We start from the raw sequence: 144,179 nt of genomic DNA on the forward strand, positions 1-144,179 counted from the left end.
TAGTCGGAGCCCAAGGCAGGTTGTTGATGCTGTTAAATTGACTCCACGATCAAGATTGTCTGAACCTGTCGCTGGCAGTATCCAACGAAGACAATCAAGTACATTAGAGAGACAATTCCAGGCAGAAGGAAAAGGACTGCAACAATCTGTGCCTGAAGATTCTCAAGGTCATCGACCTTCCACAGATTACAGATTATCATGGATTAAGGAATGGCATATGCGAGAGTGTATATCAGCACCTCCGCCAACTGCATCTTCGCCAGCTACTTTGCAAAGGGAGACAAAGATTAACCACAAACCCACATCTCGCATTTATAATCGTACGAATACTAAGGCATCGCCTACAGGTGGTGCTGCTGGAACTACATCTCCCAGAAGTCACTCACAATGTACCTCGCCTCGAATACCTGATGTTATTCAAAGACAGTTGGCTTCTATCAAAAGACCACCTTCTCATTTGGTATCTGCAAATCGAAGGTTTCCAAGAGATACCTTCGAGACATGTACTTGGGGTGATGTTATCAGAATTAAATCATGCAATGTTACTCGGACAGCGGAGAACAATACCGTAAGTGATCAATTATGGAATGGTGATGCGTTATATCGGAGAGAGTCGGTGGAAACAATTCCACTTTCAGATGAACTTCGAGGTATTCTGAATGAAGATAGAAGGACATTGCGAACAGCATTTGTGGAGTCGCAACAACAATAGACTGCATTGTGAATTGCATGGCGTTTCGAAGAACGTAATTCAACAAATGAGTAAGGCTTTAATACTACAAGAAATCTGTGCCTTGGATTGTTAAGCATTTGTTACATCTTATTAAAAAATTCCTGACAATTAACTTGAGGGACTCGAAAATCATCTAAACTCATTTACATTAATGAACACTTGAAACACTTTGTAATTATGCATGTGACAGTTAGCAGGTGTTAAAAGTATCGCAAGTTCGTAAATGATTGTCACTGAATTTACATTTACGTTTCGTGAGGAACATTCAATAACCATCAATAAGATGCTTAAATGTTGGTCTAATACAAATAGCACTAACGTCGAAGAAAAATGTTTATAACCTTCATTGTTCATATAGATAATAATCATGATCTGGTTCTCATATCTATAAAGTTCTTTAACCTGTTCCCAGATATGTGCTTCAACTTCTTTCAGAGCAATTTCAAAGCATTATTATATTACAGTATGCGTAGCTATTTACTTCCAGGTTCTACATTATGTGCTTGATTCGAACTCGTTCAGATTGAATCACTTTTTAATGGACACTTGCTCAGTTCAAATCTTGTTGTAATACACAACAATGGCTAATTTGAATTTACCCCTCTTTTCTAGAATTATAACAATTTGAAATTTTACCTCATTTTAACCCAGTCCACGGGTCCATTTTCACTAAACTTTTAACCCTTCATAACTCAAGTAACCATTCGCAAAGTTACGAATACCCAATAGACGTAACTTTACGAAGGGTCCATGTAGTAAAGGGTGCCATTCGTAAGTAAGTTTAGTGAACTTAAAAGTGGAACTTCAGACTAATCGTAAGTTACAAACCATTTCGCGACTTACGAAGCTTCGAAAAGGTTTGTGAAATGGACGTATATTGCACCATTCATCATGTTCATGTTTTATACCACTGAATGTCCAGACTATAATTATATAATTATATCGCTGCCAACAGATGTACATTTACCAATTTGATAATAGTAATATTTTGAGGTACAATATGACTACAGTCTTCGTAACGTAACAAATAAATAATTTACTATCAAAAAGGCTGTGATGGAATTCTACTTTGCCAAATAGTTAACTTTGTCTTCGACAATAAAAAAAAAAGTAAAACAATAGCTACCAATTAAGTGTAGATTTCTCTATCTGTCAAAGTAAGCAAATATTATGTGCTATACCATTGTATACGGACAGATAAAACGGTTGTAAAAGCACACCTTCCAATCTGAAAGCAAATACAGCATACCTCAGCCTATATCAATAAAATGAAGGTTTCCTGATTGTTTTATACTTTGATAAAATCACATCGCAACTGTATACAGATCACAGATCCTGGACAGATATATATAGTATCATGTAGAAAAGATACCCATATTGGCATAGCGATAGATGAAAACAATTTTTGAATGTATTGTCCAGTTGTCCTGCACTAGGCTGCACTCATCACCTGTTTATGTGTGCTATCATTGATCAATACAATACCGCTCTTTTCGAAGACACTAATCGTACAGGTGTGAGTGAAACGTACATTTGGTGAAACTGATAAAGAATTACGGTAAATGTCTCATTTAAGACAAACCATAACGATATGCTAATTATGGTCAGGGATTGCTAACCCCAATTCTTACCCTAATCCTAACCCTAACTCTATGAGAAGAGCTATGGATGGTTGCTACACTGCCGTCTCTCGGAAGGCACTAGATATCTCATGGCAAACAAACAACACCAATAAAAAAAACTGTATAGGAAACATGTTTGCCAATCTCTGAGAAACTCACGATTTGAAGGTTAAAAGGTTTGCAGGCACTGTGCAAGGAGCGAAGAGGGAGCAGCTTCAGTCGTTCTTATGTGGCAGCCCAAACATGGAAAGCGAGCAAAAGGCCCACTAAAGAAGAATTACATGAAGATGTTGCACGTTGGCAGAGGATTTGGAACTGACAGGACCAGACGTCAAAAAGTGTAGGCCCCTATGCTTGATAGCGCAGGTTGGAGAGCCATTTATGGGAGTCCGACCACAAGAGTCGATCTAAGCAAGTAAGCAAGTAAATATAAACCTTAAGTCCATATAATTTTGCTTGATCACAAAACTATCTGCCGTCATCATTATTTACATATTTTGTCATCACAGCTGCCTAACAACAGAAATCCATCCCAGGGTTTTAACTCACTGACACCTTTCAATAGTTTACTTTGAGCCTTTGAACAAGAAGTAAAACTAACATAGAATCTTTGCACACAAAAACAAAAAACTAACAGGGAATATTTGCTCATCCATTTTCATGATATCGACAAATCAAATGAACCTTGTATAAACATATCAGAAAAGCTAACTTTATTTGATGTGGAGATTCTGAAATCATCATACCTATGATCAAAGTTCATCGGCCATGTTCAAACTGGTATATGGTGTGAATAAGGAAAGATGAGGCTATTAGATATGTACTTATGGTTGCTAGCTTAGCTTATACAACCATTTGCATTTTATGCCACCGTTTCATTCCGCCTTACTGTCTGCTAATTGATGTTCTATGGCAAAAAAGTCGTTTGTCGTTGTCAAGAGAACTCCATTACAGTCCACAAATTAAAGACAATGTGTCTGAACATTCGCATCTCTTTAATCACGTCTTTAATGCTACCCATTTAATACAGTGAGTGAATGTCAAGTGCTGAAGAAAAAATTGACGTCGCTTGAATTTTTACAAAGCTAGAAACAAAACCGTTTTTTCAGTATAAAAGTCATGTTTCTGCATCTCTCTCAAACATCTGTGTCTTCTGATGTCATATTGGCATAACTGGCGGTAATGGAAAATCGGACGTCTCTTTGCATTTACTTAAACATATGGATGCAGGATGCTACTGACGCTTTACACAGCTTCACACTTGGACTATAACTCAACAAACAAAGCATGCATTACCGATATTCTTATCTTCAAGACAAGTTTTGTACATCATGTTGCCATGAACATAATTTATCAACAGTAGCTCAGGTGACTGATACTTAACGATTGATATCGTAACAACTGGAGATAAGAACTCCATATCTTATTCTTAGTATTTACTTGCGTTCCTTTGACATATGTCATGACACTACCAAAATAGACGGATGCAGTATTCTGATGTGCCTGTCTGTGAATTGGCCTACAGTTTACATGGTTACGGTTACATGGTCATGCCTAATTTTGGCATCCAGGATTCGGCGTATTATCTTTAACGATGTCCAAGAGCTCCCAACAACGAAGGATAGCTGGAAATTACCGGACCAACAACGCGAGTTGCCAAAAGGTAACGAACGCGACCGGGCATGAAACATTCGGACACAGGCTCTTTAACTGTTTTAACTGCTCTAACTGTTGTGTAGCTATAGAGATTATCTTACTGATCTGCATGCTCGGTACTGAATAGGACAAATCTGTACAACAGTACATATAGGTCCTACCATGGACAACAGTATTACCTGCGTCTTGGTGACATAACGTCGGAAAAAAATTCATTCCGCATCCAGTCAGGAAATGATTCGTTCACAAACTTGTCCGGACTTACTGCATCACCAAAGGAAGACCTCCATAAAACTTGACGGTGGATTGAATCGAAAGAAACGTCAGTGTAAAACAAGAACTAAATCGACTCCGTTGCCAGGTGCACATTCATTACCGCCAATTAAAGGGAAACAAATTAGTAGAGTTGCTATCAAAAGAGAGTCAACTATGGTAAATTATAACAAACGAAAGGGTTCTACTGATGAGCGCAACAAAACTCTCCCATCAAGCTTGAATTCAAAGGCGAATGATTATCCTCATGAACATCAAACAAAACTTTGTAATCATGGTAATGAAGATGAAAACGTTTTTATAACACAGGCAGCAACTCTTTATATGTCACCACGGAACAACGCCTCAACACCAACTTTGAAGAAGATCCAAGATCTTGACAAGCAGTCACAGAAAGACCATGAAATGAATACCAGGTTGGGTTTACAAGGTATCAAAACGTCCAGCACATTGGCTGGACTTCCTTCGCGTTCAAGAAGCGCAAAATATGAACACAAAATATCGGTACCAGGAGGATTTATAACTGATGATGGACAAAGAGTTCTAAATGGGAACTGTCCTTTATTGACGAACAAATTACCATCAAAAACTGAAGCACAAGATGGTGTTCGCTCAACAAATACAAGAATTGATGAAACTAGAGAAGATGATGAAACCAAGAACTGCGTCATAAAGACCTCAACACTATCGAATGCCACAATCAATAACGTAGAATTAAAGAGGCTAAACTCCAAATCAACTCATAGAAAATCATTGCCAGTAGTACATGAAAAGGACATTAATTTGCTGGAAAATGCAGCGTCACCACAACGCTCAAACTCTCCAGGTCTCTCTGTTCAAGAAAAATGGGCCAAACGGAGAGATTCAACATCACTATCATTCAAAAGGATTAATATCGCTAAGGAAACGGAATCTTCCCCAAAACCAGCAGTGCAGCGGATATCACCATCACCTTTGATAGAATCTAACGTTTATCAATCCTCCGTTTCTCCCGTAGGTTGGGTCAATCGTTCAACGCATAAAAACTATGCGTTTGTGTATGATGAGGCTATGAAAAAGAGCCAACCTACACCACAACCATTGAACATGGCGAGAAACGGTAGACAACTCATCTCAAGAAGTTCCTCAGAATTTCAGCATGTAATGGACGCAGTTGAACTTGAATCGTTACGAACTGAAAGCCGAAATGCCACCACCATGACCACTGTTGACGAAAATAACAACGACAAAGTTATTCTACCGCCAACGGTTAAACATTTGAACCTGATAAAATACTTAGAAAACCCACAAGATAAAGGAATGCGGATATTAAAATGGATTTTAGCTGAACAGACTAGGAAAATAACAGAAATATCTGAAAGTGCGAACCTTTAAAAAAAAAGAGTTTGAAACATACCGTGTCAGATTAAAATTGTCTTTACGCTAACACGTTCCTGGTACAATAAAAATAGCCCTTATTATTTTGTCAGTTCATCTCTTTGAATTGTTTGGAAAATAAATTATCGATGTACTGTACTTGCAAACATTTGCCAAGGAAAGTGGAAGCGCAAAAAAATAATATATCTTTTCTGGTACTGGCCTCTCCTGCATAATTTGTGAACAAGGTGAATCTGAATAATCTGTACTGTATAGCGGTTGTGTCCTTAATACACACACAAAGTATTGCAACATTGCCGAAAAAAGAATTCTACAAACTGTAAGTTGAACCAGAGGATGATTTAAGGAAGCCCCATCATGCACTGCAAACGTGTTATCACCAGAGTTTCAACTGCCACTTTACTTTTCAAATCCCATTGAATTCTGTGCAAAAGACGTTGTTTAAGAATTGTGCGTGTGTCATTATTAGTTGGTCGATTTCAGATCTAAAGTGATGTATGCATGAAGGATAATTCACACCATCTGTAGGTAACATAAAATGTGAAATCGACCAGCATTGTGAATGCGTTTTTATTGTAAATATACCAGTCCAAATTCAAATTTAACCATGGCCGCCAATGCAGTGTGCGAGCAGTCGTGTCATGTTCACTCACACAGCTGTGCTAACCGCAAGTCAACACAGTGGCGTGGTGGGAAGTGCTTAAATCATCCTCTGAAGTTGAACATTGATCCATATTCTGTCGATTTCACATGACGTACTGGATGGAAATGTTCTTTGCATGAAAAAGTAAGATTAGGCTGATAAATGGGATGGAAGGGGTCACTTGTGGTGACATCATGCACCTATTCCAGTGCTTACAATGGCGGAAAGAGACGGAAATCTATTTGAATGCAGACAGGGCCGTCACTAGAGGGGGGGGTATGGGAGTGTGACACCGCCCCCTCCCCCCATACACAATTTTTATCGGCAAAAGGGAACTGTTGTCGTCAAAACAATGTGATTGTCGGCAAATGTAGTGAAAGCTATGTGATTGTCGGCAAATTAAAAAAAAAATGGTTACAGCAGAACGTTACGGTAGTGGTGATTGGAAGAAAATAACAGTCAAAGATGGTAGAGGTCTTGCAAGGGGGGACTGGGGTATTATTATTGCAATAATATGGTCATGAGGCAAGCATTTGAACACGTAATGAACACACAATACAATGTTTTGGTGCGATTCAAGGTCATCCAGTGATTTATTGGGTAGTCACGTGACATTTCTTTCTTCTGAGTCCCCCCCCCCAGACCTTGAAGGACTTTAACTTCTAAAGGCTGGTAATTTTTTCCACTCGATACACCTATGAATCATTCTCCCACCACCATACCATTTGGCTATTTTGTTAGGGCATCTGGACATTTTGTAGACTAAAGTTTCTTCGTCTCTGCATTCAAACGGATTTCCGTCTTTCCGCCATTGTAAGTACTGTAATAAGCACGTGATGTCACCACAAATGACACCTTCCACCCTATTTATTAGCCTAATCTTACTATTTCATGCAAAGAACATATATCCATCCAGTACGTCAGATGAAATCGACAGAATATGGATCAATGTTCAACTTACAGTTTATGGAATTCTTTTTTTTTCAGCAATGTTGCCATACTTTTTTGTAGTGTGTGTATCTTTCTTTTTACGGGACACTCTCAGTAACTAAGCTGGGTACGTAAAAAGTGTCGTTTCACTTAATCAACACTTGATAAAAAATTGAAAGAGTTCTATAAATAAATAAGGTCACATTCCGTTAAATACCTATAGAATGAAACAAGATTCCAAAAGGGCAAACATTTCCATTGACTTTTCCTTCAAAGCTTCTTTGACTGTCACACCGTGCAATGAGTCCGCTTCAAAAGGTGCGCGAAAGCGCTTTCGACATCCCAAGATGTCCGATAGCTGAATTTGTCATTTAAAAAAATCTGACCCGTAAGTTATTCGTGAAAATTGTCATATATATAGTCGTAAGTAAATTAAGTGGTTTGTCGAAAACAAGTGTTGTTGCATGTTGTTTTCAGTAAAGTAGGATTAATGATTTTAGTCATGAACCGCAATTAAAAATAAGATGCGGGACTTCTCAGTATAAGCTAACACATTATCGCCTACCGGTAGACAATAACTATGAGACTTGATTTTGGACAATAAATCATTTACTTTACACATTACAGCATCGTTGTCACGGTTCGCAGTGATGAGCAACAGTGGTGCAAACAGCTTTTCGAGATCAGGGCGCCACAAAATTACAAATGTACCCACGGCCTGAGATTTTGACAGTTTTTGAAAAGGTATCTCCCAAAATTTCACAGCCGTCCTGCTCCCGAGAATAGTAGGCCCAACTATACTGGGAAAAGTGTGTGCGAAAATGTGCTATTTTAACCCCTTTCTTTTCCTCATACAACAATAAATCAAATGAAACAACTCAGGTAAAAGAAAATGGTTTTTATTCTGTACAAACATCAACACATATGCATACTATAATACATCATCTTATTACAACACAATCCAGTATGCAATACTTGTGATGCCATATCTTTAAAAAGTCTGAGTCGAGTAATCTCAGATTCATTGTAACGAACCCTACTAGCCATTGACATGAAAATGAAATATGACATGCATACCTGACCCTACACATTTTACACAAGTCTGAATACACCATGTCACGCCACACTTTCACACAAAAGAGAACGTACCGCACAGTGTGTTGTTTTGATGCACAGTTGTTTAATTTTTTGCCAACATTAATTAAAGCTTGTCTATCATGTTGCAGCTGATAAGCTAATCCAGAGTTGGTTTAATTTATGCATGCCATATTCATCACATTGTATTATCATAATATGACAAGAATTTTTCTATTACCAGTATAGACAGTTTTTGATAAGCACATAGTGCTAACTGGTCAAGGTGGTCTTCATAAAAAACAAATATATATTACCGACTGAACATGTGTATGCAGCATAATCTACCCTTTGCAATGATAGAAACTGAAAAGTGAAATAAAATTACATGATTTGGATCATCAGGATCTAGTACCAAAGCCTTTACACTTTCCCAACTATAATATGAAATTGTTAACTTGATTATATTGTGTGTATCCATATCAGCTGCTGAACACAATTATAACACATAAATATACAAAAATGTATATTAAATATTTGGTATTTGTTTTAAATCTATCTTTTGTTATGCAAACTATGAAAAATTCCCTTGGTACACGTTGGCAGGGGTAGCGCTAGAACAAAACACTACAGAGTCCGCAGTTTGGTGAGTCCCGAGTTACACAAATGCAGCATAAATAGTATGTCTGCAGTAGTGCTGGATTGAAAAACTTCGGGTCTGCAGGAACCCCTGAACTTGCAGAAAATTTAAAAATAGGGGGTCCGAACTGTATTTTGGTGAGTCCGGGACCCCCGAATGCAGCCTAGCGCTACCCTTGCACGTTGGATCCAATACACCTATTTCATACTTTGCTCGCTACGTGGCATCTTTCTTCCAGGTGAATGAGTCCGACCTCATCATAATGATGCCAGTTTGTGCACATTACTGCACACAACCTTGTCACACATGCAAAACATCTGTGGCGAAAGTTTGATATCAATGACACAAAGAACCTAAATGGAATATTTAAGAAATTGCGTTTTACCAACTAACCCTGCTCTATACGTTTTCCATAGTTAGTTGACCATCCAAATTGGGATTAACTTTGAAGAAACATTACAAACTAATTCAAAAGCAACTTGACAACAATTGCAGCCACCCTGTATGACACATTTGTTTTTTATGCGAACTGCAAGCTAGATTTTTTCCTCTGCATGAAGCTTATATATCTTAACAGACTTGCTGCTTTTCCCAGTAGGACATTGTGGCAGTGAATATATTTCAATATTTCATTGGTAGTACCTCCAACTTGAGCCATATTTTCAAGTGTATAGTAATATAACATATTGTATGAATAATGAATTAGCAACAAGACTATTATCATCAAGTACAGAGTTCACATCAAAAACATTGATTAAAACAGAAGGACATTATAACACCACAATGCTGATGTCTTAAGGGTATACGATGTATTATTGGTCGAAGCAGCAGAAAAAAAGTAGTTCACAGCATCTTGTGAATGGTAGTGAGCTTTAGCAAAAATTGCATTGCTCAATTCATAGCGAGGGTGTAGAAGAATTCAAATATCACAGATATACTTTTGTAGGTCCTGTGGTTCTTGAGTTATGTTGTAAAGAGGGCTGAAACAACAACACTTTTGTAAAACGTACATAACTCATTAACAACATTAAATTAAGCAAGTTTTCAAAGTATATGATTTGTAGAATGAACATTTGCAAAATACCAGTGTTATTTTTCAATAATATATTGGTTCAGATAATGAAAATTGATTTTTTTTTTTGCTGCTTCGACCAACAATACCTCGTATACCCTTAACAATACTTGAAAACCATGATTTCAAGGATCATTCAAGCCCATGTGTTGCTTCCATAAATATCACAAAAACAACTCTCACTACACACGAGACCTCAATCTGACTGAAACTTTACCTCCATACAACATTAATGGTTTAAAGATGAATAGCTTTCACATCTTATTTCCATTCATGGCAAGCCTGCTTAACCATGCTATACGATAGCTCTTATCTTCTTTCTTGATTGTGCCATAACACTGACACTTGCAGGAGATAAAAACCAATGTATTTGGATGCAATATGAATATTGGTAATTTCATTGATGATACATAGCAATTCTCTATTAAAATTGTTGAAATATCAGCTTGCTTAAGTTTTCAATAGTAAGAGTAACAATAAACAGCCCGAGTGAGGTAAGGGATCTAACCGCACGTTTAGAGAAATTCTTCGGATATACTTTTTTAATCACACCCAAACACAGTATTATCTATGGAAAATTGATGCAAGTGTAGGGTAGGTTAACATTTTATTTGGTTTTCCTTGAGAATTGCAAGCTACGTTGTGACAAAGTTTTTTTTCCAGAACTGCGCAAAATGTTGCAAATCCTACAATACTCCCGATGCAGTTGTACATAAAATATGACTTATAAGCAGACTCAACAAAGATGACTACTATCAATAAGACGATGTTAAAAAAATAATTTCTGGTGAAGCAGAATAGTTTGGAATTATCCCGATAGATCACTGGCATCAAATTTGGATTGTTCATATTTTTCAGCCTGTACCATTCGTCCACCAAACCACCTGCCATTCAATGCGCCACATGCTCTGTCTGCTTCTGTAAAAGGAAAAACAATAAACAACAAGCTTTCTGTGAGACAAAAATTATTTGGAAACAATAAATATACTTTGCAGCTGAGAAATGAAGCTAGTTGTGACACAACAGTCAATCGATTCTGATAAAGCCGAGGGCACAGATGTGCATCGGCGAAAGATATCAGAGAGCCTGTATTTGAAAAAACATCTCCCATTCCACAGATCTGCATTATGGGTCCACACCTACTAACGATTTTTCGTCTTCTTCATTCTCTATTTAGTTGTGCTTTTGTTGGAGAAAATATTTATTAAGAAATCTATTGCAGGGCCTCAAACTCGGCGCGAATCAAAGAATCGATTCTTGCAATGATTCTCCTAAACTTAGTTTGTAAGAATCAGATTTGATTTTCCCCAAATTATATCCATTCTGTATGCAGTTAAGTTACGATGATCAGTTATTCTCTCACTTGATTCTCGCCATATGAGTTTGTAAGAATCAATTTCGATTCAACTGCAATGAAATTGAGCACCTGATAGGAATCGTACTGATGTAGAATGGCATGCACACTGTTAGGCACAACACAAACATCAAGTGCACACTGCACAGGGTGTTGTGACTGTTGTACATGAGCCTTAGTTGAGATTATATTAAAGCTTGCATAACTAGAAGATTAATTTTTGTGTCTACTACCAGCATAGGAAGTAATAGATGTCAGCTTCATATTTACTGTGTGTACTATGCATTAGAGGCCATGAACCACCTGTGGTATACTCTGGTACAAATTACATACTCTTATTCAGTGGGTGTTGTTTAGTTTGTAAGTAGTAAATCTGATTGGTTCCTGGGTGTCATATATGAGGTAATATGTGATGCGATCAAGCAAAACGAGTCTTATGTCGATCAAAATCAAAATTCAGGTTTCAATTTCATTACATGAGCCATTCTCATAGCTTTATTTTTCTGAAAATCCAATCATAATTAGACTTACGGTTCCAGAGATATGGCCATTTCAATGCTGCTCAGAATAATAAAATACAAAAGAAATTGCATACTATTTTTTTATATTCCAAAATCAATCTTCTCGACATCTGACTCAATTTTGCTTGATCACATCACATATGTGCACGCATCATGCACAACTGAAGCTGTAAACAAGTTTTGTTCTTTTTGGAAGTTCTCAATAACGGTAACTTCATTTTTCGCTAAATAAATGATGAAATAAATTACCAAGATTGGAATTTTCATTTTTACCATCCTCTATCAGGCCCATTATATTTTATTGTAATATCCACTATTCAAAATATTGGACTTGCCTACAAAACCTTACATCTATGACATGATACAGGATAAGGAAAATAAAAATTCTCATCTTTTATTCTTTAAATATACAAAATCTCACCTTGTGTTTCTGAGAATTCTACAAAGATTTTGACGAGCACTTCCGCATCTTCCTCCTCTCCTTGTCTCTCCTGGTAGATGACCACTCTGTTAACAGCACCAAATTTACCACATTCCTCCGTCACTTCACCTTCTAAGTCATCATCCAAATCCTCAACACCAACCATGTTACGAAGCACCACTACGTTGGACTGAAAATCAACAGAAAAGGTTTTCATGATGCAAGATATAAAATAGTTTTCCTTATGTCACTGATGGCAAAATAACAACATGTTTTGAAATAGCCAAAAAAAACTTCCACCACCCTGCTTCTATGTTTGTAATAATTGTCAAGATTCCATAGTGAGAGTACAATATGCATGTCTCTGGTTTGAAGCATTTTTACGCCTTGAGATTACACAAGTGGCAAGTTTTCAACCAGTTTTCTGGCTTGTAACAACACAGCTTTTACAACTATATGATTGTCATAATTGATAAATTCCAATTGCCTTTACATCTATGACACAATCCGATTCACTCAGACCAAATCAGAAATTTTGAAAATTTAGTTACTACCATTACTAACTTGCTAAGCTTACTAGTGTTGAAGTCCCTGGCATACTTGGCTACAAAGTTTCTCATGTTTTTTAAATTCTTTTTTGCCTATATCTCTTATTGCCGATTTGGATCCGATTTCATCAAAATCGTGTCCCACAGAAACTACTGCGCACTCACCTCTTCTTGCCTTAGTAGTTTCTGCATTACCATATGCCTAGCACTGCTCCCTGATATCGTCATATTCTCCTGTTCACTAATACTTTGTGGTAATTCCTGCTCTAATTTCTTTTTGATATCATCTGCGGAACCACCTTGTGCCGCGAGGGCAGCAGCGGCTGCTAATAAAGCTGCTGGGTTACCTGATGCAGCAGAGACGGCAGCTGCCGTTAATGCCGCTGCTGTCTGTGCAGAGGTGACTGTGACAGTTGGAATTTGTGGCCTGATTGGTGTTACTCCTAATAATCAAAGAAGTAAAAGAAGGGAATCAGGGTTAGTGAATATAAAGATAAACATTTTTTCCGATAAAAAATACAATGGGGTATTCCAGTTAAAATCCATACACCCCTATGAAATACACAACCGCTATCTCTCACACAGGTGAGATTTCAAATGAAATGAACACTCCATGTGTAGGAGATTAAGGTGAGGTCATGTCTACCATAGGGGATGTATGGATTTCAACTGGATAAGCCCAATGTCCATAAAATACTGTACATTTTCCTGGAATTTAAAGAAAACTAATTCACCCCTTTCATGGTTCCGCCATATTGGGTAGAGAGCCTCAAACTGGTAACAGCCATGAAAGAATTACGACATCACTTTACACAATGTTATATGACTGCTTTAATTCGCATTCATGCTGCCAGATCAAGGCTCTACCTTCAAACTTGATGACCATGCAAGAAGTGAATTGCCTACCATACCTTCGGTAGGCCTATGGAGCAAATTATTTTCAAACTAATGCTGAAATCCATCATATTTATGATACAGCAAACTGAATGTAAGACGTGCTTCATACACATGTTCAGTCAGTGATATGTATTTGTTTTTTAAGCAGGCCACCTTGATCATATCAGCTTAGCACTATGTACTCAGTTGGGAAATATTACCTTACAGAAGGGGATAGAAATACAAGTCTCCATTCTATGATTTTACATTATTAACTCAGAAATAACAGAAAACAGATTATAAACAAACCTGTGATTACACCTGCTGCGTTTGATGCCATGACAGCTTGGGGCATGTTGAGAAGACCAAGCTGTGGTGCCCCCAATAATCCAGCTGTATTAGCTAACGTTGTAGTCATAAGACCTGGAGTTGTTGAAAACCCTAATCCTGAAGTAGGTGCAGCGACTGCATCCAATGCTTGGATTTTAGCGGTGGCGGCTGCAGCAGCAACAGCAGCTGCAGGGGGAAGTCCTCCAGGGGCGGACGATGATACTGAGGGTGGGGTGATGATATTTAATCCAAATGCCTGTAAACATAGAAAGAAACAGATTACAGTTAATGAACAAAAGTAGAAATACATACATCAAGTATTACATGTTTTCCTGGGAGACTATTTTCACCTACCCAATGTTGCAGTCTTACACAATTCAATTCAAAAAAGGAAAGTCACAAACTTTGTTGCCACTTTGTCTTGTATCATTTCATGAGAACTAAATTGAGAGAAGAAGCTAAATGACTCTCAAAAATCATTAGCCTTTTTGAAGTAAGGTGTACACAAAAGGAGGGCAATCTTCAATCTGGGTAAAACCTGGCAAATTCAAAAGACTTGACACACTTCGTGCAGCGCCATCTTATTGTGTCCACCATATCTCGAAAAAACTAATTGAAGGCTTGAAAAGTGAAAAATCCGTAGAACAGATTTTTAGCTATTACAACTTATGCAAGTCATTTTACAGACCCCTCTTAAACATTTGAAAACTGATGGTTCAATGGAAGAAATCAACACTTACCCTTCCTACTCTTAGATATTGTCCTCCCAAGTCAAAGAGGTTCATTGATGCTATAGCATCCTGTGCTGATTGCATCTTATCATATTCTATGAAACCATACCCTCTGTGGACAGAACAAGACAAATATATTATATAAATGGTCAGGTATGAAAGGCACTGTTTATTCATATTCATTTGCATCTTTATCACAATTTACTGAATATACGTCACTTTCTTCCTTTCAGTGAAAATAGGAATTTTATTTGTAATAGTCCTATTCACATCTAATGCAAACTTCAATCAGTTACAGTATTTTTGAAGTCAAGCGACGCATCTTAAAACTCAACCACTCACACAGGTATTAATTTGTGATAATCGACAGCGTACTCGTAGTAGAAATTTAACTTATTATGAAATCCTGTGTACTTGATTAAACTTTAATCATCATAAAGTAAACAGTATTTTAGACTTGATCACTTACTTGTGTTTGCCGCCAACAGATTCTGTGGGTAACATACAAGACTTGATATTTCCAAATGCCTCAAAAACACTGTAATAAGAAACAAGAAGGTAATGTTCATTAAGGGTTTATTGTAAAAGGAACTTGATATCATCAATGACTAAGTGTTCAGAAATAGTTCTAAGGATTATAATATTTTGTCAAATATTACCAATTTGTTCATGGGTCGCAAACATGTATGTTTTCAAACATACTTGTAGCAGGTATGAATGAAAATGGTGCAATAACTTAATACACCACAATTTTCAAACAAAATTACTGATACACAGCTTTTTTTTACTTGAGTACTTCTTCTACACAAGATTGTAATTACACAAATTTCTGTAATTACACAAATTTCTTGGGGAAAATAGGCGAACCATGTGTGTAAGGGTATGATGAAAGACAAAACAACATAATATCCACTTAGAAATGATTCCACAACAGTTCAAAGTTATATAGAAGTCATTGACCATGCAATGCAACATTGGGAAAAGCATTGGTGGGAAGGGGAGGTAAAATATGATCCAAATAGTTGCATCAATAAAGTGAAGTTATAAAACATGTTTACATACCTTTTGATGTCTTCTGCTGACAGATCTGAGTGAATTGATGCAATGTAAATACGTGGATAGCCTTTGGATTCCTCCATGATCTGGTCTACTACAGGCTGTGCTTGAGGCATGTTGCTAGGACGACCAACCTGAAAATAACACATCACCAAAACTGATAAATCAACTATTGTTTTCTCAAAATATTGTTGCAATCCATGGTGAAAACATTAGAACTCTTTGTTCATCAGTTTTTGTCAAATAATCTTCACTTTTAGTAGTACTATTGTTGAGGAAAAACAACTTTCACACATATTTTGCATATATGTGTAATACATCTACTAAACTTCAAGACTTTGGTAGTGGCAGTTAACATATTCACTTAAATCCTGCCACACTTCTTTTAACATATGACAGTTCTTCCAAACATATTTTCCTTCCAAAATGTGCTGCATTCAACTTGTCAATGTCAGATAATTCCCTAGCAGCTTATTAGGCACCACATTGAAGTTGAAGATTATAACGCTATCGGTGCCCGATTAGTTATCAATTAAATCTGTGTGATGTAATAAGTTTTATCAAGCATAATAATTAACATTTTGCATAGTGTTATTGTTTTTCATTTTAAATAATAAAAACGATATAGCAGTGGGAAATGTTCAGGGTATGATAGAAAGAGCCATATGTTCCTATCGGGCCTTACTAACCTTGATATTTCTGCCACCAATCATGACACCATTCATTTGGTCCAATGCCAGCTGTGCTGCCTCTGGTAGATCATACTCAACAAAGGCAAACCCTTTGTGCTTCATTGTTACAGGATCCCATGACATATTGATGCTTTTGATTGGTCCAAACGGTAAAAAGGCTTGTCTAATGGTGTCCTCGCGGAGTTCAAAGCTGATGGAGCCAACGTAGACACGACACATCAAGGCCACTGCTCTCTGTCGTTGTGCGGCCATCTGTAAGTTACTCATTTGCTGTAATAAAACAAAACACAAATTATGATTAAATTTCATAATCAAGATTTGCAATAGTATCTAGAACTAGCTTAATCCTAATACTCAACCCTGCTATTTGCTATAAAGAAGAAACGAAAAAGGACAGAAGATGAAGAAAGAAATCACTTGGCACCCCCAGGATTCAAACCTTAGACCCCCTGCATGCCAAGCACACGATAACAGACCGGTAGCTCCACAGGGCAGCGATTCTGTGAGCATATAACACTTAGGGATTCACGCATGCGCAGTGGTTCTCATCATAGTATTTTGTGGTATCATGACTGTCAGGGTTAAGATTAAGCACTAAAAACAATGTGGTTCTTGATTAGCTTGGGTATGCAAGTTGTATTCTTCAATAAAATCTCCTAACAAGCTGACCCCGAATGACTTTGATCTCAGTATGACTCTGAAAAGTTCCCATATTGCAGCTACAACTTTGGTTGCAATTAGATTGAACTGTCCAGGCAAGACCAGCATATACTTTGCCTGATCTGTTTTTCTGTATTTAAATTTCATTTTGAAATCTGTTCTTACTTGTTGCTGATGAGCTAATGTCTGTTTGACCAGCACACTCTTGATATTCTGCTCCATGGCATATTTCTTGGCTCTGTTCAAAGCTTCCTGTTGCTCTGGTGTCAGCTTGGGCAGTGAGGTGATCAACGGCACATCCTTCTTGGCTCCCGGTCCTGCTAGTACTGGACCAGTCTGTTCTGCCATTGGGAGGGGTGAAGGACTTCTCTTGACTGTATTCGAAAAGACACAAACCCAACATGCATTAGAATATAGAACAGATTTGGTCCACTCAAACCTTATTTATGCAGATGCCACTTTCAAATCATATTTCATGAAATGTCATCCGAGGCCCAAAAATGATGAGTCCAAATTGTAAAATTTCATATCATTTAGAGATACATTCAAGCAATTTTGCCTCGGATGATGTGGCATCAACATTAGGCAAAAACAAAACAAAATTGTTGTGTTGCCCTCGCAAGGATGAAATAATAAGGGGGGGTTGGATGGTTGAGATTTATTTACATTTCTTTCCAGCATCAATTGGCCATTTATTTAAAAACCTGCAGAAAGAGAGGTTAAGTATGGGTATAATACCTTTTTTTCAGAGAATTAGTAATTTATGTTCCAAATTGTTTAGAATTGACAAGGTCCTTGACCCAATTGATAGCTTCATCCCCATTTTTCTTCACCAAAACTGTGATTTTGGTATCAGACGAAAGCTCATATTTTTCTCATTACCCCAGCAAAATTTAACTCCCGAGATGTTTCGTTTAGATAGTGTGAGCAAAAACGTGTTGAATTGTGGTAACCACACCAGTAGTGTATGCACTGTCTTATAGGGCATTGTTATACATCTTCACTTCTCATATCAAAACCACTGGGGCAATAGAAATCAAAATTTGGAAACAATGTTTTTGTAATGGTAGGCCTCAATGTAAGCTGAACATGAAAATATTGGCCCACACCCATTTAAAGCATTAATACGCATTCAAGTATTCCACTTAAGTGAAATAATCCAATAGTGTACAGTAAATTTTTTTCAAAATCCAGACCAGTTGTTGAGGGCAACATCACATTTTTTGTTCGTTTTATTACCTTACTTCACATATGGTTTCAGTGGCCCTATCAGAGGGGTAAAGGTGCTTTTAAAACAGCATAAACTTTGGTGGGAATTAGCTCCCTCAGCACTTTCCATCCCACCCAATTTGGACTTAATGGATTTGAAAACCACATTATTACATGTAGTTATTGCAGCTTATATATATATCAGACAATATCACATAATGAACCATACCATGCTGGGAAAATTATATGTGAAAAATGATATCATGGTGTTTTTGTTGTTTCACAGCTTGATATGGTTACATTATGCTTCCCTCCCCTCCTGAAGAGCTTCAACCATGAGCATTTTCCATCATGTAACCTCACAAACATTTTGATGAAGGATATAAAACCTGAGCAACATAGCTTCATCATCATCATCATCAGGAACAGAGAAATCAGCAGCATCACCAATATGGTAAATGGTTTATACACGGACCAACAAACAAGATTTTTTTTATAGATGTTTACCACAAATTGTGTCATTGGGTCGGATGTGGGCCTTTGGTATAGGCCACACAGTCGTGAGATATGAGTGAGTTGCGGCATCACGTACGCAGTGTGCTTAGCTTCGTAACTGAAACATTGGCACAAAAATACAGAGAAAAACAAAAAAGAGAAAAGAGAACAATTGATTCATTGCTGGATATGTTATTTAAAAACTCCAATATGGATTAAATGATCCTAAAGGACAAGGACTTCATTTGTAACTTCCCCTAGAGTAACTTCAAAAACATATCTTTTAAAAGTTCATTATTTGCACTGTGCATGATGTTCCCTTACAAATTTTGTTCTTTTCCTTTTAAGTTCCAAAATTGAATAGTTTCGACATAATGACCTGATTTACCACCAATATCTGTGATCTCACTTACCCTTCACAAAGAAAACATGATAGGCAACCGATTAAAACTTTGAACGATCACTGCCAATCTTCGTCTTAAAGGAGAAGTATGATAAGAAAAAATATTCAGGCCATTTCAAGAAGATACTTTATACCTGATCCAATTTAGGCCTAACAATGAATCGGAACTATAGATTTCCTACAATTTTGATCCAAATTCAATTTTTAAATCAAATTCTTGCTTGGCTAGTGTGGCATAACAGCACCCTCTCTCAAGTCAAAACAGTGGATGGGTGGAAAGGACAGCATCAAAATTTTGCTTGGTCAGATAGACACTCTATAATCTGCAATGAATAGGTTGCCCTATGGATCAGGACTGTATTGAGTGATGTCAACGCCACCTTTCAGATGGCAGTGACATCATCATTTCTTTCTTAAAATATAAGTAAAATTAAAAATAAAACACCAATTTTGTGATTTTTGGTGAGAATGATGGAAAATCGATACTTCCAATTTACGGATTAAACTTGTTCTTGAAATGTATATTTTTTTTTACCATACTTTCTCTCTTTTAAGTATATCCATTTTTCAGTGTTGCCAATAGATGAACAGTTTCAACTTAACAGGTGGTAAATATTTCAGGTTTTTGAACACATAAGTATGAGATTCATAAATTTCAATTCAAGTTCAAAATATGACCAATGTTAAAGCCAAAAAAATGAGTATGTCTCAGTTACCACACACTTTGCTTCTGAGAAAAAAGTTTTGAGAGCATTTGTCGGACAATTGTGAGTTTATAATTAGCACTTTAAAGTTGTGAAAATATTTCATGCGTGTAAGAATATAATTTTTGAGCATCTCATGCATATTTTGACTGGATTCGAAAGGGGGGGGGGCAAAGAAGAGGGGACCACTACTTTCCGCATTGGATTTTAAAATTTTCACAAATTCTGAGACATACTACTAGTATTTTTTTGCCTTATTGGCTGCATATATTTTTGCTTTAAAAAAAAATAATTTTCCTCATAATTCTATGTTCATACATGTATCTAGCACAGTGATATCAATTTTGTTTATATTTAATTTGCTCTATCTAGTAAATTATCTGGAGTTAACCTTAAAGCACTACCAGTCTGAAACACTAGAGGGATTGGGAGATTTCCATGAATCAATAAAATGTCTAATAAACAAATGAATGATGATTTGGCACTTGTTAAAAGCCGCTAAGCCCAACTTGCTCTGCTGAGATGCTAGAGAGGAAAAAGCCTGGTTTCGTGACAACCGCCATATCTCATATGCATACACAAAAAAGAAACAAATAAGAAAAACAGAGATTGTTATGAAGATGCTGCACCATCTGTGGAAGAAATATTAGAGTTAAAACATGGGTAGCTATTTGGTCATGTTCATTATGTTTATTTCAACTTTGTAATAATTTTAAAAACATTACATAGATGCAGGTGTTTGCTTGCGTACACTTGTGCACTGAGAAGAGGTCTCAAGTAAAATACAAGGTTCATATTTATTGTCAAAGCATACGATCCAAAGTTTGTGTACACAATGTGAAAAACAAACATGCATTAATTCATCTTTTGCAAAATGTTAGTAGTACAGTACAATGATAAATATTTGTCATGTCATATGCAAGTGATAGATACATTTTCATGGTGGTATTCATGGTGGAAAGTGATGTAAAATGCGGATAGGATAGGGAATGCAAAGTCAAATAGAACGAGAAAAAGACGGCACGACTGCAACAGTTTTTCTTCTTTTCTGTGTCCGTCTCTTAGTTTGGTCATTCACTTGACATTCAGATTCGAAAGTCGTATAAGTAGTGATCGTGAAAGCTGCAATGACTCTGAAAAAGAGCAACAAAAAAATGGAGAAAAAAAAATACATGCATATGACATTGGTAATCTTAAATTTCAAAATTGTATAATATGCATTTGAGGTGACCTGCCAAATATCAGTAAATTGACTTTAAAATCTAGTATCAGTATCAATCAGACCTATATTGTACCCAAGACAGACATATGCAAAAAAAAAAATAAATAAAAAAAAAAAAAATCACAAGGCAAATATGTAAGTAAAAAGAAAACAAATATTATCTGAAATGGTGCAAGACTAAATTCTTATGTAATTCAATAGAAATCTAAAACACTACTAAGGGGAATAAAAGAAAGTAAACATGCTTTTTCCTATAACTACTACTTGGGTAAGGAAACAAAAATGTTTTTAAATTGGGTAAAAAAGAAATAAAGGAAAAACTACTAATAACAGTATAATCACAAATAAATATAATATGTTCTAAATAAAAGGTAACTGAATAAAACAACCTACACATACATGTACTCATTAAAAAATTAGCTAAACCCCACTTCAACATTTTAACCAAGTAACCAAAACATCAAAATGCCTAGGAAAGACTTTTACTACTTTTGAATGGTCCGCATGGTGTATGTGGCAGGCGGGCAAGCCAACAACAATCAGCTGTTTGTGACGATAAGCACCCAAGTTCTGTTGGAGATAAAAGTATAAAACAGGCGTATCTTTTGGACCCTGGTCCATTTTAAGGCAGTAATGACAGTATTTTCTCTAATTTTCACTAACAATTTTAATTATTCCAAGAATGCCAGAAAACCTTAACTTTGATTTTGACTCACATTGATTTTATTGAGCATAAGTGTTCCTATAATCTTTAATTAGTTGGTTTGTATTAAGAAAAAAAATCCAACATGTCTTAAAATTCAAATTACTTTTTCTTCAAACTCCTTGCCAAATTTAAATGCTCTGAACTTTTTAAAATCTCTCAAACATAATCACACTTCCCCAAACATCACATTGGGGTGAAATCCAAAACTGATTAAAATCAACATCTATGGATAATAGATTTCTATAATGACTTTTGTGGCAATCAAATCTTGTACTAAGAATACATTACTTTTACACCAATCCAGATTCCAGAATAACTTTTTCAACAGTGTGTTACTACTCCCATGATCAAATTGTACACATTTAAGTGTGTTGATTTACTTAGGGACCAACCTTTTTTGTTCACAATTTTGTTGTATGGTGTTCTACCGTATTCAACCTATTTAGCACCTTGAGCGCATTAGTTAATATTTTCCATCAAAAAGAAAAAAATGAAGTCAGACACTAGAAACCAGGAAAAAAAAGAACAAGAATAAAGTTCACATGCCTTGCAATTCACAACCAATTTTTCTGTCATTTTCTATATATTATCCACCCAATTATGCTAATAAGGTTAAATTCGGTATTTCTTTCACTTTTTCCTGGATTAATTAGTCAACCTTATTAAGATATAAATTTGAGCTACACTTCAAATTAAGGTGACAGAATGTGTTTTTTTTGGCAAACGTTTGACTTCCAGTGAGAAAAATCTGACCCAAAACTTCCCCAAAGTCACACACAAGCTACTTTCTTTTAAATTAAAAATGTTTTTGTTGCATTGTTTTTTGCGAAATGAAAACATTTTCACTCAGAACTTGTAAAACTATGACATTACATGAGATAAACCTAGATCATGAAATAACTTATACATCTATTTCTGATATGTAAGGGCAATACATTTTAAGTTTGATGCAAGAGGTTACTACTTGGTCATGGTCAACAATAGACCAAACAATACCTAAGAACTTGTCTGGTTACGTAAGGCCCAGGGTCCAGCTGGACCTTGTATATGGGCTGTGCCAGCTACACAATCTGTAACAAAAAAACTCGGACACAGAAAAAAAAGAAAGAGAAAAAACAAGAAAAGACAAAGCCTGTGTTAGGTTGTGTCACAAATTTGATAGCTGTGGAGATAATGAGTTAGTTCAAGCCTACCCCAACTGAAATGATGATATACGTACACCATGGGCAAGTTGCACTAATGATATTTCAACTCATTGCCTACCAAAACACTGAAGTAATAATTGCAAAAATGTTTCCCTCCAGATTGACAATGAAATAGCCTTTGAATAATTGATACCCTCAAATGCACACACATTGTATCTAATGGTATCATACCATTCCAATTCAGATTCAGCTTTTCATGTGTTTAAGCAACATGCATAACAGAGCATTTACTTCACAGAATTGCTTTTACCAGTGGGGCTAGGTTTACAATAAGGTATACCACCCACAAGTTGTAATTTATTCTGAGAGTATGCACCATTCTCAAAATAATCAGCAAGTGCATTATAGGAGTGGCATACCAGATTCTAAAACTGCCGCCAGTGGTTGCTAAATTAGATTTTCAGATCGGGCCCAAAAAGTAATTTTTTAACTTCTTCCTTCATTTTTGTCTGAAAATGAACATTTTCACATCTCTGGACCTGTAAGTCCATTTTACTTGGGATTTTCAGCAAATCATAGCCTTTTAAAATGGGCAGGAATATTGGGTATAATGTATGACCTGATTTGCTTGATTGCATCACATGTACATTAAATATAGATACCCATGTATACATACATGTACAAAAGTTTTGCTCTCTTTTGCTGAAATAAACTTGTATAAGTACACACATGATAAGCTTAATCTGGTTAGTTCTTTACCAGGATAATTTGCATACTTGGAAGGTTATTTTGCTTCCCCAGGTACAAAAGTATGGTACATAACATATGAGCAGGATCATAAGGAAGTTTTTTGTGCTTAATTCGTCTAAACTCCTTTAGAAATTATCAACTGTTAATCCATACCCAACTCACAAATGTACACACAAATATATGTAGGGGTGTATGTAACATACACACAAAGCTCTAAAAACAAGACACATTTCTCAAATGTGGACCCTATCCAAAACACCCCCAGCACCCAATCCTCCACAGGACTAATTATGATAATGGATTAGTTGTATAATTTTAGGCTTTATGTAAGTAATACAACAAATCTGGAATCCCTTGATGTCAAATCACAAAACTATTTTATAAAATTTTCTCCATATCCAACTGTTAAAGAATTAGTAGCGTCCCTTATTTGAAATTGAGAACCCCCTTCTGATCTTTTTATGAAGAATGTTGATCTGAACGTGACCATACTTCATGAACAGTTGATAAGAATGGTACTTTTGAGTATTTTATACCATAAGTTTTGTGATTATTGGCTTCAGGCAATTCCATACCGATCATTTAAATGATACCCACCATCTTGATGTTCTTCTGTCTTTGTCTTCTTTGGTGATGGCTCCCCCATGGCTAGCACATTGGGTTTGGTGTCCCCGTCTGTATTGGCCTGTACATACAAAAGAATCGCAAATATTTTCCTTAGTTAGTGGCACTGTACCCCATTGTACTTACTCACAGGACACAGTTGAGGTAATTGATCTCATATTTTGGGCAGGGTTCGAATTCATTAAAAAATTTTGTGTAGCAGTTTTTGGCTAATTCATCATAATCAGGATACTTCCATATACTAAAGCACTATAACAAGTGCTATACAAATGCAAAATTGGGTAGCAGTTACTTCAAAATAAGGAGCAAACTGCTATGCGATACAGCCGAATTCGAACCCTGATTTTGGGTGGATTCAACATTCCCCGAACTGGCAAAACTGAAGTAATTTACAGTTCTGTAGAATCTTAAATCTTATGATAATAAAACCTGTCAAAGTCTTGCTTGCAAGACTAGGATTTCCCCGGACCATTACAGAATGAATGCAAGATTTCCTGACCTTGCAGAATTTTATTAAATTCTTAGCAGGTTTGGTCAATATTTTTAAGCCTTAATTATTTTCAAAATACAAAATTAATGGAAATTTCTTATTTTTATCATCAATAAATGATGAGTTTTGTGTGCATCCACATGCATTATATGCATGTGACATTTAGTCAAGAACTCTAACATAGAATTTGCACAGAATAGTCACACATTCGACAAACGTTCAATGCTCGAGTCCATTGCTATCGTTTTTCGGTAGATCAGTGTTGACATTTTTTTGAACAGATGTTATTTATTTCTGATGCGATCGCCCGTTGAGGCTGTTTACTAAATTAACTTATAGAATAGTAGACCTCATCTGGATTTGCTTCAATTGTCAATCATGACAGTGAATGTGGCATGTGTAAGTTTGATCAAGAAATCTATCTACTATCCACGACCACACGATAGTTACGGTACTGTGTGGATAGAGAAAGAACGTGGAACTATAACTACCTGTACTTCAGTCACTAGTGACTAGTCTCAATCGTCGCCAATTTCATGATATTCAAACGTATTAAAACTTAAAATTTATGACTTTATCTGTATCTTCAGAGCAGAGTTTGCAAATTTTTAAGAGATTAACCATGATGCTAACTATTCACCGACGTGTCATCTGTGTAACTGTCCAATTTTAATTGTCATGCTTCATGGTGTCATGCTTCACTGATTCTGGTGGGTTTTGAGAAAGCTCAACATTTATATCCTCAATCCATCCATTGTCGGTTATCAGTGGCCTGGATTGAGGATAGACTTTTCAATCAAGCGTGAGTGTAGGCTATATTTTGGACAATTGCTAAACAAGTCAGTGTGCTCGATTCTTAACACGTGTCGGTGTGAAGGTTTTCGAGATGTGATTTCATGTGGTGATTCAGCGATCGAGTATTATAAATTCAACTTGATAACTTCTTTCAAGGGTGTCAACTAAAGCTAAGAAAAGGTTTGCCTTTAAAAAATTTTATACCCAAATTGTCTTGCTCGAGAAGTCTAGCGAAGAATTTGCTCACCGATAGCTTCACATTCTATTCTAGAGACCAAATGTTGCATTCAAAGTCTAGAGTTGGATTCGCTGAAGCAGGACACCGTGTAAAGCAATTTAGGTTTGCACGGTTTAGGTATGAAAGGTGAATTCAAATTTGACATCAAACTGCATCATTTTACACATCAAATTAAAGCCCTTGAGTAAAGAAAGCCAAAACTGAAAACCTTTTTGTCATAGCACTTTCCGTAGCAAAGTTACATCTTGTCAAAGATTGACTTTCATCAAAAAGATTCAGCTAACAAAACAGCATTTCGGTGGTGTTTCTAGATCTTAGTCTCATGATGATAGCAGCTTTTCTATGTGGAGCTGCTATCAAAATCATTTCATTCTGAAGTACCGGTACTTTCATTTTTTGTGTATAGGTGACCCTGGAGTGATGTCACAAGCCGTTGACCTCCGTTGACAACAAATCCGATTCAGAAGTCAAATTTGTAGTTTTCTGTGGTTTGTCTCTTTTCAAATCGGCCAAAATACTATAATTTCTATAACTTCTCGACATGGGGCCTCCAGCCAACAACAAAAATAAAGACTCTCCTACATGTTCATGTGTTCAGCTTCACATAAAATGCAATTTTCGCCAAGTATTTAACCTTTATTTTACCGAAATCGGCCGAGAAATTTGCTCGATTCGAGGTCAAAACAGAACGTAAACAACTGAATGAGCTCTGCTACAAGTCTTCAAGTAGTCGCTCAGCTGCACGATCTACATGTATTGTGGGTTGAAAAGCGTAAGTGTAGCCGACTGTAGCATCATGTAAAATAAGTACCGGATGACCGGGTGACCTATACCTATCGCTGATGTACACGTCTCACAAACGAACTACCCCCATTCACGCTGTACGAAGTTAGAAATAAAGGAGCCACTTAGCACGCCAGGCACGACTAAGCATGCAAAGTGCATAGCATCAGACTTTTGGTGATCCCTGACCCTGTTATCTTTTTTTGCCGTGTCAGGCAGGAGCGCGCTGCTCATTAAATATTCATGAACCCAACACGTCACACACACATGGTCTTATTTGGCCGATCCACAGAGGAGTAAGATAAGACAGAGCGTGTACCACCAGTCAAAGTCCCCGTGTATTGTATGGTGTAAGTTCTCGCATATTCATGAGGGCCTATTGTTCGATCGTGTAGTGTCTAACAATCACGCCAGCGCTGCGTGCCTTCGCGTATACGCAATAGAGCGTTGCGTGCTTTCGCGATTACGCGATAGACAATGATAAATACGCGGTAATTGCGTAGCAGTCTCGCCTGTCGCATTTCACGGAACAATCGGCCCTCATTATCGGATGAGGCGGAGACTTTGACTGGTGGTACGCGCTCTGTCTTATCTTACTCCTCTGTGGGCCGATCAGAATTGTTGCAATTGACCCGACATGGTTTTATGAATGAATTTTTGACCTTACTGGGCTCAGACATGATATATGATAAATGATATACCAGGTATGCATATTCATTTATTTTGTAATATTCAAGATGGCTGCTGGGCCCTGACGAAGACAGAATGAAAATCAATGGTTCCGTTCGGAAAATATTGCCGTTTGAAAATTGACTTTTTTCTGGCATCAAACGAGCAAAAATTTCGATGACTGAAGTGAAGATACTCAAATTTCATCTGTAATTTTGGTTATAATGTTTTGTTGGACATGGTATATTTTTTCTGACTTGGATCCAGTTTTTCAACGGAGACGGACAATATGCACGAGGTGTTTTTTACCAAATTTATTTCACCGATCCTACGATGCACACGATTTGTCAGGTCAGTCTGTGCATGTGATGTCAATTGTCATGCAGTCAGTAGGTGCGTGGGGCAGTGCTAGGAAATTTGCATCATTTTAACTTGGTAAGAAGTTTGATTGTGTGTCTAACACATGAACACAAATTTAATTGCGTTGGTACTCAAACTGTTCATGTGTTGAGGTAAGCACACAGAGGTCGGTATACACAAGAGTCGCATTAGTTTACATGTTCACGTAACCACCTGAACTCATTTGCATAAGTTTGGAGGTGGGCTGATCGTATTTTGATTCGTCGAACACTTAATTTGCATAGGTTTGGAGGTTTCCATATTTGGGTTTACCTAATTAATTATTAACGACCCGGACGTTGTTTACATCATGACGTCATTAGAGCTGGTCACTTCGTCAAACATCCGACGAACGAACGTTTGCAGTTTTCTTTTTATTAAGTACTGTTATATCGTGAAATACCATATAGCTGACGTGTTAGTCCAATATGATAGGAAAATATTATAACCGATGACCCCATGTTCACATTGGCTAAATAAGCTGTATTTTCGCTGGAAAGGCCAAGGGGCCGGGACGAGTCGGCCATTTTGTTTGCAAAAGGCATGTTTTTCTCCTGCGTTATACACTTGTCAGTTGTATGACCCACCATACGACCCCCCGGGAAAGGTGCGTCATGGGTGGGTCATTTACCACCATGATAATGACGAAGGGGACCGTCATTGTAGCCTTTGGTCCGTCACGACTGTGACGATGGGGTGTGTCAATGTCAGTCAATTTACATATGTGCGTCATGATATCCCCGCTGTCAAAAAGGCCACGGTCGACGCCGGCAAGATTTTCATGACGCAATAGTTATGTTTCTCAACATGTTTCTCGACATATTCCAACTATTAAAATTTAAAGTATTCAATAAAATCGGCTGAATCACGTCAGTCAGAGCAAGTTTAAAGATATTCAGCCTTTTTTTTTTAGCAAATGTGTAGGCCTATAGACTTTTAAAAATGCAATACTTCACTGTATACTTTCCTTTTCACGTATTTAAAATAGACCTGGATTTTTTAATACGGATGTAATTTCCGGATTATTGGCCGCACGGAGTATAAGCCGCAGGTCCGAAAAAATGCTAAAACAAGATTCAAACGGCGGCGTATAAGCCGCACCGCCATATATAAAGCTGCACCACGAACGGCCGATTTTGACATGCATACTCTTCTGTAATGCGCTATTTTCACGATTGTGGCGCTACAAAGCAAACTGAGGAGTGAGGTAATTATTTGTTTTAAGTAAACCAATATTATATTAAAACCAATTTCGTGCATCTATAAATGGAAGTCTAAGAATAAATAAAAGTTTATGTCATCAGACAACATTTTATCAGCAAAATGGTTTAAATGTTGTTCCTAACTTACTAATTGGGTCAATTTCATTGACGTCGGTGTTTTATTTGATCCTCAAGCATGGTATCAACATGGGGAATACCGCGCTGTGTGTATATTGATCCATGACGTAATTAATGTAACTTGTACTCGATCATTATCTTCCAATAATGTTCTTCAATGTCTGTGTACTGTCCAAATTAATAAAATAATCCCAGTTCAGCAATTCCGTAAGCGATAGCGTATCCTTGTATGATTTTTATGTATTCAAAATACCAATGATAATTGACGAATTCTGAGCTGAAATACTCCATCACACACGCCGCGCCGCGAGGTTGCATCCTCCATCTTCCGGGTCTTGGGGTCGTTCGCCATGTGCTACTGCTAGCCCTGATGAGCAAGTCGGGAAACCCCATCAAAACGTATCTCAAACGTCGATCGTCATCACAGGGATTCCCCTTCACGTCACATTGTTTATCAATTTGATCAGGAATCGCCAATCGCATGGTTAAGAAAAGTTTTTTTTTAAATTACAAAACCTTAATTCGCTCAAATTTTATAAAAATAAACTTCTTGACCATAAACTTGCTTTAAAAATAATTGTATATGAAACAAAACCCATATTCAGAGAATAAAATCAGAACCAACATGAATAATACACGTGGCCTGGTGAGATCATCACCCCGGCCCCCAGGACCCAGGAGGCAAATGCCCAGGTAAACATGTTTCTAAATATGGTGTAATTGATACTTTCCCACGGTCGGTATGAATGAAGTTATGAATATTTAATGAGGGACTACCCCGGGAAGTACAAGGTCGCTCGTAAAGTTGTTTACCAAAAATGTCTACTTTCAACGCAAGATGGGCAGAACCGGGTTCCAGCGGTTGTGTATGAATAATTACCGTAATGAGGGAAAGCACACGGGAAAGTACCATGTGTGGTACCAGAAATTCAACTTTTCGTGGATATTTAATGGCCAATTCATTCTTGGAGTTATTTGAAAACTAAATGTGAATTGTTCTTGTTGTACAGTGATTTACTACAAAATACGGAGCATTTTACCAGTAATATGGAAAGTTATTTGCTAGTTGGCTAAGGCCTGAATGAGAGCCAGCGCCCAACGCGCCAGTGCATGAGTGTGAGGTAGGCCTCCTACATAATTTGCTTTCAAGGATCGATCAAACATGACAGATATGAAACTTTTATAATATTAATAAAAACGAACAACCATATTTTTTTTTACTCAAACTTCACAATTGTACAAGAATCAAATTAAAAATGCAAGAAAAATTTACAATAATTTTTTACACTTTCTATTAATAAATCGCTGCAATTATGAGAATGATTGAATGATAATTCCATCAATGCGATCATGATTAAATTGGGACGGGATGACTGCGGCGTCTGTTGATAATTTCCCGGGGATAATACTCAAGTCATGTCAGTCAATCAATGAGACTGTCAATCAAAATTTCCATGAATGAACTGACATAAAAGAGGATTACGGTAAACGATGTTGATGACTTTGGACAATTTGCTGATTGCGGTCGAGTCGGGCTTTTTTTTTTTTCTTGTGTGTTTTTCTGCTTCAAACGTTGCTGTATAAGCCAAGATCGCCAGATAAGCCGCACTGACTTTCGGCGGCTCCAAAATAACGATAAGCCGCGGCTTATATTCGGAAATTACGGGTACCTTCTTCTGTCTTCAACAAAAATTTCAAAAACTTCCAGAAGCAGAAACCATAAAACTTTCCATTCAATGGCGTCGGTTGGTAGGTAGTAGTCTCATCCTCAGAATGTATGGCCCTATTCTTCTGCATGCACGAAAACAGGAGGGTGAAAGTGCATATAGGAACAATGCCAAAAACTACGTCACGCCGGTCACGCTATTGTTCGACTTAAACTACATCATTCGCCATTTTGTAAATATTAACGCATGATCGTTGCTTTGAAGTTTCCACCGGATAGTCTGTGGATAGCGCAAGAGCATGCTTTGACCATGCGCAAAAAAATGAATATCATGAAGATGTTTAAGATTGATTCTTAGATGTTTCAAAAATTACCGTCATATTGCATAGATTCATCAAAGAATGGTTTGAAGTAGAACCTTATTTAGTAATTTTAAAAATCGGAGAATTTTACAAAATCAATGTTTTACCTGTCGGTATTACAACTCGTGAAACACATTAGTGATGTGCCTGGGTGACCTAATCTACTAACCTTTAACGTTTCCTCTATGAACTCTAACCCTCCTGCAATATGGCGCCTATTGTCTAGAGTTAAACTACATCTTTCGGTGTGTTACGTAATACTACGATGCCTATCCCATTATATCGATCCCTGACGAAAAACAGCAACCGACTGCCAAGTATCGTAAAACTGGGAACGAGTCGGAAAGAATGTGGTGTTTCTAGATTTTTTTCCGCAAAAAGAATAATTGCAACGTCGGCGACCGTGTGTGCTTGATTTAGGAGAGTCATAGGACAGTCATGGTTCGTCAAAATCAGGAAATGGTGCATCACAAAACTGACGAGAGGTACCGTCATTGCAAGTGAATGTCCGTCATTGTTGGGATGCTGGGGTGCGTCATGGTATATGAAAATCCGCCGCAGTTTGGACAAATGATGCTCCATTCCCGGGGGTCATATGCATTGTATGGTGGGTCATACAAATTAGGTATCACAGGGAAACCTCGGTTAACACATTTGTTAGTCAGTCAAAATGGCCTAAACCGGCAATACAAATTTACATTGAAATTAAAAAGAAGCTTTTTAAGAAGGAAACCTTCATAAATATGTTGTCTATACTTCACTTGACCCAAATATATGATTTTTTTGGTGATGAGAGACTCGCACATGGAATTTCAGAGAGATTTTGATAGCAGTTCCATTAAAAAAAGGTGCTATCGTCATGAGACTAAGATCTAGAAACACCCCCGTAATGCTGTTTTGGGGAATTTTGCTAGGAGAATCTTTTTGATGAAAGTCAATCTTGGACAAGATGTAACTTTGCTACAGAAAGTGCGATGACAAAAAGGTTTTCAGTGTTGGCTTTCTTTACTCAAGGGCTTTAATTTGATATATAAAATGATGCAGTGTGATGGCAAATTTGAATTCACCTGGCATACCTATACAAATGACAAGTGTATTACCCGGAAGTGGCAGCACTCCAGCAGTCAGCACCAGAACAAATGACGTCATTTCTGGATTTCAGCCAGAACGGTTACGCTCACTGCCGTGCATCAGTATAGGCATCAGCGTATCTAGGTTTTACTAAAGTAAAACATCTTTGGGTAAGCATGAACCAAGGCCAAGCATACACCGCGCCGTGCAACGTGCATGCTTGTCCACTGAAGCTTCCACAATGGCACATACAACAACACACAGTAACTTTTTCATCATGACAAAATAGACCCATGTTTGGACCTTTGTATCGTTGCTATAATAAGCGTAAATGTTCAACATTTTATACCAATGGAACGACAAAATGTTTGCAATTATATATATGGACAAGATAATTATGTAAATAAAAGACTTACTGCTGAAATTATGCCGTTTGTATTGTCATTTACCATCGCTACATTCATCGCCATTGTGGTAATTTTCAGTAAATAACCTTTGACCTATGGACGTAATTGCTCCTCGTTCAATAGTATTTGCATTTATTTTCCAAAATTATAAATAAAGAGATATACAAACTTCGTTCCTATTTTCAACCCATTTTATGTTTTACAAATTTAGGGTATAGTAGATATTTTAGCACAATTTGAAAAACACAAAAATTTGCCAAAATATTTCAATTCCTCGTGCAGCGACTTGGACGAGGATAGATAGATTAATTGATTGATTGATTGATTGATTGATATGTTGATTGACTTGATTTCCCCCGATATAAGGGGCATTGGGCCTTTTTCAGAGGTTACAACCCGCTAGTCCGAAGGCCCGCCAGTCCGAACTTTCGCTAGTCCGAAGGTTCGCTAGTCCGAAGGTTCGCTAGTCCGAAGGTCCGCTAGTCCGAAGGTTCTCTATTCCGAATTCTAAATAACGTCCGCTAGTCCGAATTTTTAACAAGGTTCGCTAGTCCGAATTTTAAATAAGGCTCGCTAGTCCGAATTATATATAAGGTTCGCTAGTCCGAATTTAAAATCATGTCCGCTATAAATTCGAATTTGATTTAGGGTTCGCTAGTCCGAATTTGATTTAGGGTTCGCCGAATTATAAATAAGAAAGAAAGAAGGAAAGAAAGAAAGAAAGAAAGAAAGAAAGAAAGAAAGAAAGAAAGAAAGAAAGAACTTGAGAAAGAAAGAAATAAAAAAAAATAAAGGAAGAAGGATTTATAGATAAAGTAATCAATGAAGAAATAAAATAAATAGAAACGTTTGTATTTTAGACATTCATAATAGGCCTAGCTCTCGTTGTTGTTTTGAATTATATCCATTACTATTGAGGCGATGGTGTATATTTGATTGCAATTTCATTCATTCTGCAAAACCTACATCAGTAATTTTTAAAAGGAATAAATATCAAATACTTTAGAAAAACAACATCTATACCATGTATACTTTTTGTGTCTTTAGAACATAAATATACAGTTTTCATCGATTTGGAAACTTATTGGGTTAGGCCTACTTGCATTGTTTCCTTTCTGAAAATGTATACACTTTTATGTACTTGCCATCATTACTTTTAAAGAAACAATGCAAAACATGAACAATGTTGTGAACCTGTGTGCACCTACTCAGGTAACACGCTATATTTACTCAAACACCTCCAATACATTTTGAGACCGGTGTATGGTGGCGCTAATCAGGTTCTTTAAAGAAAATTCGCACTAGCGGACCTTTAATATTTAGAATTCGGACTAGCGGGCCTTATTTATCATTCATAACCTCATTAATAAACGCGATGCGTGCGATCCAATCATATTTTATTATTTGTGAAAACGCGAACGCAAATCGAGGTCATTAATATCTCACAATTGACCGCAAAATGCGTAATTGTTCCAATGTCGCACACAATTGACTTCTGCGTGCGCCGTATTGTGCGTCCAACGAACTGCGCGCGCGCTGGCTGCCGTATTTGGATTTCGCGCTACCATATTTGCACAGATTCTGATACGCACTTTTGTTATTGGTCGTTTTGTTTTAGCCTGATCGATTTTGGGAAAGGGAAGATGTAAAATTGTTTATTTTACAAACTTTTGAGGAAAATTGTGTGTTATTTTGTAGAGTTAAAAGATCAAAGTGACGGTTATGAATGAGGTTAATAACTTTGCATCGGTTATATATCGGGCATTGTGAAAATCTAAACATTTTGCTTTGGACCTCGGAACATCCCTCGGGGCTGCGCCCCTCGGGATATTCCTCGGTTCCAAAGGCAAAATGTTTAGATTTTTCACAATGCCCTCCAAATAACCGATGCGCAGTTATTAACCTCTAATTCGGACTAGCGAACCTTATATAAAATTCGGACTAGCGGACCTTATTTAAAATTCGGACTAGAGCACCTTTTTTTGATTCGGATTAACGAACCTGATTAACAATTCGGACTAGCGAACCTTTTAATAAATTCGGACTAGCGAACCTTCGGACTAGCGAACCTTCGGACTAGCGAACCTTCGGACTAGCGAACCTCCGGACTAGCGAACCTTTTTTTTCGGACTAGCGAACCTTTTTGCGAATTCGGACTAGCGACCGTCACATACTCCATTGAAATACGTGTTCGGACTAGCGAACCTTCGGACTAGCAAAGCGACTACCTTCGTACCCGCTAGTCCGAAGGACCGCTAGTCCGAAGGTTTGCTAGTCCGAGGTTCGCTAGTCCGAACACGTATTTCAATGGAGGACGTGAGGGTCGCTAGTCCGAATTCGCAAAAAGGTTCGCTAGTCCGAAAAAAAGGTTCGCTAGTCCGAAGGTTCGCTAGTCCGAAGGTTCGCTAGTCCGAAGGTTCGCTAGTCCGAATTTATTAAAAGGTTCGCTAGTCCGAATTGTTAATCAGGTTCGCTAATCCGAATCAAAAAAAGGTCCTCTAGTCCGAATTTTAAATAAGGTCCGCTAGTCCGAATTTTATATAAGGTTCGCTAGTCCGAATGATAAATAAGGCCCGCTAGTCCGAATTCTAAATAAAGCCCGCTAGTCCGAATTTTCTTTAAAGAACCTGATCAGCGCCATACACCGGTCTCAAAATGTATTGGAGGTGTTTGATCAAACATAGCGTGTTACCTGAGTAGGTGCACACAGGTTCACAACATTGTTCATGTTTTGCAATGTTTCTTTAAAGGTAATGATGGCAAGTACATAAAAGTATACATTTTCAGAAAGGAAACAATGCAAGTAACCCAATAAGTTTCCAAATCGATGAAAACTGTATATTTATGTTCTAAAGACATAAAAAGTATACATGGTATAGATGCTGTTTTGTTTTTCAAAAGTATTTGAATATTTATTCCTTTTAAAAATTACTGATGTAGGTTTTGCAGAATGAATGAAATTGCAATCAAATATACACCATCGCCTCAATAGTAATGGATATAATTCAAAACAACAACGAGAGCTAGGCCTATTATGAATGTCTAAAATACAAACTTTTCTATTTATTTTATTTCTTCATTGATTACTTTCTCTATATATCCTTATTCCTTTAATTTTTCTTTCTTTCTTTCTTTCTTTCTTTCTTTTTCTTTCTTTCTTTCTTTCTTTCTTTCTTTCTTTCTTTCTTTCTTTCTTAAATTCGGACTAGCGGACCTTATTTAAAATTCGGACTAGCGAACCTTATTTATAATTCGGACTAGCGAACCCTAAATCAAATTCGAATTAGCGGACATGATTTTAAATTCGGACTAGCAAACCTTATATATAATTCGGACTAGCGAGCCTTATTTAAAATTCGGACTAGCGAACCTTGTTAGAAATTCGGACTAGCGGACCTTATTTAGAATTCGGAATAGAGAACCTTCGGACTAGCGGACCTTCGGACTAGCGAACCTTCGGACTAACGAACCTTCGGACTGGCGGGCCTTCGGACTAGCGGGCTGTAACCTCGGACTAGCGGGTACTCGCCTTTTCAGATAGGCCTAGCTTCAGATGAGGGAAGGGGTGACAAGGCAAAGGCTCTTCCCCCCTGGCTACTCTACTGTGTGGTGTTTTTTTTTGTTTTTTTCTGGTTAGAGCCATTCAGACTAGGTACGTAGGCCTACAGCAATTGTTTTTAGCAAAGAAGGTAGCTCTGAAGATTCTCATCCCTGGTTTTTAGGGACCATTCACAAACACTTGTTAGGGGGGCCTGATGCAAACATATTTCATCGCGAAATTTTTTCAGGCCCCCTCCCCCCTTTTTGACATGAAAATTATGGGCCAACCCCATAGAAAAGCATATAAACTCAGTTTTTCCAGGAAAATTTGTGGTCATTTTTTTCAGCCCCCCTAACAAGTGTTTGTGAACGGTGAGGTGAAGCAATTTTTCAAACCTGATTTTTTTGCATATTTGTGATGTTTACACATGTCCCAACTTGCACCTAAATGGAATCAGCCAAATTTGTTGTCTTTGTAGGTCAACAGAGCAAAATTCGACATTATCATATATTCAAAAAAATATGATAATTATGTCCTCCCATAGAACTGCATGTAAAATGGCCAAAATTACTAGTGGGGTTTCTTTCACTTTACCTTGTTATTCCCTTCCCGGCAGTTATTACTAATATTATTTCAAGTGACATCTTCTTTTTTTATTCTGGTCCGCGAGGTGGAGCAATTTTTTTTTGTCTGAGGTGGAGCAATTTTTTTCGGTCAACATGGTCAGAGGTGGAGCAATTTTTTTGCTTAACAATTAAAAAAACCAACAACTACCAAGCCCCACCCCTTGCATATAAATGGTGCGTCGGGCTCTGTGTCCTGGCTTTGGATATCTAATGGTGCGTCCCTTTTAAGGACGCAAACAAAAGCGGGCCCGTAAAAACAAAGAAAGGAGATGTGCATTAACAATAGCTTTTGACCCACACTTTCATAGGCCTATTTCACTTGAATATGAATTTAATATGTTACTTTCTGCTTTTGCCACAATGATCATCCTCGTTATAATGAACACTTCGAGAAAATTATCAGTGGAGTGCAGCTTAATCGTGGGAACACAAATTGCAAATTTTCGCACGCTTCGCACGTATTGTGCCGGTGCCCTTCAATGTTCATTATTTAATCATTTAGCTTAAAATTGGTAATTGGCTGAGTTGGTATAAAAATTCTATACCGGTATATAAATAAATAAATGTCCCCAGATTATTCATGACTCCCCCATTCCAAAGAAAATGACAGCCCCCTAAAGCAGAAGAAAGCAAACCTTACATTTGATATTTTTTTGCGTAGGCCTATAGGCCTAGGCCTAAGCCTACATCATTTTTGTAAATTTGGCTTTGTTCCGTTTTTAGTTTACATGTATATTATATATAAATTCAACTATCATAAAAAGATCAAAGGCGGAAAACATAGGCCTATTAAGGATCAGAAGAAGCCTGATGGGATCAAAAAAGTAGGTCTACACTGGGTAGGTAGGACCTATTGTTTCATGTTTCCTAGCATGAAAATTTGTAGGCCTAATGAAATTCAATATACACTGTAGGCCTACATTAAATCATAATAATTGAACATAAAAACGTTTCTCATCAAGATTAGTACGCCCAGTAGGCCTCAACGCATGAACAATTCGGAGATGTTTTGGAGCATTTTGTCAGACCTTTGAGCAGTATGGTGAAGAAGGACTTTTTGTTGGCTCAATCAAATAAGCGCTTGTTTCAAAAGAGATTAAAATTGTCGAAATTGAGTTAGGCCTACTTGCATCAAGCCCCGGCATCAAGCCAAAAAAGCCAAAATGGTGGAAATGTAGTTCTTTTTCGTGGTCAAAACCTGAATGTTCTTCAAGGAGTGTCCATAAATACTTTGGTGGGGGGACTGGGCACATTGAAGCTTTTGGAGTCAAAACTTTTTTTGACCCCCACAGAGCACCTGAAACTTTTTTGACCCCCCCTGTTAGGCCTAAACATACAAAACTTTTTTGACCCCCCATTTTTATTTTTGGAAACCTAAAACTTTTTTGCCCCCTCCATTTTGCCCAGCCCCTAAGCATGCTAAGTGAGTCATTAAAACACTCCCTTATCAAATGAAATCAAGACGAACGTAAAATCAGTAGGATTAGGCTTACTTTTCAAAAATGTTCAAAGTAGTCAAAATCAAAATAATAAAAGTTTAGAGCCTATAGTTCAAAAAGTTTTAGAGGTACATGTAATACGTATTTTATAAATAGCTTTGAATATTTAAATGTGCAGCAGCAGCAGCAAAATGTTTTGAGTGCTGCACTGCATGGCGCTGTGCAGCAAATGGAAAAGGAATCGCCCGATTCACAGTACCCAAAAATAGCTGCTCTTTGACGAAATTGACCACGAATAGAAAACAGCTGTTACGAGTACGTTCCATGAAAGTAAAGAGGGTACATAAATACAACGTAAAAATAGCTGCTTCTTGACAAAATTGTTCACAACAAAAACGACATCAAAACATGGCGGAGATCGAGCAGGTAAGGCGATGCGCTCGTTGGCACATGTGAATCGCGCAAAAATTAGACAGTACTTTAGTTTGATTTCTGCATATAAATGAAATGTTCAGATTAAGTTTTCCACGGAAATTGAATTTACGAAACAATATTTGATGCAAGATTGTTGTGTTCGCTTAAAATAACCAATGCCATGAACCGCGAAAATAAAACATGCAAAACCAACCTCCCAAATTGAAAATTCGAAATTCATACGATCATCTCCATCACATTTGCTACTAAATAGTATATTTAGATGGTATATTTACGTTTAAATAAATACATCCATCCATGTTATGTTAAACACTAACATGACTAAAATAATAACCTGTGAATGATGATAAAATTCATGTTTTTAAAAAAGAATAAATAAAAATTAAATTAAATTATATCATCAAATTCAAAAGATCAGTAAATTTAATTTGGCCTAGACCAGGGCTCGAAAAAATGTTAATTTCCCGGGAATCAAGCTAAATTTCCCACAATTTATAGCATGTTTTTATACACAAAAAGACACAATTTCCCTCCAAATACCATACTTGCCCTCCAAACACCAACATTTCCTGGGAATGAGCTTCCCACATTCCCCACTTTTTCGAGCCAGGCATCAAAACTTCATGATTTTTCATCATTGCATTACGGGGTCAATCTTATTTTAAATTATATTTATTATTTTAGGCCTTCAGTTACTCGAGCTTCGAATTTCGAACTCGAGCTTCGAATTTGCACACGATAGTTACGCATTCGATGCTACAAATGTACTAGAGTACGTTGCTATCGTTTTTTTAGGCGGACAGCGCCGCGGTGCAATTTTTTGTTATTTTGTAATTTATTCTGTTAATGGTGAAATTTGGGTGAAGGTTATTGCGATGAGTCAACTGTATATTTTGAGCAAGATTTGCCTATTTTGGACAGTTTAAAATGTGCTGAAGTGATAAGTTTTAAGACTAAAAGCAACATTTTTGATGCGATCATTCGATCGCCTGCCGTGATTGGCTGTATTTACTTCTACACAGCCCTCAAATTAACCCACGGCACCCATGGCATTTTGCTGTGGGTGCCCATCCCCATTGCCGTAATGCCCTCAAAATATGTCCTTTTACCCAAGGCAGTCACTTGCTGTGCCCTCTAATGAAGTTGCCATCGGTGCCCCAGCCCTGCCCCTCCATTATAAAATCATCTATCTATGTTTGTGTGTATTTTCTTCACTTATTGAGAAATTGCCGTGGTACCCTTCTCAAATTTTCAACAGTTGCCATGATGCCCTCTTGAAATATTACAAACTGCTGTGCTGCCTTGCCTTTTCAGTGAAAATCCAAGGCAATTATCAACTTACCCTAGAAAAAAGTTGCCGTGCCCCTTCAGATCCTTAATTCGAGGGCTGCTTCTACATGTAATGTATAATCAAATTAAGTAATTCTTGGCCAAACTGGAACACTGTGAACGCTAGTGGCTCCGCGATAAACACACGCAAATATAGCGCGGTACAGAAGAAAGTATACATGCGCCTTACACTGCGTACACGCTTAGTACACTACATGGTCCATGGACGCAACGCGCATATTCCAGTTTGGCCAAGAATTACTTAATTTGATTATAGACTTCTCGATCGAGCAAGCCTTCAGCTCCAGCTTATAATAAGGCTTAGCCTAAGTCTTATACCAGCCTAACCAGGTAATGGATTTCATATTTAAATCAAACAAACTTGTGGAATTGAGACCCTCTCTGACCATTGCTGACTGAGTGACTCTGCCATGCATGCTGGTCTGCTGAGGTCATGTATCATGTGTATAGCAATAAACAATGATCATGCCTTAGAATATCATTATCAATAACATGGCAATAATTCTAAGAGAAGAATTCTTTTCAAGTTTTCGTCAACATGGCATTTCGGAAATTAAGGTTCTTCAGCGGTCTGCTCACAAGAGCTCAGAAACCCGTCTCTTCGCAGACGACTGTGAGCTGTACAAGCGAATATCATCTGCTTCAGACTCCTCACTTCTTCAAGTTCAAGATGACTTGAATGCACTGCAGAAATGGGAACGTACCTGGCTCATGGAATTCCACCCATCCAAATGCCAGGTCGTGAGAATCACAAATAAACGCAAACCAATCATCCATGGTGAAATCCTGGAGACTGTCGCGTCAGCCAAGTACCTGGGCTTGCATGTGGATTCCAAGCTTAACTTCAACGACCACATTGACGCCATCACAAAGAAAGCAAACTCAACCCATGCTTTCCTGGGACGCAATTTCCACCACTGCAGCAGATCAATCAAAGAAGCCACCTACATATGACTTATGTTAAGCCCAATAGCAGAATACGCCTTGAGGCCCGCGGTGGCTTGGGACCCACACACTCAACGGAACATAAAGAAGGTTGAGCAGGTACAGCGCAGTGGAGCACGTTATGTCATGGGGAAATATGACCGTAGGACAAGCGTGACTGGCCTACTAAAAGATCTCCAATGGCCAACTCTGGAAAGCAGACGACACCAAAGCAGAATGTCCATGCTGTATCGCATCCGCTACAACTTGGTTGACATCAGATGGAGAGAATACCTCAACAAGGCGTAAATCCCGCACCAGAGGTCATAGCTCCAGATTCTGGATTGGTCACTGCAACTCCAACCAATTTGCTAACTCCTTCTTCCCAAGATCCAGCCGGATTGGAATCTTCTGAGGACAGATCCTGCTGAATACCCATCCCTTAATGCCTTCAGACTGGCATTAAAGGGGGATGCCAAGTAACCAGCAGACATCTATAGTATTTTTAAAGCACTTCATCACTGTAAATATTTTGCACTGAACTTTGCTGTCTGCAATATCTTGGATGCGGAGAGCACAACACACTGCAGTGCGATTATCTTCTTTTTGAAGTCTGCACTTACACAGGAAGAAGAAGAAGAAGCGTCATGACAGAAATGCTTTTGGGGTCAAGTGTCCAAAAGGTCACTGATCCCAAACTTGGGTTGCCAGTCTCCAGATGAAGGTCAAACCGGGACAACCAAAATGAATGTCTGACAACCAAAAATGCTGTTGGTAGTTCAGACAACCATCAAAATTTGCACCGATGACTACTGAGCAGTGTTTACTCTCTCTGGAATTTGGGTGTGCCAAATGAAACATTTCCCCCCAAAATTGACTCAATTTTGGCTCAGCAATTCCTCAAATTGACTAATTGTAATACAGCATTGCAAATTTGTGTGCGCCAAATACAATTTTCACTGGGCCAAAATTGCGCCATACAGACTCTGAGTAAACACTGCTACTGAGTAAGCTTAAAATGCATTGCATAAATCTTGAAATGTTCAGAAGAAATCATGACCACAAAATGTTGGTGGTTGTAGTAAAAAACTGGTGAGAATTAAGTTGTATGTGCACTTGATGAAACATGAATCGGTAAAGTGGCTTGGTGCATGGACCTACATGTACATGTAGTTGTACATGTAGTAAAGTTACAAATTTCGAACGTTTGAGGACTTCTTGTTCTCAAGTTGTAGGTACTCCCGTTGGGTGCCTTCAGGGTTTTATTTTGGCAAGTTTGCATTAGTATATCTAGTAAAATACTCACTTTAGAAACCTGTGTCACTGATGTATGACTGTATGTCATCTGTGATTGCTTTAAAACTTATTCAACGCATCAGCTATTGTCCAAAGAACAGGCCTTTGTTTATAAGGAGCTCAATTGCTCCAAAGCTCCTACAACTAGGAGTGTGATTTGTAGAGCCCCCTTAATATTTGAAATCCTGTGTTTTATGACAGGTTTTAAAAAAGGTCTGAAAGAAATATTTAAAAAGATGATTTTTGAGTAATTTTTATGAGCAGCGAAAAGTCCACTCCACGACTATGTACGATATAGTGATGAACGCATGTGATACATTCATGTAGCTCCTTGGAACTTCCGGTCTGAGTTATGAGTTCCAATTATTGGAACTAGCATGGACCAGGTATTGCTGTCAGGATGAGATTTGACAATCTACGAATCTAGTATATTATCCTTGTTTTATAACATTTACAGTTCTTATCAAACCAAGGTCAATCCCAGGGGCACTGGTCATTGACAACTTGGGCGTATCATGTGTTACCAAGATGCCTCAAAAAGCACCCTAAACAAGTATTTGCAAGGTCTGAAAATGCACCCAAAAACAAGTATGACAAATACAATTTCCTATAATTAAAGACAGAGATAAAAACAATTTATCGCGTCTGACGTCACTGTCAATTACGATCCTTGATTGGTTAACACCTAGGTTAATCAGCGCGTAAAAGGAAGACCGATCTATCTGGTGCTGATCGGAGAAAAGGAATAGCAGCAAATGGCGAAAAAGTTCGTACTTTTACAAGGCAAAAAGCAGCTTTTCTAGGCATTGTGGACATGGTGCCTTCACCAAAGAAAGTTTCGTACTATAAATACCTAACTTTTGAGATGGTTTGCATGTCGAAAGGTGCAAAATCAACAATAAGACTCCTGGTTATAAATCCGCGTTCAGCAAGTCATCATCACGACACTTGTAAACAAACCGTGCTCGAGTTTGATTGACAGGTGACGTCAGACGCGATAAATTGTCTTTATCTTTGTCTTTCATTATACCCTAAACAAGTATTGACATTATTTTGACCTCCATTAGAAGCAAGTAAATCACATCATTTTCTTGAACCTAAAACCCTTCATGTACATTGTATAACAAAGTCTGGGAAATTACAAATTCCTAAAGTTCATAACCGATCAATCAATAGTTTGCTTCAGCAATGATATACTTGGTTTTTATTCCACCAATATAAATGTCTTTCCATGCAGAAGGTGACCATGTACATGGTGTAGGAGTTGATGAAGGTAGAGCTTGTTCTTTTATAGTATACATGTACATGTATGCTCATGAATTGACATTTGGGACAGTCTGCATTCAGATATTTAGGACAGGAAGTATAAATAACATGTTTAATTCAGGGGTGTGCTTGTCTTGATTTTGCCAGATTTTTTGTGGCCAAAATTTATGCAATTTTAATGATTTTCAGCCTGTTTTAGGGTATTTTTGACCAATTTCAAACTGCTTTTATGTATTTTTTACTATTTTCTGGATATTTCATAATCTTTGAATCACATCCCTGTTAATTTTTTCTTGTGTTTAACAGGACTTAGCACAGCTGGAAGTGCTGTGTAAGCAACTCTATGAAACCGCAAGTACGGAACAACGTAGTCAAGCTGAGAAAGCCCTTGTGAGCTTCACTAACTCACCGGACTGCCTCAATAAATGTCAACTCCTTTTGGAAAGAGGCACGGTAAGCATGATTAGTAGATACTTGTACTCCTCTAGTTGTGTATAGTATGGAGTGGGTCAGACTCAGACCCTCACCCTTTTCAATTTTGCCCAACCCTTTTCACCAAGGCACCTTTTATACTTAAGTCACATTCCCCTGTCTTTTGAAGCATAAGTGCATAATGCAATTTATGGCGAAGCCATTCATATCAATCTGAGGTCCTAGAAGATCTGTAGCTGGCACCTTAGATAATAAGCTGATATTATCGTAATTAATTCTTAATCTTAGTTGAAACAACCCAATCCTTTAACTCCCACCCTTTATACAGATACCCACCCATATTCCAATTTTCTGACTGTCAGACCAGACCCTTTCTAAAGGGTGGACTGCCCACTATTTTGTGTCTGTCAGTTTGATGTATGTTTAAAGAAACTGGTATCCTCAGTGTCAGAATTGGCTGTATGTAAAGACAACAGGAATCGGAAATTTGTACTGACAATAGGTTAAAACTTAAATGATATAATTTGAATACATGCATTAAATATATATTTATCTTACAGTCTGCGTATGCACAACTCTTAGCTTCAACTACCCTCACAAAGCTTGTGTCAAGGTCGTCTACAGTTTTGCCCTTGGAACAGAGAGTCGATATCAGTAAGTATTAAGTCTTATTATTCGTGCCCTGGGTATTACATATATTAACTCATGGAAAACTTCCAAAGACCCAAGTTATTATCTGCAAGATGTCCTATCACACCATGTCAAAATATTTATATTTAGTCTCAATCCAGGGCAAAGTGACATAGGGTTTAGAACTTGCATTAATTACTGATTGGGAAGAAATGCAACTTTGCATTCTGCCTAATAAGATTTTTCATAGTCTTCATAGATCTTTGTGTGTAAGGTGCACCTAAAGATTATCCTGCCTGATCTGCAGTCATAAAGGTCTGTCTTGCCATATATTCAGGGTTGTAGCTAGCCTGGTTTTAGTGGTGGGCTCTTAGTTGTTTAAGTCCATGAATGGCTCGGGACACAATATTTTAAGTGAACACAAGTGATCGGGGATTAAGCTCCGTGTGTATCACCCCCCTAAAAATAGTTTTTTGCTCTTTTCATGATGAAAAAATCATTTAAAAAATTATTATTATTATTATTTTTTTAATATATTTTTTGAGTGTGCCGAGCATCCAGTGTCAGTGTGCGGGGCCGCCCGACGCCGCCCACCGTAGCTACAACCCTACATATATTATGTGTTTAGGTCTTTTCTTACCATATTATACTTATATAGCAAATTATGTTAATTTTGTAAGATGCACGCCACTGATTAATTTGATTTACGCTATTCTATTTCAGAAAACTATGTGTTGAATTACCTAGCCAGTAGGCCCAAGCTGCCTACATTTGTAACTCAAGCACTTATACAGGTAAGATATAAATGCATAGGAATAAAAGTAAAGCCTACTTTGTGGCAGGTGCTGGCAGAGCACCATGTTTAATAAGTAACTAAACTTCATATCATGCTAAATTATATTTTCAACAAATCATTTAACCTCGCTATCTAGTATCTCTGCTATGCTCTACAGTCCAACCTCCCTAATCCGGACCTCATTTATACGGATCTCTCTCTTATCCGGACATGTGATATTCATAGAAAGACATGTTTTTAATGCTTGAACTTGATTCCATGCACTGAATCATTTAGAAAGCGATAACAATGTGGCATAAAGTACTCAAATACCATCTGTCAGTGTTATTACCTCATTTTGAGTAACCTACTATTACTGTCTCAATGTCAGCACTTCAGAAATTCAATGCAGGATTGCGTATAATTCACTTATCCTGATGTTTCACTTATCCGGCCAATGCTTGGTCCCATCATGGGTGGATAAGAGAGGTTGGACTGTAGTGTCAAAAACATTTTTTCAGTTAAAGTTAAATGCAGTTTATTCAGTTCTGTAATAAAATTGATATACCGTATGGTGTGAATTGATGGTGGAAGCTTTTGGCATGGCATTATTGAGATGCAAATTGTTTAGAAAACAGACCATTATTTAGTGTGGAGAAAGTCGCCATAACTCAGAATTTTGTGTAGCTGCAATGTCATCTGATTAGAAAAGTTATAATGTGGCACAGTGTAGTCAAATCTCACTTCCATCTGTTTTAAGTTATACTGTGGTCTTAGAGCCATATCATATGTGTTGAATTACAGGTGTTACTTGTAGCATTTATATTTTTCATTTTACAGTTACTAGCCAGAATCACCAAGTTAGGATGGTTTGATAGTCAGAAGGATGACTGGGTTTTTAGGAATGTCATTGCGGATGTTACCAAGTTCCTTCAGGTGAGTGTAGCCCCATTATAATCGAAGTCCAAGTCAAGTCTATCAGATTACCTGTCTGAGCCATATCAGAGTCTACCCGATTCAGAGATCAACTCAAGTCCTTGTCTACTCTGTGGTGGACTTCCTAACCCAATTCAGAGCCTTCTTTCCAATTCAAGGCAGCAGAAGAGCTTGTTTTCCTATCTGAAGCTGAAGAAGAACAAGTTTGGAAGGGGACTATGAAATGAGCACTGTCTGTATGGTATATGTGACCCGCTCTGAGTGACAAAACCCGCCATAAGTCGCACTCAGCCATTTCGAGATACGGCGAGTCAAAGTTGGGAAAGGGGTGAAAAACCTTCAAAATTTTGTTTTTCAGTTTTTATTATTTTTATTACTTCCACATGCTTTGATGGATTTCAATGGTACTTAGATACAATTACTCTTTTATGTCAACAGATGTGAGGTCAAAGATCATTTAGGGGTCGTTTGTGGTCATTTAACAAATATATTCAATCTCCACACATTTGCCTCGTAAATTGTGGGGACACGTTTAATGCATCATGTAATTTATTTATTGACTTTTTAAAATGATAAACGCATGTGTTATTATTGTGTCTTTATAGTTGTTTATTATTTTTAAATGTGTTATTCTTGTTTGTGTTTTTGTTTAGGGCTCAGTGGACCATTTTGTGATAGGTGTACAGCTGATGTCACAACTTGTCAGTGAAATGAACCAGGTAGGGATAATGTATCTAAACCGTTTAACATGCTTTGTAACAGTGATGATAACAGTCAGTAATCAGAGATGCCAACCCTCCCTATTTTAGAGGGAGGCTCCCTATTTTTGGAAACATTTTAGTCCATTTTGACACCCAAATTTGGCAACCTCCCTATTTCTGACAAGTTATGTGCCATTGAAGTTGCATGTAATTTTGAAAACCTCCCTATTTTTTTTTATTTTATTTTTTTGAATCCGTCCTATTTTCTGGATGTTAATGTTGGTATCTCTGAGTAATGTATCAAGGTAATAAATAGAATGCTTAAGGTGGTACTACACCCCTTGATAAATTTTTGCATTTTTCTCAAAAAAATAATAACACTGGTAACGAAAGTTATGTATATTATAGGGGCAAGGAATCCAGTTTCTACACTGTAATTTCTGTGACTCAAGACAAGCGGTATGTTATTTATTTAAGAAAAGAGGTACCGCTAGAATGTACCTCATTTCTTAACATATATAATGAACCACTTGTCTTGAATCACTGAAATTTCAGTGAAGTAATTGGATTCCTTGCCCCTATAATATACATAACTTTTGTTACCAGTGTGTAATTATTTTTTGAGAAAAATGCAAAATTAGTCACAGAATTTATCAGGGGATGTAGTACCACCTTAAATGAATATCCATATAGTACTAAGCAGTGGTCATATATTTAGACCTTGAAGCAACATGTTATTTTCACTTTCATAATGGAATCTATCCAAACACAGGGCAAGACTAATGAAACCCATAATTTGATTTAACCATGTAATAATTGTTGTGATTCAATTTCAAATTGCAGCCAGACACAGTGCGACCGCTAACAAAGCACAGGAAAATAGCGTCATCGTTTCGTGATACGCTGCTGTATGAAATATTCAACATGGCTTGTAAATTACTGGGGCAGGTGAGTAAATATTGTCAACAACATAGGGTGTGTGTATGTTTAAACACCAGAAAACAAGGAGGGGCACTTGATCGCATGCACTCCACATTCCAGCCGTGGACCACTCAGCAATGGAGGAACCATCCTCAGTTTCTGGAGGTCTGCAAATGACCGCAAATGCATGTATAATGTATTTACGAAATACGTCCTCTATCGCAGGGATGCCAACTAGTACGATTTTGCCATATTTTGTATGATTTTTTTGTTTAAAATACGATTTTACGTTTTCCCCTCAAAAAATGCGATTTTCCGTTTGGCCTATCGAGAAAAAAAACGTAAACGACTGACGGCTGGTATATGAGACTACAGACCAGGCATGAGAATTCTCAGGTTTGAAGGTAGATGTCAATTTCACTTACCAGAGTTAAAATAACTGATAATTTGAAGCCTAGCGTTGTATAAAAGTTGAAACAAAATCGCGCTTCGTTCCGACTCCACTGCCCGTTAATCACGCATTCTGCCGACTTTCGGATGATGCATGCACATTAAAAATATTTAACATGTTTAGTAAGCCTACAAGATGGTTTCCGAAATAATTTTCTCTTGACTTTCAGATGGTTCATGCACATTAATATTTTTTATTAAATATCTAACTGCTACCTATGCAATGTCTTCTGAAGATACTTAGTCAACTATTTAGCTCTGTTGGTGCAAAAGAATAGGCCTACAAGATGGATTCCTACAGCGTTTTTCTGCCGACTTTCGGATGATTGCATGCACATTAAAAAATATTTAACATGTTTAATAGGCCTACAATATGGTTTCCGAAATAATTTTTTCTTGACTCTCAGATGGTACATGCATATTAATATTTTTATTAACTATCTAACTGCTACATAATTATGCAATATGCAAGTATTTAGTCAACTATTTATTGGTGCAAAAGAATAGACCAACAAAATGGTATCCTAACTGCCAACTTTCGATTAATGCATGCACATTAAATTAAAAAAATTTATGTTGCAGGCATCTTGTCAAATATGCTCTTCAGTGTTTCAAGCATATATCTATGATGTGAGGTAGGCCACACCGGTCCCCCCCCCCCCCCAAGTGGGGGTGGGGGGGAGGTTCTGTTGGAATAATCCACTTGAATCAATGAATTATTAATATAAAATTGTGCATCATATACACGAAGGTCAGCCACACCGTTTCAAAAATGCCTTGTACATGGTTAAGTATAGGAAAGGGTACATTAAAAAGTGCTATAACTCCAAAATGGAGCCTCTTTGAAAATTACATTTTAATTTCTTGTTGATTCATACCTTGTCCTTGTGAAAATAGTAATCACCAGTAGCCCCGGGTGGGGGTGGGGAGGTGGGTGTTTGACTTCTGGTGGAATGGTCACTTGAATCAATGAATTATGAGTTTGTAATTGTGCATCATATATATGAAGGCCAGCCACGCAAATCATGTAATAAAGCCAGTGCAGCAGTTTCAAAAATACCCATGTACATTACATGGTTAAGTATAGGATAGTGGACATTAAAAAGGGCTATAACTCCAAAATGGAGCCTCTTTGAAAATTGCATTAACTGTCAAATTTGTCTTCTGTAAGGGGCTTAAAAGGGTTTTTACAGTGTAGAAACACTCTGACAAACTTGAAAACAAGTCAGTTTTTAATGTTTATAGCTAGTTACAACAAGTGAAATTACACATGATCTCAAGAAATACAGTTTTGTATGACAAAATACAGTTTTTGGGGTCTGTGAGTACAGTTTCTTGAGTTGCAAGGTTGGCATCCCTGCTATCGTTATGTAAGATATAACAATATAAATTCCATAACCATAAAAATACACAAACAAAATGGCGGAAAATGTCCTCAGTGTGTTGATAGAGTATGGATTCGGACATCCATGTTTGCATAGTCCTAAACAGCGTCCACGTTTGGAGACGATTCCACGTAGGGGTGAATATGTGTGAGGACAAACACATGATCAGTGGACATTCACAAATAACATAGAAATGCATTGTAAACAATGTCTGCTGTTAGAGGTGTACAATGAGTCCGCTATCAATGGTAACAAGTAATCCATGGTAACTTAGGCAAATGGTTATTTGCAATTATGGTGAAATCTCAATTGGTGTATTGCACTCCACCTTTGCCGGTGGTTACAAAATGTATGGGTGTGTATACTATACACACATGGAACATTGATATATAGAATTGTGTATCGGTAACCATTCATTTAAACACAAGATCATCTGCAAAAATTATCATGTTTTTTCTATTCGTCATCTGTTGTGGAAAATTCTTTTGGTTCATTATAGTTTGATTAGAATCTTGTTTAATTTACTGAATGTTCTTGTTGTTTCAGGCTTCTAAGGAAGGCGTGGATTATAATGATGAAAACAAGGTAAGGTTACTTATAATTTTATTCCTTCCTGCAGTTCAGTTTTAGCTTATTGGGAAAATAAAGCATGATTGTTTTTATTTTGATTGTATTCATAGTCAAGAAATATATTGTTGTTAACCTCTAGTCCTAATGTAAGGATACAAGCCAAGCCTTGCTAAATTAAAGGTAGCACTTATAACCTGTTTTTCAGAAATTTTAAACAAAAATGTTACAAAAAACATGACTGGCATGATGATTGTGGTAAGGTAGTGTAAAAATATATGTTGGGGCAGGAATATCCTGCTTAAGCGATAAACAACAATAATAATTACAAAACACAATTTTTTTTAAAATACACTGCAGAAGTAGCCTCTTTAAGTGCATTGCATTAACCCACAGGATAAAAGCTTCTTTTAAACCGTCACATATTCCCACTTTTCTTTCTTCCTCAGCATTCACTTATGACACAGTTGTTGAGACTAGGTCACAACTGCTTGACCTTTGACTTCATTGGTACATCGACAGATGAGTCCTCAGATGACCTTTGTACTGTACAGATTCCCACTGGTTGGAGATCAGGTAAGCTGTCAGATAATTTGCAGTGTAAAATAGCAAGATTTGGAAAAGGAAAGTTATATTGCAGTTATAACCATCATTCTAGTTATGAATGAAAACTTGGGAGTTGTAATTCTAATTTCTAACTTTAGAATTTCACATGATTAATTTGAAGTCATGACAAACTGTATGCAGCTTCCAAAATTTGTTTTGTTTTAAGGAATATATAATCAAATTTTTAAAACTGTTTTAACAAAGTAGTTTCAACTTTATGTTGCATATATACTATCTGCAATTTATCACCTTACAACATTAATGCTATCAATAAAGGAAGAAAATGTGCTTCATAATTATTTTGTCCTACCCATTTTATTTTCAGCATTTTTGGACTTTTCTACAATTCACCTGTTTTTTGACTTGTACAAAGCTCTTCCTCCTTCGTTATCACCTCTGGTGAGTAGTATGTCACTATAAATAGTCTTGGTTATTGTGTGTTTGATGAATTTATGTCTCTGTTGAAACTATTCTTAGCACATTGCACTGCACTGGGGATTGCGCCATTATAAAACAATCAATAAATTATTATGGCCGTCTACATATTAAAGACAGTCATAAGTAATAATTCTCACTTGACTGCATTTCAAGAAATCTTATCTCTGAAGTCCCCTGATAGTATTTTGAAAGCATCTATCTGACATTTACAGAAATTCAAATCATCTGAACCTCTGAAGTGATGAAACCTTGAATTCTTGGATCCAGCTTGATATCATTAATGTGGTTGTATACACTCAGAACATTTTTGAGATTATAAATGAGCATTGTATAATACAAGATGATTTTCCGAATGTGATATTACTTGCCACAACTTCAGTAGCAGTATGTTAATCTTACAGAGTGGTCCAAGATGCTTAATTACATTCATAGTTACTGTGTTATGATCCTTCAAAGGGGAAAGTTTAATAAAGTTTTTGTCCTATATTCTCTTTCTACCACAAAATACTGAATCATTTGTACTTTTGATTTTGTTCAGGCGCTATCGTGTTTAGTACAAATAGCATCTGTTAGAAGGTCTCTATTCAACAATCCTGAGAGAGCAAAGTTCTTAACACATCTAGTCACTGGAGTCAGAGGAATCCTGGAAAACCCACAGGTAGGTCTCAGTATATGGCAACTTAAAAGAGAGTCTACAGGGAGACATATTTTGTTTTTGACATGTGAAAAATAATATGCTTAATAATAATATGATTAATGCTATTGCTTCTATCAGAGTTATTTTTAAAACAACGGATTTTTAAAACAACAGAACTAGCTTAAAAAGATATAGTTGTTACATTTTTACACCCAAAACTTAGACTGAAGTATTAATATTTCAGAAGAAGTCTTGTTTCATTAAAAAAAATCTGACCCTGCTGCTGAATTTGGCTCAAAACTGTTTTCTTCATATAAAGTCCCCTCAAGACTCGAAGAGTTTACCAAATTAGGATTGTAAAAATTATTGGTAGCTTATTTTGTTTTACACACTTGGTCTGATTTACAATGTCACATAGTGGCATTAAATTGTTCATTACGTAAGAAAAGATGAAGTTTTGAAAGTAGCACTTTGGTCCATGCAAATCTCACAAAGCATGCAGAATATATATTGCAGTAGGTCATTTCCTAATTAAGTACTGCATTGTTTGTGAGTTGAATGGCCCAAAATGCAACTAGAGCCATTGTGACCGAATGTGACATTGTGTCAAATTATGTCAAACAAAATAGACTACCAATTACTTTTGTAATTTTTAGTTTCATAAAAAACAGTTTAATTTATTCTAAAAAGTATTAAGGGGGAACTTTGCACTTTTGAACCCTTCCCTTTATATTCAAAGTGAAATAGAGCACTCTCAAATCAATGGCACATGTACCATTTATTCTGTCATACTTGGTATATTGCTGCCTACATACAAGGTCAATTCTTGTTGGGATACTGTTCACCTTTCTTTTTGAAATTAACTTTAGTTTTATAAGCTGTAATGGTTGGTTATCATTTAAGGATATCAAAATCTATTTTAATGATTAATGAATGCAGATCATTTAAACATGTATTTTATAGCTTGGAATTTCTGTATTGAAATTGAATAACTTGAATCAAGTACATAAATTGGTAGCATTCTTTGCAGCAAGAAAATGTGTTTGGCAAATACTGATAGAAAAACCTTATTTTTGTCTGCTTTTTCCCTTCACAGAGCTTATCTGATCCCAATAATTACCATGAATTTTGTCGACTGTTAGCTAGACTGAAGTCAAACTACCAACTTGGGGAGTTAGTCAAAGTAACTGATTATCAAGATGTGATTTCACTCATAGCAAAGTTCACAGTTCAAAGTCTGCAGGTAAGAAACTGTCAATCATTAATCATGATGATGTGTACCAACACTCCTCTTTATTCATCTGTTGCACATACATCCTTATTAGGCAGTCATCTGATGCACACAGCTACAACAAAGCTCACCTGTGGGATTTACTGCTGCTGAGCCATTTTCAACCCTGAACTTGTCACATTGGGAGCTCAACTAACTGCTCATCCCTTCTGATGTAGATTGCTCATCACAAAGCATTTTGTCGCAAGCCACATCTCCATTTATTCTTAATGCTATTCTGTTCTTACCTATGATTGATCTGTGTATAGACAACGATATCTTTTGAACCTGGGCATTTCATTTACCAATCGGGTTGATGTAGCAGTACAGATAATGGTACATGCATGCATATATTCACAGGCCTGAGTGCCCATTTAATTTTTGTTTCAAAGTATCAGGCTCCTCAGAATCCTCAGTGTAATACTCTTGAGGGATAGGGGGTGTACCACACTTCAGCCAATTTAGTTACCTTTCGTTTATGTGCTGGTGCGCATTTCTACACGTGGATAAGAAAAGGTAATACAGGTGGAGGAACTTACTATTGAGTACAGAATTACCTTGTAATGATTCTAACCCTCAAACCTACTGATCCCAAAATAGAAACAAACTGTAATGCTTTTGTGTATATATCTTTTCTTACAGGTTTGGCAGTTTGCTCCCAATAGTATCCACTACTTGCTGACATTATGGCAGCGTATGGTTGCCTCAGTACCCTATGTAAAAGCCACAGAACCCCACTTGTTAGAAGTATACACCCCTGAGATTACCAAGGCTTATATTACATCCAGACTAGATTCAGTAGCAATAATACAGATGGATGATGGTATGGATGACCCATTGGATGATACAGGGATGGTACAACAACAGCTAGACCAGGTAAGATCTAGTACAATGGGAGTTGTATTCAAGACTAGATTCAGTAGCAATAATACAGATGGATGATGGTATGGATGACCCATTGGATGATACAGGGATGGTACAACAACAGCTAGACCAGGTAAGAGCTAGTACAATGGGTGTTGTATTCAAGACTAGATTCAGTAGCAATAATATAGATGGATGATGGTATGGATGACCCATTGGATGATACAGGGATGGTACAACAACAGCTAGACCAGGTAAGATCTAGTACAATGGGAGTTGTATTCAAGACTAGATTCAGTAGCAATAATACAGATGGATGATGGTATGGATGACCCATTGGATGATACAGGGATGGTACAACAACAGCTAGACCAGGTAAGATCTAGTACAATGGGAGTTGTATTCAAGACTAGATTCAGTAGCAATAATACAGATGGATGATGGTATGGATGACCCATTGGATGATACAGGGATGGTACAACAACAGCTAGACCAGGTAAGATCTAGTACAATGGGTGTTGTATTCAAGACTAGATTCAGTAGCAATAATACAGATGGATGATGGTATGGATGACCCATTGGATGATACAGGGATGGTACAACAACAGCTAGACCAGGTAAGAGATAGTACAATGGGAGTTGTATTCAAGACTAGATTCAGTAGCAATAATTCAGATGGATGATGGTATGGATGACCCATTGGATGATACAGGGATGGTACAACAACAGCTAGACCAGGTAAGAGATAGTACAATGGGAGTTGTATTCAAGACTAGATTCAGTAGCAATAATACAGATGGATGACCCATTGGATGATACAGGGATGGTACAACAACAGCTAGACCAGGTAAGAGCTAGTACAATGGGAGTTGTATTCAAGACTAGATTCAGTAGCAATAATACAGATGGATGATGGTTTGGATGATCCATTGGATGATACAGGGATGGTACAACAACAGCTAGACCAGGTAAGAGCTAGTACAATGGGAGTTGTATTCAAGACTAGATTCAGTAGCAATAATACAGATGGATGATGGTATGGATGACCCATTGGATGATACAGGGATGGTACAACAACAGCTAGACCAGGTAAGAGCTAGTACAATGGGAGTTGTATTCAAGACTAGATTCAGTAGCAATAATACAGATGGATGATGGTATGGATGACCCATTGGATGATACAGGGATGGTACAACAACAGCTAGACCAGGTAAGAGCTAGTACAATGGGAGTTGTATTCAAGACTAGATTCAGTAGCAATAATACAGATGGATGATGGTATGGATGACCCATTGGATGATACAGGGATGGTACAACAACAGCTAGACCAGGTAAGAGATAGTACAATGGGAGTTGTATTCAAGACTAGATTCAGTAGCAATAATACAGATGGATGATGGTATGGATGACCCATTGGATGATACAGGGATGGTACAACAACAGCTAGACCAGGTAAGAGCTAGTACAATGGGAGTTGTATTCAAGACTAGATTCAGTAGCAATAATACAGATGGATGATGGTATGGATGACCCATTGGATGATACAGGGATGGTACAACAACAGCTAGACCAGGTAAGAGATAGTACAATGGGAGTTGTATTCAAGACTAGATTCAGTAGCAATAATACAGATGGATGATGGTATGGATGCCCCATTGGATGATACAGGGATGGTACAACAACAGCTAGACCAGGTAAGAGCTAGTACAATGGGAGTTGTATTCAAGACTAGATTCAGTAGCAATAATACAGATGGATGATGGTATGGATGACCCATTGGATGACACAGGGATGGTACAACAACAGCTAGACCAGGTAAGAGCTAGTACAATGGGAGTTGTATTCAAGACTAGATTCAGTAGCAATAATATAGATGGATGATGGTATGGATGACCCATTGGATGACCTCTTAAAATTGGTAAGTAAGCCAGAGATCTTTTATTCTAGATTATCAAATTAAGCTTTATTTCCTTGTTTTCCAGCTGTCTACAATAGGGCGATGTGAATACGAGAAGACATGTGCATTACTCATTCAACTCTTTGACCAATCCGCACAAGAATACCAGAAATCAATACAAGCAAATACAACAGGAATTCAACTATCGATACAAGAAGGTATGCTAATAGCAGGGAATTGAGCATTGATACTGTGATTAAGTCAAGTGTCCATTTTGCACAAGAATACTGTAGTAACATTGCTACATGTATTGCATGCAAGGTATTCAAGCCAAACATTAGTTACTTACAGTAGGTTCATATCCAATAGTGGATTTTTGCACATTTTTGCAAAGAGACAACTCCGATCTTGCAATGATTATCTTCGTCTTGACTATATCCCATGACTAGAGTCTTAGCTGGTGATAGAACTTGCACAGTGTTTGCATCAAAAGAGTGGAATAAGCTACCTGTCTATTACGGCCGGTGTCTACAGGTCCTCTGTCGGAATCCTGTTGACAAAGTGAATTATGTCAACATATCAACAGAACTTCGTCCATGGCGACATAGTGCTAAGGCAATGGCCCAGTAAAACTTCGTCAGGCAAGCTCATTTTCAACAAAATGCAATGCCAAATCTTATCTTTTACCTACTCTTTCGCCAATTTTTCATGTTATTTGCCTTCAGGGGGCATACTTTTGGCAGTATTATGCCTTGTTTTTCGGTGTAAATTGTACACTTCATCGCTACATGCTCGCTATAAAGACGGCCATCTTGGAAATTTGCTGAAATTGTCGACGGTGTTTCTAGATATTTTTAGGTTAAAATTTTTAAAATATTCATGAAAAAAAAAAAAGTCCTGGTATTTTTTCGGAACCCAAATGTATGTCGACATTCTGTCGATGTCAAGATACGAAATATGTCGACATCAAAAAACGGTGCCGACACCGGCCCTACTGTCTATAATATTAGACAATCTTCATCTACAAATATATTCAAAAAGCTCTCAAAACTTACTTGTTCTTATTGGTATTGTACTTTGTATTTTAAGATGCACCTTCAAATGTAGTTTTAAGTGGTAGTATTAAGGTCTTTATTTTGTAAGAGCGCTGAGCCTTTTGGAACTGGCGCAAATCCTCTTTGTATTGTATTGTATTGTATTGAAATCAGTTCAAGATCATATTTTTGTCTGTTGTCTTCGGCTTTCCTATTAGTATAGTTAATGTACCTCATTTGAAGCATGCAATGTTTCATGTAAATGAGTATTTCTTTTTTTTTTCATTTTCAAGGGCGATTGACATGGTTAGTGTACATAATTGGTGCTGTGATCGGTGGAAGGGTTTCATTTACAAGTGCTGATGAGCATGATGCATTAGATGGAGAATTGGTTTGCAGGTAAGGGAACCAAATGTCTGCATTTATTCATTCGTTCATGTGCATGCATATGTGTGTGGGTGTGAGCCTTGTAGTAGGTACGGGTAGGACTTTTATGTTGTGATTTATGACAGCAAAAAACACACCTATGACTTCTAAAAGCCGCAATAAATGTGATGAGCTTTTTAAATAGGGGGAAAAACGCCTGGTCATTTACGCGTGATTTATTTGGAAATACCAGACAAAATTACATCTGTAAGTACATTTTGATGCAAAAATATGATTTTACTTAAGTTAAATAACATTTCTACTATTTGAATTTGAACCCGAAAGTGTGATGTATTTTGCATTATTTTCGGCCAATTTCATGCTTGCCTGAGATTTTAAAAAATGCAGTGCACATCAAAATATGCAACAAACATTAAAATTCAAATAGTGGACATGTTTTTTGTTTGTTTTTGATGCCCCGGTGGAACAATTTGTAATAGATCCTGGAGCATTGTGACACAATGAGATTGGCAAAATATTAAAATAATATGCATGTACTGAGAACTAAATGAACTAAACGCCTTGGTTCAACCAAAATTACCATCAAGCATTTCTTATATTTTTTACCAACCTTTCCAGAGTACTCCAGCTGATGAACTTAACCGATGCTAAGCTATCACAAGCTGGCAGTGAGAAATTAGATTTAGCACTTCTTAGTTTCTTTGAGCAATTCACCAAAATCTACCTAGGGAATCAGGTCCAGAAATCTTCCAAGGTGAGTTGATGTGATGGAATCTTTACTTAGAATGAAATAGCTCTCAGGGAGAGTTGTATTGTGAGACAAAATCACATGAATTGCTAGGAGAGGTAACCTGCCCACACAGAATAAATTGAAGCCCAAGTAATCGCTCATGCTTTTCTCAAAAGGCAGCGCCACTGTGAATTTCTACAAAGGAGCAGCGTGGCACACTGGATAGGGTCTTTGCCTTTGGTGTGAGCGGTACCGGGTTCAAACTCGTGGCTTGTCTGGAAAAGGCAGGGTAGATGACCCATGATAAAAGACCTTGTTACAGTAGGTTCAGTGTAATGCCTGTTTGTCACTGGCCTGAAGTTTAATATGAAGTTATTTCCCCAATTTCAGCTGTTAATGCCCAGATATTCTTGATATAATAAAAAGGAAAGAAAAATCAAAGCCAAGCAGCAGAGTAAAAGATAACAAATCTTAGGCCATGTCTGACTATCCCAGGGTTTAGCGCGGTTTTGACTGTTTAATATATAACTAGTATGTGAATACCTGCTATAGAAAAAACATAGCTAGTACTAGTGTATGCAAAACAGTGAACTCAACACTTACTTTTACTGTTCCTATAATAGTTCATTGTGCTTTTCCTTTATTTCCAATGTTTCTTCGTAGTTATACCGTACACTTTCTCAAGTATTGGGACTTCAAGATGAGTCGATGGTACTGAGTGTCTTTATTGGTAAAATGTAAGTGGATTACAATTTTTATCAGTAACTGGTTAACAAAATGCTGACATGTGTGGGAGGTATCTGAGCTTGTGTGCATGCTAGAGATAATGTTTAAATTTAGAAAATGAGTGGAGTATCGAAAAAATCCCTCTTGAGTAAGTGAATTCAAATAATTAATGGAACTGATCAGGTGTTGCCATCAGCAACAATTTGCTTATATAATTTATAGAAAGTATTTTGTAACTTGACATGCGGTTTCTGCATTGTTCCCACAGTATAACAAATCTCAAATATTGGGGTAGAAGTGAACCCATCATCTCAAAAACCTTACAACTACTCAGCGACTTGTCTGTAGGTTACAGCAGTGTACGCAAACTAGTCAAACTAGAGGCAGTGCAATTTATGCTTAGCAATCATACGGTAAGCTTTGAATATTGTCTTAAATTTAGTGACTAAACGAGTGTCATGGCCATATGACTACAACAAAGTGTATCACTCAGTACAGGTATTTGTCTCAGTATGTTGCAGTGGATGATGAGTAAAATAACCACATACTACAGTGCAAAACTGTGTATCTTAAAATTTTGGAAAATCTTTTTTTCTTCTGAAAAGTTTAAATAAAATATTGAATTCTTGTAAATAGTGGGGAAGCTTACATGATAAGATACAAACTTACCGGCTAGTGTGGGATTTGTAGCATGTTTAAATTCTAGATGCTATCCAGTATATTGAATCTACAAATATAGAAGTATGAAGTATTTCATTTACACCAAAAATTGCAAAAAGGAAGTTCCAAATCATACTTTCATACAAAGATATTTCTTCATTTTGTTTTTAAATTTGATTGCAGAGTGCTCACTTTCCTTTTCTGGGAGTCAACGGCACATTATCAATAAATGACATGAGATGCAGAACCACATTCTACACAGCATTAGGGAGACTATTGATGGTAGACTTGGGAGAAGACGAGGATAGATTTGATACATTTATGATGCCACTCACAACAGCATTTGAGTATGTAGGAGCCCAGTTGGCTAATGGGGATAAAGGGGCAGTCTGGAATGAGGCAGAAACAAAGGTAGGCTGGGGTTTTGATAAATAATAATGTCAGAAAACTTGGTCACAATGATCAATTTTGGTTTGGTTTATATTTGTTGAAACCTAACTATCAAAATGTTCCAATTTGTGATGGTGATTATTGAGTGCATTAAAGAAGTGAAATTTCCATCCCTTTGGCGTGATTGTTTACCATTTCTGCAGTAGTACTTGTATATGCTCAACGCAGTGCACATAACTCTGAAGCATTAGGAAATTTAGTTATTATGTATCATACACATGGCTTGCAAGATCATTTTTGATGAGATAATAGCATCAGCTATTGTTTCTTCATGAAAGAAAGCTCATATGTGACACGATCTGGTCCATGGGGCCAAAGGCGGTTTATGCTAGACCTTTGGTGTTTTCAGTAAATGATAGCATATTGTATGTATAATGTAATAATTATAGTAACTCAATTTTCAAAAATGCCTCCTTTGTCCCCCATGGACCAGATCTTGAAGTCAGACTTTCTTTTTAATTCAAAATGAAGCACCAAATTAAGTAGATGTGTTTCTTCTCTTCTTTTGCAGAGGACGTTAATAGGCTTAGCCAGAGACCTGCGGGGAATAGCATTTGCTTTCAATACCAAAGTCAGCTACATGATGCTCTTTGAATGGATGTATCCTTTATTATTACTATACATATGTGATCATGAAAACATAAATTTTATAATGAATAATGACTAAATATAACTGCGGTCGGCTGCGACCGCGAGCATGCACAACCGCCAGGTATTTTAGAAGGTATTTTGTTTAACACCGGAAGTGACCCCTCATAACCTTTGACCCTAAATAAAAATCAATAATGTAAAATATGCGGGTTAGTCCTCAGTACCCAGGACCCGCAATGCTATACTTTGTCAACTCTGGAGTTTTTTTTTGACCACCTTAAGGTGCAGGATTGAAACCGGGGGGCTCCCTATCTGAACTGACGGGTATGTTCCAGTAGTATCATAGGTGGTTCTGGATGTTGGAAAATTTGAATGGTCAAGTAGCAGAAAACAGCAAAAAGGGTTAGTCATCATCGGGTATGAAAACTGAAAAAGTGGGGTCATTGGGTAATTGCCCAGTAGGCCTACCGTAAAATGTGGTAACTTTGAGCACTGGCACTTTTCAGAGTTTTTAAACCACTGCCTCCAAACAAAACCAATCATATTTCTAATTAAGTGTTATTTATGACAATAGTGCTCCCTTCTACACCTTGAAGCTGAAATTTGCGTACCTGTGTTTTCCTTAGCCAATAAAATTTTTGAAGGTATTTCGTTTTATACCAGAAGTAACCCCTTAACGACCTTTAACCAAAATAAAAAAATACCACATATACATTACGTAAACCCAATTCATGTGTGAACATATACCATCACTCTCCTATGTTTTTCTTGGCTGATAAAAATTTTATAAGGTATTTCGTGTTATACCGGAAGTGACCCCTTAATGACCTTTGACCCCAAATAAAAAAAATACCACATATACAATAGATGAACACAATTCATGTGTGAACACAACATCACTCTCCTTTGTTTTTCTTGGCTGATAAAAATCTTTGAAGGTATTTCGTGTTATACCGAAGTGACCCCTTAATGACCTTGGACCCCAAATAAAAAAATACCACGTATACACTAGATAAACACAATTCATGTGTGAACACACCATCAATCTCCTATGTTTTTATTGGCTGATAAAAATTTTTGAAGGTATTTCGTTTTATACCGAAGTAACCCCTTAATGACCTTTGACCCCAAATGAAAAAATACTGCATATTTACTATGTAATAACAAGTCATGTGTGGACATACTGTTACTCTGCTATGTTTTTTCTGGCTAATAAAATTTTTGAAAATGTTTGGTTTTTGACCGAAGTGACCCCTTAATGACCTTTGATCCCAATTCTGTGGTATAACCTTTAGACACTGGGTATAGGTGATGCATGTGTGCAAGTGATGTCACGGTGCTATGTAATATGTAGGAGGAGAAGCATTTTAGTGAAAATCATATTTTTGGCCATTGACCGGAAGTGGATGATTTTTGACCGGAAGTTTATCATGTGACATCTGTGGCACCACCTAATGGTTCAAGTGACCAAGTATGGTCAACATGGCTGAAAGCATGTGGCTACGATGACGGATCGTGCATAGTGTTGACAGAAGAAGAAGAAAGAAAGAAAGAAAGAAGAAGAACGCGGTAAAAAGAATGCACATCGCCGATGGCGGATGTGCAAAAAGTGTCATTCAATCTCTTTCTGTCATAAGCCCTTACCCCACTCCCACTGTTCATCTCTCCCTCTTTTCTCTTTTGTTATCTCCAACAAATACAGATCTTTAGATACTGTTATTAGCCAGAAAGGTCCTAGGAGTCAAAGATTTATCTAAATCATTTCTAAGCATGTAAACCTAACCCCTGTGAATGAAAATAAATTGAACTTTGAAGCAAACAACCAAATGAAAACTAGCTTCGAGTGATGCGAGTATTTTTTTTGTGTGAATCATACATGCATCTTGTATTTCACCTTAACAAGACATTACACAGTTATCCAGCATATACCCCTATCTTACTACGAGCTGTAGAGTTATGGTATCATGAGCCTGCAGTCACAACACCAATCTTGAAACTAATGGCAGAGTTAGTCCAAAACAGATCACAGAGACTACAGTTTGATGTGTCTTCACCTAATGGTATTCTGTTGTTTAGAGAAGCTAGCAAGATGCTGGTTGGTTATGGTAAGTTAGTATGGTTTGTAAGTTTGGTAGTCTCCATCAAGCCAGAGTTTAAAATATGTCATTTGTTAAACTCAGAAACGATTTGTTTACAAGTTGTCAGGATGATTGAGTTTCTGAACACGAGACGGTAAAACAATGTGATTGATTGTTAATTTTGCTCCTTCAAACATTCAAACCGTCTCAAAACTTAGGTCTTACTCTTAGTAATAGGAAACTTTCTTTCCTGAGGCACCATGTCAACAGTGACTAGAAAAGTTGCTTTTTGCCTTATCAAAGTACTGTGAGATTCCTTTTCTCTAATGAAGGTACCAGATGAATCATCCTTCCCTTTGAAGTCCTACTAACCAATCAAGAGTCATGTGGAGTTTGATTATTTGTTAATTCAGTCGCAGATATTATCAGTAAGCAAAAAGAATTTGGCTTGTTGTTTACCTGAATCAAAACTTCACTTATGATGAAGCATGCGCCCATCAATCAAGGATAGCTCAAAGTAATCATATCTGGGGTATTCATTAACGTTTATTATGCATCACAAGTCTTTCAACCCTAGGTCAAATCCACAGTAACACTAACACATAAATTATATGGAAGAGTTTGGACTTATCATGGGTTCAAGGACTTTTCAATTACAATTCATGGAGAAATTTTAATTCTTTCTATTTTAACACTTTTTTCTCTTTTCATTTGCAGGTTCAAGGATCTTGACATTAGGGGACATCCCCAAAGACAGAATCTACCCTATGAAATATCCTTTCAGTTCTATTTTGGTTAAATAAGAAAACATTTAGTGTAAAAGTAGCAAAGTAAAGTAAAAAAAGCGCAGTGATTTATAGTGCGCTACGCACAAGCACAACGCCTAGAGACGTTGATCCACAAGCCTCGGCACACTTTACAGGTAGCAAAGTAAAAGGTATGATTGGAATGAATTGATTAGATGTTGACAGTGATGCATGATTAGATTTATGGTGGCAGAGGTATTTGTTCTTGATGCATGTCATGAAAACTTCAATGCCACTAGCTGCCTTGATGGCTCAGTTGGTGAAAAGTGAGTGATAGATACATGTGTGTCCCAGGCTCAAATCATGGTCAAGGATGCAACCCAATCTTGGTAGACACAAAGGAAAAAGTCAACTGCATTCATTCCATTAACCTTGAGTACTATAATAATAGCAAGTTCCAATTATAAGTTTCAATTATGTTTAGTAGAAGATGCAAAAATTAATTGGAATATTAAAAAGCAGAATTTTGTGTATTTTCACAAACATTGAAAACTATGTAAGTTATGCTATCCTTAACTTCAGTGCACATTAAAAGGTGTGTCAGTGTGTTTCTCCATGCTGAAGGCTGCCCTGTCAGGTAGCTATGTCAACTTTGGTGTGTTCCGCCTGTATGGTGACAGTGCCCTGGACCAGGCCCTGCAGATGTTCATCAAATTGCTTCTATCCATTCCCCTCACAGATTTGCTGGTGGTAAGTCAGTCAACTCTTTTGATTGGATCTTCTAAGTTGTGTGATTTCTTAATCCAATCAAGACTTCTCTTCTCTGAAACAAAATGTAATCTAAATTCTACACGCTTTGTGAGAATTGAATGGGCCAAAGTGCAACTACAATATTTTGCACTAAACCTTTGACGAGTGCGTACTACCGTGATGTTGCAAAGTCGGTGCTAACAACGCGTACAGCGCAAATTTCATTGATAAATTTCCATTTGGCAACAGCAGATCGCTTCAGCAGCCAATCAGAAACAAGTGCGTTTCAATGTAGTACATATGCGATGCACGCTTAAAATACGCTCTCGTTTTAAACTGCATAATATTATGTCAAAACTGCATCTTTTCTTACACAATGAATCTTTGGGACTGAATGCAACAATATGTGTTATATTTCACATCGTAATGTGTGATATTGCAATTGGACCCAGTGGGTAAAACAAGGGTAACAATAACTTTAATAATTTGTTTTATTTTGTAAAACACTTCAATATATTTTAAAAGATATTGTTAACCCTTTATTTCAGGATTGCAATAAGCAAATTATACCATGTTTTTAAGTTTAGTACAAGATAATCATAGGATATTAACTTTGCTGCTTTTGATCAATATTCGTTTTGATTTTAGGATTATCCCAAGTTAAGTCAGTCATACTATGCCTTATTAGAGTGCCTTGCACAGGATCACATGGGCTTCATCAGTGGGCTTGAACCCAGTGTTTTCTTGCATATCTTGTCATCAATATCAGAAGGGCTCACAGCCCTAGGTAAGTTATTTAAGTCAGTCATACTATGCCTTATTAGAGTGCCTTGCACAGGATCACATGGGCTTCATCAGTGGGCTTGAACCCAGTGTTTTCTTGCATATCTTGTCATCAATATCAGAAGGGCTCACAGCTCTAGGTAAGTTATTTAAGTCAGTCATACTATGCCTTATTAGAGTGCCTTGCACAGGATCACATGGGCTTCATCAGTGGGCTTGAACCCAGTGTTTTCTTGCATATCTTGTCATCAATATCAGAAGGGCTCACAGCTCTAGGTAAGTTATTTAAGTCAGTCATACTATGCCTTATTAGAGTGCCTTGCACAGGATCACATGGGCTTCATCAGTGGGCTTGAACCCAGTGTTTTCTTGCATATCTTGTCATCAATATCAGAAGGGCTCACAGCTCTAGGTAAGTTATTTAAGTCAGTCATACTATGCCTTATTAGAGTGCCTTGCACAGGATCACATGGGCTTCATCAGTGGGCTTGAACCCAGTGTTTTCTTGCATATCTTGTCATCAATATCAGAAGGGCTCACAGCTCTAGGTAAGTTATTTAAGTCAGTCATACTATGCCTTATTAGAGTGCCTTGCACAGGATCACATGGGCTTCATCAGTGGGCTTGAACCCAGTGTTTTCTTGCATATCTTGTCATCAATATCAGAAGGGCTCACAGCTCTAGGTAAGTTATTTAAGTCAGTCATACTATGCCTTATTAGAGTGCCTTGCACAGGATCACATGGGCTTCATCAGTGGGCTTGAACCCAGTGTTTTCTTGCATATCTTGTCATCAATATCAGAAGGGCTCACAGCTCTAGGTAAGTTATTTAAGTCAGTCATACTATGCCTTATTAGAGTGCCTTGCACAGGATCACATGGGCTTCATCAGTGGGCTTGAACCCAGTGTCTTCTTGCATATCTTGTCATCAATATCAGAAGGGCTCACAGCTCTAGGTAAGTTATTTAAGTCAGTCCTACTATGCCTTATTAGAGTGCCTTGCACAGGATCACATGGGCTTCATCAGTGGGCTTGAACCCAGTGTTTTCTTGCATATCTTGTCATCAATATCAGAAGGGCTCACAGCCCTAGGTAAGTTATTTAAGTCAGTCATACTATGCCTTATTAGAGTGCCTTGCACAGGATCACATGGGCTTCATCAGTGGGCTTGAACCAGGGGTCGCGCTAAGTTGCGTTCTTGCGCGCCACGCGCATTTTTTTAAGTTTGAGCGCATCTATTCATTTTGCATACCAGTTCGGGGTTTTCATGCGGCAGAAAAATGAAAACATGTGAAAGAAAAATAAAAGCTTCGATCTCCAATATTTACGACCTGTCCAGAAATTATGTAACATAAAATGCAATAACATAAATGTTGAAGTGAAGTCGCCGTAGCATTGTAACATAATTTAAAAATAAAAATAAAATACACACCTCCAGCGTAATTTAACACAGATTGTGATATTGTATAGAATCACTGATGAGTTTTATTGCAGTACTGAATGACGACACGTACGTGAGTTGGTAATTTCTAATTCTAGGGATCGGTAAGGAATGCTTCAAGGGTGGTGTGTAGAGATATGCCAGCGGTGAAATACGAGGCCGTAGCCCGGGGCCGTAGAAGGAAAAGGTGACAAAAATTTGCCCTTGAATTATGTTTTATAGTCAAAATACTCCAGTAATTCAATAAATATCATGATATTTGGCCTAAACTTGAACTCATTAGCAATGAAATGTCATTTTTTATTGAGTAAATCATGGCTTTTTCACTCGTCACATGTGACTTGCAATGCTGTTGAATTCTGCACTTTGCCAAAGTTGAACTGCATTTTATGGAATTTGGCGAACTTTTATGGCATAAAGCAACACTTTTATAGCAAGTACACTGCGTGGGAACTTTCTTTAAAAGCCAGATAGTTGGTTAGGGAGTGATCGTTATTTACGACAGGGGGGTAATGGGCGTTTTGAGGGGGGGAATCCGAATTTTTTTTTGTTCTTTTTCCTGAGGGGGGCACACAAAATTTTTCGTTGAACCAGGAGGGGGAACGAAATTTTTGTCGATATTTTTCCAAAGCGCCCATTACCCCTGCCGTCAGAAATAACGATCGGTCCCTTACATGACATTGCCTTAATAGCGAGAATCGCGGCGTGAAAGGGAGATCGCGTTTTTGCCAGGCCATAAACTATTTACACATAACCAAAATCACAAAATCTGATACTGATATATTGAAACGGGCATTCAATACTTGACTAGAGAACCCCTCATTTTAGGATTTGAGCGCATATTTTTAACACTTTCAGGGGGTTCAGGGGTTCTGACTGGATTTAAAACCTAGTGCTACCCCTGGCTTGAACCCAGTGTTTTCTTGCATATCTTGTCATCAATATCAGAAGGGCTCACAGCTCTAGGTAAGTTATTTAAGTCAGTCATACTATGCCTTATTAGAGTGCCTTGCACAGGATCACATGGGCTTCATCAGTGGGCTTGAACCCAGTGTTTTCTTGCATATCTTGTCATCAATATCAGAAGGGCTCACAGCTCTAGGTAAGTTATTTAAGTCAGTCATACTATGCCTTATTAGAGTGCCTTGCACAGGATCACATGGGCTTCATCAGTGGGCTTGAACCCAGTGTTTTCTTGCATATCTTGTCATCAATATCAGAAGGGCTCACAGCCCTAGGTAAGTTATTTAAGTCAGTCATACTATGCCTTATTAGAGTGCCTTGCACAGGATCACATGGGCTTCATCAGTGGGCTTGAACCCAGTGTTTTCTTGCATATCTTGTCATCAATATCAGAAGGGCTCACAGCTCTAGGTAAGTTATGCACTTGTTTTAGGTAGCACATTTAGCAATTTTATTCTAAGGTTAATCACAATAAAGACACTGCTTTTATTTCAATAAGAGCAAAGCTGCTTTATCATACAACCATTTTGCTTTGCATTTTCTGCCATTAAGGCTCTTTGCTGAGTAAGTGAGCTGCAGATTTGCACAATATTAGGTCATTATGTTATCTGCATTCTTGTAATATTGGGCTCATTTTGTTGTGACATAGATGCTAACAAGTGGATGGCGATTCTTTGTATAGTTTCACCAGATTGATAATTGTTGATCATTTTAGTGTGTTTAATTCCAAAATCAAAGTTAAGTAATATTTATCTTACCATTGTTTAAAATTTTGCTTACCAGATACTAACTTTATGATATAAACTATTTCTTTCCAGATACAATGGTGTGCACAGGTTGTTGTGCAACGTTAGATCATATCACCACCTTCTTACACAAGAGGCTATCAAAAACAAACAAGAAACATGCAAATTCTTCGCAAGAAAACGAGAGTTTTCCTCGTATCTTGGAGGTACCACCAGAGATACTTCAACAGGTAAGAAAAAGGATTGAAGAATTTTCTACACCCACCCTGCCCAAGCCACTATCTCCTTGCAATAAAAACTGCAACAAAGTGTCGCGCAAGCCAGTGATCTCCTTGCAATGCAAACCGAGCAAAATAGCGTAACACAATCCAGTGATCTCCTTGCAATACAAACCGCGTAAGACATGTTAGGCGGTCTACTTGTACATATTTGCACCAGTACATAAGAGGGACAGCACTATGGTTGAGTATGGTGTTATGTATTTCAAACACAATGTCCACCACTTGTTTTGTGTTTACTGAAGCTGTGAGGCAGGTAGGCCATTACTCAAATGAAAATAGAATGCCATGTCACTTGTTTTTGTTTCATTGCAGATGTTGTCAACGGTGTTAAATATCATCATGTTTGAGGACTGTCGTAACCAGTGGTCCATGTCAAGGCCGTTACTAGGGTTAATTCTACTCAGTGAAGATGTAAGTATTAGTTTTGCATACCACTACTCATATACATTGTTGGCAATGCCTGAATTTAATTTATTTAACTAATTCAATTAATTAATTTAACTGTAGGTTCAGACTTCTACTTTCCCCATTTAGGTAAATGAGAATATTCTGTTCTTTGGTGGAAACGATCATCAGACCCATGTACACAGGGTTGCACCCGGGGTTGCACCTGTACATGCATATCTATATCACAGTCACTTTTAGGATGTAAGGTGACAACTCCTGATTGTTCAGTTGATTTGGTTATAATTGCATTACATTAGGCCTTTTTGGACCTTCATTACAGTTATCCAATTGAAATATGTATCTGCTAACATGTCTGAAACCATTTTGTGTGTTAATTAACAACACTGTTTGGTACAGTAAAAAGCTGCGTCGGCAGTGTGATGATGAATACAAAAGTTAAAAGTAGGAAACTACCGTGAAGTATATAAAATTGGGCGAGCTTTCGGCCATAGGCCTTTTTCATAGCCATGATATAATACTTGTGAAAACAAAACATACACAAGGAATTTATATACTTCACGGTAGTTTCCTACTTTTAACTTTAACACTGTTTGGTATACAAACAGCTGTGTCATCATCATAATGTGTTAAAATGAAATTTTGTTTTGTTTTCAGTACTTTGCTGAGCTTCGACAAAGCATTATCAGCGCACAATCATCTGAAAAACAAGAAGACATGCACAACTGCTTCAAGAATCTGATGGAGGGTATAGAACGCAATCTGAGAACCAAAAATAGAGATAGGTGAGAAATTCAATTTACCTGTTAAGTAAAAAACACATTTTTTTTACACGATGAGTAGTTACTCAGTGCTGCTAATTGGCTGCATACAAGATCTGTTAAAAGTTGGCAACCCCAACAGTATTGAGCCTCAGCCAGGTGGTCAATGTTGATGGCGAGCTTTAACTTGTTTAAAGAATTATGCTTTATATAATATTAACAATGACAGTAAAGATTGATAAAATATTTAATGCTGAGAGTTAATTTACCACATTGTAGGATTTAGTCACCCAGACCCAGATAATATTGTTTTATGGCAAATGTGAAAAACTTGTTGATGCAAATTTTCCGCAAAAAAACTTGCAATGTGTATCAAGTACATTTGGTGTTAGGACAGTGAAAAGTGAAGCTATCGGACAGATGGTTCTAGGAAAATATATGAGTTAGTTCTTGAAACCTGAATGGATGCCTGTGGTTTCTGGTAGAAATGACTAAGAAACATACATAATTAATTACTCATGTAGTGAATTTGAAGGTGCAGAATTCTTGTTTCATCTTTCGCTATCTAAATGTTGCATGTGACTTTTATTATACTTTCAGATTCACCCAAAACCTTTCTGTGTTCCGTCGGGATGTGAACGACTCCCTAAAAACGACCAGCAGCTTAGGTGTGACAATCAGTAGCACTGATATGATGAGCTAACACAGCTTGTTGTAGTTGACACTTTGTATGCAACTTGTAAAGTATAAATATCTATATATATATGATGATGGATGGGTTGGGTTGGGTTGGGTGGGATGTGGGTGGGTAGTGTCAAAGACAACTCGGATTTGTTAGTGCCATATAGTGGAGCTTTTGGTACTGCAAGAGGTACATATGAGTTTTTGGAGTTAAAGACAAACTGCTTTGGATGAATTTGCCCATTAAAGGCATATTACTGGATATGTGGTGGGTTTGCATGGGTAGTTGATAAACTTAACCGTTTATTTGAAAAATAATGACACAATTGTTAGCATGGCAGTGTATAGCAAGAATATCATATTATATGCTTGCTTCCTTAAATCAATGAAACAATGTGTGAGTGAATTTCAATTAAATGGTTAATTGTCAGTGCCCAGGTGTGCCTTCCTCATGTCTCATCAGCTCATATGAAGCAGCTTCTTACGTTCCTTTGCTATCGGTAGTTCTTAGCATTCTATATCACATTCTAACATTCTCATCACTAACTGGGGGTTATTAGTTCACTGGTTATTAACTGAACTGCTTTATCTTAACGTATTAAGTGTCACACAGTTTGAATGACATTCCCAGTTGCATGGTTTACTTTATTAGTTCAATACAAAATTCAGGACTCTGGTATGAAGTTAAACCAAATTAAATCAAGTGCATTACTATCTAAGGTGTGCATGATAATAAGTAATAACACTGCATGTCAGTGGCACCTGCCAAATATGTTCCATATCAGGCAGTTGTCAACTTCCAAATAGTTTAATTGTTCAATTGGAATTTGGAATATGCTGAACATGCATATGGAGTTGACGAAAAATTTTAATAGTAAAAAAATCCTGCATTGACATTTGGAATCTTGAATTTTAACCATGATAAGGTTAAGCAGTTCAGTGTAGTTAAATAAAACCAATGATGAACTTAGCCCAATGTATTAATAATGTTAACTTGTGATAGTATCTGAGTTGGACACTGTTAGAAAAGTACAGCCAAGTTACCGGCAGCTGAAAGTAAACAGGAAATTTTGTTTTCTTTCTTGATTTTCATTCCTTTTACATTTTTTGTTTTTGTTATTTTTTTTTATAACAAATTTCAATAATTACTATTGAAGCAAAAGAGAAAGAGATGCTGAGCATTGTGTATGTTGCATGTAGAAATAAGTCCATCGCCCTTTGTTGATCATGATTAACTTACAAGTTGGAAGTTGGTAATTTTGTAGCACTGTATTGTCCTTCTAAGCTATTAAATAGTTAATGACATTGGTATTCTGTTACTACCAAAGAGAGTAGACCAACTCAGAATTGCACTGTCTATAACACTATAGTAAATCTGCTGTCTTGGTTTGTCAAACATGAAGACCAAAATATTTACCGGAATTTATCGACCAAACACCAAAATCAAACGCTAATTTGCATCTTTGAGCTTGACGTTACACATGTTTGCTCATGTAGCGCTCAGCGCATATTTTATTGGCGATACGCAGAACACAAACAAGCAAGTGTTTTAAATTTGAAGTTTGCCAGTGCATAGCAACAGTATTCGCTCTTTGCACTGATCTGCCATCTTGCTATCAAAACGAGGTTCTCCCTGCAAATGCATGCGCAAAATGTGCATTTTTGTTTCTTGCGCTTTTCTAGCAATGCACCAGAAGGCTTTTGCAAAGCGTACGCTGCCGTTAAACATGCGTTTGCCAGGTGTATGCACACACAAAACGCACTTTGCGGGTAGAACATCATTTTGAGATTACCATGTGTTCGTCAAATTGCTGCACTATTTTGCCCTCCATTAGCGACACACAAATATGGCAGTCTATTCTGTTTGAGTCTAATATCTTTGGTTAGTACACACAAAGTAAAATCATGAACTTGGATATTTGAGGGCATTCAAAATGTTCAAACTTGTTCTTTAGAGCATACTTAAAAACTTCAAACAAACTATGAATATTATGCACATGTATGAAATCATGCATATTATGTATATGTATGCATGAGACTCGTTAACTCTCAGCAGACGAAATCATACTTGATCACATCACAAATGTACTTTAAATGTTACTCATCACAAAAAAGTGATTTTCTTGAATTCAAAATATCTAAAGGAAAACAATATTTACATCAAGATGTATTTATGAGAGATGTCTGTCCAGTGTTTTGTGCTTTATAACTTGTGACTTGCTGGACACAGTCTAAACCAAATTTTGTACTAAATGTATCTTAATAAAATGAAAAGAAAAATAAGTTAAGTTTTACAAATCAGGGCATTGTAGATTTTTTTAAGGGAATATTGTTGCCATGGTAACTTGACTGGACTTGGTTTTGTGAATGGGAAATGAGGGTTATTTTTTGTATTTTGCAGAAGATGATGTACCTCAAAGAAGATTTCGTACACTTCCCACAATGCACTGCTTCTATTTCAATTTTCTGTACTGATTTACTATCCAGTGCAACATGAGTTGATAGTGCCAAAAAGTACCTCAATGAACAGAGCTCATCCAGATCTTGCAAAATTTGTTTAATTGCTGACTATCAATCCATATTTAGTCCATCTATTCTCAACATGAAAACAAAGGAAACCTGTACAGAGTAATAGAGGTGTCATTTGCCGTAATGTTGCAAAGGATTCTGGGAAGGGTAAGATATCTTCTCTGGATGTAGATTTTAGCCTCAACCACTGCGGGGAATCAAATGTTGGGGATAGCTCAAATCAAATTATGCTCAAATAATAATAATACAAGGATATGTTCAAATGTTCATCTTGTGATACCGGAGGAGAGAGAGAGGGGGGAAGAGATACTGCTAAATCTTTATTTTTGTTTTATATTGTGTTACACGGGCACAAAACAATTGTGTATTAACTTGGAAGGAAATATCTTTGTTTCTAAGATAATTATGCATCAAAAACATATTGGTGCAAATAAAAACAGGTTTGATTGTTAGATAGTTTTTGAATAAGTTTAAACAGCTTAAATGGTGATACAGATAATTAGTACAAAGATACCTACAATTCAAATCTTGAATCATGGAATATTTTCAATATTTCAAATGCCTATTGAATATACAAAGCTGATATAACAACACTTGTTATTTGGAAATTACATTTTTGGTTCTTTTATTTTTTTGTTACAGGATGTTTAATATCTTTTACTTTAAAAAAAAAACAAGGGAAAAAGTTCAATATATTTTGAAGGCATCTGGTACACCAATACAGCATCTGTAGTAGGGCTTGGTATAGGCTTAATGAAAACTTGTTTAATAAAAAACCAATTGTATTTTGCTCAGAAACTGTAAGGATGTTGCTATACCTTGCTCTTTTGCTTTCCTGATGTTGGATCATATTCACAGCACAGCACTAGGGTTAAGCTACATCAGGAATGTGCAATGAACCCTCAATATCTTTCTCACCTGGCTATGAGAGGTGTGTGTACTATTATAGTACACTTCAGCTCCATCACAATCTTCACTGGGAAATACATTGGTCAAATTAGAACACATTGGGTAAATTGTTCAAATGGAAATTCAAATCTGATGTTGATACCTTCTAAATAATGATACAGTAATTAAACTACCTTGCATGGATGTGTCATGCCAATGGAATTAATGAATAATAAATTTGTTCTGAAGCAATCTTGTTATTTCTAATTAATGATAATAAACAGTATATAAAAGGTGAATTTTATCATAGTAATAATTCATGTATTAAAGTTTTGTGTAAAACTAAGATCACCAAAAATCTATATGTGATGCAGCACGTCAAATGGGGGGGACTTTGCTTCAAAGTGCATTTTAAGAATAAGATATAGATTAAAATAGACAGAAATAAAATAAGGAAAATAATTGGGATGCTTTTCCACTTATAAAATATGAATGCCTTGGTCAGTTTCAGCAAATGAGGTGTCATTTTTTTTAAAGCTTGCAGCATGCTTTCAAAGCAGAAATACTAAATTCAAAATGACCTTCACTTGCAAAGTCTACATTTTGATGTGCTGCATCACAAAAGAAGTGGCACATGTCTATTTATACCAAAGATAATAGACATAAAGAGTCCAGACTCGGAATTATCCTGTACGTAACGCTTTGGTTAAAGTCTGTCATATTGGTTTGTAAAGCTGGACTCCAGCATTTATCGTCAAAAGCCTGGAATGGAACGATAATTGTGATCTTCAAGCTTGAGCTTTACAAAGATAATCGGTATAAATACCCACAAACAAGCAAGTTTGCTGCGCCAGGGTTATGACCAGCCTAAATTTAGTAATGGGTAATTTACTTATAAGGAAGCACTTGTGTACCATCTAATGACAAAACTGCGATACAACAATGGCAGCCATGACTGATCAAGTGAATGTTACGGCGGCAGTGTATGTCGCTGCAAATTGTAGTTTTATGTGGATGTGAAATATAGCAGATTTTGGCTTAGAGTAATGCTATTTACAAATTCTGTCCACTGGCATAGTCATTTGTGTAATTATGGTTAAAATGAAAACATCAGTAAATAAAAACAAGTTTTGTGACAGCTCCATACAAACAGACTTGTTTAGATGATCAATGCTAAGTATTATGGTGTCATTTTGTACATTTTTCTATTTGGGAAAACCTGGATTACAGTTCCAGCGGATAAGAAATATTTTAGAACTAAGTAAGTCATCCCAGCTGGTATAGCAAATCACTGTTGTGGGTTGATGAGTATCAAGAGTGAAACATATTGTAATCTAAAACATTGTTTGAAACAATCCTTGATAAATACCTGTTTGTGTACCTGGATTGTTTATTTATATGCCTTGTTTAAGAAGACTTGCAATATTTTGGAAGTATTCAAAACCATGTTAAGTCCTTACACATGTTATACTGCTCAACGTCAGATACAGATCTTTTCAAAGTATTTTGGTGCATATGGTGCTTGTTCGTCATAAGGTGGTCCCTCGTGCTGAAACCCAGTGAAAATTGATGAGGACGGCAGATTTTCAGACCTTGGAAATGTTGGCTTACATGTATTTCCACACCGCCAATAAATAACCATCAAATACACTCGATTGAACTGTTAACATGTATTAATACAAAATCATCAAGGGCCTGTACTTTTTCAGACCCAAGGTCTTGAATGGACCTTGAAATGTTGATTTATTTTAACACTGGATGCATTATATCTGTGAAAGAAATTGTTTAGGTTTTTATCATCAAGTGTCAGGATTATTACACTATTTCATATCACCTATTGAATACTTCTTGATGTTGCAAAATTAGGCATCTGGTATCCATTATCTTTACAGGCCTATTCAGTGATTTGCTCATGCGGAGGATCATAAAAATCATCAAAATTCAGATTTTAGCACCTTTGTTAGTGTCATATAATCTATGTGTTAACGTAGCCTGTTGTGGTTAATTCGAAAGCCATTAACAACAAAATATTTTACAGGGCAGTGGCGTAGCGTCATAGCATCATGGGGGGGGGGGTAGAGAAATTAACTACATATTTGAATGAGGTTTCAACTTTGTCAATACTGTCGTTATCCTCATTTATTTTTCATTTCAAAAATATCAAGGATGACAATGTTAATGACTTATCCTTAACTTTAAGGCAATTTACACACAATTTTGGTTTTGTTTATACCTTCGCTGGGATCACTGAATGGGGCTTTAATATGTACTAGAAACAGGACTCCATGTTTATCAACAAGGTTGTAAGCTTAAGTTTAAAACAAGTAGATGAAAATGTTAGAGGCATATGTGACCTGCCCCACAAACTGAAACAAGTTGCCAGACATGTTAGCAGTCAAATTGTGCTAATTCCTGAAATTTTAGGCCTATTTTTCAAATGTCTGAAAATTGTGTATGCTATCAGTGTAATTTTGGTGGCATAATTGCAAATGTCAAAAATATTTGTTCTATGCTTATGTGGCAGCAGGTCACATATGCAAAGTTGGAAAAGAAGAAAGCCTTTAAAGCTGGGAAAACAAAAGATAGCAAAAACATGAAGAAAGCCTTTAAAATTTGTTATGGGCAGCTAGCCCCATAGAGGTACATGTTAAGCAACCGTGTCAGAGATAACACTGAATAAACCATTGGTTTCTTTACCTTACTGTTGAATTCATGCATGATGTATGCTATTGTCATTTTTGAATGCATATTCATTCTCATATGTAGAAATGTGTGATACCTGACTGTTTTGCAACCAAGCCAAAAGTTGGATGTATACATTGATTTTGAGATATGGCTAAAAAAAGTATGCCATTTCTTTTTTCTTTTATTCAAGCAATACTGAACCATAAAATAAAACAAATATTCAATTTTGATGGCTGTTTGAGCAACACATCAACATTGCGTAGCAATCAACATATAGCCAACATGCGACTTGGGTAGCTTTCTTGGGTCACATATAGTGGTTGTGTGATAGGGACCATGTTTGACCTAATCATGAGCATCTTTCTCGTAAAAAGCACAGCCTAATGCTGATTTCATACTTTCTGCCGCTTCATCATACCGCTTGCACTTATCTGCAAGTGGAGCGGCACACCACTGGGTGGCAGCAACGTGACTCTGAAAGCCACTCTTGTCGCTCAGCACCGCTCCAAAATCGTATTTTTTTCTCATACGTCAGAGCGGCACCGCTCCGAGTTGACTTTAATTCAACTCCCAGTGGTACTGCCACGGCGGCAAAGCGGTGGAGTGATCGATATAGCGGCTTGCCGCTGGTCACCGCTAGCATTTCTGGTGCGACTGCGCAGTGAAGTAAAATCATCTTCAATGTGGCAAGCGGCAGGAAAGTATGAAACCAGTATAAGGAATTGTTAAAGTAAACATATGTCAAAGTGCCCTCTTTCATTGCACCTGTACAACTGAATGTGGACAAATGTATGAATAGAATTACCATCCAAATTGTGTGGCTAGAAATTATGATATAAAAACAGGGAAATATGTTCCAACTGACCAGCAGGGAACCAAAGGATAGATCAAAAAGGATACAACATTGTCACACTAGCAATGGATAAAATTAAAAACAGGGAAAATGTGACACAACATCCAATGAGGAATAAGGTGTAGGCAACGTTAAGATAAAGATTATGATATCCACAAGATTATGATATTCACATTCATTGTCAAAACAAAACAAAAATATTAAAAGTATAAACAGTAAAGCAGAAAAAAAAAAAAAATTATGCACAAACTAGGAGAAAAAGGTAAATGTAACATTTCTGGATTTGGTACTTATTAAAGTATTTTAACAATATTTATGATCATCGGACATTCATCTGGTTCACTAAGTCCTAACTAGCATGTTTCATTTTGGTTCACCTCAAAGTGTTAGTTAGTGCCAAAGTGGTTGTGTGGACTAGATTGTACACACAAAATGGATTTGTGAACACAACTGGAAGAAAACCCATTTTTATGTTATAAAGATCACCAGTAACTATTACTAAATACTGCAGATTTTATCAGATCTGAAATACTTTATATAATTAATTATTAAGCTAAAAAAACTTCTGAACACCACAAAATGCCTCTTCTGGAGTGGGGTGACATGGAAAGACAGGAGAACAAATTCCTGGATCCTCAACAAGATTGGTACAAGTCTAACCATCAGAAATGGCATTATGGAGAGAAAGCTGAAGTACTTTAGTCATATTGTCAGGAAACATGGAGGTGTAGAAAAACAAATTTTGCAAGGGGCTATGGAAGGCCGACGAGGAAGGGGACGTTGTGAAGCTGGTTTCTAACCAAGGAATGCAAGGTGCAACACACTTGGCATCAGATCGAGTGAGATGGCGTTCTCTTGTGAAGACCACAGCAGAGCTGCACTGCGCCACCTGACACAGAGAGAGAGAGAGTGGGGTGGACCAAAAATTAAAGCCCAACTCTCCCCCCCAGCTCATCATTTTTTGTCTTACTAAAAATGTGTTAAAAATAAAGAACTGAGAACATAGGCCATTATTGATTGTTGATCAGTACTAATAGCTTAGTGAATGCATAACATTGTAAAATAACATTTGGTATGACAGTTTTATACTAGCAAGCTACAGTACACAAAAGGTGGAAGCCATGGATCATTTTGAAAGATTGTTTAGAGTGGTGTAGTATAGATTTTTAATAAATTTTTATAATCGGGAGAAAAGGTCTTTTTGAAAGGATTAGAATTTGGGTATGTTTTTCTGTGAAAGAAATTGTTTAGGTTTTTATCATCAAGTGTCAGGATTATTACACTATTTCATATCACCTATTGAATACTTCTTGATGTTGCAAAATTAGGCATCTGGTATCCATTATCTTTACAGGCCTATTCAGTGATTTGCTCATGCGGAGGATCATAAAAATCATCAAAATTCAGATTTTAGCACCTTTGTTAGTGTCATATAATCTATGTGTTAACGTAGCCTGTTGTGGTTAATTGAAAGCCATTAACAACAAAATATTTTACAGGGCAGTGGCGTAGCGTCATAGCATCATGGGGGGGGGGGTAGAGAAATTAACTACATATTTGAATGAGGTTTCAACTTTGTCAATACTGTCGTTATCCTCATTTATTTTTCATTTCAAAATATCAAGGATGACAATGTTAATGACTTATCCTTAACTTTAAGGCAATTTACACACAATTTTGGTTTTGTTTATACCTTCGCTGGGATCACTGAATGGGGCTTTAATATGTACTAGAAACAGGACTCCATGTTTATCAACAAGGTTGTAAGCTTAAGTTTAAAACAAGTAGATGAAAATGTTAGAGGCATATGTGACCTGCCCCACAAACTGAAACAAGTTGCCAGACATGTTAGCAGTCAAATTGTGCTAATTCCTGAAATTTTAGGCCTATTTTTCAAATGTCTGAAAATTGTGTATGCTATCAGTGTAATTTTGGTGGCATAATTGCAAATGTCAAAAATATTTGTTCTATGCTTATGTGGCAGCAGGTCACATATGCAAAGTTGGAAAAGAAGAAAGCCTTTAAAGCTGGGAAAACAAAAGATAGCAAAAACATGAAGAAAGCCTTTAAAATTTGTTATGGGCAGCTAGCCCCATAGAGGTACATGTTAAGCAACCGTGTCAGAGATAACACTGAATAAACCATTGGTTTCTTTACCTTACTGTTGAATTCATGCATGATGTATGCTATTGTCATTTTTTGAATGCATATTCATTCTCATATGTAGAAATGTGTGATACCTGACTGTTTTGCAACCAAGCCAAAAGTTGGATGTATACATTGATTTTGAGATATGGCTAAAAAAAGTATGCCATTTCTTTTTCTTTTATTCAAGCAATACTGAACCATAAAATAAAACAAATATTCAATTTTGATGGCTGTTTGAGCAACACATCAACATTGCGTAGCAATCAACATATGGCCAACATGCGACTTGGGTAGCTTTCTTGGGTCACATATAGTGGTTGTGTGATAGGGACCATGTTTGACCTAATCATGAGCATCTTTCTCGTAAAAAGCACAGCCTAATGCTGATTTCATACTTTCTGCCGCTTCATCATACCGCTTGCACTTATCTGCAAGTGGAGCGGCACACCACTGGGTGGCAACAACGTGACTCTGAAAGCCACTCTTGTCGCTCAGCACCGCTCCAAAATCGTATTTTTTTTTCTCATACGTCAGAGCGGCACCGCTCCCAGTTGACTTTAATTCAACTCCCAGTGGTACTGCCACGGCGGCAAAGCGGTGGAGTGATCGATATAGCGGCTTGCCGCTGGTCACCGCTAGCATTTCTGGTGCGACTGCGCAGTGAAGTAAAATCATCTTCAATGTGGCAAGCGGCAGGAAAGTATGAAACCAGTATAAGGAATTGTTAAAGTAAACATATGTCAAAGTGCCCTCTTTCATTGCACCTGTACAACTGAATGTGGACAAATGTATGAATAGAATTACCATCCAAATTGTGTGGCTAGAAATTATGATATAAAAACAGGGAAATATGTTCCAACTGACCAGCAGGGAACCAAAGGATAGATCAAAAAGGATACAACATTGTCACACTAGCAATGGATAAAATTAAAAACAGGGAAAATGTGACACAACATCCAATGAGGAATAAGGTGTAGGCAACGTTAAGATAAAGATTATGATATCCACAAGATTATGATATTCACATTCATTGTCAAAAACAAAACAAAAATATTAAAAGTATAAACAGTAAAGCAGAAAAAAAAAAAAAAAATTATGCACAAACTAGGAGAAAAAGGTAAATGTAACATTTCTGGATTTGGTACTTATTAAAGTATTTTAACAATATTTATGATCATCGGACATTCATCTGGTTCACTAAGTCCTAACTAGCATGTTTCATTTGGTTCACCTCAAAGTGTTAGTTAGTGCCAAAGTGGTTGTGTGGACTAGATTGTACACACAAAATGGATTTGTGAACACAACTGGAAGAAAACCCATTTTATGTTATAAAGATCACCAGTAACTATTACTAAATACTGCAGATTTTATCAGATCTGAAATACTTTATATAATTAATTATTAAGCTAAAAAAACTTCTGAACACCACAAAATGCCTCTTCTGGAGTGGGGTGACATGGAAAGACAGGAGAACAAATTCCTGGATCCTCAACAAGATTGGTACAAGTCTAACCATCAGAAATGGCATTATGGAGAGAAAGCTGAAGTACTTTAGTCATATTGTCAGGAAACATGGAGGTGTAGAAAAACAAATTTTGCAAGGGGCTATGGAAGGCCGACGAGGAAGGGGACGTTGTGAAGCTGGTTTCTAACCAAGGAATGCAAGGTGCAACACACTTGGCATCAGATCGAGTGAGATGGCGTTCTCTTGTGAAGACCACAGCAGAGCTGCACTGCGCCACCTGACACAGAGAGAGAGAGGAGTGGGGTGGACCAAAAAATTAAAGCCCAACTCTCCCCCCCCAGCTCATCATTTTTTTGTCTTACTAAAAATGTGTTAAAAATAAAGAACTGAGAACATAGGCCATTATTGATTGTTGATCAGTACTAATAGCTTAGTGAATGCATAACATTGTAAAATAACATTTGGTATGACAGTTTTATACTAGCAAGCTACAGTACACAAAAGGTGGAAGCCATGGATCATTTTGAAAGATTGTTTAGAGTGGTGTAGTATAGATTTTAATAAATTTTTATAATCGGTAGAAAAGGTCTTTTTGAAAGGATTAGAATTTGGGTATGTTTTTCATTACGTATTGTATTTGTTATCCTTCGCAATAATGGCCTATTCCCGTTGAAATCCATACACCTTTGTGGAACTGAGACAAAAATATCTTCATCTCGGCTGTGGAAGACATGTCCTTAATCATGCACACAGGGAGTGTGAATTTCAAATGGGGCTTTGTACCTGAATGGGTGACATTTCAAATCTACACTTCTTGTGTGGGAGATTAAGGTCATGTCTTCCATAGGGGATGTGTGGATTTGGAATAGCCCAATAATTGAGATTAATTCTTGCACATTTAGATGACATTTTAACCTGGACAGAGCATACTTCTAACATCAATATAAATATTTTCTGCCATGAAGCGGCAATCTTGAATGATTAATGAAAAGGAAATAAGCATTTGTATTAAATAAATCATAACAAAATATGACTTGTACAATAAAAGTATGAATATGAAGGAATAACCTTTATTCTATCTTGATGAGTAAATAGTTGAAATGAAAATAGTATAAGTCAGTACTTTTAAGAGTAAGACGGTCACAGAGTGAATGTGGTTGAAACTTGTGATTTTTGTGAAACTAAAGTGAAGCAGATTCCATTCCACTGGCCATCCAGGATTCAAACATGGAACCGACTAGTCTGAAGCTCTATCATAACGGGAAGATCGTAAAGAATTGCAGGTTCCTGCCCATTTTGAAAATGTCTTCTTAATTCAGTTGTTTGGGTGTGAATGAAGCTAGTTAAAGCCAGGCATAATGTGTAGATTTTAATTTTGTTATTCTTTACCCAAAATGCTGAAATGATGTTAGTAATATCTGCTAGGAAGTGCTAAGTGACATACCCCACTGGCTATTCATACCATTTAAAGGAGTATTTCGTGATCCTAGCATCCTCTTTTTATGACATTTTTCAGTACATATCCACGAAAAAGCATATTCCCAAAATTTCAGTTGATTCCGATTTTTGCGTTTTGCGAGTTATGCATGATTATGTGTATTACACTGCTCCATAGACAATACGTTGTAATTTCGTTCTGGTGCACCAGAACGAAATTCAAATTTCGCGATATCTTTGCTAAACGAATTAATCTGCAAGAAATATTTTGTACATAAACATTATGTAGCCAGAGTATTCCAGTGATATAAAAATCTCAACTTTTTTTTGAGAAAAGTGGGGGGATGAGGCTGTGGATCACGAAGTGCCCCTTTAACATAGAGATGTAATGTAATAATTGCACTGTTGTCCTACATGTAAAACTACAACAAATTTGGCTGATTCCATTTAGGTGTATTAAAGTTGGGACATGTGCAAATTTTACAAATATGACAAAAAGATAGGTTTGAAATAAATGAACCAATTTCATATTATAAGATCATACATTGGGCTATTCCAGTTGAAATCCACACTACCCCCTGTGGAAGATTTTGGAAATATCTTCCACAGGGGGAGTATGTTTTTCAAATGTAATTGGTCAGAGTTTATCATTTTGAAACCTATACTCGCCCTGTATTGTGGCTTTACCTATATCTTCCACAGCTGGTGTGAGTATTTCAAATGGAAGTTACCCAATTGTCTATTCTATTTGAAACTTATACTCCCTCTGTGGAAGACTTCAGCTAAATAGTCCACAGGGGTAGTGTGGATTTTAAATGGAATAGCCCATTGTGGCTTTAATGAGGGAAGTCAGTTTTCAAACATTTTCAGAGTGTTGTTCTTTTTGACCAAATTCTTTTATTTGACTAAGATTATAAAGACAAGTTGAATTGTAATTGTTTCTTATTATATATTCGAGTGTCTGCATGATGCATGTTTTAGTTGAAATTACTTACTTTGCCATGAAGAAGTGAGATGGAGAGAATGAAACTTCTTTTATGGATTCCTTTTTGTAAGTTGGTAACAGCGATATCGTAGGGGTTGTGTATGTTCCCTTTTGGTTAAGTTTATCTTTTTTCCTAACATTTCTCGCACATTTCCCCATTAGGGGGAGACGCCCTATTTAATATTAGCTTTAGACAATTATTTTCTTTATTTTCCAACCGACTTACCCGGGTGAAAATAAAGAAAATAATTAAATATCCAAAGATAATGCTATGGCGCCTCCATCTAATATAAATGATGACGCTTGGTGTGACATTTTAACCAATTTATCCTACTGTGATGAAATTTGGTGAGAGTAAATACCTGGTTTGACAAAATTTGAAAGGTCGTTTCAAGGTCATCAAGGCAAGGGTCATCTGAGGTCATAAGATTGTTGAATTTTCCTTAAACTTGGCGAATAATCCCGAATATGAAAGTCCAATTTTGTCAATGTCATCAGTGGTTATCGGAGATCAATTAAATATTCATGGGTTTGTTGAAACCTGGGGGAAGTATTGGATTTTGGGTACAACTGGGGCCTGGGGGTACTTTGCAGTTACAAATCGCTGTATTTTTGTTAGCTGTGATGATTACTTAGTAATACTGTGACATGTCACTGTCACAAAATGCACAGTGACACTAACAATGACAAAATTAATCAAAATGGTAACAAAGAATCTTAGCAGTATCCCTCAGTGACTGTATTAACCACATGACATGTCACATGAATGTTACAGTTTCACTGTCACAGTAACTCACAGTAACTTTTAAGTTACTGGTATTACACTTAAAAGTGTAATACCAGATTTAAATTTTAGTGTTATTGAAGAAGTAAATAAATCAAGGGAAAACAACCCACAGCTTGATAAACATGTACAATGTGTGTGACTGGTTATTCTTTCAAGTATACCGAGTGAACTGTCATGGGGTAAAGGATTTTGACCCATTTGAAAGCTTGTTCTTTCACAACATTGCTCCAATAATATTAGGATCTGCATATGGACAAAACACCTAGAGTAACGTGCCCTATCCCTATGCAGAACAATGAGAGCATGCCTTTTAATGACATCATAACATGGAATTTTGTTCGCATGTCGAAGGTGAAAACTCAAATGAAATTATTAATGAACAGTTGCCCTATGTATGTCAAAGTCCTTACAAGCTGTATCAAACTGATTGGCAGGCCTACCCATCAGTTTTATTAATGTTTATTGAAAAGCCTGCTTCTTCCAAATGTAACTTTGGATCCTCTTGAAATGTCCACAATTGTTAGTTTATGACCATCAGCAGTGGCATGTCCAGGGGGTGCTTTGGGGGCTGAAGCCCCACACTTTGTTAAAAATCATGTAAAATCAGTCATTTTTTGGTGATTTTAGCCCCTAAGCCATAATTCTGGAAGCACTGAGCCCCGCAGAAACAGATCCTGGACATGCCGGATTGCCAGTGATCAGACCACTTATACCATTTACCTACAAATTAAAAGGGCATTTCGAGATCCACAGCCGCCTCATCCCCGGGCTCATTTTAGACCACTGGAAACCTTTGGCTACATAATGTTTATGTACCAAAAATTTCTTGCAGATTAATTTGTTTAGCAAAAATATCGTCAAATTTGAATTTCGTTCTACTGGAAAATATCATAAAAAGAGGATGCTGGGATCACGAAATCCTTTAAGTGAATCAAATATGTTGTATTTTTGATGGCAATCTTGTTGATAATCAGTGGAAACTGTTGGGTGTCAATCATTTTGATACAGCCTGTATTCAGCAGCAACAAAAATGATGGTCACCTTCAAGGATGGAGAGAATACCATGGCTTGCCCCCTCTAGTCGCTTGCCAAAAGACCCACCTCCCTCGCAAATGTCAAATTTTTGGGATCCCAATTCAGGTCTAGACATAAATGCGAGCACTGCAGTGAGCACAAAAAAAATGGGCATATAGCAATTCTGTAGGCTGTTTGCCTTTTGGAGAGCGCCATAAACAGTGTGCCAAAATATTGTTCAGCTGCTCCCTCGCCCCCCCCCCTTTCGAATTGCCAAAAATTACTTGCACTCCTCCCCCCTCTTTCGGCTTGCAAAAATTACTTGCCCCCTCCCCCATTTCAGCTTACCAATGAAAAATTCTTTCCCCTGCCCCAAAAAGAGGCGCCAGATTTATATAGGCTCTAAGGCTCTGTGGTTATTATTAATTTTAGAAGTTGTGCAAGTAGAAGCTTTGTTGTAACTTGATTGCATTTAGGCCAATTAACTTTATAGTAAAATTTTGAGTAACTTGTTCAGCAACATGTCAGCAATGCCACAACAGCAAACACAGATTTATGACAGCAACTAAATATCCCGTATATGTGCCAACTTTGGACAGCCTGGCAGCCTGAGTAGCTCCGAGTTTTGAATTTCCCCCCAAGAACAGGGATGATTAGGCCTACTGCAAAACGACTGAAAGAGGAGAATATGCAGGTCATTGACCTTTGCATGCCTCGTCAACCTTGTGAAAACGTAAACACAAATTTACACAATGCACGAGTACGACAGCACGAGTGCCTGGGAATGAGTCAGTGAAAAAAACTTTGTAAAAGACCTGTGAGAATATGTTTTCAGAAAACCGTGACCCGTTAGAATCTTATGGAAACAGAGAAAGAGATGTTCAGTATGATTTGGACAAAAGCTTGGTTCTAGCATGTAAAGCAACGGGTCAAACTTCGTCCCCGCTACGTTCAGTAAATTCTCGTTCAGTACTGCAACAAGTAAGCTTACAGGATAAAAATGCAAGAGGCACATGCAGGTAATGTTATTAACAACTACAATAAAGTTATACTTACTATGATTATATTTTATATACTTTCCCCATAACATAAGTAACCAGTAGCTTAATACATTACCTGATAATTGATATAGGCCCTAACTGTGAGCTATTTCTTTTCAAGCTTGTGTTGATGTTTTTAAAATTAATATTCGGACATGATGATGATGTCATGATGCTGTATGTCACTTTCTAAAGTTTCTGTGCTGTGATCCTGAATTCTAGACCACCGTCCAGAGCTACAAATTGCTCATTTATCAAATTAAACTTTTGCAAACAGGATTAAACATATTTTCAATTACATTTTCAACATACCTTTAATTATTCCGTCGAACAATCTTTATTTTGTTCCAAAATTCATTACATTTCATGAGTTATAGCAATTAATTCATGTTGGCCTTCCTCAACGCAAACTTTTAGACTAGAATCCCTCAAATGTCACCAAATGAGGGACACGGTTGAGTGATTCCAACGCAAGTAAGTGCAATACTTGGTACTTCAGTCAAGTATCTGAAGTAGAGACTGACCGATCAGATCGGTAGCTTCCGAATCGGACCGATTATTAGCTTATCGGTAGTGATCTGCATCAGCCGATTTTTCCTTCATCCGCCGATGTAATGCACCGATCACCCAATATCATGAAAGTAATTGTTGAAGCTTAACAAGTATTCATTTATTGGTATATTTCTTTGAATTAGACTTGCCAAAAGTGCCTTTTGGAAATTTTAAACAAATATTTGGAACATTATTGCTCAAAACAGGAGCATTTATTTCAAACTAGCTAATCATCCCTCCATAGATTGATGTCAGACCTACTGCAAGATAATAAAGAAAAAAAAAGTACCTTGACAGTTTTTTTTCCTTATGAAAAATGTTACGGACGTTACATTTGACATAAAATGTAACGTCCGTAACACTAAATCAACAGTGTAGGACGATACAGGAGTATTAATTTCAAACTTGCTTTTCATGTTTACATAGAATGGAGTCAGGGCTTACTCTTGAAATATAGTTAACAGAAAAAAATAAAACACAGAACTGAGTGGAGATAAAAGGATATGTACCATCTGTCAAAAAGGCAGGCACTTTCAGCGTAACGTCCGTGGCGCTCGTTTCTAATTTCTGTAGCTAATTAACTAAGAAAGCCAAAGCAAAATTGCTTCATTATATTGAACATTAGAGTGTGTACCAGTAGCATACTAAGAAATAAAGTGTTATCCTAACAGCAAACATGTGTGCTATTCACTTAAAAGTTGCAAGTTGCATGTTGCATGTATCTGTAACGTCCGTAACGGTGGAATTGGCCCTAGTTAAATCAAGCGAAATTTAGCAAAAGAACAAGCTTTGTAGGCGATAAACCTATAATCATACCGTGATTCAGGCACGCAGCTGAGATAATCAGGTAATTCCTCGCATGCACATGTACGTACGCCGTACGGCCAACAGATGAATATGTACAACTGTAGTTCTTACTTCCGGTTCCGGGTTACACACGTGCGTGTCAGATTGGAGAGAGCTACGGGCCGTGTGCAAAACTCAATACTGACTTGAGCGTAAACACAATATTAAAATGGGGCGTCGAATGATTCGACGGACTCAGATATCAGGGGAAAAGGTAAATTGAACTTAGAATAATCATGGTCAAATTAAGTATTGTAAATGAGCACGGGAGTGTATTTTTGTGCTCAGAGCATACATAATTATGGTAATACTTTGCGTACAAGTACCCTTTCAACATACGGGTGAAATTTACTCATGGCGATGGCAGCCATTGTTTACAATTGGGGAATTGGTAATCGGTGATCGGTGATCGAATCGGCAGATCAAAGAGGGAATTGATCGGTCAATCGGCCGATTCAGATAAGGACCTGATCGGTCAGACACTAATCTGAAGTGGATGATGACATTGAACAACAGTTTATGAGTGGATTGAAGGAGATGAGTACACAATGAGTGTTGGGTGTGCAGTCACAATATGAAAATAAAATCAATAAACCCTAGTCTAAAAGTTTGTGTTGAGGAAAGCCAACATGTTTGTTACATAAAAAACTGGATGGATGCAAAATTAATTAAACTGCTGATGCCAGCTGGCAGCTCTGAAGATTTTGTGTAGCACAAGCACATGATGTATGCTCGTTTTTATGGTAATTTTAATAGGCAAGCATATCGTGCATTTTCAAAATTTCTCAAAAACGTGTCGTAATGAAATTTTTTCAGAATATTCCCTTTTTTTTCTCAAATTCTTGTCCACTTTTCACTCATCTGATCTTTTCATGGAAGTGATGATTGCTTTTCCTATTATTTCAAAATTATTTTTTCGAGAAAAATTCAACCACCTGTTGTGATAGGCTGTGTTTTACTTCAGAACTTCCTTTGCTCTACACAGGTGCCATGCTTCATCGATTTCTGCTAGATTTTGACAGCCTGAATCTTGCATTGAATGGGAAGCTTTCGGTTAGCAAATTCAATGCTAGACTTAATTGTGTTTAAGGGTTGTACAATAAAATGGGGGGGGGGGGGGGGGGGAACATTTAAAAAAGGTGTGCCAAAATTGCTTTCCCCTCTTTCCTCATGGCCTGCCCAAAAAATCTTTGCCCCCCCCCCCTCCACTTGCATATTACCGTATTGTTTGTAATAAACGCCCCGGGGGCGTTGCATTTTTTCAAAAGGGGGGCGTTTATTGGAAGTGAATTGTCAGTGAAAAAAGCTTAAAAATCATGTTCAATTTCCCGATGATGCTCCTATTAAAAGGAGGGATTCACACTATACATGATGGCGGCGCCCATGGAAAATGATATTTTCGTGGGGAATACAACAAAATTACACCTGTAAGTGCATGGAATTAGTGAAATTCTACCATAATTAGGCAGTGAAATGGATGGGAATTGAGTCATAATAGGGTCAGTCCATGTCGAAACAGATTGAGTGTACACCCACCCTCTTGGATTTTGCTCTCCTTTGGCTAAGGGGTACCTTTCATGGATCCCTAGGTGAGGTCACAAGAAAAAATTCAAATTCCATTTAGTTTGCGAATGGCGGGCAATCAAAGTTTGGCGACCTCGACCAAAATTGTGAATTTAAGGGTCCAAATGACAAAGTGCTCTCTTTGAGGGGCACTTTCTTCTTAATTTAATCAGTTGTGATCCTCTTTTTGAATGTGGTCACTCACTGGCTGTGTCTGAAATACCTAATGCCAAAAAGATAGATTTTGAATTTCGATTTGGGATTTAAGAGGGGGTCAAAATCAGCACTTCGTACTGTTCAATCAAATTATCTTGATTTTGAAGGACCCATGATAATGTCACAGTGCACTTATAGGTCCTAATTATGTTCAGAATGGATTAACCATATGCCAATGTCTATGAGCAATTAAAAAAAAGAGAAATTTCTAGACCCCTACAGAATTTTAGGCCACCCTAAAGTGGTTCAGCCACAAATGGCACTTAAAGTCGGCAAATTTTGACCCCTAATAACTTTAGGTGTACACCAGATATGAATTTCTAGTCTTTTGCATCTGAAAGAATGTAGTTTAATGTTACTAGGAACATAAGATTTGTTTTGTATTTTTGTGTTTTAGTATTAAGTTGACGCTTTCAAAAATAGTCATTTTTGCCTAACATACCATGCATACAGGATACGGTACAAAATGCCAATTTTAGTATGATATTTTTTTATATTTTTGATCACTTTATAGCCATTTGTATTATTTATCCTGATATTTCAAGTTGCTCTTGAGTCAAGTAATAAGAAAAAACTACTTTCTAATCCTCTGCATGGATTTTTAAGGGGGTCAAAAATGCACTTCCTGGCAACGATGCACATGCAAAGTACAGGTTATGGGGGTCAAATTTTCAGAATGCTCCCAATTATGTCAAGTAATATATCAAATTACTCGTATGGTCATGAGGATTCCAAAATGTATAGTTTGTTATGTGTCAGACCTTTCAGGAGGCGCTATGACGAAAAAAATGTTCATAGGTCAACGACCTTTTGAAAGTATCAAAACACAAAAATACAAAACAAATCTTATGTTCCTAGTAACATAAGACTACATTCTTTCAGATGCAAAAGACTAGAAATTCATATCTGGTGTACACCTAAAGTTATTAGGTGTCAAAATTTGCCGATTTTAAGCGCCATTTGTGGCTGAACCACTTTAGGGGGGCCTAAAATTCTGTAGGGGTCTAGAAATTTCTCTTTTTTGAATTGCTCATAGACATTGGCACATGGTTAATCCATTCTGAACATAATTAGGACCTATAAGTGCACTGTGGCATTATCATGGGTCCTTCAAAATCAAAGATAATTTGATTGAACAGTATGAAGTGCTGATTTTGACCCCCTCTGAAATCCCAACGAAATTCCGAAATCAATCTTTTTTGGCATTAGGCATTTCATACACAGCCAGTGGGTGACCACATTAAAAAAGAGGGTCACAACTGATTTAATTAAGAAGAAAATGCCTCTCAAAGAGAGCGCTTTGTCATTTGGACACCTTAAATTCCCAATTTTGGTCAAGGTCGCCAAACTTTGATGGCCCGCCATTCGGACACGAAATTGAATTTGAATTTTTTTATTGTGACCTCACCTAGGGGTCCATGAAAGGTACCCCTGAGCCAAAGGAGAGCATAATCCAAGAGGGTGGGTGTACACTCAGTCTGTTTTGACATGGACTGACCCAATAGGTTTTGTCCATTCAATTTAGCGATCGTGACTGACATGACTGATGCAAGTTTTAAGCTTACCTACACGATATGTCATGGAAATGTTCGCATTTTTGTAAATTTTTCACAGAAAAATTGGAGGGGGGCGTTTATTAGAGGGGGAGCGTTTAAACAAACAATACGGTATGCCAAATTTTTGGGTCGCCAATTTCCAAATCTGAAATATAGATCATTTTTTTTCCCGGTGACCCAAATTTCATAAGAAAAATATGGCACGACCCACAGTTTAAAAATATTGTTACTTACCGAAACTTATCAGTGGCCTACAATGCAAAATTTCCAAACGGGTAAAATTTTCAAGTCGTCGTGCTGACCGGCTCGCAGAATGACTTTACCGCGACAAATGTACACAAAGCACGCAAAAATTTGCAATTATAATGCTAAAATGACTTTGCAATAAGTTTTCAGGGTTTTGTGAAATATCTTAACATTGTGCTTTAGATATTTCACAATACCCGAAAAATAACTATAGCAAAGTCATTAACTGCATAACTGTCACTTTTAGTTTGAATTCTATTTGCGTCACATTTTCTTTTAAATTTGAAAAGGAAAGAAAATTTTAACTTATCTTCTTCCGTTTTCCCTGTAAAAAATCGAATAGCCGATTAAGGAAATAAATATGTCTTAATGTGATAAAAATGTCTTTTGAAAAATGCCATCATTTTTTGCTTTTTAAATGTAATGTTTAATTTGTAATATGTGTGCAGCCGCTGCAGCGTACAGGAAACAAACGTTTTTGATTTTTAGCCTTAAGTGATTTTTTGTGGAATTTTGTGTTGCATCTAGGATATGACCTCATTGTACATAACATGTACAGTAGGCCTACATCCCTTAGGTGACATTTTAACATCAATAAGAAATGAGAAAATGCTGCTGTGCATTCGGTAGTTCAGAATCATAGCTGATAGATTAAAGAATGTATGTGATGGTATTTTTTGAAACAGCTCCATTGTAATTCTATGTTTTGCATTATTCTTTTCTAGAAGTCCAAATAAAAAGCACAGTACTGAAGGCAACATAGATAGTGTGATTGACTTGTTACAGAAAGGAGCTGATGTAAATGCTGAAAGCTATGTGAAAAGAGAGCTAGCATCGGGAGAGAACTATGAGACTCCACTACAGGCTGCTGCCAAACATGGCTATGTCAAGATAACAAAAATGCTCATAGAAAATGGCGGTAAGTACTTCTGTTACTAGCTGTTATTTCTGTCTTTGAATAATCCTAGATCAATCTTCAAATTACCTGTTAATTTGCTGACATAGCAAATTCTGAAGAGGTGTTTTTACATGTTGTTTGGTTTCCATCGCAATGGATTCTTAAAATCCTACGTGCCACATTCTTATTAGTTAGTAGTTCCAGATCAAGTGTATTATTTGCTTGATTTTGATTGCCTGATTTAATTATAGGGATTAACTTTTATATTACATGTATATATATGCAACTTCAAAGTTGGCATATAATATAAAGATTGGGTATAAGCTGAAATATAAGCAGCTAAACAAACATTACTTCTGTGATTTTGTAAGCTAATTCCATCGTGATAATCATAGTGTTTTTTTATTTTCCTGTGTCAGCTGATGTCCAAGGTGGGGACCGTTACAATGTGACACCTTTGCACAGTGCAGCTTTAAATGGCCACAGAGAGTGTGTGAGACTATTGATAAATGCTGGTGCTAAGGTTGATGAAGGAACGCTGGATTACAATAGACCAGGAGCCTTTAGAAGTAAGTTAACATTTAAGGAGTTTAGAGCCAGAAAGTCCCATCTGCAATAGCTGCCATGTGTCATATTTGTAGATGTGTGCAATACTGAATGCAGAAATTGTGAAAATATGTATCGGGCAGCGATTGCAGGTGAGGCCTTCTTGCCCTAAACCCTTGATTTACGGATTCTGAAATCTTCATGTGATGTTTGTAAAATGATCTCTGCTCAAGAATGGCAAGTCATACAATACAACATGAAAATAAAAAAAGCAGTATTCCTTGTGTAAGTTTTGCATACTTCAAGCATTCAGCATGAAAGTGACTGACTGCTCATGTGATCTGTTGATAGTCTGCATCAAGCCCTGCTCATTGGTAAACAGTGATGGGCAAGTGTGTAAAAGAAATTTTGCTTGACACTTTGGGGTTACAATTTGCATTCTATGGTGTACTTCCTGTAATAGGCTGTTTGTAGAAATTTCAGAAAAATAACAACAAAAATGAAGAACAGGAAAGTGTCTCCATTATGGATAAATTATGACAGTTGTGAAAGATAAAACTAAATCAGGACTATTTCATGTATTTCCATTTTAAATTGTGATGAATTTGATGTGACAATTTATTTATTTGATTTTTAGAGCCCCATCGAGGAGGTAGCACTCCATTACACATGGCAGCTAAACAGAACCATGCAGACTGTATAGAGGAGCTGATAGTGAATGGGAAGGCTAACTATAACCAGCCAGATGTAATGGGTACAACATGTATGGCCACAGCTTGTCTGTGCGGTCATGAAGAAAGCGCCCTCATGCTGCTCAAATTGTCAAAAGGAACAGAGCTGTTTGGGATTGGAGCCATTGGTTCAGGTACATAATCACATTTGTTATTCAAAAGAAGTTACATACTGGAGCAAGAGAATAATTGCTAGTTTGTATTTCAGGATTGTGAAATACACTGAAGAAAGTGGATTTATTTTTTTTAAAGAATTGATAAGAACTCAAAATTCAACATAAGAACTCAAAATTCAACATAAGAACTCAAAATTCAACATTAGAACTCAAAATTCAACAAAAGAACTCAACATCAACATAAGAGCTCAAAATTCAACATAGAATAACTGGTTATGGATGCATAGGGACATGTACAAGGTCAGGTCAAAGAGAATTAATTAGGAGAGTGGGGAAATGTGACTCTCCAATCAAGTCTGTTTGCCATCAAGTTAGGTATAGTATACACGTAGGTGCTGGTCAGAGTGTCGAATCACGGGCGTAAAGTAAAAATCACTTGGTGGAAAGATAAAAAAATTGTATACAAGGCCGGTCTGTCAGCACACAACCGCAAAAAAACATCAATTGATATCCCTGCCAAACTTGAGGTGAACCAAAGTTTAGAAAAAGTTCACCAATTCCAATGAATGGAAACATATCATTTTATGTAGTGACACTCTTGTATCTCAGTCACAATTCCCATTTGCTGTTATCCCCAGGTGATACAGTACTACATGAGAGTGTCAGACATGGCTTGCTAGAGTGTACAAAAGAACTGCTTCTCCGTGGTATCAATGTCAATTACTCCAACATAGCGGGCTTTACACCTCTTCACTATGCCGTAGTCCAGTCTAGCAAGTTTTCATACGATATGGTGGAACTTCTTGTCACGTTGGGTAGGAACATTGATGTCAATGCTCAGATTGGAGGCAGAGGGTGTGAGGCTAGTGGATGGAATGCTAGAGGTGGAACTGGTGAGTTAAAAAAATATGTATGTCCACATTGAGACTAATCAAAAATGTTAGATGGGTACTTCATGTTTTTTTCCTGCATGATCATTACTAGAACTTTTGTTTGCATCATGCTTTCTTATTATGTTCAAAGTGCATCAATGCGCAACTGTGGGGGTTGATTTGTACTTGAGGAACAAGATTTCAAATTAGTTTGCAGAAATGTGAACTTCCCTTATGTGAAGAACAGTAATAAAATGTAAATGAAAAAAGATATATAATAAGGACTCTAATAAAGTTATTAGAAGAAGAGGCGTTAGCACTCTTGGAGGGTGAAAGTTAAAGAATGCAATGAGCAATGGATAAGATTCATCATGATGTTTTCATTGTGTTATATGTTTTAGGTCTCCGTCCATTACATCTTGTTGCCTTCAACCCACCAGAGCTACTTGGTCAAGAAACATTCCACACCGCTGAATTCCGTCTTGCTCGTAACTTTGTCACATCTGATCCAAGAAATCCCATCCGCCATGCAAAATGTGCAGTACTATTGATACAGTACGGAGCTGATTTTGATATCAGCTACAAAGGACAAAGTTTGCTACAGCAAGAAATTTATACCCAGCAGGATCTGTCAGTACTTAATGCTATTATCCGTTCATCTATGACACTGCAGGTGAGATATTTAATTATGTTTTATGATAAGGTTACATTGTGAAAGCTGCTCTTTTTCTTCACTCCAGCAAGTCTTGTGACAGAAAAAAATATAAGGAATATACTAAGGTTTTCAAACCAGGTAAGTAGCGGATACAAGTCTCAAGCCAGTAGCATGCATGAGGGTGATGTTGGGAGCTTCAGCCTATTTTTGACACATTTCAGCCATTTAGTCCCTCTGGGTGAAGGTTTCTGAGCATGCCCCTGCAAGTTATCACAGCCAACGTTCAAAATAAGCCCTATTGCAGTGCAAATTGTACCCCAAAATTAGCCTGTTGGGATACAACTTTAAAAGTGTGATGCAAAATTGCGATACCACATTGTACTGACTTCATGTGATTGAGACTGCACTTTTAGTTGCTCTGCTTCAGATGAAATTGCACCACAACTTTCAAAATGGGGTTCAAAAGTGCACCCAAGGTAAAAAATTAATTCAAAGACTAATCACATCTGTATGTAAGGTGTTAGACTTGAGACTGCTGTATAATTCTACTCTTGAATGCTAGCTATCACATTGAATTATGAATTATGAATAAATGATTTAAACAAACTTGACAGATGAAATCGATGCCTTGTGAAAAGCCACTGTAATCTGATGTCATATTATTTTCTGTTTCATACCCAGTGATACCTCATGCATCTTTTCCTGGGTAGGATTAGGCCTGTGCTCACTGCAGGGGCATGACAACTGGTATTATAGCCCTGTTATATTGAGTAAAATGCTGATACCTATTACAATGCATCAAAATGCCCAGGGAAATTAATGATATGTCACTGGAGCTGGAATAGATAATAATTGCTCAATCATTTATTACAAATTGTACAGACAAAACCTTACAAATGTCACTCATTGTGATAATTTCTGATTACTAGGTGCCAAGCAAGCCAGCAGGTATAACCAACTATGAGGCTGAATCAGAAATGGTGCTACAGAAACTTGCATGGCTGAGGGCGCTGTTTACATCACCGCGAAGCCTTCAGCATTGTTGTCGGTATACCATCAGAAGTCACCTTACAGCACAGAAACTAAATCGAACGAGAGAACTGCCATTACCACCTTCACTTCAAGACTATCTACTGCTCAAGACCTAAGATGGATGGCGTTTTGGTTTGTACTATTTTAATCATGTTATTGTGGATTTATAAATTAATTACTGGGTTTTTTTTACAATTAACTTAACTTGGTTAACTAAATTATTTGTGAAACCCTCAATGTGAGGGATGACAGTTTATGTGTACAGGAACTATGATCTGAGAACATAGCATATAACAAAGCATTGGAGTGGTTGAAATTAAAATACATTGAATTAACATTGAATGAAATGGAAATTTCTTTCTTTGAAACAGTACTTAGCTTTCGGTAAGTTGGGGGGTTCTTTTACGTTGCATAAGGTCACAGTTTCATAAATTGCCATGTTGAGGATTTTACAAACATTTTGTTTGGTAAAATCCTCTGTTGTGTATTTTGTTTTATGTATATTTTACCATGAAGAAATCAACACTGGAAACCTCAAGTTAAATTCTGCGGAAAATTCAATAAGTTGCCTTTGCAATAAGACTACAACCTGTTCAATGGTCTGTGCTATTTTATTTGTCATATTTGTACATTCCAAGCACATGGTAATTGACTAGGCAATCCATGTAAAACTAAAAGAACACTTTCTGACATACATTTTAAGCAAGGTGAAAGCCACATGAACTGTGTAAGATACGATATGATATACATATTCAACTTATTGTATGACAACCTATACTGTTCAGCATTATAAGGGGATTATTTTCATGGATTACTTTGTTGTTGTAAATTCCTTAGATCAGTATTTTGTCGTTTGGCATTAAAAAGCCATTAGCCCCTGAACATGTTTAAAGCCAAACCCTTATGTGTTGGCAGTTTTGTTTTAAACATGTTCAGGGGCCACAAACACATAGGAGGTTTTTCATGCCCAACAACAATTTGCAACTTCATCTGTTTAATCAGTCTGAGATTGAAAAACAGACAAATAGAAGCTGGTTTAAATCACAGAAAAATGCTCTCTGAACATGCTCAAGTATGCAACTTTAAGCCCTGAATGAGAAATACAAGAGGCTTTCAATTTTTGAAAATGAATGTTTGCTGTAACCTAACTCAAATGTTATTATTTCCAGCCAAGGACAGGCTAGATCAGATTGGTTCACGTCACAGAATTAGAGAAGGAGAACCGGGAAATTGTGGGTATTTGGGTCCTTGCCGACGGTGCGCGGAGACAAAGGAAAACAATTCTGCATCTCATCTTTAGCGTCTTGGTATCGCATGCAGGTTGCATCAAGTGCGTCGCTCAAATGCTAATCATGCGGTGTCGTGCTTGCATAACAATGAATGCCTCGTTCGCATTCCGAGGGAAACCAATTACTCCCAATTTTTGCTCCATGCCTGTATCAAGATGGCAGTCGAGTCCCGGTTCTCCTTCTCTAAATGCATATTGTATGTAAGAGGTAAGTGCTCTCTCTTTTGCTAGTGCAGAGAGTAGAATCATTTGTTTAATCCTTAAATCTTTAGTATTTTATATGCTTTCCCCAATAAGGTGCTTGGGATGACTAAATGTTTTAAGCAGTGTGAATGGCCCAACCAAAGATAAATATGTATTTCAATTGATCACCCAATTCATTTTCACTGCTATAAATCTGTGTCAATTTATATATGAATAAGACATTATTTTAACAACACATTTTTATCATTTAAAGTATCCATTATCATGAGTTTTCAAAACTTACCATAATCCAGTTTTGTGGGATTTATTTTCATATGAACCAACAAGTATCATAGTTGCACATATATATTATGGGTGTCCTAAAGCTATTCTTATATTATTAGTACTCACAGCAGTGGGTAAAAATAAATATATGTGATGAGTGATCTACATTTATACCAAAAATTGGGTGAACATTGCATGTTTGTACAGTTGTTTAGCCACCAATAGATTTTGTCTTACAGTTTGTATGCCGCTGGGATTTTCAAATCTTGTAAGAGTGCACTTACATTATTACCCCAAGACAGAGAAACGAAAGAATCACATCACGCCAAACATTTTGCCTCACATCTCAGCCATTGAACATGGGCGAGATTTATATTGCAAGTATTAATCAAATACGCAAACAATTTAATATAATATAAATCAGCAAAGCAATTGCAATCATATTCTTTCATGATGAAGAATCTAAAAGCAAACATTTATACCGCAAGCTGGTGTGAATTTTGCTGAAAGCGAAATACTTAAGAAGCAAAAGCTGGATTATGAATTACCCAACTAGCTGAAAGTGAAATACTTTGGAAGCCAATGCAAACAAGCTGGTGTGAATTACGCAATAGCTGAAAGCAAACTACTTGAGAAGCAAAAGCAAAAAGCTGATTGTGCATTACCTCAAACAGCTGAAAGTGAGATACTTTGGAAGCAAGAGCAAAATTTATTTGCTGAAGCCTTCAGCATTATTAATTAGAATATTTGATGCAACTGGCTGGAGCCAGTGAGAAGTTCCGAGCTTGCTTGCAGGGGATGTTCCTTGAAAAATTTGAAATTCAAAGGATATTTTTGATTATTATATCATTGGTTTATGTTAAAACAGTCAAAATACCATTTACAATTTCACTGCAAGCTCATGCTGGTGATTTCACTGATTTTGTAGTGCCTAGTATGAGACAACCAAGATTCAGTGGCTCAAACCATCCACATGTACTTTTGTCTTTGGACTAACAATCACCGACAATACAGGCATAATGCTGAATACAATGTATTTCTTTGCCATGTTTTTTGTCCCAGCAAAGGTGTCCAACCATGTTCCCATATCCTGTGAAAAACACTCCTCCCATGGCATGGTCACAGCAAACCCCCTTCCTATTATGTTTATTGCCTCTTTCATTGAGAGTGACGGTCCCCACTATCTTTTCTTCGCCATCTTTTGGTATCTCCGGGACTGTTGGTTGCAATTGTAAACCGGTTAACCATATGGTTATTGGGGCCCAAGCGTGTTCGATCATATTGAACTTGCTGTCTCTGGGGGCATAAGAGACAATATTAAGATATTAAATTACAATCTCTCCACAGTCTTCCCATGCACATTAGTAGCTTTAGTGAGTTCATGCACCAGTCCGGACCATTGTCTGTTACGGTCCCCACTATCCTTTCTTCGCCATCTTTTGGTATCCTGAATTAGCAAAAGATACAATTTTAACAGCATGAGCAAATTCATCTGGTACATGGATATGTGTGACAATGTAAAAAGGTAAATAATATAATATTACCTATATAAATAATATTTTATACAAGTTACAAAATATTCATATATTCATGTTTTATTAGCATTTATCAAAAAGTGACCCGAAGGTCAAATTACATAATAAATTTACAAAGATTAAAACAACTAGCATGCAAACATTTTTAAAGAATGACATCTGTATAACACACAGGATGATATAAAATTTCATTTACAGAAACCATTGCATTTTAAAAATAGTATCATAAAATATAAATAAAATTGAAAAAATAACACTCCCAACATGTTCCTGGTATAAACATGCCAGGAACATGCTACCCTCCCCCTGTTTTGCTCATTTTCTTTCATTCATCCCATTCATTGGATCTTAGAGGGCATGCCGAAATTTGCGGATAACTGTTGAAAAGCCCCAAAGCATTGGCCATCTGCTACCGCAAAATCACCAGTCCACTTGGATTGGGGTGTGTGCATTCATACTTGGCCCATGTTTATTGGTCATATGCAGGTTTGGGTGGAGAACATCATTATACCTGCGTATTACCTCCCAACTTCTCCCTGCACACCTTGTGGGCAAATTTATTTGGGTTTTTTGTACCACAAACGCCTGCCCCTTTTGTCATTTCCAAGAAATATCCTAATCTTAAAATCCTAATCTGATTAGGCTATCAGACCCCTGGGATCAGACCAAATGATCCTTGTGAAAGGGAGAAGCTGCCTAATGGCCTCATGTGCAAGGCTGTTTCTTTGTAGTTATGAACGGCGATTGTTTGGTATCATACCTATAAATCTTGTCGATGCCAGCATGCTGTACATGTGCCCAATCCAGAAGGCTGATCATCATACATACAAATGAGATTGGGCTTTCTCACACTGGAAGCACGTCCAAAATACAGAACATGGTCATTTGATTTTTCATATATTCAATTAAACTAAATGTGTAGCGTGCTAATAATAAAAGATTTAGAACTAATACAACTATAACTATGGCATATCTGCAACAAAAAGAAGTCTTGATGAATGTTGATTAAGTTACATGTAAACTGTATTACCTGCTTTGAGGGCTTCAAGCCTGTCCTGCGACAATGCGGATGTTGCATCAATGCAGATGCAGCTGACATTACGGGTGCTGCCCGAAGGCCTGTCTATGGTGTCTAGCAGCACTGTTGGCTTGTTCTGGTGCTGCTTCTTGGTGGTTATGAATGGTGATTGTTTGGTATCATACCTAATCTTGTCGATGCCAGCATGATGTACATATGCAGCTGACATTACAGGTGCTGCCCGAAGGCCTGTCTATGGTGTCTAGCAGCACTATTGGCTTGTTCTGGTGCTGTTTCTTTGTGGTTATGAATGGTGATTATTGGTATCGTACCTATTCTTGTCGATGCCAGCATGATGTACATATGCAACTGACATTACGGGTGCTGCCCGAAGGCCTGTCTATGGTGTCTAGCAGCACTGTTGGCTTGTTCTGGTGCTGTTTCTTTGTAGTTATGAACGGCGATTGTTTGGTATCATACCTAATCTTGTCGATGCCAGCATGATGTACATATGCAGCTGACATTACAGGTGCTGCCCGAAGGCCTGTCTAGGGTGTCTAGCAGCACTATTGGCTTGTTCTGGTGCTGTTTCTTTGTGGTTATGAATGGTGATTGTTTGGTATCGTACCTAATCTTGTCGATGCCAGCATGATGTACATATGCAGCTGACATTACAGGTGCTGCCCGAAGGCCTGTCTATGGTGTCTAGCAGCACTGTTGGCTTGTTCTGGTGCTGTTTCTTTGTGGTTATGAATGGTGATTGTTTGGTATCATACCTAATCTTGTCGATGCTAGCATGATGTACAGATGCAGCTGACATTACGGGTGCTGCCCGAAGGCCTGTCTATGGTGTCTAGCAGCACTGTTGGCTTGTTCTGGTGCTGTTTCTTTGTGGTTATGAATGGTGATTGTTTGGTATCATACCTAATCTTGTCGATGCCAGCATGATGTACATGTGCCCGATCCAGAAGGCTGATCAGTAAATTCTCCTCTATCATGACAATGCGGATGTTGCATCAATGCAGATGCAGCTGACATTACGGGTGCTGCCCGAAGGCCTGTCTATGGTGTCTAGCAGCACTGTTGGCTTGTTCTGGTGCTGCTTCTTGGTGGTTATGAATGGTGGTTGTTTGGTATCATACCTAATCTTGTCGATGCCAGCATGATGTACATATGCAGCTGACATTACAGGTACTGCCCGAAGGCCTGTCTATGGTGTCTAGCAACACTGTTGGCTTGTTCTGGTGCTGTTTCTTTGTGGTTATGAATGGTGATTGTTTGGTATCATACCTAATCTTGTCGATGCCAGCATGATGTACATATGCAGCTGACATTACGGGTGCTGCCCGAAGGCCTGTCTATGGTGTCTAGCAGCACTATTGGCTTGTTCTGGTGCTGTTTCTTTGTGGTTATGAATGGTGATTGTTTGGTATCGTACCTAATCTTGTCGATGCCAGCATGATGTACATATGCAGCTGGCATTACAGGTGCTGCCCGAAGGCCTGTCTATGGTGTCTAGCAGCACTGTTGGCTTGTTCTGGTGCTGTTTCTTTGTGGTTATGAATGGTGATTGTTTGGTATCATACCTAATCTTGTCGATGCTAGCATGATGTACAGATGCAGCTGACATTACGGGTGCTGCCCGAAGGCCTGTCTATGGTGTCTAGCAGCACTGTTGGCTTGTTCTGGTGCTGTTTCTTTGTGGTTATGAATGGTGATTGTTTGGTATCATACCTAATCTTGTCGATGCCAGCATGATGTACATGTGCCCGATCCAGAAGGCTGATCAGTAAATTCTCCTCTATCATGACCCTTATTTCCCCGATAGGGGCACACAAATATTGTTTGTCCCTATGTGAATAACAATTGTTGTTGGAAAAGTATTGTGTTTTTACTCTAACTGCCTCCAGTTTTCTGCTTCTAAAGCCGCATTAAGCACATCTTCCAAGGTGGATGATTTCATGCGGTGTACCACATCACACACTTCTGCCTCCTTGATGGCGTCTTTGAATAGGGGGGTCACACCACTTTTGTCATGATAACAAATTTAATTAATTCCAAGTTTTTCAAAAACTACTTTAAAAAAGATGAAGATAGCAAAAAAACCGGATCGAATCCGACAAATACTTTTCGAAAGTTATGACCATTTAAAGTTTCCATAAAATGGCTTTTTTTCAGCGCATAAATTGGCCCAAAATGCTCAAATTTCATTTAAATAGCATCTTTACGGAGCTGTAAATTCTGATTTTAGAGTTTCTTATGCCCAGGTTTAGTTTAAATGTGCTCTATTACATAAGTTTTATGCAAAAAAAATAGTAAAAAGCATACTCTTTACTTCGCTTTTGAAATATAAAACTCCAAAATGGAAAAAAACGTGAAAATCACCATCCGTCGCAAATCGGCGCGTGCGAAAAATGACTAAGTATTGCTAATTAAATATGCGAACCCAAATTTGACCCCTTTTGGAAGCTCAAAATGCCATAAACCCCCCTATATAGGGGTTATTTGGGGTGCTCTTTTCATTTCTGATGTCAAAATAACAGTATCTCACTTGGAAATGTTAGAAATAGGCTATGCCCTTCGAAAAATAACTTAATTTGCATATATGTACCTAAATTACATGTGACGGTCCTAGTAGCATCCAAGATTTGGAAATGCAATGCAAAATTGCTTACACCACTTGTTGCACTTACACCACTTGTTTGAAGTACATTTTATGCATTATAATATAAGTGTATGAAAGGCAAACACAAATGCACAATAATATGAAGCTTGAACTTGAATACCATTTCACTTTGTGATACTGATATCCTAATGTATACAAGCAGCCGTACATCTTGAACTCAGTATTACCTTATTCATGGGTGATTATCAGCATAAAGAAAGTGAGAAATTTGCTGGTTGTAAAGTTAAATACTGCACTTACCTAAGTTACCTTCTTCTTGTCTTTGTACTATTGCAGCAATTTGTTTTGAGTCAATAAATAAAGAGTCACAGTTCACAATGCTATGTGTATATTGTTTTCCTTGTTGAGTGTGTCATAGTCCATTGTCCCAGCTTTGACAGCGCTGTTCACAGAGCTATGCGACTGTTGTAGTATTTATTATATTTTTTGTTCAAAGTAACCAACATGTCTTTCTCAATACACACATATCGAAGTGATTCTCCTGGAGTTAAAATAATGTCTCTGTGTATAATGGCAGCAATTAATGTTGGCTGGATATCCAGTTTGTTTTTTGGTGGCCAAGAAAATCTGTTCTGGTTGCCTTGCAAGCGTTGCATGTAGCTCACAATGACTTGGTCATGTTGGTTGGTCCCTTGAACATGAATAATTTCACCAGGATACCATGTGTCCTCCCAAGCTGCAACAACGATGTCACCCACCTTGAGATCTGCTTTGCCATCTACATAAAGTACAAAACAAAATATATTATTTGAATCAGTTAAATGAAATGAAGGAAGCTAAACATTTTCCTCTTTTTATTGCTGAATGCTGCAACTTGCTAAGTCAAATGAATTGTAAATATTTTGTGAGAGTTGCAAAATAGTAATATTTTGTTATTTGTGTCTTGCAAATAAAATACTTGGATTTGGAAGGCAGTATTAGCTGTTATGGTAGTTCAATTCTTCTGATTCCTTCAATAATAATTTAACAAAAATATGAAGTTGTTGTTCAATGCAATAAATTTGAGTGAAAAGAACCGTATCACTCACCTGTCTCCATTTCAGCTGCATCATCATCATCAGACTCTGTACTTTCATCCTCCATGTCATCTTCAGATTCAGAGCTTTCATCTTGCAAGTCATCTTCAGACTCCTCCTCATCGGATTCCTCATCTCTCTCCCTGGGCTGAGTGGGCTTCTCATTTCTGGTCGCCTCATCTGCAGCTAACCTCCTTGCTGACACATCTTGTGATTTTCTTCCTCCAACCCCAACAGATACCAGCTGATCTCTGATCTGGTCCTTGATATGGGTTATGGCTACGGCTGACTCTGTGTACTCTGCTGTGTCATTTTGATCATTAACTTCTGGAGTTGGTTGATGAACAAACTCCACCAAAGTACACAAGTCCCTGGCAAGCACCTCTGTTGATTTAGTGACTTTTACAAGTTCTTTCCTGTTTGGCAAGTCTGTCAAGTCATATGTGTCCTTTATGAGTTGTATGTGCAGCTTTGCTATGTGAGTTTTCTCTGTTTTAGATTTTGAGGAATTCAGGAAGGTCTCCACTTCATGTTTTGTTTTACACTCCCCCCCCCCATGGTCATTTACTGTTTTCTTCCTGGCAGCCAACTTCTTGTTTAGCGCGTTTTTCTTCCGCTGCTGATCTGCCCTGTGCTCTTCCATGTGCCTCTCTTTCTCCAAGGAGATATCCTCTGACAATTTGTTGTAGAGGTCATGAAGAGCACGTCTGCCACGGAGAGCAAGTTTCATGACCCGCCTATATTCTGCAGGCTCAGTTGAGCGCAGTGTTTCCAATAACTGGTCAGTCCTGTTCAGTCGATAGAGACACTGTCCTTCTGTGTTCAAGTGAGTCATTGTTGGTTTTGAAGCCGCAACCCAAGCCCAATAGCCAAAGTCATTTTCCCCTCGCTTGTTACTTTTGAGTGTGTCCTTTGTTTGCTCGGTAAGTGATTGCGAGGCTGGGCCACTGTATTTGCCTTCCAGATGATCTGCAAACCTGCGCTTGTACACCACCAACAGCTTAACAACAGCTCACCTCCAGTGCCTGCTTTGTTGCATTCTGCAGTGACATATCTTCATACAGCTCATCAAATATATGATCTTTGATAGGCACTAACTCCTCCCCTGTCTCAAGTATAAATACTGGTGGCATTTCTTTGTTTAAGAGGGGAGTCGCATCTGTTGACCATTCCTGAAGCTTTACGTGCGATTTCTTGATGTGGTCTGTCAACTTCAGAATTGGAACATCTGGATGTTCTATTAGGCGCCAATAGGGTTCAGTGAACTGCTTGTGGAGAATGCCAAGGGCCCTTATACCAGCTACAAGTTTGCCACAGGTTATATCAGCTAGGACAGCACGCAGAAGCTTATTTGATGCCTTGATGTAACCGCCATCAAACATTTCCTTTATGTGGTGACGATGGTAGAACACTGATGCTGCATTGGCAAATAGGACATTGAAGCGGTTTGCCCTGAACGTTTCCAGTTCATTGCGAGGAATCCCTTTGATATTCAAGAAAGTCCGGAAGTGTCCGATTGCTCCTGACTTCTGGTCACCACCAGAAGCAAACGCAGAGCACGCAGTCCTGACTAGGCGTTGTGTGGCTGAGTCGCCATGCTTCCATGTATACTTTCCTGCTTTTTCTTGAAATTCTCTCAAGCCTTCTACTCCCGACTGACCATCAGTACTTCTCTACAAATCCTCCTACTTCTGCATGCCCTTGTCACAGTATGTAGCTTAATCCAATTAAACCATGCAAGTGACAATAAAAATGGTTCATGGACAATAGTTCATCTTTCTCTTCATCCTCCAGCTCGTCCCACTTCTCTGTCACCTCAGGTACTATGTTTTTCCTGTATTCTTCAAGTTTCTCATTGAAACTGCGCTGTGTGGCTGCCTGATCACCCATGGTGTTCTTGATTTTCTTTACGATTTCTTTTGCTTCTTTGGTACCGTTTTTCTTGTCGATAAGTGCGCCAAGTTTTTCTGTCATGAATGCGAATGTTTTTAATTGTGTGTTAGCGCCTCCAGCGGCAACTGGTAAAATGCCTGTGGTGAATGTTCGTCCACCCTCTACTGTCACTTCAAAATCTATGACCTTCACTCCATCTCTGCTGGTACCATCACTATGTGCAGTGGCATGAGTTGTTTTTTTCACTTCAGTAGCGACATGGTACGACGACAAAGCATTTGCCAGCATTGGAACCTTCCTGCATGAAGTTGCTTTTGGCAAATCATCTGCCTGGATTTCAAAGTTACAAATAATAGTCAGAACAGCTTCAGTGACTTTGGACATGTTCTTAGCACTAACTCCTAGTGCCATAAGGCGCACGTAACATTCCCATACTGCATTTGATATTTCACCATTTTCTTCTCTAAGATGAGGTTTGTTTCGTTCCCGTAAGTCTTCTAATTCATCTGCCAAATAATCTAATTGTCTTTTCAGTTCTTGCTTTTCTGCTGTTATTTGTTTGACTTTTTGTTTGAGTTTTTCATTTTCTTGGCTACTGATAACTTCTTCACTTTTCTAATAAGGGCATCTTCAGCGATTGTAGAGAGACGCTGCACTCCAACAATGTTGGAAAGCCACTTGATAAGAACATTTCTTGGTAATCCTTGCTTTGTTCGGTAAATCTCCAGCTCATATACCATCATAGATGTTAACTTTGGGCTCGGGTGAACACAGTTTTCAAACTGTTCAGATCTATTCCAACTCGCTGACATTCATCACCTATGAATACTTGTGAAGAAGGATAGAGTTGCTTAGCTGGCACATGAAGCTTGGACAAGACATCTTCATCATTTTCACAAGCTTCAGCAAGTTTTTTGGTTTTGGCCAGTAATGATGTCATTCTGGATGGAACAACAATGGATGCATCAAGTGGAGACAAGCTTTTGGGAAGACACTTTGATAAAGTTTCTCCTCGCTGTCGATGAACATTGCTGATGATATATACCCACGCATATGTAACAGTAGCCTCAGAAATCTTGAATGAAGCTGCAAATAAATAAAACATAATAAAAGTGGTCTAGTAAAATAAACCATGGATCATCAACATGTACAATTAGTTTTTATTTAGCCTTTATCAAATATTTTTTATTATTTAGGCCTATTTAATTTTCAGCCAATTTTTTTTTATGGTGGTGTTACCAGAAACCAAGAATTATTTTTAATTGGCCTTATTTAATTATTTTTATTATTTATTTAATTTTGTTCATATTTATTTTATTTTATTTTTAATTTTTAATACCAATTTCATCATTATAATTATTTGAAATTAATAATTTATTTCATTTACATTAGGCCTATTTTATTTTTGTTTAATTATTTGTATGTGTTTTAATTCATTGTATAGTTCATTGATACATTTTAACTTATTTATTTGTATTTACAGAATTAGTCATGTATTTATTATTATTTCATTCACCAAAACATGCTGATAAGCCACTACACTGTCCAACCATGGAGGTATATAAATAAATGGAGAATGATCCAGCCAAGCCTCTTTTGTACTACGTTGGTTATGACCAATTATTGTTGAATAGGCAATTTCAGGTTTATATTGATTATGCTAAGCTGATTACATTGTGAAGTCTGATTCACTGGCCATTGATTTCAATGGGGTAAAATGAAGTTTATACTTATTGGAAAGTGCTCATGTTTCATAAAATTTTGATATCAAAATCTCATTTTCGCCAAAAATTGAGTGCTTAAATTCTGAGACTATTATAGGCCTACCTAGGTTTAGGTATACTAGTCTCAGTTAAATTGCATCAAGAAATCAGTCTTTTTTAAACAAGAAACACCTTATCTGTTGTCATCTTGTGACTCCCTACATTTTGGTCATGAAAATTGAATTATGACTTTTTTCCCCAAAAAGTTATGACCCCCCGTATATTTGAAACCCCTCCTCCAAAGAAAATGATAGCCCCTAATAATTTTAATATAATCATTTAGGCCTAAATACTGATAATTATTTATTAAAATGAGAAGTTTAATGATGATGATTTAGGCGGCCTATACGATTTCATGACAATACAGAATTAAAAGTTTAAAACAATAACATGACATATCCGTCTATGGCACTCAATCAATTTGACCCAAGCTTCAACCACAATCACGGTTATCATACACTAAACTATGAGAAACTGTTTAAACAAAGTATGTAGGGCCTATAAATTCGTATATCAATTTCTCTCTAGAAAAGATTGTCTGATCATCACTTTTGCTTGAATTCAAGTACTTCCGTAAATTTTGCTCGTCAGAACTCAAATGGCCCAAATTGGCCCAACATAATCTTTTCACAATCGGAAGGTAAAAACGTTTTGCTTTCATTTGCACTATATTTGAACTCCCTCAGACCCCCTTAAAAGCTTAATATATGAACATGAAAACTAAGTATATTTGTCAAGTTACGGCACAATTAGTGTTGAAAACAGTTTCATAACTTGAGAACAGAACATCCGAATTTCTTCGGTTTTCGCGACGATCATACATTGAAACTATAAGTTATCAAAACTGGTGACTTTGAACATCTGATTGACTAGCTGACGCCATTATACAGTCTCTTTTACAAGGCTTCCGCACGGGTCAATGTAGGGTCAATTCCTATGAGGAAATTTTGGGAGTGACAATCAATGAACCATGGTAGAGGCTCATAACCATCGTGGAGATCAATAGCTTGGCTGAAGTGGCTGGTCAATTCAAGTTTGGTGACTCATTGAATAGAGGTAACGGGATAATCTCCACTTAGGAGATTAGAATTATGGCGATCATTCTCCATTTATTTATATACCTCCATGGTCCAACACCCTCCTGAATGAAGTTTTGTATATGTATACCAAAGTATCATATGGGGTGGTTTTCAAGCATCAACCAAGAAAAAACCCATTTCGACCTATTTCATTGCTGTAAATATTTATTTCAATTCATCATTTCAATAAAAGGATAAAACTTCACCAATAATGAAGGATTTAAATTACATGTTTAAGAGGATTTAAACTAAAAGTAGTTCAATTTAAAAACAGCATTTTAATATTAACCCCTTCAAATAATGGTATCGCCCATAAGAGTAGTCTCCTCTGCAGCCAGTTTGGTTACGCTCCCTCCACACAAACAGTCTGCCAATGGCCACTTATAACGCTGCTTTCTGATTGGCTACACGCTTGTAGCCAGAGAGCTGTACATACGGGAACTTGATTGACCTCAGTCTAGCTGGCGAGATGGCGGGTCAAACTTGCTCATGAATAATAAAGTAGCCGCTTCAGCCGATCGACCAATTGAAAGCTTTGTTTGACGCCAAGCTGGATGACGCCGCAGAAAACCGTTAGCTTAATCAAAAGGACCAGTTCAGTGACCATTGGCAGACTGTTTGTGTGGAGGGAGCGGAACCAAACTGGCTGCTGTGGAGACTACCATAAGAGCAGCGTGCCTCTGCTTGCGTGAGAAAATTCTGGAAAGGATTGCTTGGCCTTGTCAACACATTCCAAGATGATGAACTCATTTTGACTTTCATGAACATTATTTTGAAACAGGTAATTTTCTCAACAAAATGTCACTATAAGCTTGCATTTTCATTTTGACTTTTGTCTATATACTTCAACGAAATAAGGAAATAACAAATTAATGTGTTTAATCTTTCGAAAATCTGCAAAATTAACGATGGAAAAAGTTGAAAAAAGTGCTACTCAATTTTGATGATGAAGATTTCATCCACAACGAATACACATAAATAGTTTGACCACTAAATATAATATAATCAAATGAAAATAAATTTAGACTGTACCTGGAACTTCATTCTTTTCTATCAGGTCAATAACTTGTTCTTCTGTTGTCCCAGTAGCTTGGTAACATGATTTTTCCACGCTGAAACTAGGGCAAAGTTTCATCGCCTCAGGCTGCCTGCAGCGTAGTATCCATTTTCACATGTGTGCATGGGTGGGGTTGGAAAAGGTCGTTGCCCGACTTGGTGCCAGTGTTTGATTATTATTGAAAACAGGTGCATTAAATTAATCACATTTCAAGCTTTAAAATGATATAAACAAGATTTTTTTTTACTTTTCCAGAACATTTACTAAATAAAGCCTGAACTTTTCATTTGATTATAACTTAGGACTCAGATGTCGTATGAAGAAAAAAAGAAGTTCACCAAAAAGCCCTCACCCCCCTTTCTAGAAACACTGCCAACCCGGAAGTCTCAAGGGGGCGCAACACTAAATAAGCGTCCCATAGGATAACGTGTGATTTTGGCCTACTTCAAGCGCCATTCCTGGCGTCCCTGCAATACTTGGCAAAATAAATTTGGTATCAAATTAAAGCTCTGTTTCTGAAGATTCCAAAACTTTTGTCGGCATATATCGATGACCGTTGACTTTTTTCGCTATTTCGCTGTGCAAAAAATATGGCCTAAAAATATACTAAATTCACCACTCACATTTCAAAATCGGAAGTTGTCTTCATCCGCCACAGAGAATTGCTTTTGAGATAAAATGTCCGGTTTTTTCTGCATGTTATAATTGAAGACACTTGTCGAATTCAGATGAGCTGATATTGAGTGAGTTAAAGTGCAAAAGTCGGTAGATATGGTCGCTACAATCTCATACTCACTATGGACTATATTAGCTTCGAATTTTGTTCTTACATAAAATGCGTAGAGATTTAGTGTTGCGCTTTCTTATAAGGATTTAAAAGTTCTCAAAATCCATATTTGTCACTTATTAATTAAATTAGAGAAAATTTGTAGCTCAACACCGAAAATTTCATGTCTCTGCGACATTTCGTTCAAGAGAAATGTTGTTTTAAAGATCAGTGCCGAACGCGGAAAATCGCATATTTCGACTTTTCCTCCAATATGCGAGAGTTTGCACAAAACTCACTAAACTAGTGACAGACAACAATTTACGCACGTCTTTGAACCAAGTTTAATTTCTTTTCTAGATTATCTGTCTTGCCATTTTGTTTTGGCAAGCACTTGTTAATGAGTGTGAAGTACAAACTCCCCCCCCCCCTGTTTCAGTAGTAACAATTATGATCTTTTTGCATAGGCCTACTGAATATGCAGCAAAACGGCTTCATGCAGATTAACAATGCCTATTAACTTTAAAACCCATTTTTGAGCCTTTTTGAAGATTTTTGGATACAATGTCGAGACTTTGCAGGCACCTGCTCGGCCAATAAAGCATTTTTTTCCAATAATAATTCATCAGGGTGACTTTTCGTAATCCTTGTTTATCATCATGATTGAAATAGAACACATTTCATGACGCGCATTTCTTATTTTACGCGAAGAATGTAAAAGAACGCGCTCATAGCTACGGTCGTTACAAGGGGCGCAACACTAAATGAGCGTCCCATAGGATAATCCTGGCATCCCTGCAATACTTGGCAAAATAAATTTGGTATCAAATTAAAGCTCTGTTTCTGTAGATTCCAAAACTTTTGTCGGCATATATCGATGACCGTTGACTTTTTTTCGCTATTTCAGGTGCAAAAAATATGGCCTAAAAATATACTAAATTCACCACTCACATTTCAAAATCGGAAGTTGTCTTCATCCGCCACAGAGAATTGCTTTTGAGATAAAATGTCCGGTTTTTTCTGCATGTTATAATTGAAGACACTTGTCGAATTCATATGAGCTGATATTGAGTGATTTAAAGTGAACATGTCGGTAGATATGGTCGCTACATTCTCATACTCACTATGGACTATATTAGCGAATTTAGTTCGCTTACATAAAATGCGTAGTGATTTAGTGTTGCGCCCCTCAAGATATTGGCACTAAGTCGGGCAGCACACTGAAAGTGTGATGTTGGAGTGGATTCACTGCGATCACGGCACAGCTGTTGAAATAGTCCTATGCACAATGCATTGCCCAGGTTCGTGTCGGGCGATCTCCAAAATATTACCCAAACTTATCAAGCTACAAATATGAAACTACAGCCCCTATGATGACAATAAATAAGGAATAATAGCTTCATTTAGTGGTGAGTTGATTTCCAAAAGCTGGACTTAGTAAACCAAACCGTTTTTTTTTTATTGCAAATTTAAAATGGGTATTTTGTACCTTTGACTTGAATTTTGTGTGTGCATGGAATGCTGACAGTGCGAACAGCAATGCGTGCTCCCCCTACTTTGAAGTGTGTTATGGTTAAGCGCTGCATTCCGTCTACTGAATGTCTTCCCCCAGTTCTTGTAGCATCTCCTTAGGCTTTTGGGACCTCTGTTTCAAAATGGCCAATAATTCTCGGCCATATCTATGACGGAGACGATCGATGAGCTCTTGGAGACGGAATGCTTGTTGTCTGCCATTGGACACCGGTTTTGGGTATAACAGGGTATATGTAGAGACTGGGTCCCTGTCCGGGGTCCTGTGGTGTCTGGTGTGTGGTGAGTCAGGGCATTTGTCCTGTTCGTCCCAGTTACAAGATTTTTGTTGAAGGATGCAGGGAGATTGCTTTACATCCTGTGCATCTGTCAGAGTCTTGTGGTACTGGTGACTGCATGGCTGATGGTGAATCAGGGTACTTGTCCCATTCGTCCCAGTTATGGGGTCTACAGTGATAGATGGGGGGAGACCTGGACGTCCTTGGCGGGAGACTGTTGATTATGGTGTGGTGGTTTGGGGTCCTTGGCCCATTCGTCCCAATCATGAGTGGGGGACATCAGCGGTTTGTCATCCCAGTCATCATAGCCAACTTTGTCCATCAGACGGTAATTGCAAGGGGTGGTGGGGCTGTCAATATCAGGTGTATACCTTTTTGCCATGATGACAATTAATTAAGTTGAGAAAAAGTAACATGCTTGAGTAGTTTCCAGTTGTAAAACGTGCATCTTTGCATTGGACTTTCTCTAGGATTCTTACATCCTTTTCATAATACGGATCCCACGCAGCTATGCTGTATTCAAGATGGGGTCTAACCAAGGTGTGGTTAAGTTTCTCCTTGATGTTAATAGATGTGTGATGAACGTTTCTCTGGATAAAACCCTGTGTTCAGGAGGCTTTCGATGCTGCATGCTGACTCTGTTTACTTTACTTGACTTGTGGTTGTCCTGAATTTGAATAGCAAAATACTGACAACTTTTTGTTGGTTCCAGGGTAGTACCAAGCATGTTATAGGTGTGGACTTCTTGGTATCGATGGTTTGAGACTCGCATGATATTACATTTCTTAGCGCTGAAGCTTTGGAGAATTTGAGGATGGCTAAATCTGTAGTGATATGGTTGTTAAGGTTTATTGTCAAGTCTTGTGTAGTAAGGATGTGCTGAGATTCAGTTGATTTGGCTTTGCGAAAGGCATTTGATTTAGATTTGGTCAGATGTTTGATTTGGTCAGAACTATGAATATAAGATCATTTGTACCACACTGCACAATAAGAGAATTGGCTGTAGGGAAATCGTACTCTTTGATGTCGTCGCTAACCTTTGCTATCCGTCTACTGCAGCAAGCATCATTAACCACAGATACTCTTCGAGATTTTCAAAAACTTTTCTGGCAATTGAATTTCCAAAGATAAAGTTTCTGTTCAACTTGTTGAAAAGTTGGGGTTTTTTTGCAGCCAAAATTATGCCCCGAAAATACTGCTGTGCTAAAGCCAGCAGATGATTTCCTAGGTTATAAATACAGAAACTGGTAACATCATAAAAACACAGAAAATATGTTTATATTAATTTGTATCAATAATCAATTTCTTACCCACTCCCCCTGTACCCAGTCGCACTAGATAACCAGCCTTCGCCACCTGATTTTTTAATCTTTTCATATGTTCCTCCATTGAACCCACATGATAGGGTATCATTACATGATGTCCTTCAATAGAACACAAAGAGACGAGATAAGACGAGACAAATTTACATTAAAAATACATATCACTCTGGCAACCCTTCTTGAAATGGAAAAGTCAACATTTGATATTGTGGTATATTTTTTACCATTACTTGCAAAGGTATTGAATATTTGTATAATACTTGCAGAGATGCTATTTCTTGTTGCAAATAGATGAGGGTGGCTGATATGTAAAGCGGGTGATGCAGTGTCTATACTTGGAAGCAGTGTCAGGACTTCTTGAATTGTTTGTATACACCCATGGATGGTTGAGAAGAAAACTTGAGAGAGCAATTCTTGAAGATTCTTTGATGGTATTAGTCCAAAGCGTACTTCTCTCAATAGTCTGGTGGCATACTGGTGACGGTGATTGTGAAAACCAATCTATTGCATGATACCTTGGAGAATCTGTAATGAAAATGTAGATGAAAAGACATAGTGTACACATTATTTCCTCTGTGGGTGTGACGAGGTGTTAGATGCTGTTCTATTGCTGCACAAGTTTCATGTACAATCTTACACATAGTTGAGCGGCCTAACCCAAAGAGGTGTCCCAAGGCTCCGGTACTCAATGTTTGTAGCCAAATGCCAAAGTATCACTGTTATTGGGCTTCTCATATTTGTTTCCTGTTTCTCTAAATGAGGACGAAGCAGTCCGGCTATGTAATCAAACGTTGCTCTGATCAGCCTTTGGGATATTTAAATATCGAATTGAGTGCTTTGAACACCAGACACTCTATGACAATACAAGCATCTGAATCCAAATTGTTTTTACAATTTTCTATTTTCACACTGCCTCATTTTGGAGTCTTTTTAAAAAACGGGATTCACCAGTAAAAAATAAATGTCACTCCTACTAAACTACTTTAAAAGAGTTTTTCTTTGGTATGTTCTTCCTTTCAAACTCTAGCTGGCCTGAAAGGCACATACTGATCAAATGCGTCAGGGTATGTGTTGCAGATTTTCCACACCACACAGCGGGGGATGACAACTCAGACACCACAACCCAATCTGCCATATTGCCAGAGGATGTGTTGTCTGTAGCCAGCATGCCGTAAGCTGGCATTTTTCAGGCGTACATCTGCTTGGGCCAAGTTAGCCATTGCAAGAACGTCCGCTCTGTACAACATGCTCAGGTTGAGAACATGCCTGTCCAAGCAGAGAGCATGCATTTCCTTCAGGCACAAATGAAGAAGAAAAAAAAATAGAAAAGAACTGTTAAGTATGGGCCAACTGAAACTTTATTGTATTTATGAATATTATCAATCATCCAGGTAGATCAAATAGTTGACTAAATTATAATTCTATTCAACTGGACTTACTATTTGTGATGGCTACGGTATCACGTCATATCCATGACGCATCATCAGGCCGACTGGTCTTGAATTGGCTCTGTATTCTTGACCTGTGACGTCACGATGGTAGAAATGACGTCACACGAGAGCTATATATGTTCGCAGGGAGGAGCCAACTTTGAATCGCGGAGGGGGACTACGCCACAACTTGTCCAAGAGTTACGAACCAACCATCAGGAAGATCCCTCGACGACTCTCGTGTGACGTCATTTCTACCATCGTGACGTCACAGGTCAAGAATACAGAGCCAATTCAAGACCAGTCGGCCTGATGATGCGTCATGGATATGACGTGATACCGTAGCCATCACAAATAGTAAGTCCAGTTGAATAGAATTATAATTTAGTCAACTATATGAAACTTTATTGCACTTTTTGGTCATAAAACAACAATTTGTATTATTTGGGAGTCAAGTATCACCTGGGATCAAGTAAAAATGAAGTGCAAAATTTGTGCTTTTCATGTGAACTACAACCTGATTGGAAGTAGTATTGACACCTGCATCCCTGTTTGACTCCTCCACATTGTTAGCTTCTTGTATGTTGCTCTTATCCATGACCACATCTGCACCTTTTATAACAATCAATTCCAGCACCTCTCCCACCACTGGCTGGGCATCACTCTCCACTTTTGATGATGGTCCACCACTCCCACCTTCCCTACTCTTCCGCCTTGTTCTCCTGTCCTTCAAGGACGTAGATTTCTTCTGAATCTCAGCCTTTTCAAGCTGCAGTTTGCTAAGCTGCAGTTTCAGCTCCGAGCTTTGCTGCTCAAATGATACTGCTTGTCCAAAATTGCTAGAATTCACTACCCTCTCTTTCCCCTTGTCCAGCAATTCCATTTGCGTCTCCATGCTTTTCATTTGTTCTGTAATTTCACCAAGGCGCTCTTCCCTTGCCACTTCCTTCGAGTAGGTGGACGAAATATTAACATTTGAGACATTTTTCATGAGCTTTGAACTTGCGAGAAGCCATGGTCATTTCATTTCATTTCATTTTATTTAGCACTCAAAATACATCAAAAATTGCAAACAAAAAGAAAATACAATAGATTGCACATTATGGATAAAATACTTTAAAATCTACTGTACATGTATGTAATTCAGGGTACCAGAATAAACTATTGCACAAGGTGACAATGGAATAAATACCAATGAGTACCAAGGATAGCCCAAAAAGCCTTCCGAAAAAAGCTTAATTCCATTGGGGTCCTTGTAAGGCAAAAAAACAATAAAGCAGCAGCAGCAATGATTAAGGCAGGAGGACGAGCAAAACATAACAAAGATGAAAAACAAACGAGCAAAAGAGGGCCTAATAATTTTCGTGATGCATAATATCATTGTCGACCACGAACACGATAGCACTGGTAATTACAAAGAACATAGTAAATAGTCAGATTTCTTTTCTTTTTTTTCCAAACCTTCAGTTTTTAAAAAAAAACTCAAATATTAAATAATGCTTCTTCAATTAGGGGACATTTATCAATTTTGACTTCTGGATATTTGTTAGACATGTTAGATAATCAATTTAAGATTAGTCTTTCAATAAAATATTAATTTTAAGTGAAAAACATTGATTTTTTGTACAAATTGGCATCACATCGCGAAAAGGGCTATCAAAGTTTCTTTTGTATGTTTCCCTGCTTTCATTTCATCAAGTCATTCCAATCTGTCGTGATCGCCATCCTATTGAAGCTACAGTCCATGAGTCATTGATAGTTCTCGAGTACTGTACATGTAAATCCTTCTTGCCAGCTCCCATTGAATTTCCATGCTCATGCTGTGATTTATTTTTTTATTTGGCAAAATTGACAACACTAGTACAAAAAATATGCAGGAACGTGAAGACAAAATAGCAATCAATTAAGCAGCATCATCCACACACATGCATGCAAGAAACATACAACATTATGTAATCACCTGCTAGGGACCCGACTCGGCAATTGCATTTATAGTCCATTGCTTTTGTCCATAAACTGCAATCATGCAATGAACGTCAGTGCTGTTGAATTTTGCACAGAATAATAGTCAAAACACAGTGCATATATGTAAAAAACCAGACTTTGACCGAAATTGAGGGTGTTCTGTGAATTTCTGTGTGCGATATCTCTCAATGCCTTTTAAGTTTGGTAGTGATGTCAATGGTTTTTGAAAGGTTGTGTCACAAGCATGTTGACAAACTGCTAAGATATAAGTTGTACTTGTACGCATGTTTATATAAAATAATATTCCCTGCCAATGTGGAGATGACTATAATTCTTTTCACTTGCCAAGAGCAGCATTTACCAAAGTTGGGTTCACTTGTTTCAGTGTTGTAATAGCTTAGCTAGATCTTCTGGTGTGTGCACCATGTGAACAAGTGATCTAGCCATCTTCGTAGCCGTCTTCCCTCTACGTTTCAGTTTGTCTAAAGTACCTTGATAGGTGAAAACCCCAGATAATGGGACCAACTCTACCATCTGTGGAAAAAAAAGCATATCAATAGCCACTGGTAATTACAATGAAAATATACATATGCCATGGTCAAATACATGTATTATACAGTGGAACTTGCTTGTCAGGGCCTTGGATTTTAGTTTGTATTACAAGCTAGGATTTGTGTGATCAGGGCTAAAACGGAATAAACTGGTCTTTTCTCAAGGTTAGCAATAACAATTTTAGTGATAGCCTACAAGTGCTCGTCATGTGAATCCTATAAAGCCGGTAATGTTACTGCCCTATACAATTAACTCGTACAAATACATGGATTATGGTTATATACTGGGCTGGTACAGAGAATGACTTAGATAAGGCAAAAAAGCATCTGAAAGCTGCAGCATGTGCTTGATTTGCACACATGTCTCCAGAGAAATTAACCAATTTATTGTTTAAAAAATATTGGTAAAATTCTTTTTATTGGTAAATTTCTTTTTAACAAGGTAGAACCTGTCACATCATTGTCCATTATCCAGGTGGTTCTACACACTTGCTGTGCTCCTATATTATGAAGAGATTTGGCTTTGGCCCTTTGGCAGTGTTGGTTCAAATAATCCTTTATCCATCTTGTCTGCTTTAAAAGGCTTCTTTCTTTGAACTGATCCCGAGCTTTCTTCGCAGAAATGGCGACAATTGGTCTAGTGCATCTCTGTGTGCAGCACATCATTCTTTTTACTGCACCTAAAGAATGGACACAGGTGTTCCATGTCAAAGAGAGTATAAAATACCATTAATACAACTGAGAACAACGTGATACATGATTGGTGTGAAGAATCATACCGCACCGTGCTATCAACAAAAGCGCCATCGCCAGTGTGTGATTGGTTATGGTGTTTCTGTTTACACCTTTCTAATTTGCTTTCTGAACATTTCTAAAAAAACAAAAATCAATGGATCTCAAAAATAATGTTCAAATAAAAAAAATCACTTGAGAATCTGAGAATCATGTGGATTATTTGATTCAAGGTTGAAATGAAAAAGGAAATTTTTAGCTGATATTTTCAGTGTGGACAACTTTACCCTTTATCAAATCTATATCGTGCTTCCAAGGGCCCATGAAATTCTCAAGCAGTTAATTGAATGGTAAATACTGCCTATAGAAAGAATTAAGACATTTTTTTGAGTATATTCTTATACTACTTACCAAATTCTGTTTCTCTTTCCTCTTCAGACATGTACATGTATGGGGCATTTGCATATTTGCATATTGGGCAGATGTGGCTTGACTGTTGTATGCCTTTGATGATGTCATATTTAGGTTAAGACATAGTTTGATTATGGGTGGATGCCATTGAATTAATCTGGGGTTGCTTACACCTGCAGCCTGCACCTGTTATTCCCAGAAAAGTTTCTAAACAGACCGGTCTATGATTTCCTTCAGGTTACTTATTTCATCATTTGCTGCCATGTTTCTCTCTTGCTGTCAGTTGTTCAATTGTTTGATAGCGGTAATTTATTTTGGATGTGTCTTTTTAATTTTGATCATCTTTGTATTTCCTGGAGATCATAGCCCTCAACGCACCTCTATATTTAATTTGCTTGTTGCATCGAAGTTTATTGATCAGCAGGTGGCAATGAATAGATCCTACTGCATTTGGATGTATATGCGTTGTATGCCACACACATGAAGAACTTTACTAGTATTCTCCTGGGCCATTTGTAGTGTCTATACAATATTTGTATAAGCGTCTCATTTGATCATTCAAATCTGCGTCACCCATGTATTTATTGTACGCTTTCACTGCCTTCGGACAGAATACTGGTAGTCTCACACGTCTACCAGTAGCTGTGGTTGGCGATCTTGTGAGGGAGCCTTGTCATTGTCATCATCTTGGTTTCGTAGATCCGTTTCTAATTTTGCCATTGGTTTCAACAACCGCTGGCAGCAGGCGTCTTTTTTTCTCCTTTTCTGGCCGCTACCACTATCCAAAGTACTGCAGGCTTGTGCCACTCTTCATTGACGGTGAAGATCGCCTTCACTCCCATGCATGATGCGATGACGGTCAGCAATTGGAAAAATATAAAAGGATGTGGAGCTCCAATTGCTCGGCAATGAGCATTAATGGTCTTGAAGACATGATCTCCTAGCCGCTACCACTATCCAAAATATTGCAGGCTCGTGCCACTCTTCATTGACGGTGAAGGTCGCCTTCACTCCCATGCATGATGCGATGACGGTCAGCAATTGGAAAAAAAAAAAAAAAAGGATGTGGAGCTCAATTGCTCGGCAATGAGCATTAATGGTCTTGAAGACATGATCTCCTAGCCGCTACCACTATCCAAAATATTGCAGGCTCATGCCACTCTTCATTGACGGTGAAGGTCGCCTTCACTCCAATGCATGATGCGATGACGGTCAGCAATTGGAAAAATATAAAAGGATGTGGAGCTCCAATTGCTCGGCAATGAGCCTTAATGGTCTTGAAGACATGATCTCCTAGTCGCTACCACTATCCAAAATATTGCAGGCTCGTGCCACTCTTCATTGACGGTGAAGGTCGCCTTCACTCCCATGCACGATGCGATGACGGTCAGCAATTGGAAAAATATAAAAGGATGTGGAGCTCCAATTGCTCGGCAATGAGCATTAATGGTCTTGAAGACATAATCTCCACAAACGGCTTCTACATCAAAGTCTATCTCCTGTGCCGCTTTCATGCAAGCGTTTGTTAAGTCTGGAGAAAGTTTCTCACTTGCCATATTGTGGTGCTATTCGACAGTATACTAATGCAGGATACTGGTAGTCTCACACGTCTACCAGTAGCTGTGGTTGGCGATCTTGTGAGGGAGCCATGTCATTGTCATCATCTTGGTTTCGTAGATCCATTTCTAATTTTGCCATTGGTTTCAACAACCGCTGGCAGCAGGCGTCTTTTTTTCTCCTTTTCTGGCCGCTACCACTATCCAAAGTATTGCAGGCTTGTGCCACTCTTCATTGACGGTGAAGATCGCCTTCACTCCCATGCATGATGCGATGACGGTCAGCAATTGGAAAAATATAAAAGGATGTGGAGCTCCAATTGCTCGGCAATGAGCATTAATGGTCTTGAAGACATGATCTCCTAGCCGCTACCACTATCCAAAATATTGCAGGCTCGTGCCACTCTTCATTGACGGTGAAGGTCGCCTTCACTCCCATGCATGATGCGATGACGGTCAGCAATTGGAAAAAAAAAGGATGTGGAGCTCAATTGCTCGGCAATGAGCATTAATGGTCTTGAAGACATGATCTCCTAGCCGCTACCACTATCCAAAATATTGCAGGCTCATGCCACTCTTCATTGACGGTGAAGGTCGCCTTCACTCCAATGCATGATGCGATGACGGTCAGCAATTGGAAAAATATAAAGGATGTGGAGCTCAATTGCTCGGCAATGAGCCTTAATGGTCTTGAAGACATGATCTCCTAGTCGCTACCACTATCCAAAATATTGCAGGCTCGTGCCACTCTTCATTGACGGTGAAGGTCGCCTTCACTCCCATGCACGATGCGATGACGGTCAGCAATTGGAAAAATATAAAAGGATGTGGAGCTCCAATTGCTCGGCAATGAGCATTAATGGTCTTGAAGACATAATCTCCACAAACGGCTTCTACATCAAAGTCTATCTCCTGTGCCGCTTTCATGCAAGCGTTTGTTAAGTCTGGAGAAAGTTTCTCACTTGCCATATTGTGGTGCTATTCGACAGTATACTAATGCAGGATACTGGTAGTCTCACACGTCTACCAGTAGCTGTGGTTGGCGATCTTGTGAGGGAGCCATGTCATTGTCATCATCTTGGTTTCGTAGATCCATTTCTAATTTTGCCATTGGTTTCAACAACCGCTGGCAGCAGGCGTCTTTTTTCTCCTTTTCTGGCGCTACCACTATCCAAAGTATTGCAGGCTTGTGCCACTCTTCATTGACGGTGAAGATCGCCTTCACTCCCATGCATGATGCGATGACGGTCAGCAATTGGAAAAATATAAAAGGATGTGGAGCTCCAATTGCTCGGCAATGAGCATTAATGGTCTAGAAGACATGATCTCCACAAACGGCTTCTACATCAAAGTCTATATCCTGTGCCGCTTTCATGCAAGCGTTTGTTAAGTCTGGAGAAAGTTTGTCACTTGCCATATTGTGGTGCTATTCAACAGTATACTAATGCACTTTATTGCTATCTCAAAGCGAAATATATTGGTATGAAATAGAACTTTCGACTTGACTATTGCGCCTGTTTTCCGACATAGATTGCATCAATTGCAACTATCTGTGGCTATTTATGCAATTTGTAAAAATTGCTTAGGTACCTGTCTATTTGTGCTATTTGTATACGGCAGTATACTAATGCACTTTATTGCTCTCTCAAAGCGAAATATATTGGTATGAAATAGTTTCACTGCCTTCGGACAGGATACTGGTAGTCTCACACGTATGCCAATAGCTGTGGTTGGCGATCTGGTGAGGGAGCCTTGTCATTGTCATCATCTTGGTTTCGTAGATCCATTTCTAATTTTGCCATTGGTTTCAACAACCACTGGCAGCAGGCGTCTTTTTTTCTCCTTTTCTGGCCGCTACCACTATCCAAAGTATTGCAGGCTTGTGCCACTCTTCATTGACGGTGAAGATCGCCTTCACTCCCATGCATGATGCGATGACGGTCAGCAATTGGAAAAATATAAAAGGATGTGGAGCTCCAATTGCTCGGCAATGAGCATTAATGGTCTAGAAGACATGATCTCCACAAACGGCTTCTACATCAAAGTCTATCTCCTGTGCCGCTTTCATGCAAGCGTTTGTTAAGTCTGGAGAAAGTTTGTCACTTGCCATATTGTGGTGCTATTTGACAGTATACTAATGCAGGATACTGGTAGTCTCACACGTCTACCAGTAGCTGTGGTTGGCGATCTTGTGAGGGAGCCATGTCATTGTCATCATCTTGGTTTCGTAGATCCATTTCTAATTTTGCCATTGGTTTCAACAACCGCTGGCAGCAGGCGTCTTTTTTTCTCCTTTTCTGGCCGCTACCACTATCCAAAGTATTGCAGGCTTGTGCCACTCTTCATTGACGGTGAAGATCGCCTTCACTCCCATGCATGATGCGATGACGGTCAGCAATTGGAAAAATATAAAAGGATGTGGAGCTCCAATTGCTCGGCAATGAGCATTAATGGTCTAGAAGACATGATCTCCACAAACGGCTTCTACATCAAAGTCTATATCCTGTGCCGCTTTCATGCAAGCGTTTGTTAAGTCTGGAGAAAGTTTGTCACTTGCCATATTGTGGTGCTATTCAACAGTATACTAATGCACTTTATTGCTATCTCAAAGCGAAATATATTGGTATGAAATAGAACTTTCGACTTGACTATTGCGCCTGTTTTCCGACATAGATTGCATCAATTGCAACTATCTGTGGCTATTTATGCAATTTGTAAAAATTGCTTAGGTACCTGTCTATTTGTGCTATTTGTATACGGCAGTATACTAATGCACTTTATTGCTCTCTCAAAGCGAAATATATTGGTATGAAATAGTTTCACTGCCTTCGGACAGGATACTGGTAGTCTCACACGTATGCCAATAGCTGTGGTTGGCGATCTGGTGAGGGAGCCTTGTCATTGTCATCATCTTGGTTTCGTAGATCCATTTCTAATTTTGCCATTGGTTTCAACAACCACTGGCAGCAATCTTTTTCTCCTTTTCTGGCGCTACCACTATCCAAAGTATTGCAGGCTTGTGCCACTCTTCATTGACGGTGAAGATCGCCTTCACTCCCATGCATGATGCGATGACGGTCAGCAATTGGAAAAATATAAAAGGATGTGGAGCTCCAATTGCTCGGCAATGAGCATTAATGGTCTAGAAGACATGATCTCCACAAACGGCTTCTACATCAAAGTCTATCTCCTGTGCCGCTTTCATGCAAGCGTTTGTTAAGTCTGGAGAAAGTTTGTCACTTGCCATATTGTGGTGCTATTCGACAGTATACTAATGCACTTTATTGCTATCTCAAAGCGAAATATATTGGTATGAAATAGAACTTTGTGAAAACACTGTTACTCAGAATTAAATCCAGCATGCAAGTTTAAGGTGTGTACTCTCTGCTACCTATATCTGTAATGTGATGTTTCAACCTTGTAGGTGGTACAATGGATCCGAAGTGTCCTCTGAAAAGACGGTAAATTGTATAGAGTCTTTACATTTACCATCAGCGTCCTTTGATCATAATTTAACACAATGGATATTTTTAAACGTGCCGATTTTACAATACAAAGAAACCGTTCAAAGTCTACAATTGAGACAATATAAAGGATTAACAGACGTAATCTTTATGGGGTCTTTTTAGACTTTTATGGGGAGTATATCGATTTGTGAAAGCGACTTATTGTACTTATGATGATTGTTTGTTTTAAAAGGATTACTGAATATCACATTGTGATAATAACAGTTGTATTTGGCTTTGGCCCTTTGGCGGTGTTGGTTCAAATAATCCTTTATCCATCTTGCCTGCTTTAAAAGTCTTCTTTCTTTGAAATGCTCCCAAGCTTTCTTCGTAGAAATGGCATCAATCGATCTAGTGCATCTCTGTGTGCAGCATGTCATTCTTTTTACTGCACCTAAAGAATGGACACTGGTGTTCCATGTCAAAGAGAGTAAAAATACCATTAATACAACTAAGACCAACGTTATACATGATTGGTGTGGAGAATCATACCACACCATACATGTACATGCATACATTTTAACTAAAAAGCGCAACTATTTATATAGCACTGCTACATTTAGAACGAAGCACTCCAAAAACAAAGCAACAGATGAACATGAAGAAGAAAAAAAGGAAAACTGCCTGTGATATAAAGGCTACAAAATCCATGCTATCAACAAAAGCACTATTGCCTGCCAGTGTGTGATTTGTTATGGTGTTTCTATCTTTCTAAATACAAATAGCTGCTCTGTGTACAGTTTGCAATTCACACATATTATTATAGTAAACTAATACAAGGAAGCTATTTCACATGCCACTTCTGCCACTAAGTAGTCCATGTATGTAAATAATCAGGGCGTAGTATGTAATCATGGAGGTAGAAAAATAACAGTATCTTATATTGCATATGAATAAAATCGATAATACAAAAGTTCACGATCATGGGCAACTTCACCCTTTGTCAAATCAGTATCTTGCTTCCAAACAAAGTTATATGGCCTCTGAAATTCTCAAGCAATTTTAATTGAATGGTAAATACTGCCTATAGAAAGAATAAAGGCATTTTGTGGTTATATTTATAACTACTTACCAAGTTCTGTTTCTCTTTCCACTTCAGACATGTTCTTTTTTTTTCACCTGTAATTTAATGAAATATTATGCTGTAAAATACAACTTGACCAATTGATATAAATTATTTCACAAACATCAATGGCTCATGACAATCAATCTTGAGTTTCCTGTCACATAATTTTTGAAAACAAGTGAGGTAACTTTTTCATTATTCATTATTTTTGTGACTTTCATTAGGACAAAATGCGAGTGTAAAACATGTGATATTTACCGCTCACTCACTCAAAGGATTTTTAGCCCAAGTGAAATTTAAGATTAACTTATAAAGAGGCTGCAAGGTCAAAATATATACCAATTCCTTTCTTTTTACTATTATTTTTCTTATTTATTATACTTTTTGTGTGATTTAAGTGCATAATTATCCAGTTAGATTTCAATATTAAATAGTGCAGACATTATTACTCTTCTATACATTGTATTGAAAACCAGATTCTTCTAATTAATATGTCAAAGTGTGAATTTATAGTAACATCATGTGAATGGTTCATATACTTGTTTTCTTGCAGGTTGCTCCTAATTGAGTGAATTAAAACAAGCAGCAGACAAATATTCCAATCAACAGAATTTTATTTTATATCAAAATACATTTACAAGTGGTTAAATGAACAAAATAGTATGTTTTTGAATGCTATGATCTCTAATGGTATTCAACCGTACATCACTTCTTCCATGGAATAACAATTAAAAGATGTCATTGCAAGAAATTAGTAAAATACACATGTAGTGTACAAAGTTGATGGTGGCTATCAATGTACCAAAGACAATCAATAAGAGCATTGACCAACTCTTTACCATCTGTCGCAGTTGTACCCATACGACTGTCTTTCCATATAGAATGAAGAAGCTTCACAATGTTGTTGTGGAGATGAGCTTTGTTGGGGTGTCCCCCATGCAACAACTTTGGAATATGCCCTTGATTCTTTTGAGCTGAACTTGCCATCAAAATAGCAAATGCAGATGGGCCATCATCCGTACCATCCGATGAATCGTGATCTGGCTCAATGATAATTTGTTTTACCACAAACTGAACAATCTTGCCAAAGTCATCACATACCTCCTTTGCAGAATGATTCAGTTAGGTGGACTGTCACTTTTGACAATCCTGTTTTGCCGTCTCCAATAAACAGTCCTTTTATACACTCACATGAGTCATATCCTGTATTGCCTGGCAATATATTCGGCAACTACTCCCTCAACGGTCGTCATTTCAGTGATTGACAGTGATGTAATGCAAAGATGGCGCTGGCCAGGTCACATGCGCATTTATACAAGCGCATTTATATATATAACCGAAGTCTACTGCTATGAGAGATTCATAATTTGCATCATTTGATATTCCTGCTCCTGCATTGATTTATGTTGCTTAAGGTGGCAGCTGTTCCCGTTAACCGTCTCTGCATATTCACATTTTCCCCACTCCCCCTGTCAGACTGCTCTTGAATCTGCATGGTTGGTTTCTGAAGTTGAACTTTAGTTGTTGATTTTGCAAGTGATGATGTTGATTTTGCAAGTGATGATGTTGATTTTGCAAGTGATGATGTTGATTTTGCAAGTGATGATGTTGATTTTGCAAGTGCTGATGTTGCTACTGCAGGAGGTAAAGATGTTGATTTTACAGCTGCTGCAGCAAGAGGTGCTGAAGATTTCTTAATAAGCGAGTTAACAATTTACACTTTTGAAGGTCAAGGTCAATATCGTCAGAGTGTGGTAGGCCAAGAGAAATGATCAATTGTGTCGTTGGGAAGTCCCGGATAAAGTTTGCAATAACGTAGTTCAGATTATGTAGTATAGCAACTGGTGTGGCATACTTCACATCATTTGTAATTTGATGAATTACCACAGCGTCTGGTGTAAAGTCCAGATTTTGGAGGATGTGGCTAGCCTCTGGTAATGTGTAAGCTGGCATCTGTATAACCTCTGCACCAGGAAACAGATAACCTCTGCACCTGTGTAAACAGTATAAAAACTGTTAAAGGCATACATTGGAATAACAGATGTGGAAATAGGAGTATAAACTGACCAGTAGATACAAGTTATAGTCCTACTGTATATGGCATATTGGATGGCCTACTCATTTTACCCTCTGGCCATGGGCTGGCCTGGTATCAGATCTTACCCAGGGAAAGATGACATTCCAATGTATGCCTTTAAGGTAACTTAGGTAAGAATGCCTCCAGTCTTTGGCAGTACTGGTCTGTGGACAGTCAGCTGCTGAATTGTAACAGTCATAACTCCCTGGTTATTACTTATAAATTCAACTTGAATCATTGACTGAACACAAACAACAATCACACAAGACTGTACGGAATTTCACATACAATTGGCAATCATGATTATGGCAAATTTATTGTGGTTTAGCATTTTGGAATAGTACAGACACACTAAAACATTTTGCAATTTGATCACAATTATTACGTGCAATGCTGTTCGATGTTGCCCTCCCCTTTTGGTTCCTCAACGATCCCCTCCACATTGCTAACAATCTGTCTTGTGACCCATTTCCCTACAAGTTCTGGTAGTACTGAATACTTAAAGAAATGTGTTACTGCTGGAAGGTGACTCAGGAAAAATTCATCATCTCTGTATATAGAACATGATGTGCTCCATTTTGCATCTTTTAGCACACAATTATTTCCATTTTCATCTGTACTTCCTTCCCCCTTTTAAATTTTTTTTGGGTGTGTTTACTTTCTCACCTTTTGCCCGTTTGCCGTAACTTTGCAGCTGCTACATATGCAGTCAGGGATCTTTAATATTAGGTTTTTTCTTTCTGATTTCATCAATAGCTGCATAGACTACCCCGTAGTCCACTTACCCATTGTGCATACTCTGGATATTGTATTTAAGCTTAAAACTCTGATTTAATTAATGTGTGCACAATTGATAGATTTTTACATCTGATCAGTCACCCTACTCCCTCTGTTTGTTAGCTTCCCAAGTGGACTACTGACATTGCCTTGCGGTTAAGATTTTTAACACGGGACTCTATGGAGAGTTAGGCCAATTTCTGGCCTAACTAAAATTGGCGATGATGTAATGCAATAAATGCATCTTTAAATGGATCTGCCTTGTGATTGGTCGCCCATACCTCGCTATGGTTTAAATCGTCTGGGCCAGCGCCATTACACCGTAAACAACTGTCTGTGGTATTAGCGGCGCTTTTTGTGTTGACGTGAAAGTTAATCTCTCATCAAACATCTAGCTGCACTTGTGGTTAATGGACTGATAAACAAGTATGCTTGACAGTGTGTTTTTAGAGAGCAAAGTCCAGGGGTAAAGTTCTGCTTACAATTCAAAGTTCATAGTCGAATTTCGGGGTTCGCTATTAATAAACTGGTAGATTCCAAAATCAGAATTGTTCAGTATTAAAGTGAGCCGTTATAATTATGCACGATAATGTTGCATTCAATTACTTTTATTGTCACTAATCGTCTGATATTTTTAACTCTTTATGACCATTTTACTATTGAATACTTTAATTTTAATAAACATCAGTAGGGCCTATAATTTTGAGTTCAACGAAATGGGTTCATCATGACTAATAATAACATATTTTTAATAAAATTCGACTATGGCATAGTCTAATAGCTGCACCCCCTTTAATATTTACAATGTGTGTCCAACGATCACTGCTTTTATCAATATAAAACATGGCCCACGTTTACTTTTGCCGCAAGGCTTGACTGTTGTGGACGTCTTATCTGGATTCACCACAGCAACTGTATGACGTGGATGGCAGCTCCATCTGCTGGTAACTGGAGTTCTTCTGCTTTGTGTTGTTTAGTGTCCTATTGTACAGAAAAAATGTTAAATTTTGTTACGCATTTAATACAGATACAAATCTTCAATGCAAATATGGTAACTTTTTCTGCCACTCAATCTCAAATTTAAGCCAGGTTTCAACATTATGGCCTTTTTCAAACAGACAACTGTGTATATGCTTGACATATGCACAATAATTATTATTCTCTTTTATCTATTTCTGTGCAGAATATTAATTACCATTTTCAATTGACGGTGATTCAACACCGGGTGTGGTGGCTAGCTCCATCTCGTTCTCCATGGCAGCTGTTAGTTTCTTCTTGCTGGCCTTCTTCATTGATTCCACCTCTGCCCTATTGGCAGCTGCTACCCTTCCTTTCTCTCAGGCGGCTTCCATCATTGACATCCACAGCTTCCATCTTTTTTCTCTCCTTGGGACATTTTTCAGTGTTACATAACACTGTGGTTCTATGGGCTTCAGCTGGGTTGGATTGGGTCGCTCATCATCTTCATCATGCAATTGTATAAATAGATGCTTGACCACTTAATGCCTTTCTGCAGTAACTCCGCATTAATATGGGCATGATTCATTTCTCTATCTCAGCCTTCAGTACTCTCTGCACTCCTATTAGGTTGGTGCCATTATCTGATCTCATCTCCTTCACCTGACCTCGTCTTGAAATGAATCTATGAATGTCATTGATGCATGAATCAGTATCTAGGGACTGCCCTCTCCAGATGCACCGCTCTTGTTGTCATGCACTATACCAATGAATGGTGGTTCTTCTGGTAGGATGCGTTCTTCAGGCAAATCTGCCATCTTCTGTTGTTGAACCCGTCCTCTCTGCTTTCTGCACAGTATACACTTACTGATTATTCTTCTGGCAGCAGAGTTGACTTTGATGATTCAATACCTCTTCCGACTTCTTCCTCTTAACTCCAAACTGATTCTGCCATGACTTTATCTTTCTGAGTATAACATCGGCCCTTAGGCCTAGCTTTATTCAATTAAATTTGAGATTGTAAAAAATCATTAAGTACTGGCCTATTTTTTATGCCATCTAATGATGTTTTCCCTTTAAGCTTAGCTAGTTCTTTTGCCAACTCTGTCACCTTATGTTTTTGTTTAGACATGCTACGCTTATGACACATTCTCTGTTGACTCATCCTCTTCTTGAGTCTCTGACTTCTTTCTGCAATGGGTGTGCGTGGCCAGAGACTGATGTTTTTTAAACTTCTGCTTGATATCCAGTATATTTACCGGACATGTTGCCAGTCCCAGTATATGTCTGAGCTCTCAGGTTTGTAATTGGTCGCTGCAGTCTAATAACAAAAAGTGTTCTTTAAATTAGCAAAGCTATAGAAATCTTCTTAGCTTCATAGACATAAATTTTATGACAATTTGGAACTCAATTTCAAAAAATATAATTGCACCCTGGCTGAAATTTGATACACTTTTGATACACCACTTTTGATACGTATGAAATAAAAGGCTTTGAATTGGAACCCTCATTTCATACACTTTTATGTATCAAAACTGTATCAAATTAACATTGCATACACATTTTATACATATCAAAAGTGTATCAAATGCCAAGATAATGTATCAAAAAGTATCAAATGAAATGTATCCTTTCATTTCATACATATTTGATACATAATTATATCAAAAGTGTATCAAATAAGTAACTGTATCAAATCAGGGTTCCAATTTAAACTGTATCAAATTAGCGTTCAAATTGTTATCCTTTCATTTCATACACATTTCATACATAATTTATATCAAAAGTGTATCGAATATGTTACTGTATCAAATGAGGGTTCCAATTTAAACTGTATCAAATTAGCATTGAAATTTTTATCCTTTCATTTCATACACATTTCATTCATAATTTATATCAAAAGTGTATTGAATATGTTACTGTATCAAATCAGGGTTCCAATTTAAACTGTATCAAATTAGCGTTCAAATTTTTATCCTTTCATTTCATACACATTTCATACATCATTTATATCAAAAGTGTATCGAATATGTTACTGTATCAAATGAGGGTTCCAATTTAAACTGTATCAAATTAGCATTGAAATTTTTATCCTTTCATTTCATACACATTTCATACATAATTTATATCAAAAGTGTATCGAATATGTTACTGTATCAAATGAGGGTTCCAATTTAAACTGTATCAAATTTTCGTTGAAATTTTTATCCTTTCATTTCATACACATTTCATACATAATTTATATCAAAAGTGTATTGAATATGTTACTGTATCAAATGAGGGTTCCAATTTAAACTGTATCAAATTTGCGTTCAAATTTTTATCCTTTCATTTCATACACATTTCATACATAATTTATATCAAAAGTGTATCGAATATGTTACTGTATCAAATGAGGGTTCCAATTTAAACTGTATCAAATTTGCGTTCAAATTTTATCCTTTCATTTCATACACATTTCATACATAATTTATATCAAAAGTGTATCGAATATGTTACTGTATCAAATGAGGGTTCCAATTTAAACTGTATCAAATTTATGTTCAAATTTTTATCCTTTCATTTCATACACATTTCATACATAATTTATATCAAAAGTGTATCGAATATGTTACTGTATCAAATGAGGGTTCCAATTTAAAGTGTATCAAATTAGCGTTCAAATTTTATCCTTTCATTTCATACACATTTCATACATAATTATATCAAAAGTGTATGAAATATGTAACTGTATCAAATCAGGGTTCCAATTTAAACTGTATCAAATTAGCGTTGAAATTTTTATCCTTTCATTTCATACACATTTCATACATAATTTATATCAAAAGTGTATCGAATATGTTACTGTATCAAATGAGGGTTCCAATTTAAACTGTATCAAATTAGCGTTGAAATTTTTATCCTTTCATTTCATACACATTTCATACATAATTATATCAAAAGTGTATGAAATATGTAACTGTATCAAATCAGCGTTCCAATTTAAACTGTATCAAATTAGCGTTCAAATTTTATCCTTTCATTTCATACACATTTCATACATAATTATATCAAAAGTGTATGAAATATGTAACTGTATCAAATCAGGGTTCCAATTTAAACTGTATCAAATTAGCGTTGAAATTTTTATCCTTTCATTTCATACACATTTCATACATAATTTATATCAAAAGTGTATCGAATATGTTACTGTATCAAATCAGCGTTCCAATTTAAACTATCAAATTAGCGTTGAAATTTTGATCCTTTCATTTCATACACATTTCATACATAATTATATCAAAAGTGTATCAAATATGTCACTGTATGAAATCAGCGTGCCAATTTAAACTGTATCAAATTAGCATTGAAATTCTTATCCTTTCATTTTATACACATTTTATACATAATTATATCAAAAGTGTATCAATATGTCACTGTATCAAATCAGCGCCCAATTCTAATGCTGGCCAGCTGGACCGCCCTATTTTTGATACATGCCATTTGATACACTTTTGATACAGTTTTTTATACACTTTTGATACACTTTTGATAGTTTTTTGATACACTTTTGATACTTTTTTTGATACACTTTTGATAGTTTTTGATACACTTTTCATACAGTTTTTTATACACTTTTGATACAGTTTTGATACAGATACAGTTTTTTATACACTTTTGATACAGTTTTGATACACTTTTGATTCAGTTTTTTATACACTTTTGATACAGTTTTTCAAATTTCAAAATTGGTCCAATCAAGCTCAAATTCAACAAGAATTATCCGTACATGATCTAAACATATTTGCAAACATTAGTGACCCCAAAGTGAAGGGGTCAAAGGTCAAATTTTGAAATTAGTCTAATCAAGCTCAAATTCAACACTGCCCTCTACTGCTAATGCTGACCTCTAGCACTTTCCCCCATCACGGAGCAGCTCAATGCACTTTCCCCTATCAACTTTCAAAATTACAACGCAATAGGATAAATGTGTGAGAAAGTCTTGCAAAAAAGAAGCAAAACCCAACCAAAATGGAACATACATACATCAGAAGGCCTGCTTGGAATGCAGTGCTTGTCACTGAAGTTGTTACCCTCAATAAAGAGACAAAAAGGCTACCAATAACATCTACTATACAGGCATGTGCTATATTCATGCTTAATACATATACATTGAGGCCCTATATATTATAGTAAGCTTACCTTATCAGAACAAAGTCAGATATTTCCTCTTTAATCACAGTCCCTGATTACAACTACATTGTAACCTAATGTGCAGTCTACAAGCATGTTTGTATCGTCATCATGATAAATAAAACACCATAATTTGCTCTAAAATACAGTACATTTCCAAATGCAAATCCTGGTGTTAACTGCATACATGCCACATGGGCAAATTTGAAAATGATGAGTCATTATCTAGACATGTGATCAGTTATTGATACAGTTTTGATACACTACAAAAGGTCAGTTTATGAAAGCCCAATTTGATACACTTTTGATATACCTCTAGCCACCCAAAATAAACTAAGTCCAATTTAATACGCTTTTGATACACTAAAAAACAGGCAAAGTCCAATTTAATACACTTTTGATACACTGTATGCAGCCAGAATTTGACTAAGTCCAATTTGATACACTTTTGATATACCTCTAGACACCAAAAATTAACTAAGTTCAATTTGATACACTTTACATACACTAAAAAACAGGCAAAGTCCAATTTAATACACTTTTGATACACTGTATGCAGCCAGAATTTGACTAAGTCCAATTTGATACACTTTTGATATACATCTAGCACCAAAAAGTTCACTTTGATACACTTTACATACACTGAAAAACTGCAAAGTTCAATTTGATACACTTTTGATACACCACAAGCATGGCCAAAATTAACTAAGTTCAAATTTGATACACTTTTGATACATTTTTGATACAGTTAGGTGGTATTTGATACAGTTTTGATACCTTATATTTTCAGTTGATACATTTTCAATACACCTTTTGTATATCAAAACTGTATTAAATTGCTGTTTGATACAGTTTTAATACACTTTTGATACACTTCTTGCTGTATAGAATTTCTGCTAGGGCAGAAACCTCACAAAAGGAATCAGGAAGGGATGTGAAACATATTTTTTCATTTTGCCTAATGATAGCAAATGGAATTAGTAAGTGTGGTTATGACCAGGATCTGTGTGAAGACCTATCAGAAACAAAATCACTGATACAACAAGAGCACCAATCATGAATCCTGACAATGTATGATTTATACCTATTAGGGCTTGACTTTTACACACGCCCGCACGCCAATGGTGTGTAATTTTGCTGTTGGGCATGTAACTTTCTAAAAGTACATGCCCGGCTGGCGTGTGACATTTTGACACTCATTGGTAAATCTAGGTGTAAATAACAAACAAGCAAACTTCTTTTTACTTCAAATTAATTATGTATTCAACAACTCTTCCTATACCTTTATACAGGAGTCAACCATTGTTAATCCGTGATGAACCCACACTTTTACTGCAGCGTATACACGATCGCGTGCGAGAATATGTGTTACGCGAGAGCGCGTAAAATTTGTCATGTCTGGAACCTTTGTGCGTATGCAAGCTTAAAAGTTGAATTCAGTATTTATCAGGTAGCGGCTAAACATTGCAGTTTTATTCTGTAGTTTTATCCCAGTTTTGTTGCTAATTTTAACAGAGCAATCGTCGAAGTTTTTGTAATGAAATAATCCATGAATAATACGATCTTTAGCTTCTTTTCGGATTCAATTGTGTTTCACCGTTGTTCATCACCGTTTAACAACTCGCGTCGGTAGCGTCTGCGTGGTTTACTTCGCCGAAGCTAAACCACGCAGACGACGCTGCCGCATCGTTAAACGGTGATGAACAACGGTGAAACATGATTGAATCCCTAAGCCTGCACTTTGCAAAACAACATTTACCTTAGCATTTTACGGCAATGGGAAATTCCCTTGCTTGTTGAATTCTCGCTTGAAATTAATTAACAATAACGATACCCCATACTTTGCACTTCACATCTAATGGTACGGTAATTAGTTAACTGCTACATGTATTAAACTTAACAGACTATCTTCTTCTTTTTTGCATTTATTGTAACATTATTCCAGGACAAATTTGACCTTGTAAAATGTCTGTTTTTTAGAGTTACACAGCAAAAAAGTTACTCGCCAGACTGGCTTGTGCCATAATGTTGAGCCTGATACTTACCAAACATCGGCCTTTACTGGCTCAACATGTGGAGTAATATTATCATCTCCAACACCACCCTGTGCACTACCGCTTTCCAAATCATCTGGCGCACCGCTTTCAATTACAATACTGCAGGAAATAAGTCAAAAAAGCTACTGATCACATTTATATTAAAGCCATATTATAACATTTGCTGAGGAGAACGCCCTCGAACAAAATTTAAATTCTGTTTTTTAAATGATTGTAATGTACTTTAGTCAATACAGATATTCTGCAAAAATCAAGACTTTACGTGCTGTAGTTTTGTCAAAATCCGAGATTTTGAATAAAACACTGGAACCGTCGTTTTATTATTACGGTGGAAATATTAGTCGAACATGTATGTACATTACGTACACGAGTGCGGGATACACATACACACACATGCCAGAAGATCGTACCATGTTACAACCGCGGGAGTAACATGCACTGGCGCTAGTAGTAAATTCCAATTTTCTATGCTTTACTTCACTTGTTCGGCTAAAAATTAAAAGGGGACATATCTAAGCTAACATTTTATGGAAAATAAATACTAATCTATTTTTACAGAAATGTTATAATATGGCTTACCTATAAGTTTTTAACATAAAATGTCGTCCCTTTCAAACATTCATGCATAAAGAACATGTAAATGTTCCTTGTAAATGTGACTAATTCCTCATAAAATTACTGACATTCTATACACAGTGATTTTGGTAGTTTACAGTGTTTTTATTAATGATAATCATCATGATCATGTAATAAATTGATATCAAATGAGAGATCCTATTTTTGCCAGTAACATACTGAAATTAGGCGTTCCAAATCGGTGTATTTCCGAAGATATGATCAAAAAACTGTTGAATTAGTCTAAAATATGGTATACCACATTTCAGACTAAATCAACAGTTTCTTGATGCTTTCTCCGGAGATATACCAATTTGGAACGCCTAATTTCAGCATGTTAATGAGAAAAATGGAGCTTTCACCTGATACCAAAATCAGCATTTTGATGGGGTAAAGTATAGGGATGAGGTTGTCAATCAGGTTACCCACCTTAAAGCTAAGAAGAAAATTGTATGTTTTTTAAATAATTTGAAACCTAGATGTCTATAAGTATATAATTTGATGTGTCTGGTTCTTTTAACATGATTAAAATACATATCATAAACATTTTTAGTGTCCTGTAATGCATTGGTTTTAATAAATAGTGCATTTGTTTTGATAAACATTTGAATACCTCAATACAAAACGCATCCAATTCCATAATTTGGCCAAATTGCTGCTTATACATATGCCTATCATGTGTATAAAAGAACAACACAAATCCACCCTCTATTTGCGTCTATTGAGCATGTGAAATCCAAAAACCACACAAATCCAGGACGTGTGCAAGCATTATTATAGTGTCCTCACAACAGGGCAAAATGGCTGACGTGATAAATTGAGGTGAGAGCAACAGTGATGACTAAATAAGTGGTAAAAAAATGCAGAAATGAAGCTGAATGGGAACAGAACAAGGAAAACAAAAACTGTTAAGCATATCCTGCAATAATTTGCATAGGGATGAACCAGTTGTTATTGACATCTCATGGGCATCTCATATAGCCCAACACACTCTTCTTTGACATCAAATGAGTTACCGCCACCACACTCTTCATATAATTAAATATAGTGGTCAAAATGTCATTTAATATTTGTCATAATTTCTGAGGACGATATGACATAATATGTTAGTATTTCATTTGTATTAATTATTAATTATATATATATAAGGATATTTATAAAAAGGATAACATTGTCCATATTTCTTGTAGAACTTAAGAGGGCCACATGCAAAATGCGTTTTGGATCATGGAGGCTAGTATAACAAGATCAAAAACCCATCATATGTGCGGCTGCTCATGCTCGGGTTTGGTTCTTCTCTTGTTCTTCTCTTCGGGGAATTGTGGTGGCTAAACTTGACGTTGTTGTAGGCCTACTTGGTTACCATCCTCTCGAGGTCAAGGTTTGCTGCTGGGAAGTTGTACCTGTTGGCCAAATTTTGGGACCAGGTTGCGTTTGCCGTCTCATCAGCAAAAGCGTAGCAGCATTTAAAATCCTTACCCACTCCAACTCCCCGATGCTTCTATTTGCTGCAGGTGAAAAGCCTTGACTCGGTCTCACTGTATTTCTGGGTAAATTCTTTGACCCTCTCTCTGTACTTTTCTTTCTTTCCAATATCTCTCTTCCCGTGTGGGTAGTGCTGGCCTACCAGAAATAGGGCACTGATCATGCCCTGTTGGAACGACCTGTTCATTTGTGATATACGGGCCAATTACTGGTCCATGTAATTCCCATGGATTGCACGCAAGCCGCCTGAGTATTGAACAAGATATTGAATTGTTTTATTTATAGGCCTATACCACCAAATCGTGCCATTGTAAATTTGTAATATTTCAGATAACTTAGCCCAGGTCTTTAATTAAAACATTCCTCTCACCTTGGATTCTGTGATTCTCCTTCTCCATGGTGTAGTCTAAGGACACATTGCCTCTGCCACCGGTTATGTTGGCGGTGCGGTTCCGCACCATATTGTGCTGCAATCTGGTAGGAAGCCATCCATTGACACCTATATTGTAATAGAGTAACATGAAACAAATTTAAGTTCTGTGTCATGTCACTCTCTTAATTTGTCGTTCATGGAAATCTTTGGCTTTACAATCATGAATTTAAAAATGTAAAAAGTCAAGTGCGCCTCCTTACACAACCCATTTGCGAGTTCAATTTCAACGCAACTTTATCACCAATTCCATGTCAAAACGACGGACTTTGCTCAAGTCTATAAAGTTTTTAGTTATACAGCAAGGAAATGGAGTGTGTGCTCCGTACAATAGACTAGGTGCAAGACTTGTACAGTAGCCACTGATACTTTTACTACTTTTTAAATGTATACGGGAAAAAGAAATGATAATAAATGTTCATATCCTATAAATGGATTTAAAATGTTTCATTTGTTAGATATTCATGTTATTAGTGTGCATATACTTGCTAATAATCGATGAGCTAGAGTGAAGTAGTTGGTGTTGTTATTATTCAACCCATGCAGTTTGAGCAATTTTCCAAATGTTGATCAATGCATCTTAATGACATAATATTAGAAACCTGAGCCATGTGGTGAATCTGCTGTATTCTTGAACTGCGTCTATCTGTGTTGTTCTGCCCATAGTGCCTTTCACACTGTGGTGAGCAAAACCATTTGCTTGACTAATGGCAAGTGAATTGCGAAAGCTTGACTATTTTTGCCCGTAATAAAGGAGCAGCTTTTAAAATTACTTGCAATTACCGTAAATGTTTTTCTTTACCAGAGGCAAAGTACACAAAGTTATGCTTTTAGGTACCAGAGATACTTACAAATAGATATTGAATTCATATGGATTTGTATTTTTTTGTGTGTGTTTAATTGTCTCCTAGCATATGATCCTAGCATGCATATTTTTTTATGCACCAGTTATGCATGCTTGTGATTCTTTTTCAAATAGCATGTGACCCTGTACAGGATCATAACACATAGTTGGTGAACTGCTCAACTATGGATATGTTATATCATATGTTTTTATTGAATCCCAACATTGCTTACCCGTTGGCGTGTCAAGCTACTGATCACATCAGCAATGGAGTTGAAGGTCATGAGGCCAAATTAGCCCTCAGTACGTATTTGATGCTTTAGGACACCCTGCTTTATTAGCACCTCTGTTGCATACTTCTCGAAATCTTCATCTGGTACTTGAAGTTGCAGGCAATTGCTGAACTGAAAGATACAAAAAATATGATACAAATAAACAATTAGCAGTGCCATTAACAAATATGTGTTACTTAATGGTGACAATAGTAATTTGTATACCACCTCATCACCACTCATTCTCTAAGAGATATTATACAAATATTTACTGCTCATGAGGGATCTGGTGGAATCTATTGGCCCCGAGGTGAACTGGAGACCGTGAGCCTACTATTTCCCGAGACCGCCAGGTCGAGGGAAATAGTAGGCTCACGGTCTCCAGTTCACCGAGGGGACCAATAGATTCAACCAGATCCCGAATTTAGAGCAGTAAATATTTGTTTTATATCCTTCATTAATATATTCTTTGTTCATTAATTGGTTACAATATTAGAAAGGCCTTTATCATAGACATAGGCCTAGGCATAAATGTAGGCTAAGCCCTAGCATAGTCAAGGCTAGGCTAGGCTTGCCGTGCTTAGGCCTACCTGCACAAAGCACGCACACAGTTGAGTGGCTATAAAGCTTACCGTTGTAATGTTGTAACCTCTACAATACCGCCGTGAAACAAGTAACCATGTTCTCTGTTATTTCGCCGTCAATATTAAGATATTGTTCCTGGTGTAAGTCAGATTATGTCATGAAACTGCCGTATTTTAGCTGCACTTCTGTGCTGCTGCTTGTGTGCTTCGCAAGACAACATGACTTGCTACAATGCTACACATTAATACCCCAGAACCGTAGCGATATCCCACGATATGTGGCGAGTTGCACCGACCACTGGGAACTGCTGACGCGGCTATGAGGTCATACTGGCGCTCAGAGGGAGTATAGCAAAAAAATATATCCCGGGAGATAGTACTTTGAGTCGGCTTTTTGACTGCTTTGCAAAATAGCAAAACTATTTTTGGTCACATGATACTCTTTTAACCAATTAATGAACGAGAATATATTAATGAAGGATATAATATTAATTATACTTTGCTAACTTTTTGGTTAGGGCATGTTATTAGTTCTTTATAGAGGAAAACGTGTTTCGATACTAACTTGGCACGTTATAGCTATATTTAACAATACACTCCATGTGGAATCGCTTATAGCTAATGCAGTTACTGTTACTGCATAGGATGTCAGCACTTTTGCCATGGGTATATGTTTGACAGTAGCAGTATATAGAGTTGTGGTGACAGCCATCTGAGCACCACCACTCCTCATTGCCATCTATGGCTGGATGGTCGATGGCAACATTTACACACTCAAGATGAAACCACCATCCTTTTGGGCATAACTCCCCTACTGAACATTCGACCATGGTCTGTAACTGGCCTACCTGTATTTGTCATCACATGTACCATATAGAATGATGGAATGCTGATTTTTTCTGTCCAAGTAATGTGTGTGATTTTCTTCAGGGCTGATGGTAATGTGAGTTCCATCTATTACCCCGCCACACATGGTAAATCCCCATTTATATCTGAACCTGTTCATGTTCATTTTTCTTCTTAGTCGTTGTCCTGATGGTCTTCGAATATACTCAGGCATAAGAATATTTACAATGAGTGGGGGCCAGTCTTTCACACGGGTTGTTGAAGCAATCTCTGTTCATCCTAAAATCGTGAACCCAAATAGTGTAGGAATGATGATTTACCGTCTTTCCCACCAACGCGATTCACTGTGTTTGACCCACAGCTCACATTGTCTCTGCTGCTGCACGTTATGGCTATATTTAACAATACACTCGATGTGGAATCGCTTATAGCCAATGCAGTTACTGTTACTACATATGATGTCAGCACTTTTGCCATCGGTATATGTTTGACAATAGCAATATATAGACTTATGGTGACAGCCATCTGAGCACCACCACTCCTCATTGCCGTCTATGGCTGGATGGTCGATGGCAACATTCACACACTCAAGATGAAACCACCATCTGTTTGGGCATAACTCCCCTGTTGAACATTCGACCATGGTTTGGTCCGCTTTAACAAAACATAAAGAAAATTGAGTTACTTAGTGTGATTTACATTTGATTATTACAAATCTGCATTGTGCAATGGAGTAGAGTTAACAACATCTATGTCACATAACATTTTATACAATGATTTACATCATCACTTTACCTTTTGACTTCATGCACAGGCAGAAGTCTTTTCTTGCGGCTTCCGCAATGATTTTTCCTTGGTTGTCCGCGGTGTTAGGCCATATGGCGTTAACCAATCTCTCTGAGGTTTTGTTAAGGAAGTTTACTTTTCCTTCGGCCGAATCTGGTACGTCTTTCGGGTCTTTATCTACAGACCTTAAGTTGAACATCTTCATGTAGTGCACCAGTAGATAGCCTTCTGTCATGGGTTAGTGAACTCCATCCACTGGTGGACACTCTGTGTGGGGTCCCCTAGGTTCAAACTCTTATAGTGGAAGTTGTCTTTTATGTTAAATAGACTTCCAGGTTGCCTGGCAATGTCGGGGTCACACAGCTTACTGTAATGCTTAAATTCATCACAAAAAAGAGTCGTCAATCAAAGGCTTCTTTGTTAGTGAACCTGTTAATACCGGTGAATTGCGTGAACAAACATTACAAAAGACAAAATCTGTATAACAAGTGGATGTAAGATTTTCTTAGTCATGTTAGTACATATACATAGCATTCTTACCTTGCATCTTAGTCACCTAGTTATCCCATCAAGACCATTGAATTCAATCATAAGTCTGGTATCTGGTAGCAACACATTAGTAGTTGTCCAAAATATCAGGACCACCCTGAGTTTTGTCTAGGGTACTTAGCCATTCCTCCAAATAACTTGCCACTCTCTCTTCAAGTGTGCATTGCAACACATCATTTCTGTACATGCATGGGTTCCAGTCTCTGCAAAATCTCGCCTACACTCAAGTCCATGAACTTACAGGTTGACCTGAAAATGTGAAATGAATCAAATGATGAAAATAAAAAAAGCAGTGTTGACACTCATTACCCCTCCTGTGGTCTTGGCATGCTGAGCAGTCTCTCTCCCAAGCTGGTGGTAGTCCTGTTGCATCACAGATGCTCACTTTTTGGCGGCCCTTGTTGTCTGACGTCTGATGAAACCAAGGATACTAACTTGGCACGTTCTGGCTATATTTAACAATACACTCCGTGTGGAATCGCTTATAGCCGATGCAATTGCTGTTACTGCATAGGATGTCAGCACTTTTGCCATCGGTATATGTTTGACAATAGCAATATATAGACTTATGGTGACAGCATGAGCACCACCACTCCTCATCGCCGTCTATGGCTGGATGGTCGATGGCAACATTTACACACTCCAGATGAAACCACCATCCGTTTGGGCATAACTCCCCTGCTGAACATTCGACCATGGTTTGGTCCACTTAAACAAAACATAAAGAAAATTGAGTTACTTAGTGTGATTTACATTTGATTATTACAAATCTGCAATGTGCAATGGAGTAGAGTTAACAGCATCTATGTCACATAACATTTTATACAATGATTTGCGTCATCACTTTACCTTTTGACTTCTTGCACAGGCAGAAGTCTTTTCTTGCGGCTTCCACGATGATTTTTCCTTGGTTTTCCATGGTGTTAGGCCATATGGCGTTAACCAATCTCTCTGAGGTTTTGTTAAGGAAGTTTACTTTTCCTTCGGCCGAATCTGGTACATCTTTCGGGTCTTTATCTACAGACCTTAAGTTGAACATCTTCATGTAGTGCACCAGTAGATAGCCTTCTGTCGCGAAGTTAGTGAACTCCATCCACTGGTGGACACTCTGTGTGGGGTCCCCTAGGTTCAAACTCCTATAGTGGAAGTTGTCTTTTATGTTAAATAGACTTCCAGGTTGCCTGGCCATGTCGGGGTCACACAGCTTACTGTAATGCTTAAATTCATCACAAAAAAGAGTCGTCAATCAAAGGCTTCTTTGTTAGTGAACCTGTTAATACCGGTGAATTGCGTGAACAAACATTACAAAAGACAAAATCTGTATAACAAGTGGATGTAACATTTTCTTAGTCATGTTAGTACATATACATAGCATTCTTACCTTACATCTTATTTTGAATCATGTACATTATTGCTAACAACTATGTCTTCAATCATCATGATCATCACAAAAAAGGTAGTCATTCAAAGGCTTCTCTGTTAGCATGGTTAGTGGAGCTGTTACCAGTGAATTCCGTAAACAAACCTTTCTACAACATTGTGTATGGATTTCAAAATTAAACATACACAAATGCTGTAGCAATGCTTAATTAACGGATATTGTGTTCTCTACTTCTAGTGCAGTGTAGTGATGTGCGGAATGTTGTTTTTCATGACGTTTTCCATACGAATGATCACCAGCAAAATACGCCTGAGACTGAAAACCGTGATTTGGTGCAAACATAATTGATACACAAGACAAAACATGATTGTGTAAGTGGATGTATAACATCTACTTAGTCATGTTAGTACATAATACCATTCCAACTATCATGTCTATTATAGAGCAGGTGGTGATATCTAAACAGCTTGCAGGATATAATATACATGAATAAATTGAGTTTAAACATTTAACATGTTGCATGGTTAATGTTATTAGTTACTTCTATTTTCACAAAGAATTTTATAGTTTTAGCTATGTGAAGGTTGTTAGTAAGAAAATATCAAGGGCTTAGAGCCAGAAGAAGCTATGTCCATTTGTTTTCTCAATTACATGTAACTCATTTCTGCAACAAATGGACGGTTAATTCTACCCTCCATAAAAAATGTAAGTGACTTTGGGGTATATGCATGGTCACTATGCGTCTAACTAACTGTTTAAGTGACCATGCATATACCCCAAAGTCACTTGCATTTATTATGGAGTGCATGTAATTGAGAAAACAAATGGACATAGCTTCTTCTGGCTCTAAGCCCTTGATATACATGATATACCTGCAACAAAATGTTTCTCATATGCCACTCCTGTGGTGTTTGCTCCAAACCCTTTAGTCTTTGGTCTGCCCATAGTGCCTTTCACACTGTGGTGAGCAAAACCATTTGCTTGATGGTTCTATTTAAGAAAGTGCCATTAACAAATGTGTTACTTAATGGTGACACTATTAATTTGTATACCACCTCATCGTTCTCTAAGAGATATTATCAATTATACTTTGCTAACTTTTTGGTTAGGGCATGTTATTAGTTCTTTATAGAGGAAAATGTGTTTCGATACTAACTTGGCATGTTATGGCTATATTTAACAATACACTCCATGTGGAATCACTTATAGCCAATGCAGTTACTGTTACTACATATGATGTCAGCACTTTTGCCATGGGTATATGTTTGACAGTAGCAGTATATAGAGTTGTGGTGACAGCCATCTGAGCACCACCACTCCTCATTGCCGTCTATGGCTGGATGGTCGATGGCAACATTTACACACTCCAGATGAAACCACCATCCGTTTGGGCATAACTCCCCTGCTGAACATTCAACCATGGTTTGGTCCACTTAAACAAAACATAAAGTAAATTTAGTTACTTAGTATGATTTATATTTAAT

At 37.4% G+C, this 144,179-nt stretch overlaps 3 protein-coding genes across 5 annotated transcripts; 2 read left to right on the forward strand and 1 right to left on the reverse strand.

Annotated features, from left to right (window-relative positions):
- Nucleotides 1–8,117: 8,117 nt before the first annotated feature.
- LOC140153341 (poly(U)-binding-splicing factor PUF60-like) lies at nucleotides 8,118–32,793 on the reverse strand. Of its 3 annotated transcripts, XM_072176085.1 has the most exons (12): nucleotides 32,697–32,746; nucleotides 24,441–24,528; nucleotides 18,926–19,031; nucleotides 17,375–17,583; nucleotides 16,547–16,819; nucleotides 15,864–15,991; nucleotides 15,271–15,339; nucleotides 14,811–14,913; nucleotides 14,050–14,326; nucleotides 13,030–13,307; nucleotides 12,317–12,506; nucleotides 8,118–10,938 (listed from the first exon to the last, which is right to left on the reverse strand). In XM_072176085.1, the coding sequence occupies exons 4-12, from the start codon at nucleotides 17,555–17,557 to the stop codon at nucleotides 10,829–10,831; spliced, it is 1,611 nt and encodes a 536-aa protein (XP_072032186.1). In that variant the 5' UTR covers nucleotides 17,558–17,583; nucleotides 18,926–19,031; nucleotides 24,441–24,528; nucleotides 32,697–32,746; the 3' UTR covers nucleotides 8,118–10,828. The 3 variants fall into 3 exon arrangements, with proteins under 3 accessions (XP_072032186.1, XP_072032171.1, XP_072032179.1); XM_072176070.1 differs by lacking the exon at nucleotides 18,926–19,031 and having other exon boundaries at nucleotides 32,697–32,793; XM_072176078.1 differs by lacking the exons at nucleotides 24,441–24,528; nucleotides 32,697–32,746 and having other exon boundaries at nucleotides 18,926–19,732.
- Nucleotides 32,794–38,630: 5,837 nt separating this feature from the next.
- On the forward strand, nucleotides 38,631–76,412 carry LOC140153362 (exportin-7-like). The gene is made up of 29 exons (XM_072176096.1): nucleotides 38,631–38,719; nucleotides 43,871–44,017; nucleotides 44,557–44,650; nucleotides 45,350–45,420; nucleotides 46,242–46,337; nucleotides 46,991–47,056; nucleotides 47,882–47,986; nucleotides 50,341–50,379; nucleotides 50,811–50,937; nucleotides 51,293–51,366; nucleotides 51,944–52,063; nucleotides 53,139–53,285; nucleotides 53,955–54,188; nucleotides 56,159–56,291; nucleotides 57,401–57,506; nucleotides 58,113–58,248; nucleotides 58,888–58,961; nucleotides 59,219–59,363; nucleotides 59,794–60,021; nucleotides 60,572–60,660; nucleotides 62,566–62,756; nucleotides 63,447–63,501; nucleotides 64,063–64,222; nucleotides 64,874–65,029; nucleotide 66,571; nucleotides 68,231–68,388; nucleotides 68,752–68,850; nucleotides 69,502–69,629; nucleotides 70,206–76,412. Exons 1-29 carry the CDS (start codon nucleotides 38,702–38,704, stop codon nucleotides 70,306–70,308), a joined length of 3,300 nt encoding a protein of 1,099 aa, XP_072032197.1. The 5' UTR covers nucleotides 38,631–38,701; the 3' UTR covers nucleotides 70,309–76,412.
- Nucleotides 76,413–85,845: 9,433 nt separating this feature from the next.
- LOC140153371 (uncharacterized) lies at nucleotides 85,846–97,168 on the forward strand. Its single transcript, XM_072176108.1, has 7 exons — nucleotides 85,846–85,997; nucleotides 91,846–92,015; nucleotides 92,414–92,563; nucleotides 93,178–93,405; nucleotides 94,026–94,280; nucleotides 94,661–94,932; nucleotides 95,844–97,168. Exons 1-7 carry the CDS (start codon nucleotides 85,903–85,905, stop codon nucleotides 96,060–96,062), a joined length of 1,389 nt encoding a protein of 462 aa, XP_072032209.1. The 5' UTR covers nucleotides 85,846–85,902; the 3' UTR covers nucleotides 96,063–97,168.
- The last annotated feature ends 47,011 nt before the right edge of the window (nucleotides 97,169–144,179 follow it).

Source organism: Amphiura filiformis, chromosome 1 (genome assembly GCF_039555335.1).
Source record: "Amphiura filiformis chromosome 1, Afil_fr2py, whole genome shotgun sequence".
NCBI lineage: Eukaryota > Metazoa > Echinodermata > Ophiuroidea > Amphilepidida > Amphiuridae > Amphiura > Amphiura filiformis.

What these genes read in the sequence shown, in the direction of transcription:
- LOC140153341 (XM_072176070.1), bottom strand. Translation starts at nt 32,750, where the DNA reads ATGGCGATGAATGTAGCGATGGTAAATGACAATACAAACGGCATAATT. An exon ending in GACAGAAGAACATCAAGATG is followed by an intron (nt 17,584 to 24,440) that starts GTGGGTATCATT and finishes TTTCGAATACAG; the next exon opens with TCAAGAGAAGTCCTTCACCC. An exon ending in TCAGCAGAAGACATCAAAAG is followed by an intron (nt 15,340 to 15,863) that starts GTATGTAAACAT and finishes TTCTTATTACAG; the next exon opens with TGTTTTTGAGGCATTTGGAA.
- LOC140153362 (XM_072176096.1), top strand. An exon ending in TACAACAACAGCTAGACCAG is followed by an intron (nt 54,189 to 56,158) that starts GTAAGATCTAGT and finishes CTTGTTTTCCAG; the next exon opens with CTGTCTACAATAGGGCGATG. An exon ending in ATGATGCTCTTTGAATGGAT is followed by an intron (nt 60,661 to 62,565) that starts GTATCCTTTATT and finishes GACATTACACAG; the next exon opens with TTATCCAGCATATACCCCTA.
- LOC140153371 (XM_072176108.1), top strand. Translation starts at nt 85,903, where the DNA reads ATGTTTTCAGAAAACCGTGACCCGTTAGAATCTTATGGAAACAGAGAA. An exon ending in AATGCTCATAGAAAATGGCG is followed by an intron (nt 92,016 to 92,413) that starts GTAAGTACTTCT and finishes TTCCTGTGTCAG; the next exon opens with CTGATGTCCAAGGTGGGGAC. An exon ending in TAGACCAGGAGCCTTTAGAA is followed by an intron (nt 92,564 to 93,177) that starts GTAAGTTAACAT and finishes TTTGATTTTTAG; the next exon opens with AGCCCCATCGAGGAGGTAGC.